Consider the following 104,646-nt stretch of genomic DNA (forward strand, 5'->3'; position numbering starts at 1 on the left):
GTCAGCTGGTAGAGCAGGTAACAGGTACTCACGTCAGCTGGTAGAGGCTGGAGGTGAGGTGTTCGTGAGAGTTCAGGTCGAACTCCCGCCGTCTCTCTGGTCTCTGTTCCTCACGCCAGTACTGCGTCAGCTCCTCCCTCCTGGCCTCGCGTACCTACACACACACACACACACACACACACACACACACACACACACACCCACACACACACACACACATACACACCCACACACATACACATACACACACCCACACACATACACACACACACACAAAGAAACCGGGAGTCTATAAACAGATCTTGTTTTTCCCCCATGTATCTATATAAGCTAAGAAAATCATATTTCTTCCAAGTGATATCATTACTTCACTCCAGTAATCTACAGGATTACCAAGTAGGAAAGTATATATATATATATATGATTTGTGAAATGGGATGATAGTGCATTTATCTATTACGTTTCCCTATTTCATTTATCTATTGCTTTTTTTAATGATAACTAATTGTTAGCTTTGTTCACTGAGAGAGAGAGAGAGAGAGAGAGAGAGAGAGAGAGAGAGAGAGAGAGAGAGAGAGAGAGAGAGAGAGAGAGAGAGAGAGAGAGAGAGAGAGAGAGAGAGAGAGAGAGAGAGAGAGAGAGAGAGAGAGAGATCCACTGAACACCACTACTGTTGATGAGATAAACAGTGTAGAACACCCTCTGCTTTTCATGCAAAGGCCGACTCTCACACACGAACCGACTCTCTCTCTCTCTCTCTCTCTCTCTCTCTCTCTCTCTCTCTCTCTCTCTCTCTCTCTCTCTCTCTCTCTCTCTCTCTTTAGGTAATAATTGCTTCTTTTCAAAATACAATCTATTTTTACAGCATCACACATCTCTATGGAGGGCATTGTTGATGCACTCTTTTACACGTCTTTTGCACGTCTTTTACCCGTCTTTTTCACGTCTCACGTCATTTGAACCCCAATTGTCCTTTCTCGTCAACATCAATAAGTATCTTAATTATTTTTTCTTAGATTTTAAGTTTTGCAATTTCAGTTCCTTAATTAATCCTCCATTTTACATTCAAGATTTTTGTTTTAGAGTATTTAAAGATTAACTTACACAAAACTTTCTTACGATGTGATGAGCTCCATGCAGACTCTCTCTCTCTCTCTCTCTCTCTCTCTCTCTCTCTCTCTCTCTCTCTCTCTCTCTCTCTCTCTCTCTCTCCTGTATCACACGTGTCAAGTTCCCTCTTCTCAGAAACACATGATCCCCTGTTACAGACACCCACACACCAGCACAGACATCCACCCAACATCCATCCGACACGACCAGCACAGACAACCACACACCAGGACAGACACCCTGACACCAGCACAGACGTCCATACACCAGCGCAGACACCTACACAGCAGTACAGACACTCACACAGCAGTACAGGCACCCTGACACCATCACAGACACCCACACAGTAGTACAGACACCCACACAGGAGGACAGGCACCCTGACACCAGCACAGACACCCACACAACAGTACAGACACCCTGACACCAGTACAGACACCCTGACACCAGCACAGACACTCACACAACAGTACAGACACCCACACAGTAGTACAAACACTCACACAGCAGTACAGACACATACACACCAGCACAGACACTAACAAACCAGTACAGACACCCACACAACAGTACAGACACCCTGACACCAGCACAGACACCCACACAACAGTACAGACATCCACACAACAGTACAGACACCACACAGCAGTACAGACACCACACAACAGTGCCGACACCCACACAGCAGTACAGACACCCACACACCAGCACAGACACCCACACAGAAGTACAGACACTCACACAGTAGTACAGACACCCACACAACAGTACAGACACCCACACAACAGTACAGACACCCACACAGAAGTACAGACACTCACACAGTAGTACAGACACCCTGACGCCAGCACAGACACCCACACAGCAGCACAGACACCCACACAGAAGTACAGACACCCACAGAGGAGCACAGACACTCACGTACAAGAACAGGCGGTGGGAAAAAAAAAGATCTATAGCGACGCCGTTCGTTTCCAAGGAGACATTTCTGGAAGCCTGGAGGCATCTGGAGACATTCGGACCGAACCTCCGTGCCTTTCCAGAGTCGCCGCCGTCCTCTTGCCGCCTTAACTTTATCCGCCTAAGGGGACCCCAAGCCCCTGGTTCTGTGGTGATGGAGAACAGCTCTAAAAGTCGCCAGTAATCTTCCCATTTCCTCTCTCTCTCTCTCTCTCTCTCTCTCTCTCTCTCTCTCTCTCTCTCTCTCTCTCTCTCTCTCTCAATTTTCTTTTACGTCCTTCACCCGGTAACTTAAGGGGTGGGGTGTGTGTGTGTGTGTGGGGGTATGTGGGTGGGGATAAGTTTCGCTAGTATTGCTGTTTCTACATGTGAGTCACTGGTGTTGCTGTTGCTACATGTGAGTCACTGGTGTTGCTGTTGCTACATGTGAGTCACTGGTGTTGCTGTTGCTACATGTGAGTCACTGGTGTTGCTGTTGCTACATGTGAGTCACTGGTGTTGCTGTTGCTACATGTGAGTCACTGGTGTTGCTGTTGCTACATGTGAGTCACTGGTGTTGCTGTTGCTACATGTGAGTCACTGGTGTTGCTGTTGCTACATGTGAGTCACTGGTGTTGCTGTTGCTACATGTGAGTCACTGGTGTTGCTGTTCTACATGTGAGTCACTGGTGTTGCTGTTGCTACATGTGAGTCACTGGTGTTGCTGTTCCTACATGTGAGTCACTGGTGTTGCTGTTCCTACATGGGAGTCACTGGTGTTGCTGTTCCTACATGTGAGTCACTGGTGTTGCTGTTCCTACATGTGAGTCACTGGTGTTGCTGTTTCTACAGGGGAGTCACTGGCGTTGCTGTTCCTGCATTGTGGGGTTGGAAGTCACTGGTCTTGTAGTTCGTCTGTAATGGTTGTTTAAGTTGATATAGTCGCCGAACGAGTGAACCATAATGAGCTGTTTTTTCGAAACGCTTCGTTTGGTTTCGTGATGCCTCATAACTCTTGGGTGTCCTTCTGTGTTACCTCATATGTTCCTCCTCATAAAGCATGAGGAAGTCCTTCTTTTGTGTTCTCAGGTGGTGAGTAGCTCATCCGCATTTCAGCTGGTGATCAGACCTTATATTCCTAGGTGGTGAAGACCTCAGATATCTGCAGTTAGTGAAGAGCCTTTGAGTCTCCAGCTGTTGATTTGCCCTTATCTCTCAAGCTGGTGATGAGCCCTCATCTCTCCAGCTGGTGAGGGGTCCTTATCATTAAGCTGGTGATAAGTCCTTATCTCCTCAGCTGGTGAGGGACACAGTCTTCAAGCAGGTAATATGCCCTTATTCTCTCCAGCTGGTTAAGGCGGGTTCTTATCATCCCCAGTGATATCAAAGCCCTTATCTCGCCAGCTGTTGCTAACCTCCCCAACCCTCACCTCCTTATTTTGGGAATATCCTTAACCTCCCTAGGTGTTGAGGAGTCCTCCCCACCTCCCCAGCTGGTAAAAACATGGTCCATCTTCCTCCCTATCTAGTTTATGAATCCTCACCATATCGTAATGACGTCCGCTGATTCTGTTGTATGTGAAAGTTAACATTGCTGTCCCATTTCTATCCTTTACGCCATATATGATCTTCGTCTCTCGTCACAAAAAGGAGAGAAAAAAAAAAGAAGAAAAAAATCAGGTCATTTCGAAAAAAAAGGTCTTTCTGATATGCAAATGTGACACATGCAAATGATCTTTATATCCGTCTCTGATCTGATGTTACTAAAAGCAGTGGCCTGGAGATATCTACTTCCTGGTGTACATACTTTTTCATTTATTTTCACAGGTAAAACAAAATGTTTACATTCTTGTTTGCTGAAACGCATGACCTTTTTTTCAGGCCAGATCTGTTTCCATTTTTGATATTATATTTTTTTGAACGTTTCGCTTAAGAGAAAGAGAACAGGTCAAAAACCCTTTGACGTGACGTAGTCTAAATTCTTCTATGGCCAATGGGTTATGTAAATTATTAGGACCTTACGTAACACGGCGCTTTTCAGCATAAAAAAAAAAACATATCTAAAACTTAAAACTATCTACGTAGAGTTCTATCCTGATTCATTGTAGTGTCTGAGTTCTTATATCCTCTTAAATCTAAGTAAGGTTCATTTAAGTAACGAGTATTATAATGCCTATATCTTGGCTCTAAGTTAGTATCTGCATCGATTCACGCAGAAGAGACGTGGGGAGAGGAGAGCAGGTGAGAGAGAAAGAGAGAGAGAGAGGGAGGGAGGAGTGACCTTGATATCACTACAGATCAGTCCGCGACAATGTAAAAAGAGGGTCCGCCTCTCTCGTGGGTGTACTGGAAGGTCGATGCAGTGGTATGGTGGTGAGAGGATCTCTCAAGCAGATGCCCTGCAGCATCCACTCACTTGCCCGGGGAGGAGACGGAAGGGAAGAAGGGAAAAGAGTAGCTGGAGGAGGAGGGAGAAGGGAAGAAGAGGAAGAAGAAGAAGGGAAAAAATAGAGGGAAAAGCGGGGAAGGAGTGACAAGAGGGAAATGAAACTCTATCATGCGTCATTGTTTGATCTCGCTCGTTACAGTGACACATTGAGTGAGGTGCAGAAGCGCGGGTAGCGGGACAGTGCTTTTATCGATAAGTACAGGGGAGTGGCAGCTCAAGGGCGGGCTGCTACGGACGGTGCCAGCTCAAGGGCGGGCTGCAACGGACGGTGCAGCTCAAGGGCGGGCTGCTACGGACGGTGCAGCTCAGGGCGAACTGCTACGGACGGTGCCAGCTCAAGGGCGGGCTGCTACGGACGGTGCAGCTCAAGGGCGGGCTGCTACGGATGGTGCAGCTCAAGGGCGGGCTGCTACGGACGGTGCAGCTCAAGGGCGGGCTGCTACGGACGGTGCAGCTCAAGGGCGGGCTGCTACGGACGGTGCAGCTCAAGGGCGAACTGCTACGGATGGTGCGGGATTAAGAAAAGAAGTTGAGCGAAGTGAGGCAAGTGTTCCATATGGAGCTGGTATTGATGTGATGTAGTTGTCTCGTGGCACTAGGGCAGGAGGGACATGAAAAGGCAGGAGTTCCACAATGGTGACTGAGGTAAGGGTCCTGCCGGAGTGGTCAGTCATTCTCACGTCTCGCGGTGCACCGGCAGAAGACAGCTGGTGATTCTGAGCTTCTGAGGTTGTGCAGCAGAAATGAGCATTAGTTACTGGGGTGTCGTGGCTGTGATGTCAGTGAAGGACATTGTTTATGCTGGAGAGAGCGAATGACATAAGCAAGATCCTATGGCTGAGCTACTGCAGGAGATGGGAGATAGCAAGGGGCCCAAGGGGCACCTGCTGGAAAGGGAAGGGACCAGATTCACGCACGACTGCTAATGAAGATGGCAAAAGCCCCATGGAACTCCTGCCGGAAAGGGAGGGTGAGCTGGTGTGTTAATGTTGAGATATTCAGGCGCAGGAGAGAGCGCATTCGTATCTGGAGGCAATGGACTGACCAGGTTAGGTCATGTGACCAGGTCTTGACGGTGGCCTACTGGGAACTGTAGAACGATGTTTATTGGGAGGAGCTTCTAATGCAGGGAGGTCCTCCGTCGTAAATGTTACCTGCCTACGTCAGGCTGGGTAACGCGAGGTGCACAGGTCGTTTGTTGTAGCAAGGGAGGCGTTGCGACAACCGGGAGGAAGAGGAATGGGTGTAAAGTGAAGGATTCTACTGGGTAAACGAGTGACTGATGTATGTACTTTGTATGTTGACCTATGGTACTTACTCCGTCTTAATGACCTTCAGCTGTGGACATTTGTTGCCTCACCAACATTCAGAAGTCTGTACGTAAATGAAGAAATCCCTGTAGACGCTCATGACGAAGAGCCATCAGGAACCACTAGTCTGTCACCACTAAGGACATGAAAAAGACGAGCTCGTTAAACCATAAAGATCTTACACTAATCTTTTTTTTCGTACTTATTGCCGTTTCCCGCGTTAGTGAGGTAGCGCCAGGAATGGACGAAGAGAGGTAGCATCTGCTCATATCCAATCTCTAGCTGCCATGCGTAATGCAACGAAACTATAGCTCCCTGTCTACAACCAGGCCCCACAGACCTTTCCATGATTTGCTCCGAACATTTAACATGCCCTGGTTCAGTCCATTGACTGCACGTCGACCCCTGTGTACCACATCGTTCCAATTCACTCCATCCCGTGCACGTCTTTCACTCTCCTGCACGTTCATGCCCCTGCGGTAGGGAAGAAAGAATTCTACTCCGTCTTTCCAGCGTAACGTAGATGGCGACTAAAGGGGGGCAGGAGGCTGGGGTTGGGAAATCATCTATTTAATGTATTTCAAATTCTATAAGACGGATCAGTTACAGTAATCATGCTCTTAATCACAGTGGAGAGAGACCATGTCGAACATCTTTTCAAAAGCTTGGCTGAAAAATGATCCAGGAACCCATTATAGGATGAATTCTACATGTACGGGAGACCTCTATGGGTGAGGATAAGAACGTAGGGAATGAGACTGTGTGTCAGCGGCAGGGCAAGAGAGACTGGACTCTTGTGGAGTTCGTTGTCGTAGGTTGATTGGGCTAACTTCACCAGGTCATTGCTCCCACACGTGATGGTTGGGATCATTCCAGGACGAGAGAGAGAGAGAGAGAGAGAGAGAGAGAGAGAGAGAGAGAGAGAGAGAGAGAGAGAGAGAGAGAGAGAGAGAGAGAGAGAGAGAGAGAGAGAGAGAGAGAGAGAGGAAAAAAGTAAGGAAGAAAATTCTCGAGTTGTCCAGAAAATCTTTCGATTACTTGATGACGGAAGCCGACTGCCCCTCATCATGGCAAGTGCTCTGGTTAATTCACTGATGCTCCGCGTGGGATGACCTCCTGCACCCTCGCTAGTTACGTGACGTATGGTAAAACGTTGCCACAGTCCTCCACAGATCCCTTCCCGTCAGTGTAAGACTTCGTCCCTCATGATGTCCTAATCCATCGCGAGATATTCACAAGAGTCGTATCTTTCCTTTGATTCATTCCAGAGCCAACCAGTTAATCACTTTAGGTCGTAGTGAACTAGAGGGTCAGCATAGACTGGGTGCTTTCAGGTAACAGGTTGGATTGACTTAAGAGATTGTCGAGAGTCCATAGGATCGTGGACATGTATGTCACCTGTTCTCTCCACCTCCAGGTGGCCTTCTCTCCTCCGTCTGTCACGCGAAGCCGCGATAGCAAAACCGCGCCATGTGATAACGATAAGTTACGTACACCAGACCCTGAATAACGATAATCTACGTACACCAGACCCTGAATAACGATAATCTACGTACACCAGACCCTGAATAACGATAATCTACGTACACCAGACCCTGAATAACGATAATCTACGTACACCAGACCCTGAATAACGATAATCTACGTACACCAGACCCTGAATAACGATAATCTACGTACACCAGACCCTGAATAACGATAATCTACGTACACCAGACCCTGCATAACGATAATCTACGTACACCAGACCCTGCATAATGATAATCTACGTACACCAGACCCTGAATAACGATAATCTACGTACACCAGACCCTGAATAACGAAACCTTCCTCTGTCATTTGTCGACAAGGGGCGGTTACCTGGGCGTGTCCATAATATAATCTGAAGTGGCTCATGTATTTTGTTCATATTCTGTTCAGGTTCCTCGTGTTTTTACAAGGGGAGTAACATATCAGTTTAATAAAGACGGTCATATCCACGCTTCGTGCAGTATGATACTTGAAGGGGAAGAAAATGTAACGAGTATGACGTTACTGGAGTCTGGAGCGAATAGTGACTTTGTGTACGTCTCTTTAGATACAATGGACGATGTATCTGTGGCCACAACGTAGGATTGTAACCCTTATAGTTTATGCCGAACTACGGTGAACTATCGTAGCGCTGGAGGGTTGCAGTGTCCTGTTTAGGGACGTATCTAATGAAACATTTAGAAATAAGATAAAAAAAGAGACATGTCTAGTTTCTGTAAGATTCGTTCGCGTAGGCCACTCCCACATACGCTTCACGAAACGTCGTTGCTTACGTCACCACCACGACGTGGCCACTCCCACATACGCTTCACGAAACGTCGTTGCTTACGTCACCACCACGAAGTGGCCACTCCCACATACGCTTCACGAAACGTCATTGCTTACGTCACCACCACGACGTGGCCACTCCCACATACGCTTCACGTAACGTCATTGCTTACGTCACCACCACGACGTGAGATACGACCACCACGATGTGTGACTTGCCTGGGAATGGTCGTACATGTGGTGTGGGGTGGTCACCAAGTGTTCTTCAAGAACAAGACATGACAACAACATTGAGTTGAAAAAAGTCGGTCATAACCATACCAGAGGACGACTCTCTCTCTCTCTCTCTCTCTCTCTCTCTCTCTCTCTCTCTCTCTCTCTCTCTCTCTCTCTCTCTCTCCTTTTTCTGGTCTACTTCGTTCGTTCCCTTCTTCTCCTCCTCCTCCTCCTCCTCCTCTTCCTCTTCCTCCTCCTCCTCCTCCCTCTCTTCGGTTCCTCTCTGTGCCTGGCATGTGATCTGTAATCTAATCAAATCCACTGACTGGCGTCGCCCCATGATTTGATCATCCATAATATTCGAAATTTCGCTCGACAGTTCCAGTTAATGCATGATATTTCCCCTGTCCTGGAACCTGGAAGATGCAACAGCAGCTCTTAAGACATCCAGTGGATATGTTCTGGTGTTCTTAATTTTGCTGAACAATAAAAAGAAAATCTCTCTTCGAGTCAGATTTCTAAAGACTTTGAAATCCAATGATTTTTTTTTTCCTCATTTGATCATAACATCGAAAAAGATACGTGATGCGAAGGACGAGCGACTTTGATACGTTGACAATAACTTTACGAATGAGCTCCATTTACCTAAATCTCCATCTGAGCAGAGTGTCATCTACACATTGATACAAGTGCAAGTCTTGTGGTTTAATCTTGGGACGAATATTAAACTCAAGATATTCCATGTATAGATTAGATAACAGTAATGAGATGGAACACTCCCCATATCACAGCCAATTTTTTTCTTGACAGTAATTCGCATCTTTAGTGAAAAAGTAGAAATATTGAATATTACATATAATCTAGCTAAAGCAATTATCTTGGATATAGCCAATGAAAGATTTCGTTACAGGTCAAGTAACCGAGCTTTGAAAATCTGTAAAAGAAAAAAAAATAAGTCATCCACTGGAACTTTATTGAATAAAGAAACTGCATCTAAAAATCAACATTTCTTTTCAACACGACTAGGAATGAGGCCTTTCGTCTTGTCAATAAAACCCTCTGCGCTTGAAGACTGTGGCTGCCAGAACTGAGGAGCGCATCCCCCTTAAAGATCATAAATCATTCTGGATTCGAATTGATCCAAGAACTGCGAAGTATGGCTGGCCTTGGGTGGAGGAGGCGAGTGTACGGGGATCAGGGATTGAATTATGCAACTTGAGGGAGGAGAGGAGTGATATGATGGAGGGAGCCTGTGTCACGAGGTGGTGGGAAGGTGAGGGGTTGAAACTGGCTTGGGGAACTCATCCTCTTCCCTCGCTCCGAACCTTGTTAGGAGACTGGAAATCTTCCTGAGAGACGTCTTACTCGCCCGAAACCTGAAGGTCGGTGCGCCAAAAATGATCTAACGTGAGTTTCACCACTACCGACTTGAGTCTGGAGGAGAATATAGAGTAGAATGTAAATCATATAAAGTCAGCAGGTAAAACTATGGATACACGACTCTCCTCGCCTCCCTTGACGAGGTATGAAGATCTCCATAAACAGGAGAAAAATACGACTCCACCAACATAGCTAGTGGCGTCTGGCAACCCCGTCCCTAAGATGGCTCTGCAGCTGTTTTACACGCACACACACACACACACACACACACACACACACACACACACACACATATATATATATATATATATATATATATATATATATATATATATATATATATATATATATATATATGCACTGTATACACAAGTAGAAAAGCGCAGATTAATTACATGTAAACAAAGCTGACTAAGCTCGATCACATGCGTACCTCCATTAAGGTTTCAAGCTTGGATTCTACCTCAAGCTTCTTTAAGCTTGGATTCTACCTCAAGCCTCTTTAACTATGGATTTTACCTCAAGCTTCTATAAGCTAGGGTTCTACCTCAAGCTTCTTTAACTATGGATTTTACCTCAAGCTTCTTTAAGCTTGGATTCTACCTCAAGCCTCCTTAACTTTGGATTTTACCTTAAGCTTCTTTATGCTTGGATTCTGCCATAAGCTTCTTTAAGCTTGGATTATACCTCATGTTTTTAAGCTTGATTTCTACCTAAAGCCTTTTTAACTTTGGATTCTACCTCAATCTTCTTTAGGCTTGGATTTTACCTCAAGCTTCTTCACGCTTGGATTATACCTCAAGCTTGTTTAATCTTGGAATAATCTACCTCTACCTTCTGTAAGCTTGGATTATACCTCAAGCTTGTTTAATCTTGGAATAATCTACCTCTACCTTCTGTAAGCTTGGATTATACCTCAAGCTCCATTAAGCCAGATTAAACATCTACCTTCATTAAGCTCGGAGTCTACTCCTACTTTCTTCAAGCTTTTGAACTCTACCTGTAGCTTTTTCAAGCACGAAATCTACCTCTACCTCCCTCAACCTTGGGTGATTAGAAAACGAGTTACCTGGTCCCTACAGAGTAGATATTCGACCTCAACATCAACCATTTTCATTTACCCAAAAAAATCTACCCCACCGAATCCTCGTAGATTATAGAAATTCTACCACGTGAAATTCCGGATCACCTCCAGTTCTGGGCGATCAAATTTAACCTCACCGAATTTTTAGATGACGAAGAATCTACCCCATCGCATCTGAGGTGATCCAAATTCTACCTCTCAAAGTCTCCATGAGCGAAATTCTACTTCATCAAATCATAGTTGAGGAAAGTTCTACCTCATCCAAATTGTGGGTCTTCCAGCATTCGTCCTCTGGTGTCCTGTGATTCCTACACCTCTAGCTCACTCGGGTTCGTGAAGAGTTGAATTCAATCCGACATAATCTGACTTTCATTGGATTCAAATGACTTTATACCTTTACACCTCGTCCAGCCCTCGATGGGATAGGAGGTGTGTCAGCGACTTTCTCGGGCCGCCTGTTGGTCAACATCTCCCATCCCCCAGCTTGATGGATTACATCATGTTAGACCTACCCTCTTCACACAGGAGTGTCTACCTCCAATAAAATCTTGAGTGTGAGAGACACAGACGTACTAGATACGTTTACCAGTGAACTGGTGAACCAGTGACTCACTGAGGGTCTCTTGAGAGGCGTATGTCGGAGCTGCGGCCGCCTCAGTGTACACAAGGGGTCACGGGCCTCCGTCCTCCCGTGGGAGCCGTGTGACCCAGCTGACCACAACAGAGACTCAACGTCACAATGTCCTCGAGGGTCAGCGCGGGGATGGCCTGGTCGACGCGTCGATCGTCACCACACAGTCACCTTGAAGCGTCACCACACAGTCACCTTGAAGCGTCACCACACAGCCACCTTGAATCGTCACCACAGTCACCTTGAACCGTCACCACACAGTCACCTTGAAGCGTCACCACACAGTCACCTTGAAGCAGCCAGGGCTCGTACAGACACAAGACTTGCCCTGTACCTGCAACTGTGAATGTCATGAACAGTCCATGAACAAAAGCACAGCTAAACAGGCAAATAACACGGCTTTACCATTGTTATTTGTATATTAGCTATTATGTGACTAACGCAATCAACGTAAATATGTTCATCACTTGATGTTCACATATGTCAATATTTCTTCAGTATCTTTACGTCACGTAAAGTTCACCATTGAAGACATAATGTGTGTCAACATAATACTACTGCAGTTAAGCCAGTATGTAACTTTATATGACGAAATGTCCAGCGAATCATCACTAAATGTATCGTGTATCAACCATAAAATTTGATCTGTAGAACTTCCTGTACTATGTACATATACTGCTCTCATGTGCTTATCCAAAGCGTACAAGCACCCAGCTCCACCTTGATCTTAAACTACTTTGTAATTAATTAATCGTTACTATTACGACTCTCAATTATGTAATTCCTTGGCTGTGTATTTTCAGCCAAATGGCTGCTTTCATTCAGTCACCTGTTCTTTATCTATTCATCCATTTATTGACCTTAGCGTATGCCAGGTGTATGTGTGTAGAAGATGAGACAATCAAACCCGCATACATACGAGGTCACTTGGTGTGCGAACATTGTTTATTTATGCCTACCTGGGATGAGAACCTGCCACAAGCCAGGGACTATCGCGCAGAGAGAGAGAGAGAGAGAGAGAGAGAGAGAGAGAGAGAGAGAGAGAGAGAGAGCACGGCCACCCATCCACAGGAAGGAACGTGTGAGCAAGTTAACGTTCACCTATTTATGCTCTTATACCTTCCTCTGGATCACACCAACCTTGTCCTCCTGGTGCTGTAAGAGCAGTGCTGCCCTGTCTTGCATGGCTGCCAGGCGTTCGAAGTCGGCGTCGGTGCGTCTGGCGTCTTCCTCCTGACGGCGTCGCTCCTCCACCTGTTGCGACAGGGCCTCGACGTCAACCTGCAGAGAAGGAGACTCAAAATCAATATCTACCAGACGCCAACATATCTACCAGTCTAACCATATGGAGAGTCAACCTGGTTTTCGAATCACACAAGATTCCTCCGAACAACGGTTATCCACCTACTTCAGGCGACCAGATTCGACACTCGCCTTCCACATCTCTCACCGCGATAACCAGATTTGCTTGTCAGGGGAATATTACATTAGTCCTCCCCATCTCCCTTCTTCAGTGATCTGCTGTAACTACCACCAGTTTCAGCTGGTACCACGAGAGTCAAACTGTTTCCTCACAACTCTTTAACATTCCTCTTTGTTACGGTAGTTTCAACCACAATATCCACCTCCTTCAACGGTTTAGAACGCACCATGAATGAGACAACGAGTAAGGATGATTAATAAGAGAATAAGAGAGAAATAGGAGAAGTCTTGCATATAGAAAACGTGGCAGTTGTTAGGGCGAGGAGAAAATGGAAACCCTGACAACGGTAATATTGTTTCTTAAAGGCTCTTGAAGGGATGTCATCTGAAACAAATATAAATCCACTTTGCTACACACGGAGATTTCGAGAGATGTGTAGCCTATCCTCGTACGTCAGGTATTGTAAAGTCTCTCGTGAGCGTGGCCTTAAATGTCTTCAAATGGGTCTTTAACATTTCAAGGTAAATGAAAATATATCAATTGACATAGTTGACCACGTAAGAGTTTCTCCATTTGGAGGATTCTCTACAAATTTGGCCGGCATGAAGGAGTTTACCTTACGTATGTTCTTATGGCATAGGTTGTGGCTGTAGCGGTTGTGTGGCAACGCCTGACTTACTGCTATGGACGTAGCCCGAGGTTGGTGGATCCTGGCCGCTCGCTCCTGCAGGAGGCGCCGACGGTGGGCGATGCGGGCGGCTTCCTTCTCCTCCAGGACCCAGGAGGGGAGGGTAGGGACGGCTCGGCTAGTAGTGGTGGTGGTGAGGGCGGCAGCCGTAGTGGAGGAGGAGGGTGGGAAGGAGCTGTACGCGGCCGACATCTCTACACCTGCAAAATCAAACTTGGTGAAATTATATAGTTGACACGAAGGAGAAAAAATAAGAATAAAAAGAAAAATGGATAAATTGTATGATAAAGTTGTTCACTCACAGATACTCATTTTTTTTTTGTGAGAGAATGATCGTTGGTTCTCTTGCCATTGTTTCTCACAACAAGCTCCCTCAAGTTCCATGATGAGTTTTGAGATGAAACAATTTGAAAAAGGGCGAAGAAAGCTTCTTTTCTTATGAGAACCTAATGTCACCCAGCACAGTAATTACTGAGAGCATAATTACTTTGTTTACAGCGTTCTATATACAGTCGTCAACAAACATGATATTACAATAGGCATAAAATTTAGGTTGTCGAGTTCAACAGGTCACAGATGACCTACTCTCCCCTGGTGATGTAATTCACTACAGGGACTGAGGATTTCCCCGAGCTGCCACCTAGCTAATAAGTCTCTTGTGTCGTCATCTATACCAGGAAGTGAAAATCTGTCTCAGGTTTGAATCACCTTGTTTATAACGAGGTGATTACCTCAGCTGGTGTGAAACTTTTTACATCTAGACTCGTTAGGCAACTGTCTCCGATGATTCGGTTGGGTAACACCACCTTTTCAGGTATTGTTCTATTTATTTCCAAGTCGAAGTTCCTTTACGAGCTCCTCTTACGTTTCAGTATCTTGAGTTATCTGCTTATTGTGGTGTTATAGTCTCAAAGACCACACGCGTTACCTGAGTTATACAATGCTTAAAAAGAGTGAATAGAAATGGGAAGAGGAAGCTCATTTTTGTATCATTCCAGTTCTTATGCAAAACCAATTTGTCACTCGTAAAAATAGTGAATAGAAATCGGGACTCTTTTGTTTCATTCCAGTTCTTATGCAAAACCAGTTTGTGAGTTATGTTTGTTGTGCTGATACACGCAGACTTTAGACGTAATCTCTATTGATCTTCTCACCTCACCTGGGACCTCATTCTGGGCGAACCCCTGAGCTCCTGACAGCTTTCTTTCCGAGTGGGAGCCACTTTCCCACGACAGTGAGACTTAGAGGCTAATGAGAGCTCATATGGCCCTTTGCCAATAAGAGGCAGTTGTGGCATGTGGGAGGAAAGAGAATTTCTTTTATAACCGTAAGAGCTCGGGGGCTGGACCCCCAGCTTACCTTTCTCGTCCTAGGCAATGCGACATGACAATGGTGGTTACATAAAGTAAGGTTAACCCCTGTATAGTCGCTTTGATCTATGAGGAAGGGTGGGGTGTCCCATACGCGGGCCAAGGGAGGCTTAAGCATCATCCATTCCTAATTTCCTCTGGTGGAATTCTGGCGGGAAAGATGGAGAAATGCAGAAGGGAATTTGAGCTTCGTCTGATGTTTACAGAGGAAGGAACCCGCCTGTCGAGCGATAAAGGCTAAGTAATTGTTTGTCATGATGACTGACTCTGGTGCGTAAGCGCTAATGAGAGCGAGTACAAATCCAGCAATGAAAGAAACGTGAATCTATTTAGCTCCCGGTATTCTGATTACTTTCGTTCCTTTTGTCTTGTGTTCATTTAGGATAAACATATTTAACCAGTTTGATTAAGGTTTATAAAATGGCATAAAGTATCACCGATTCAAGGTATATAAAACTGAACGTGGAGGCTATCTAGAACGACCTAAAAACTAGCCAAGAATGAAGAATATTTCCTAAATATACATCACTAGAAGACATCTAGTTCGAATTGGTACTGGGATATTTTTTTATTTGTACTATCAAAAAAGTTAGCACCTCAATCTTCCTCAGAGCTGCATCGTCTATTCCATGATAAACTCTTAGGATCTCAAACTCCTCGAGTCAATATGGACTGCGATGTCTGGATTGCAGCAAACTGATTTCCGTAGTTGACAATGAATTTATTCGTGTTGCCAAAATATTGTTTGAGAGAAGTCGGCCGGCGCTGCTGGCTCACCTTCAGAGCAAGAATTGCACCTAGGCATCCTCCATGCTCCCCATGCCTCCTCTTCCTCCTCCGCTTGCTCCTGCTCCAAACTCCATGCCTCCTCCTCCTCTCCTCCTCCTCCATGCTCTTCATGCCTTGCCTTCCTCCTCCTCCTCCAAGCTCCCCATGCTTCGTCGTCGTCCTCCTCCTCCTCCATGCACCTCATGCCTCGTCCTCCTCCTTGCTTCCCATGCCTCGTTCTCGTCCTCCTTCTCCATTTCCTCGTCGTCCTCCTCCTCGCTCCGATGCCTCCTCCTCCTCCACCTTGCGCCCAACATGCCACGTCCTCATCCTCTTTATCCTGCCGGCCTCCGCACTGTGTGATCCTCGCCCTAGCGTAATCCAGCGTCGCCCAAGGCGGCGTCGTTCACCAATCAGCTTAGGCGTCCCATCCAATTTCCCTCGCTGTTTACTGGCGACCAGCGCCAATATTAGGTGGCAGTAAGTGGATTTACCTCGTCATGGAGGCCACCGGTTGCGACACAGTCACGTCCTTTTTATAGCAGCAGGAGTGCAGCTGAGAGTTGGCGATGCGGTCTGCGTAGCGACGTCAAGCTTTCGGAAGTCGCCATCAAGTCTCAGAATACGCAATGCGTAAAGGACATGACGTCTTGTGAATACACTGCAGAGGTGGAGTTTAGCAGCTTCTTGCTCTGAGCACTTGAGCGTCCATACACCTTCATGTGGTACGCTGCCTGAGTTATCCTGACCGATGGGCCATATCGTTTTTATCACATGTTTGTTGAAAGCTGAACAAGTGTACAGTTTTGATTATTGCCATTGTCTACGAAGTCCACTGTGATGTACTATGTATTTGATGACTCCATTATTATCATTATCATTATTATTATTGTTATTATTATCCTCATTATTATTATCATTATTATTGTTGTTATCATCATCATCATCATTATCATTATCATTATCATTATTATTATTATTATTATTATTATTATTATTATTATTATTATTATCATTATTATTATTATTATCATTATCATTATTATCATAATTATTATTATTATTATTATTATTATTATTATTATTATTATTATTATTATTATAATTATCATTATTATTATTATTATTATCATTATTATTATTATTATTATTATTATTATTATTATTATTATTATTATTATCATTATTACTACTATCATTATTATTATTATTATCATTATTATTATCATTATCATTATTATTATCATTATCATTATTATTATCATTATCATTATTATTATCATTGTTATCATTATTATTATTATTATCACTATTATCATGATCATTATCATTATTATCATTATTATTATTATTATTATTATTATTATTATTATTATTATTATTATTATAATTATTATCTTTATCATCATTATCATTACTATCATCATTATTATTACTATAATCAGTACAAGGGGATGGATGCCATCAAGACCATAATTCTTGCTTGTGTTCAGAGAGAGAAGCGCTTTTCAGACAGTCTAGAAGGGAAACAGGAACCAAATAGAGTTGCATTGTCTCCGGGCGAGACAGCTGTAGTGTCGTCAGAACGGAAAAGTGAAGGAAAGGTAGAGCGACAGAAGTTGTTAGAGATGCCTTTAGCTAAAGACCAGAAAGACCTATCAGTGGAGAACGAGGAGTGGTTATCGCACTTCCTTTGAACCAAGGAACGCTTCACCTAACGGAGAACGTGCTTGCAGCGATTACGGACAATGATAAAAGCTGAATGGGAGCCAGAGGAAGGAGAGCTTTTCCAAGCTCGATATGCCTCAGAATGGGAACGGTTGAGCCATGGATTAGATGAAGGGGTCGCCGTGGAGGGAAATGGGATAAATGCTCCCACTTCCACAAGAATAACCTCTGCTATGCATTTGGCGGAGACAGAAGCATCGCCACATAGGAGACAACAATTTACCCGAGGAAAGTCAGAAAAAAAGGCACGTAAGTTATTTCGGTTAGCATTGTTGAAGTGCCAATATCTAAGCATAGAAGGAGCTGCTGGAGGGAGAGATGCCGTTAGAACAGCAGACACATTGATGAGAGTGTGATCAGATGAACCAATTGGGGGTGAGATTGTATACTTATAGAGGGATGATGGACTAGAGCTAAAAACAAATCTAGAATATTAGGAGAGTGGTCACAGCGGTCAGGGATATGGGTAAGGTGGAAGATAATTTGCTGTAGATCAATGAGAATGGAGAAAGTGAGGGCTTAAATCCCTTCACCATCCGTATTGGAGGAAGTCAACCATTCCCTACAGTGAACGTTGAAGTCCTCGAGGTAGAGAGATCTCGGCTTCCGGGTGAAAGAGTGCCACGCAGTCTCATGGCAGGAGCTTGGATCGTCGAAAAAGGGGGGCTTGTGGGAGCATCATTAAACAACTGCGTCTCAGAGAGAAGTCAGATGTTAGGAGAGATGCTAGACAGATGGTATGCAACGGTACAAAGGCTACTAGAGAGACCACGAATGTTGGTACACTGATGAGCAGAAAAAGAAGCAGGTTCATCAGAGAGGGAAGGGTCGTAGGAGAGGTTAGTGCCACTGCTGTCTGAGCCGACCCTCTCATGGACAATATGAAACCTGGAGATCCGTAGTACCCCATGATGCTGGGGAGTAGGGAGCCATACGTTTGTAGGACTCTATCATGATTACACTGATAATTCAAGGAGTGTGCGCACATACGTGTCGTCATAACTGGGGAAGTACATATTATATATATGGTAATGAGCCACAAGGAAAATGACACACGAAGACCTTGAGCGTTTTCGTGATAATTCACATCTTCAGAGATACAAATACCGTTGCATCACTGAGGTTATGAGTTATTATGACAGGGTCTTCGTGTTTCATTATCCTGGCTGCGACCAGCATACTCCCGAATCACGTGTTCTTTTGTGGTTAATCTGCATACGGTAATGAATGGGGAGGTGGGTATCTTCGGGGGAGTGAAGCCCCTGCTAGTCGAGCACTGTGACTCCCCTTAAGTGAGATCCCTAGAGAGGCCTCGGGAGTGGACGGATTCCTACAGAGGATGGAGGGTTTGTAAAGGAGTGTGGGGTGGTGTCAACGATGCTTCTCCTCAGTGACAAACTAAAAGTGGGAGTGAGTTAGTGTGTAATATATGACCCAGAACATTGTTGGTGATTTCAACAGCGATTTCAACCATTCTAACTGATAACGTCGTTGCTTCAACTCCTCCTTCTTTGGTCAATCTGAACAACGTGTCTCCCTTCCGTATGGAGCGAAACCTGTTCATGAGGAAGTGATCTGGTCCTTATGTTCGAGTCGGGGGATGAAGAACTGATGAAAGATTCTGACTCCATTCTTATCGGTCGTATAGCAATGAAACGAACATATCTAGAAAGTTGATACAACTGAGTTTTCTTGCTTGAATATAGACTGAAGATGGAGTCAGTTGATACAGAGAGGATATAAGTAAACCATTAAATGGCAATGAAAAGTAAGCTAGGCCATTACGGCAACCTGACTGGTGTCGGGTCAACACCCTCTGGCCAGAGAGGTTCCCGCGTCGGCCACTCACTCTTCAAAGGGAATATCCTCAAACCTCAAATGCAAGACGGTGTTTAAGATGGCACAAAATCCTCGGTGTGTCGAGGGGTTTGACTCACTGGCAGCCCAAACCGGTCTTCACCCAGAGTCATGATGACTTCATAGCGTTACCAGACACCGAGATAGACGCGCACCAGCCATACAATCTGCAGCAGACGGAGTCAAAACCAGATTCCTCTGTCTCAAGGGGAGGGGGAGGTTTTACACTCGTGTTGCCCCGTCTCTTAACCTTGTATACATGTAGTCTTCACCACACACACACACACACACACACACACACACACTAGCTTGCGCCACGTACACAATTATCGACCAGGCTTCTAAACGGGAGGATGAGCAACTTGACTGGCTGTGGGTTGGATGCCTTGCCCAGGGCTTCAACCCAGGTCCTCGAGATTGGTGTGTGGCTACAGTTTCATCGAAATATACTCTCCTTCCAAAGGAGCCCATTCTTTCCCTGCTACTGACTGCAGCGCAGTCTTAAGAGTTATCACGAAAACCTGAAGGTGGCGTTCAAGATCTGTCGATAGGTAGTTATATGACCTGACCTTGACGACCATAAAGGCCCTGGCAGTAGTTAGGCTTAGACCCTCAGTAACCAGCCAAACGCCAGCCAACAAATGTCTTTTATCATACGTTCGAGTTTTCCTTGTTAGAGTCACGACATTCGATGGCCATGGGTCCGAGCAACATACAGATCATATTTACCAGAGGTAGATCAATACTTCCGACTCGTATCTTACATCAAAACTTCGACTCACTGAAATAGCACAACATTCATTTATGAGCTGGACCATCTGCAAGTTTGCGTAGCCACTCTCTCAAATATCTTCATCCAGGGAGTCAATTGTTCGTGGAAAAGATGAGGAGAAACATTTCTTTCTAATATGACACTAACTCAAAGATTCATGTCATCTTGCAATCCAACAAGCTTATAGAGTATCCAGCCCACACTGCTGTGGCTCAGCTGTGTAACCTACGTCACGGTGACAGATCTTTGCCTTCCTGGGAAAGTGTCATTTCTATGTCGTCAGGTTAGAGACGATGTACATGTATCTAGATGGTCGAACTGATGATGGTTAGGAAGATTATCACTATCTCAGAGAATGACAGTTGTAGGACCCAGGAACAGCAGGGCCTCTCATTCTACAATCTAAGTGTGCCGTCATTTTAGGTCACGAACGATCATAACTAAGACTAGTTCGTTGTAAGGAGGTAGTCCCTCCTATGAACTTCGTCATAAGTCTGTATTAGTTAAAGAAAGTTCCTAATAAGAAGGTAGTGTGTTACATAAAGCTGCTTCTGTATTTGGTCGTTGTTTCCGTGTTGGACACACAAAGACCCATATAGCAGGCTGCACGAAACCACACAGACACACACAGACACACACACATACATACACACATCGGTGAACGTCACTCAGACAACAAGGGAACAGCACCAATAACCCGCCAAACTTTTGCGCATGCGTGAGATCCGAATATATGAGTAATAACAGTGGTTCTGTCTCTTCGTGGGGGTTATACTATAAGTCTTAAGCCTACCAGAAGCAGTTCAGATTTATCAAAATTCCATAACGGACACAGCTACGCGATAAAGATAGTATTGTTAAAGAAATATGAGATACTTGTAGACGAGTGAGGTTGCCTTTTGTACGATCGGATCACATACAATACGTAATAGATGCAGGGGTTTCAACCATTCTCCAGAACTTTGTATTTTGCACAATACTCTTCGAAGGTAAACGACCCATCATTGTTGAATCATTTATACAAGTACGTATCTATAGCTTATGTATCCAATGGTTAGAATCGAACTATAGACAGACACGCGAGTGTTTGCTAGTTAGGGAGACACCCCAGGCTAACCAGTTCAATTCAAGTCATCCAGACAGAGGTATTAAAAGCTGGTCTGTTGTTCTGAGGGGCAAGGAAGAGAGAGAGAGAGAGAGAGAGAGAGAGAGAGAGAGAGAGAGAGAGAGAGAGAGAGAGAGAGAGAGAGAGAGACCACGACACGCTGGCGTGCTCCATCAGATCAAAGACCCAACGGCAGTCGTGCCCCACGAAGCTATTTTTACCCAGTCGAGGTTGATCAGTATTTCCACCATTGTTATTCGAAGTCTCCCAGGCGAGGTATATGGCTTGATATCGGTGCGCTACCTGCAGGTATGACTAGATTTAGTCTCACATCCGAGAGAGAGAGAGAGAGAGAGAGAGAGAGAGAGAGAGAGAGAGAGAGAGAGAGAGAGAGAGAGAGAGAGAGAGAGAGAGAGTGTTATGGGAAAGAGCTTTGAAATGGGACAAGGGACCAGACTGCAAGTACAGAAAGCCTCTGAGACCAGAGTTTTCACCTCGGGGAAAGGCCAGCTCTATAATTCACCGCACCGCCAGTTGCTTTTTCACGCTTGTCTCTGAGACTATACCTCATCATGTGGTCTCTTACACCAGACGATATGTCTTCCTACTGATAAGAACAGTCAGAGGAGCCACAGATAACTCTCATATGCCAGAAAGTTAACTTTAAGACAATATGTTTTCTCCCGCTCGTATGGAGTATAAACGCAAACTTTACGTACTTTTTCCTGTCTTCCACATGGAGTAGTGATCATATGACATCAACAACACGACTTGTGGAACCTCAGCAGCAACCAACATGTCTTGTGGAACCTCAGCAGCAACCAAAATGTCTTGTGGAACCTCAGCAGCAACCATCACGTCTTGTGGAACCTCAGCAGCAACCAAAATGTCTTGTGGAACCTCAGCAGCAACCACCACGTTTTGGGGAACCTCAGCAGCAACCAAAACGTCTTGTGGAACCTCAGCAGCAACCAAAACGTCTTGGGGAACCTCAGCAGCAACCAAAACGTCTTGTGGAGCCTCAGCAGCAACCAAAACGTCTTGGGGAACCTCAGCAGCAACCATCACGTCTTGTGGAACCTCAGCAGCAACCACCACGTCTTGGGGAACGTCGGCAACAACCAACACGTCTTGGGGAACGTCAGCAACAACCAACACGCCTTGTAGAACCTCAGCAGCAACCACTACGTCTTCGGGATCGTCAGCTGCAACCACCACGTCTTGCGAAACCTCAGCAGCAACCAAAACGTCTTGTGGAACCTCAGCAGCAACCAAAACGTCTTGTGGAGCCTCAGCAGCAACCAAAACGTCTTGTGGAACCTCAGCAGCAGCCAAAACGTCTTGGGGAACCTCAGCAGCAACCACCACGTCTTGTGGAGCCTCAGCAGCAACCAAAACGTCTTGGGGAACCTCAGCAGCAACCACCACGTCTTGCGAAACCTCAGCAGCAACCAAAATGTCTTGTGGAACCTCAGCAGCAACCACCACGTTTTGTGGAACCTCAGCAGCAACCACCACGTCTTGTGGAGCCTCAGCAGCAACCAAAACGTCTTGGGGAACCTCAGCAGCAACCACCACGTCTTGTGGAACCTCAGCAGCAACCAAAACATCTTGGAGGACGTCAGTAACCGACCCACCCCTCCTCCTCACCCGTTCCTTTCCTTAACAAGGACGGGGCTTCACCAAGGCGTAACCAACTTTGTCACCAGAAGCCCATTATCGCATTACACAGTTGGGTTAGCGCACACGCACGCACGCACACACACACACACACACACACACACACACACACACACACGGAGTCTAAGGTTTATGTGAACCTTCAGCCAAGTCGCTCAACACGGTTCAGTGCCACAAAAGGATTCATATTCAAAGTCTTCGCAAGTGTAGTCTTTTTCTGCACTAAAAACTTCCCTCACCAAACTCTCTCTCTCTCTCTCTCTCTCTCTCTCTCTCTCTCTCTCTCTTCTCCTCGCTAACCCAACGGGAAACAGAAAGGCAAACCAGTTCGAGAGAGTTCGAGAGAGTGTTCGAGAGTTCGAGAGAGAGAGTTCGAGAGAGAGAGTTCGAGAGTTCGAGAGTTCGAGAGTTCGAGAGAGAGAGAGTTCGAGAGAGAGAGTTCGAGAGAGAGAGAGTTCGAGAGAGTTCGAGAGAGAGAGAGAGAGAGAGAGAGAGAGAGAGAGAGAGAGAGAGAGAGAGAGAGAGAGAGAGAGAGAGAGAGAGAGAGAGAGGATGTCCTACAACACTCCTTAAAAACAAATGGTTTTTAACTTCAGGTCTCCAGGTTGAGTTCAGACGTTTCCTTACGTAATGTAATTAACTCTGGGTTGCAATTCCCCTTCCCCCAAGGAACGTTAGTGGGGCCCGACTGGCTGGTTGGCTGGCTGGGGTATAATGTTTGTCTCTTCCCTCCCCAGGAATTTTAGTTGGAGCTTGGCTGGCTGGCTGGGGTATAATGTATGCAGTGTACAGAGGCAGTGTGCAGATATCACATTGATTGGACACTAATTTCCACGCAGTTTCGTTGGCTCTAGCGTTTCAACACGGGAGAACTTCCCTATAGCAAGTGATCTATTGAAATGAGCAATCAAGGGCTTAACCATGACATGTCTAGATTCTTTCATTTCATATTCGTAAAGAAAAAAAAAATTATCAGAGCTTGCCATTTACTGAATCTTCATTCTCTTAAATGTATTTCTTGATTTTGTATTATCAATATGCTGCAAAATCTCATTCTCAGCTAGCAATGGGTTAAGACCTGGACAACGAGGAGGACTTTGCCTTTAGTGGTAAATATGGATAAGATATAACGAATCTTATGAAGTAAACTCGTGGTTTTCTGTCAGTAATGAGCTAATTGACTTGTCCATGAGCTTCCTGCCTAAGAATTTGATATAGTTTTAATCATGATCATCTTATTGCCTTTTCCCCTCCCGCCCCCCACGCCCCGTGGTTTCAAAATGTGCATTATTGAACCTTGCATCTTTATCTGTCTGTGATTTACCGTTCCTGTTTCCGAGGGGATTATTTCTGCTATTTTTTCTTAGCGTTATACGCTTCATACTGACGCAAACTCTGGTACGTACGTTCTTCGTTCTTCCAAGCAATTTAATACGATCTTCATCACCTTGGTCGCTGCTGTCTTTCTTTTTTTTTTAGCGTTATACGCTTCATACTGACGCAAACTCTGGTACGTACGTTCTTCGTTCTTCCAAGCAATCTAATATGATCTTCATCATCTTGGCCGCTGCTGTCTTTTTGAGCTTCTCGTGTGTCATCTTCTCTGACAACGAGCAGTGTTCAGTGCTACGCCAGTTCCACTCAAATTTCACTGTTCCACCTTTACCGTCTAGTTCTGGAAAATGGGAGTATACGTTCCCTGTCAACTAGTTGGAATATCTTCCTGAATATTTTTCCATCCAAAGTCAATGTTGTTTAACTTGACGATGTCAACCTCAGAATCATCTTGTCAAAAGCGAAGCAAAGTCCGCGCGCGCTAGAATTTACATCTCAGTGCTGGATCCTCACTCGCAGCTCTTAGCGAGTCTTAACATATTCGTGTTTCAATGCGGATCTCCTCAGCCAGTTGCATAAGGACCATTAGGGCTCTAATCTACTCTATTAGGTTATGTAGATTGCACGCCCAGGCGTGCGTTCGACACAAGCCGCTGCCGCCAACTGGTCATAAATAATTTCCTCAACCTCTGGCGTCCATGTGTGTGTGTGTGTGTGTGTGTGTGTGTGTGTGTGTGTGTGGGTGTGTGGGTGTGTGGGTGTGTGTGTGGGTGTGTGGGGTTAGGGCTGTCATCTTCAGCAGCTTCGACACTTTGAGTGTGCAGACTTGACTCTTAACTTCTGCTCTTCTTCTTGCATAGCGTCTTGGATCCAGGTATTGATAGCACGTTTTCCTAAAGGGAATCTCTTATCTTGAGTATCTATATCTCGAGAGACATTTCTATCATGACTTCCTCCTATCGCAGTTAACTCAAACCTTGGAGATCTTTTTCATATACTTGATAGGATTCATCACAGGATATGCCATTCCTACAGGTCCCTGGGCCTTGGTCTACACAAGTGGGCTTCATCGGACCAAATCACACATCAGGCCTCACTGAGGGATCTTTTTTTTTTCCCTACCATGACGGGCGGCGCCTGAATCGTTCAAGTGTAATTCATCCTGGGCCAAAAAAAGAGAAAAAAAGATAAACAAACATGGTTGGCTGCAGGGAAATAGATATGCGCTCACTCGGTGGCTTGGGATCATGATATTGACAATATTCCAGTCTACAGTCCCAGTATTCGAGTCTTCAGTCCCAGTATTCGAGTCTTCAGTCCCAGTATCCCAGTACAGGAAGGGAGGAGGAGGAGGAGGGAGGAGGGGGGCAACACATAACACCCCTCCCCTTTCTGTCTCTCTCGTAAGTAGCGATCTCCCAATTTCGAATCACCAGTTTCCACTTTGGGGCAACACAATGTCCCACATCAGGGCTACAATATCCTGTTTTATCGATGTCCCACTTTGGGATAACAATATCCCATCGTTAAGGTCACAATATCCCAGGTTTGAGGTAAACATATCTCAATATGAGGTAACAATATCCCAGGCTTGAGGTAAACATATCCCAATATGAGGTAACAATATCCCATTTCCAGACAACAGTATCACACTCTGGGATAACATCCCACTCAATGGGCAACAAGGTCCCACTCACGATCACGGACACCCTTGTCTCCGGAACACAATAGCAACACAAACATATCAAAGGTAGACATTAAAGATTCTCTCTCTCTCTCTCTCTCTCTCTCTCTCTCTCTCTCTCTCTCTCTCTCTCTCTCTCTCTCTCTCTCTCTCTCTCTCTCGCTCACACACGCACACACATTTTCTATATCACTCTGGGCAATGCGTAGACCATTACTCACCTCACAAAAAATGAGTATGGAAAAAAAAAAGAATATGTATAGAATATCTACAATTCTATAACACCTACCATAACAATATCATAACATCTAATAACACATTTGTTCACCGATGGTGTTCTTTAGGAACATAAAACGCTAGTGTTTTAACACCACAACACAGAGCTATTAAAATGCCCTTATAACACTATGTGATTACATGAAGGCCAACACCAATATGTGGGACACAGTGTCCAACACCAATATGTGGGCCATAGTGTCCAACACCAATATGTGGGCCATAGTGTCCAACACCAATATGTGGGCCATAGTGTCCAACACCAATATGTGGGCCATAGTGTCCAACACCAATATGTAGGCCACAGTGTCCAACACCAATATGTGGCCACAGTGTCACGAACCTGTATAGAGAGAGGGAGAGAGAGAGATCCAGGCGATGCGGACGTACACGTAGCTGACCCACCGCAGTCGCAGCCGCACCCCCACTGTTGGCATTGACCGTACTCACCTCTCCCTTCTACCACCACAGTCTCCCCTCATGTATACACACACACACACACACACACACACACACACACACACACACACACGTCGCTCTCCCCTCCTCTCTCTCTCTCTCTCTCTCTCTCTCTCTCTCTCTCTCTCTCTCTCTCTCTCTCTCTCTCTCTCTCTCTCTCCCTCCCTGCTTAATTTCCCCCCATTACTCCCTCATTAATTATCAACATAACGAAGAGAAAGTTTGCCCCAGCGGTGGGCGAATGCTCCTTGGATGTTGATGGTGGTCTAATTCAAAGTCTTTCGCTATTTTGCAACATTTTTTGACTCTCTGAAAGTACGTTCAGGCGAGACTCAGTGAAGGGAATAACCTCACTTATTTAAGTGACGGTTATTATATACATTGTAAAGTGTAGTAAGGCGTTTACTTTATGAACCATTAAGGGCCTTCGAGAGATTAGGTCAAAGGTTCGATCTTCGGGTCAAATATTAGTAAAGTGAATCTTCTTGATGAGATATTGAATCTATAAACAGTTCCTTAATGTGTGTGTGTGTGTGTGTGTGTGTGTGTGTGTGTGTGTGTGTGTGTGTGTGTGATTACCGTGGCTTAACTCTTATGTTTACATATACTCCCACACACACACACACACACACACACACACACACACACACACACACCAGACTAAGCCACGGATCTATTTTTGGACCAGCCCCGAGGGAAGGATGAACAGCTAGGTTGGCTGCAGACCGACTGCCACGCTAGGTTTCGGACCGATGCGGGCCCGTGTGTGAATCATGGTCAGCGACGCTAACCATCTCACCACGGAAGTGTGTGTGTGTGTGTGTGTGTGTGTGATCATTTAGTGTAGCTTATGTCATGCACTGTCCCTGGTCCAGGTACGATACACGATACCTGGACCAATTGCTTCACCCCGCCTTACTCTGTCACACACACCCGGGCGACCCGTCCTGCCCCGCCCCGACCCCTCCCCCGCTTCCTCTAGCCCCGTCTCACCGCCGCCCCGCTGCCCTCGAGCAATCCCAGCAACACGGAAGTCAGACCGGCGGGAAATGTATGTAAATACTGCCCAGATCCGTACCTGGCATGGGCTCTTGTCAATGACAACCCCTTCTCAGGTGTGCCATTATTGGCACGTGTCGTGTGTGTGTGTGTGTGTGTGTGTGTGTGTGTGTGTGTGTGTGTGCTCGGAGTGCCATTACTGGCACAGGTCGGCCCGTGCGTAGCTGTGAGTGTAGTGGGGGAGGAGGGGGATCTTTGAGGTGTGTGTGTGTGTGTGTGTGTGTGTGTGTGTGTGTGTGTGTGTGTGTGGTGTATGGTGTGTCGTCAAATATCGAGCGTGGGGCCCCCATGCGTGAGTCAGCCGACGAGGACCCACCCCACCCAACCACTCCCTTCAACCACCACCTCCCCTCTCCTCCACACAGACAAGGTCTAGACCTCACCCGTCCCCATTTCCACCCTCCCGCTTCCCTCACTCCCCCAGTGCAGTGTCCCTCCGTCCCCTCCCTGCCCATGGCGTGTCCTCCCTTCTCACTGTCGAAGGACCGACGCTGAACCACTCGACACCACGAACCAAAGTAGTCTCAAGGCGTCGTCGTTTCCCCTGCAGGAGACAGAGGGCGTTAGGTTGACAGCGCCTCCCGAACTCTGCACCGAGTAAGACAGTGATGAAACCTTAATCCACAGTGGCGACATTGTCTACCTTACGGCCATCACCTACACCAGGCGGCCCAGTGGCATGGCTCACGGTGGATCAAAACATCGATTGAGTTTCACACGACATAAGGGTGGGCAAGATCGCGCGTTCTCGCCTCGTGAGTGAAGCGCTTCACTGAGTCATAGAAAGTGGTTCTCTCCATAACAGAGGAGAAGGTTGTGCTCTACGATGCACTGATTGAAGGTCTTATGAACCCATCTAGACTATGTATCTTGTGCTATATGGTAATGATGATGATAACAATAATGATATTGATAATGGTAATAATGATAATGATAATAATAAGGATGATAATAGTAATGATAATGATAATGATAATAATAATAACAATAGTAATGATAATAATAATATGATAATGATGATAGTAATGATGATAATGATGATGACAGTAATGATGATATGATGATGATGATAATAATAATAATGATAATAATAATAATAATAACAATAATAATAATAATAATAATAATAATAATAATAATAATAATAATAATAATAATAATAATAATAATAATAATAATAGTAATAATAATAATAACAATGATAATAATGATAATGATATTGAAATTTGTGCTGTGTGATTTGAACAGATAGACAGTAATGAAACATTCATCCAGATAATATCATGTTCGTATTTCTGTCATAACCATTCATCACATACCTGAACGTATAGAGATATCACAAATACATGGGATATAAATATCTATTTCAGTCTTCAAGCCTTGAGGAGCCAGGATCATGGTAAGCTCAATACTAAAAGCTGGTATACGGGATCTTGCAGATATGACTATAATGTATTGGAGGGTCTTTTACTAAGTGGAGGGTAAATTGTCTATTTCCCATCCCACCTCGCTATCCAGTCCACTCCGTGCGTATCTTTAAGTCAAAACGAAGGTGGTCAGACAACTCAGAAAGCTTCAGTCGCGTCATCCTACATCAGGATAGTGAGAAACATATTAGTTTAATAACATGATGGCTTGGGTTGTCTGTTGCAGAACGTAGGAAATGATTTCCACACATTTCCATCTGATCTTCGCCTCGTCCACGTACCTCCCCGTCCTCAACCTATGTCTGGGTGAGAGACCATAGCAGGTCTTGACCCCCAGCTTGGTCTCTGGAAGGGTGATGAGCCTCATCTGTTGCGTGTGTGTGTGTGTGTGTGTGTGTGTGTGTGTGTGTGTGTGTGTGTGTGTTGGTGTAATACAGTGGTCTCCAAAGCGGTCAGCTCTCCGGACCTACTGCTAAGGACTTCAGTTAGCTGACTCTTCCAGCAGTCGAGGTGGTGAGCGAACATGATTGTGTTATGAAATGGCTTCTCCCATTGAGCTCAGGAAACAGGAAACAAAGGTATACAATGTCTTCTTCCTCCCTCAGATCTTGTGTTGACATCGCCCCCAAGCCCTGCTCTACTGCCAGTCTCATGTAGTTGACTTAACAATTCAAGAAGCGAGAAGGACCACATTCTTATTGTCCGTTTCTCTTAAGGCAATCGTTTCTTCTCTTTGCTTAACTAAGCAACGGGACGCCTTTCGTCTTTCTTCTACTTCACACACACACACACACACACACACACACACACACACACACACACACACACACACACACACACACACACACAAGACATCTCCAGACATTCATCATAATGTTTAATGTACAACGAGTAGGTGATTTCAGACACTGGGATGCTAAAGTGCTCATGCAATCACCTCCAAGTTGATCTAAGGATCCTTAGCAAAGCAGCAGGAAGGGGATCCTCACAGTCACATGAATGCGTCTCCGCCAAACGACAACACAACACAGGCATCAGCCCACCGCGCCATGGGAGCCTGTAGGTCTTCGTCACTGAGCGTCATACAATGGCATCTTCCACCTGAATCCGATTTGCCGCTTCTTCTCATCGCTTTGGGAGCAAGCTGGCCAATCGAGGTTGTCCTTAGAGGTGACGCTTCTCTCCCTATGGTGGGGTGCAGGACGAAGCCCCACACATGTTGCAGCAATACATGATCTCACATCTCTTGTGACACTGAGCTTCGGCCAACTTAGATTTTCTTCACCACGATCTCTATAATGCTTAACCCAATGAGAAAGATGTGCGACCCATGAACACACCAGCACGAAATTTGAGAAGTATTGTTTGGCCTGCCACTTGACCCGAGAGGATAAGAGCTCTTGCAGCTCCACGGCTGCCTAGCAGGGACGGGATGACCTCCCTTGATGCGTGAAGTTCTTTGACCAGACTGTACCCTGTACATTGCAAGAGGTCACAGTGGTGCGTGTGATCTCGTACAGCCATAAAACCACAAGAAAAAAACAGTACACGATAAGCTCCCAAGTGCACTTTCGTGTAATGGTCACATCGTCAGGGGAGATACAAGAATGAGAGAACAGACGTAGAGCAGTCAGCTGATATACAAGGAAGAGACTTAGCTAGGACGCCATTGGTAAGCAAGCGTTACCGGATGGTGGTGTTCGGATCTGGCAACATGCCTGTCATTTTTCATGTGGACAGGAAATAGAACTGTTTAAACATTTTGCCTACGACAAAGCTATCCAGTTTGTATATGCCTTTACTAATAGTGTATCTAATAATAGAAGATTCAATGAGATTTCTCGTGGTGAAGGAGTTTCGGTTGATAACTGAATTATCGTTACTTCGGTCAATATAATGGTCATAATTCTTAACATAACTAAACAGAGCATTTGATTCTTGTCCTTTTTTCTTATACTTGATTTATGTTGCTTAAGTCTAACATAAAGATCTTCACCAGTTTGCCCAATATAAAACATCTTACTTATGCAAGGGATTCTGTAAACACAGCCCGCAGAATTTTCCTACACACATAGACATACGTGCACATACACATATGTACACATGCACTTATTTGCACTTGTTCTCCTTCATCCATTCCTGGCGCCACCCCGCCTTCCAGGAAACAGCATTGTCACCCCCTGCGTCAGCGAGATAGTGCCATGATAGACGAAGAGAGGCCACGTCTGATCACAATCATACACAAACTCCCCTATCCACGTCCAGGCTCACAAACCTTTCCATGGTTTACCCCGAACGTTTCACATGCCCTTGTTACATCCTTTGACGGCACATTGACTCCAGTGTACTACATCATTACGATGCACTCTATTGCGTGCACGCCTTTTACCCACCTGCATGTTCAGGCCCCAATCGCTCAATATCTTTTGCACTCCATCCTTCCATCTCCATTTGGTCTACCCGCTTCTCCTATCTCCCAACCTGCACACACGCCTTACATCCTTGATAAAAGCTATCCTCTATTTCTAGCAGCTTGCCTCCCACACCATATATTCTTAAGACCTTCCAAAAAGAGTTTTTATAAATACTATCGTGTGCCTTCTCCAGTTCCAGGGTTTATAGAGACTCTTTTCGGAAGGTCTTAAGAATATATGGTGTGGGAGGCAAGCTGCTAGAAATAGAGGATAGCTTTTATCAAGGATGTAAGGCGTGTGTGTAGGTTGGGAGATAGGAGAGGCGGGTAGACCAAATGGAGATGGAAGGATGAAGTGTGTGCGTGTGTGTGTGTGTGTGTGTGTGTGTGTGTGTGTGTGTGTGTGTATAAATATGTATATATATATATATATATATATATATATATATATATATATATATATATATATATATATACACACACACTTACATATATACTTCTGGAATAATTCACCCAGTGCACAACCACTGATGGAGTTAGCAGGTGATGTACATCACAACCATTTCATCACAAAAGATATTTCTATTTTTTTCCGACTAGGATAGACAAGGTTGAACATGTCAAGAACAGATGCCCATATCATCCCTTCCACTTTCTACCCTCCCCTGCCACCCACTCACGCTTGAATAGCATTATCTTACACATCTTTGTCTTTCCAGGATATTGCGTAATCATTGTTGACACACAGGAGCGGAGGAGCTTTAAGAGGCGCTCTCTGTAGAGGACATTAAATCAATAATCTTTACATGGTACGAATTCCAGCTCATATAAAAGAGAAGAGAATGTATGTATTATCTTTTTTCCTTTCCATAATGCATCTGTGCTGTTTTCAGTAGGGCGGGGTAGCGGCGAGAGTGGATGAGGGCGAGCAAGTGTGAATATGGACATGTGTATATATGTATATGTATGTGTGTGTATATCTACATATATGTATGTATGTATATATATATACCTACGTGTAGTTGCGTATATGAAAGACATGTGTATATGAGCGAATGTGTCTTTCTATGTTGTTTTCTGTTTCAAGAGCACTTTCGTGTAATGATCACATCGTCAGGGAAGATACAAGATTGACAGAGAAGACGTAGATCAGTCAGTTGATAGACAAGGAAGAGACGTAAAGACACCATTGGTAAACGAGCGTTACCAGGCGGTGGTGTTCGCGTTGGAGGTGACTGGGTCTTCCATCATGCTTGTCAGTGAATCTTCTATTATTGAATACACGAAGAATTGTAACACTGATATTAGTGAAGGTCTGTACAAATTGGATAGTTTAGTCGTTGACACTATTTGCAAATAGTTCCCCTTCCTGTTCACACAATAAAATTCTATGACAAGCATGATGCCAAACCCGAACACCGCTAACCCGAACACCGCTAACCCGAACACCGCTAACCCGAACACTGCTAACCCGAACACCACCATTCGGTAAAGTTTGTTCATCAATGGCATCTTAGCAATATCTTTTCCTTGTATATCGACTGACTGTCCTACGTCTTGTATCTCATTCTTGTATCTCCACTGCCGATGTGATCATTACACGAAAGTGCACTTGGGAACTTATCGTGTTTCATTTTCCCCGTGGACTCATAGGAATATCTTGATCACGCGCAAAATTGTGATCCTTCCCAATATATATATATATATATATATATATTTTTTTTTTTTTTTTTTTTTTTTTTTTTTTTTTTTTTTTTTTTTTTTTTATACTTTGTCGCTGTCTCCCGCGTTTGCGAGGTAGCGCAAGGAAACAGACGAAAGAAATGGCCCAACCCCCCCCATACACATGTACATACACACGTCCACACACGCAAATATACATACCTACACAGCTTTCCATGGTTTACCCCAGACGCTTCACATGCCTTGATTCAATCCACTGACAGCACGTCAACCCCTGTATACCACATCGCTCCAATTCACTCTATTCCTTGCCCTCCTTTCACCCTCCTGCATGTTCAGGCCCCGATCACACAAAATCCTTTTCACTCCATCTTTCCACCTCCAATTTGGTCTCCCTCTTCTCCTCGTTCCCTCCACCTCCGACACATATATCCTCTTGGTCAATCTTTCCTCACTCATTCTCTCCATGTGCCCAAACCACTTCAAAACACCCTCTTCTGCTCTCTCAACCACGCTCTTTTTATTTCCACACATCTCTCTTACCCTTACGTTACTTACTCGATCAAACCACCTCACACCACACATTGTCCTCAAACATCTCATTTCCAGCACATCCATCCTCCTACGCACAACTCTATCCATAGCCCACGCCTCGCAACCATACAACATTGTTGGAACTACTATTCCTTCAAACATACCCATTTTTGCTTTCCGGGATAATGTTCTCGACTTCCACACATTTTTCAAGGCTCCCAAAATTTTCGCCCCCTCCCCCACCCTATGATCCACTTCCGCTTCCATGGTTCCATCCGCTGACAGATCCACTCCCAGATATCTAAAACACTTCACTTCCTCCAGCCTCTCACCATTCAAACTCACCTCCCAATTGACTTGACCCTCAACCCTACTGTACCTAATAACCTTGCTCTTATTGACATTTACTCTTAACTTTCTTCTTCCACACACTTTACCAAACTCCGTCACCAGCTTCTGCAGTTTCTCACATGAATATATATATATATTGCAGTGGAGGCACATTTCCATTGAACACTAACACCGCTACCATTTTTGTGGGAGATGTGTACACAAAAACACTAGGCCTTCATAGCCTAGACCGCTTTAGATTATACTAGATACGTTTATGTAAGAGGATGCAAATGACAGCCAAATTCTAGCAATTATCCTGCCTTGCCAAGTGCAATAGCGCCGAAATTCATCTTTTTTTTTTTGAAGTCTAACGAAGTGGAGTGAACTCAGGCAAGGACCAATGCTCATACTGACGCTGGAGTTTTCGAAGTTGGGCCCATAGAGCTGTTAACTCAGCTCCTTTCAAAGCCTATTCATTGTCAGTTCTACAACATCCATTTCAGTCAGACTCCTTGTCTACTCATTTTGCTGCTCATTGTCACCTTATTCAACATTTATTTCTCTTTTCAACCACGTCCTCCGCGGCAGGAGGGAGTGTTGTCAATAGCCTGGGTGCCTGTCTGTCTGTCTCGCACAGGGGTTACGAGACTCTAATGGTAGTAGCGTGATATTTTGGTCTTTAAATCCGTAGACAGTAAGATAATCTTTCTACTTCGTGCGCTGCTGGGCGCATGCTACATACACACACACACACACACACGTGCGTAAGGACAAACCTGTCTGTCAAACATCCCTTTTTATCGATCTACTCATTTTCTTTATTTCTGATACATTTACAAATTCTACCTACATCAAATACAGCCAACCTTTAGCCATAACAATAAAGCAAGACACTACTGTATTGTTTATCGTGACTGCTTTATATTTCACTGTTCAGCCCATTCACAGTAAGTCGCCCCCCGCCCTCCCCACCTCGCCTCTGCCCTCATATTCACCACACCATTCCAGTTCGTTCCATCAAAAGCAAGACGCTCGCTCTCATGACCGTCCAGGCCCAAGAACCCCAAAGCTTGCCCAACTCCATCGTCCCATCTCCTCTTTGATCTCCCACTATCCATTGCTCCCTTCATTCGCAGTTGGTAGATTCCCTTTGTCTTTCTTTCTTCACGTACCTGAGTCATTCCATCACAGCCCCAGTCACATTTTGCTCACTACCATGGACGAAGCTCGGAAAAGCTTCAGCAAAACGTTCAAAGTAGTAGAAGGATGTTCTTTGCCAATGCATAGCAAGCAGTCATCTTTCGAAACTATGACAAAATGTTGGAACAGTGAAATAAAGAATTCTCTTTTTTCTTCTTAAGGAAAGTAGAACATATGAAACTCAAAGTAAGAACAATAGCCAACATGATAGGATAAGCTATACAGATCTGCAGACCTAAACGTTAGTATGAAGCGTATGTTGTTGACAGTGACAAAAGAGACTCTCAGGAATTGGATATGCTGGAAGGAGAGAGTCATTACCCGCGTCAAATGCTCCTTTAATTACAGAGAACGGGTGAGTTGGTTAAAAAGAATATGAGTCCATGGCAAAGATCTTAGATATTTTCTGATTCCTCTTTGTGTGTTCTTCCTTTATTGCTTCCGCGATGCTGCCGTTGCTGGAATGACCGAACGCATGCGACATCATCCCCAGCAGGACACCCGAACCCTGGTGAGAGGGAAGAGGGAGGGAGGAAGAGGGGGAAGGCGAGGGTCCCAGGGAGACAGAATAACCGTGTTGCTTATATTGTCAGGCGATGCGAGCGTCAGATGTGCAGAACATTCGACTTATTGGCTTCCTGATTGTCCGGTATTTGTCCGGCAGGCAAGGAGGTGGAGGGTGTGGGGGTGTGGATTGGAGGGGTGGACGTTCGCTGCACATTCCTGCCTTCTCATCGTCAAAGGTCGCGCTACAGACGGAGTGGTCATGAAGGCATATATGTGGCCGAGTGTCCGGATCAAGGGGATGGCGGCCCAATCCTCAACCACGACAAAATGACCCTTTGAGGTGCAACCTTTATGGGGCCAGGACGGTATGACCCTTGAACACAAAGGCATGACCCTTAACCACGACTCTCGTACCTTTTGAGCACGACGGTACGGCCCCAGAGCCCGAAAGGTGAGGTTAAAAGGCTCAAGCAAACCCGTTTCTACTTTTCGTTTCAGGGTTGAAAGTGATGACGGTTGTGCTGCTCAAAGGGAGTAGAGAAAAAACGATTAAACAGACAAAATGTTCCCAATTTCTTCTTCTTCTTCGTCATAGAGAGAGAGAGAGAGAGAGAGAGAGAGAGAGAGAGAGAGAGAGAGAGAGAGAGAGAGAGAGAGAGAGAGAGAGAGAGAGAGAGAGAGAGAGAGAGACGTACCGCAGTGATAATGATGGGATACAGAACACAGGATCTGTGCATCACGAGAGAGCGTCTCCCTTACTCGGGTCCCATCGGGTTAATAGGGATGTTGGAAGGCCCATGTATGAAGACCCCCCCTGCAGGGGCGCCTCCAGCAAGACGGCTTCTCGCCCGCCTCTCCTCTGCTGAACCCACGTACCACAGACCAGGACTGAGTCACTGGGTCAATCAGGCTCATTCCAAACCACAAGTCTGTTTATCGTGCATCACCATCATACCCTACATTATTGACTCTATCATTAGCCTCTTCTTATTCCAACTTTCGTATGTGCCATTATTCTCAACCCTCTTTACCCTATTTTCTAACATTTCTAGCCATGTTTCAGTATTCTCTCCAGTTCTTATTTCTGTGTGGATGGCAGCAGGGAGGCTGAAGCTTGGGGTCGAACAATACATAAAGAGAAACTGGAGTTTTACCGAAATTTCATCTGTTGTTTGACCCCTAGCTTCAGCTTTCCTGCTGCCATCCATACGAAAAAAGATATATATAGGGTTACGTAGAACAAAAGCAGACGATGAAACAGGGTTTGAAATGTAATGAAGTATGGCAAAGAGGGTTAAAAACAGGCATTTACGACGGTTGGAATGAAACAAGGCAAATTATAAAGTAGATAATGTAGGGTATGATGATGATGATTGACCCAGTGACTCAGTCCTGGTCTGTGGTGTGTGGGGGCAGCTGAGGAGAGGCGGGCGAGAAGCCGTCATCGGAGACGCCCCTGCGAGTGGGTCAATATACACAAGCTTCCCAACATAAATATTGTCCCCAGTTTTGATACGTAGGGTTCTGAAACCCAAACATACAAAGGTCAGGATAGGTAAAGAAAGTATTAAGAATAGTACGAATGGATAACTTTCGTCGCTTATTTAGAAATAGAAGGAGAGGTAAAGAACGAAGAGGATAGTTGAGTGGACTTACATGTTGGGGATCGTCTGAGGCTAGGTGTTTCATGCTGAATCAGGCGGATAGATGTTGGTCTTCATGCAGAACGCGTGGCGGGTGAGAGGATAGTCAAGAGGACGTCCAGTAGTACAGCTGAGGGTACAGGGGATAGGTGGGTCTCACAAGACACGGTTAGATAACACTAAGAATTCCATTAAGGCTCGAGATACCTTTGTTAATCAAAGATGCCAGAGGATCGATTGGGGACCAGATGCCAAGGATACAGTCTGCATGTGCGCAGACGGTGTGGATACGGATCTCTGGTGCCACTTGACGAACAGCTTTTACGTGTAAAGTGTAAAGGATAAGACAAGAAATACTTGTAGTATATCTGTCACTTTATCAGACTAAGTTTGTGAGTTGAGGATGTGTACGAGTGATGTGAGAGGCTGTACCATACGTACCTGGTCCTCCCCATGGAGAGGCTGTACCATACGTACCTGGTCCTCCCCATGGAGAAGCTGTACCGTACCTTCATTGATTTCCTCTTACCCTTTTTCGCCGTTCCTAACTCTCTTTTGCCCATCTTCTTGCCCACAAAGTCTTTGCTTACTCTCCCTTAAAGTCCTTTCCCTTGTTACATCTCCCTTACCTACCTTCATCTTCCTCCTTATCCTCTCGGTTCCTCTTTCCTCTGTACAACTTTCCGTTTTTCAGGTTTGTCTTGTTTAGTACTCTCTCTTTGCCCATTTACCTCTCTCTCTCTCTCTCTCTCTCTCTCTCTCTCTCTCTCTCTCTCTCTCTCTCTCTCTCTCTCTCTCTCTCTCTCTCTCTCTCTCTCTCTCTCTCTCTCTACCTTCAGAAATGTCCAGCCACCGGCAGCAGCACCAGGGGAGCAGTGGCAGCAGAGGCACGGCTCCGGCTCTGACCCCTGTGGCCACTCCTCGCCCTCCTCCTTCTCCTCCTCCTCCGTTGGACAAGCAGGAGCAGCAGAAGTAGGCCACTCCACCCTCCAGGCGGCCTCATATGATCATCAGTGTACGTCGCACTAATTATGAGCCTTCTCCCTTGTGACGGGGGCGCTCGATACTCCCTCCCTCCCTCCCTATCTGTCTCTACTGGGACCAATCTCAACCAACTTTGTTAGATGGACTTATTTTTCTGTTACAGAAAGTCAGGACATGGTGTTGATCTCTCTCTCTCTCTCTCTCTCTCTCTCTCTCTCTCTCTCTCTCTCTCTCTCTCTCTCTCTCTCTCTCTCTCTCTCTCTCTCTGACGGATACTTTTTGTGTCAGAAGTGGAAGGAAAAAGGAAAACGGGGAGAACAAATCTGAGACGGAAGACGGAACGAAAAAGATTTTGAGCGATCGCGACCTGAACATGCAGGAGGGTGAAAGGCGTGCACGGAATAGAGTGAATTGGAATTATTTGTAATACTGGGGCCGACGTGCTGTCAATGCACTGGACCAGGTCATGTGAAGCGTTTTGGGTAAACCATGAAAAAGGTCTATGTGGCCTGGATGTGGATAGGGAGCTGTGGTATCGGTGCATTACACACGACAGCTCAAACTTACATCCCAACTAACTTTTCTCTCAATCCTGCTGAGCCTAATAACATTGCTTTTATTCACATTTACTCTCAACATTTTCCTTTCCCACACTCTTCCAGACTCGATCACCAACTTCTCCAATTTCTCACTCGAGTCAGCCACCAGCGTTGTATCATCGGCGAACAACAAGTGACTCACTTACTAGGCCCCTCTCATCCCCAACAGACTGCATTCTCTCCCCTCTCTCCAAAGCTCGCGTATTTGCCTCCCTCCATAGACAAATTAAACAACATGGGGACATCACACTCCCCAGCCGCAGACCGTCATTCACTGAGAACCATTCACCCTCCTCTCTTCTTACTCCACACGCCTTGAGCTTATGATAAATACTTCTCACTGCTTCCAGCAGCTTGCCTTCCACACCATATATTCTTAAGACCCTCCACAAAGCATGTCTATCAACTCTGTCATATGCCTTCTCCGGATCCATAAATGCCACATGCATATTCATCATTTTTCTAAGTATTTCTCACACACATTCTTCAAAGCAAACACCTGATCGACACATCCTCTACCACTTTTGAAACCACACTGCTACTCCCCAATCTGGTTCTCTGTACATGCCCTCACCTTCCCAATCAATACCAACTATACCCTCAACTGCCACATTACTTGCTTTCGCATTGAAATCACCCATCACTAATACCCAGTCTCTTACATCAACACTGTTAATACACTCAGCTGCTCCTAAAACACTTGCCTCTCATGATCTTTCTTCTCATGACCATGTGCATAAGCACCAATAATCACCCATCTCTCGCCATCCACTTTCAGTTTTGCCTGCATCAATCTAGAATTTACTTCCTTACACTTTATCACACACTCCCACAACAACTGCTTCAGGAGTAATGCCACTCCTTCCTTAGCTCTTGTCCTCTCACCAATCCCTGACTTTACTCCCAGAGACATTTCCAAACCATTCTTCACTTTTACCCTTGAGCTTTGTTTTACTTAGAGGCAGACATTCAGTTTTCTTTCCTCAAACATACTCCGTATCCCTCCTCTCTTTTCTCGCGTTAACGAGGCAACGCCAGGAAATATACGGAGAAATATATATATATATATATATATATATATATATATATATATATATATATATATATATATATATATATATATATATATATATATATTATTATTATTATTATTATCATTATTATTATTATTATTATTATTATTTTGCTTTGTCGCTGTCTCCCGCGTTAGCGAGGTAGCGCAAGGAAACAGACGAAAGAATGGCCCAACCTACCCACATATACATGTATATATATACACGTCCACACATGGAAATATACATACCTATACATCTCAACGTATACATATATATACACACACAGACATATACATATATACACGTGTACATAATTCATACTATCTGCCTTTATTCATTCCCATCGCCACCCCGCCACACATGAAATAAAAACCCACTCCCCCTCATGTGTGCGAGGTAGCGTTAGGAAAAGACAACAAAGGCCCCATTCGTTCACACTCAGTCTCTAGCTGTCATGTAACAATGCAACGAAACCACAGCTCCCTTTCCACATCCAGACCCCACAGAACTTTCCATGCGACCCGGTATACCACATCGTTCCAATTCACTCTATTCCTTGCACGCCTTTCACCCTCCTGCATGTTCAAGCCCCGATCACTCAAAATCTTTTTCACTCCATCTTTCCACCTCCAATTTGGTCTCCCACTTCTCCTCGCTCCCTCCACCTCTGACACATGTATCCTCTTTGTCAATCTTTCCTCACTCATTCTCTCCATGTGACCAAACCATTTCAAAATACCCTGTTCTGCTCTTTCAACCACACTCTTTTTATTATCACAAATCTCTCTTACCCTATTATTACTTACTCGAGCAAACCATCTCACACCACCTATTGTCCTCAAACATCTCATTTCCAGCACATCCACCCTCCTGCGCACAACTCTATCCATAGCCCACGCCTCGCAACCATACAACATTGTTGGAACCACTATTCCTTCAAACATACCCATTTTTGCTTTCCGAGAAAATGTTCTCGACTTCCACACATTCTTCAAGGCTTCCAGAACTTTCGCCCCCTCCCCCACCCTGATTCACTTTCGCTTCCATGGTTCCATCCGCTGCCAGATCCACTCCCAGATATCTAAAACACTTCACTTCCTCCAGCTTTTCTCCATTCAAACTTATCTCCCAACTGACTTGACCCTCAACCCTACTGTACTTAATAACCTTGCTCTTATTCACATTTACTCTCAACTTTCTTCTTTCACACACTTTACCAAACTTAGTCACCAGCTTCTGCAGTTTCTCACATGAATCAGCCACCAGCGCTGTATCATCAGCGAACAACAACTGACTCACTTCCCAAGCTCTCTCATCCCCAACAGACTTCATACTTGCCCCTCTTACCAAAACTCTTGCATTCACCTCCCTAACAACCCTATCCATAAACAAATTAAACAACCATGGAGACATCACACACCCCTGCCGCAAACCTACATTCACTGAGAACCAATCACTTTCCTCCCTTCCTACACGTACACATACCTTACATCCTCGATAAAAACTTTTCACTGCTTCTAACAACTTGCCTTCCACACCATATATTCTTGATACCTTCCACAGAGCATCCCTATCAACTCTATTATATGCCTTCTCCAGATCCATAAATGCTACATACAAATCCATTTGCTTTTCTAAGTATTTCTCACATACATTCTTCAAAGCTAACACCTGATCCACACATCCTCTACCACTTCTAAAACCACACTGCTCTTCCCCAATCTGATGCTCTGTACATGCCTTTACCCTTTCAATCAATACCCTCCCATATAATTTCCCAGGAATACTCAACAAACTTATACCTCTGTAATCTGAGCACTCACTTTTGTCCCCTTTCCTTTGTACAATGGCACTATGCAAAGCATTCCGCCAATCCTCAGGCACCTCACCATGAATCATACATACATTAAATAACCTTACCAACCAGTCAACAATACAGTCACCCCCTTTTTAAATAAACTCTACTGCAATTCCATCCAAACCCGCCGCCTTAACGGCTTTCATCTTCCGCAAAGCTTTTACTACCTATTCTCTGTTTACCAAATCATTTTCCCTAACCCTCTCACTTTGCACACCACCTCGACCAAAACACCCTATATCTGCCAATCTATCATCAAACACATTTAACAAACCCTCAAAATACTCACTCCATCTCCTTCTCACATCACCACTACTTATTAATACCTCCCCATTAGCCCCCTTCACTGAAGTTCCCATTTGTACCCTTGTCTTATGCACTTATTTAACGCCCTCCAAAACATCTTTTTATTCTCCCTAAAATTTAATGATATTCTCTCACCTCAACTCTCATTTGCCCTCTTTTTCACCTCTTGCACCTTTCTCTTGCCCTCCTGCCTCTTTCTTTTATACATCTCCCATTCATTTGCATTATTTCCCTGTAAAAATCGTCCAAATGCCTCTCTCTTCTCTTTCACCAATAATCTTACTTCTTCATCCCACCACTCACTACCCTTTCTAATCTGCCCACCTCCCACTCTTCTCATGCCACAAGCATCTTTTGCGCAAGCCATCACTGCTTCCCTAAATACATCCTCTTGCTCCCCCACTCCCCTTACCTCCTTTGTTCTCACCTTTTTTCATTCTGTACTCAGTCTCTCCTGGTACTTCCTCACACAAGTCTCCTTCCCAAGCTCACTTACTCTCACCACTCTCTTCACCCCAACACTCTCTCTTTTTTTTCTGAAAACTTCTACAAATCTTCACCTTCGCCTCCACAAGATAATGATCAGACATCCTTCCAGTTGCACCTCTCAGCATATTAACATCCAAAAGTCTCTCTTTCGCGCGCCTATCAATTAACACGTAATCCAATAACGGTCTCTGGCCATCTCTCCTACTTACATATTTATACTTATGTATATCTCTCTTTTTAAAGCAGGTATTCCGAATCACCAGTCCTTTTTCATCACATAAATCTACAAGCTCTTCACCATTTCCATTTACAACACTGAACACCCCATGTATACCAATTATTCCCTCTACTGCCACATTACTCACCTTTGCATTCAAATGACCCATCACTATAACCCGGTCTCGTGCATCAAAACCACTAACACACTCGTTCAGCTGCTCCCAAAACACTTGCCTCTCATAATCTCTCTTCTCATGCCCAGGTGCATATGCACCAATAATCACCCATCTCTCTCCATCAACTTTCAGTTTTACCCATATCAATCTAGAATTTACTTTCTTACACTCTATCACATACTCCCACCACTCCTGTTTCAGGGGTAGTGCTACTCCTTCCCTTAAACTTGTCCTCTCACTATCCCCTGACTTTACTCCCAAGACCTTCCCAAACCACTCTTCCCCTTTACCCTTGAGCTTCGTTCCACTCAGAGCCAAAATATCCAGGTTCCTTTCCTCAAGCATACTACCTATCTCTCCTTTTTTCTCATATTGGTTACATCCACACACATTTAGACACCCCAATCTGAGCCTTCGAGGAGGATGAGCACTCCCCGCGTGACTCCTTCTTGTTTCCACTTTTAGAAAGTTAAAATACAAGGAGGGGAGGGTTTCTAGCCCCCCGCTCCCGTCCCCTTTAGTCGCCTTCTACGACACGTGAGGAATGCGTGGGAAGTATTCTTTCTCCCCTATCCCCAGGGATATATATATATATATATATATATATATATATATATATATATATATATATATATATACAAACGTTCATATTCATACGTGCTCGCTTTCATCCATTCACGGAGCTACCTCGCACAACAGGAAGCAGCATCGCCACAGCTGCGTCAGCGAGGTAGCTCCATTTTCTATGAGCGAAAATCATTGATACTTTGAGACACACACTCACATAAATAGCCCTGGTTCTTGGAACTTCCACTTTATACGAGGGAAAGTTGATTGTTAGAAAACAAATACGAATCGATTTCATATAGACCCGGTTGAAGAGCTCTTGAGACGCAAGGATACTCACCCTCGCTTCTTGCGCTGCACTTCTCACACTCGCCTATTCCTGCCAGACACACACTCATCCGAACTTCCTCGTCTCACCCCCACCACTTACATCTAGTTTGGTAACTTCTCACCAGCAATGACAGAGCCTCACACATACACATACTTTCTCGACAATTTACTTCCCTAAGATTCATATCCTCAACAGCACTCTCCCTCACATAGATCTCACCACACATTCACACACACACACCCTGAGTAGCCATCACCCTTCACCAACAATCTCTCTCACACAGTTCTCACCAACACACACCCTCAGTCACCATCACACTTCACAGAGCCATAACACTCATACCCTCAATTTGTATTCATACCTCATTCTCCATCCCACCTCAATAGACTGTGTGTGCGTGTGTGTCATATCAATAAATGTCTTTTTTTCATTGTCTGGTATTTCTTGAATCCTTTCTTTGGCTACACTGTTAGCCTTACATACACAGACACGCACACACACACACACACACACACACACACACACACACACACACACACACACTAACACACATACACACACAGAGAGACACGCAGACACACAGACAAACACGGACACACACAGACACACACGGACACACACAGACACACACGGGGAGAGGCACTGCTGTTTGGGGGCCACTGTGGTACTCACGAACACTGAGGCGTGGCACTTACAGATATTGGTATGCCTTCACGAACACTAAGGAGTGGTACTTGCGTACATCAACGGGAGACACTCACGTGCACTAAGGAAGATCCTGCCTTCTGTGCTTACAAGGGCATCGTCTTCGCCTTCGTCGGTATGTTTACACCCATCATGGCTATCTTGTAACTCAGATAAAATCTCTAGGTCGACTCCATACGAAGGTTCTAGTCTACTCCACGTTCAGATCTTAAGGTAGACAAAGTCGTCCTCACAATGGTGTCCTCTTAGATCTGCCTAAGACCTCCTTCAACGCCTCCCCCCCCCCTCTCTCTCTTTCCACGTATTGGGGTGGGTTGCTCACCCCCCTCCCCCCCTTTCACGTCTCAGTCCTTCCCCGTTTCCTTGAAGCACCAACCTGACATTTCCTATCGCCTTCCTTATCACAAACTCGATCTCTCCCAACACGCAGTAATATCGGAGCTGCTTAGGAGAATCCCCTCATGTTCCGTAGAGGCTTTACATAGCTTCATTTTTTCTTTCATGCTTTCGTCGTTTATATCTTTCCTCGAAACTTATGATCTTTTTACGTGGCCAAATGTTTTCCCAGCCTCCAAAAAAAAAAGAAAAAAAAGAGGGACTTAGAGAGGGATTTTGTTGGGGTTGCTCAAAGGTTAGGGGCGCAGAGATACGACTTATAACACGAAGCAGATTCGTAGGGCATCTTATTCAAGGGCTTGGAGGAAGGCCTGCACGTGGAGAGCTTGGAGGAGGTCCTGCGCGTGGAGAGCTTGGAGGAGGGCCTGCACGTGGAGAGCTTGGAGGAGGGCCTGCACGTGGAGAGCTTGGAGGAGGGCCTGCACGTGGAGAGCTTGGAGGAGGGCCTGCATGTGGAGAACTGGGAGGAGGACCCGCACGTGTAGAGCTTAGAGGAGAACCTGCATGTGGAAAGCTTGGAGGAGGACCTGCACGTGGAGAGCTTGGAGGAGGGCCTGCATGTGGAGAACTGGGAGGAGGACCCGCACGTGTAGAGCTTGGAGAAGAACCTGCACGTGGAGAGCTTGGAGGAGGACCCGCACGTGGAGAGCTTGGAGGAGGACCCGCACGTGGAGAGCTTGGAGGAGAACCTGCACTAGGTCACTGGAGAGGGTCTTCCAGGAGCGGCGGTCGTCGCCGGGGAGACAATTCAAAGCAGCTATTGAACGTTAGGGGGGGGAGGGAGGAGGGGGAGGGGTGAGCCAGACCCTCGTCATCTGCCGCTGAAACTTTGTAACTAATTAGTCTGCTCTGCCGAGACCCGTCCCACCTGACCTGGTCACTGACTACACTTTTTCCCCGCCGCATCTTACCCGTCGGGATCAACTGCATCTTACTTTCTTGAGCAAGACGGGGCGACCCTTGAGCAAGACGGGGCGACCCTTGGACAAGACAGGGCGACCCTTGAGCAAGACTGGGCGACCCTTGAGCAAGACGGTGCGACCCTTGAGCAAGACGGGGCGACCCTTGAGCAAGACGGGGCGACCCTTGAGCAAGACGGTGCGACCCTTGAGCAAGACGGGGCGAACCTTGAGCAAGACGGTGCGACCCTTGAGCAAGACGGGGCGACCCTTGAGCAAGACGGGGCGACCCTTGAGCAAGACGGTGCGACCCTTGAGCAAGACGGTGCGACCCTTGGGCAAGACGGTGCGACCCTTGAGCAAGACGGTGCGACCCTTGGGCAAGACGGTGCGACCCTTGAGCAAGACGGGGCGACCCTTGAGCAAGACGGGGCGACCCTTGAGCAAGACGGGACGACCCTTGAGCAAGACGGGGCGACCCTTGAGCAAGACGGGGCGACCCTTGAGCAAGACGGGGCGACCCTTGAGCAAGACGGGGCGACCCTTGAGCAAGACGGTGCGACCCTTGAGCAAGACGGGGCGACCCTTGAGCAAGACGGTGCGACCCTTGAGCAAGACGGGAAGACCCTTGGGCAAGACGGTGCGACCCTTGAGCAAGACGGGGCGAACCTTGAGCAAGACGGTGCGACCCTTGAGCAAGACGGGACGACCCTTGAGCAAGACGGGGCGACCCTTGAGCAAGACGGGGCGACCCTTGAGCAAGACGGTGCGACCCTTGAGCAAGACGGGGCGACCCTTGAGCAAGACGGGACGACCCTTGAGCAAGACGGGGCGACCCTTGAGCAAGACGGGGCGACCCTTGAGCAAGACGGGGCGACCCTTGAGCAAGACGGTGCGACCCTTGAGCAAGACGGGGCGACCCTTGAGCAAGACGGGGCGACCCTTGAGCAAGACGGGGCGACCCTTGAGCAAGACGGTGCGACCCTTGAGCAAGACGGGACGACCCTTGAGCAAGACGGAGCGACCCTTGAGCAAGACGGGGCTACCCTTGAGCAAGACGGGGCTACCCTTGAGCAAGACGGGGCGACCCTTGAGCAAGACGGGGCGACCCTTGAGCAAGACGGGGCTACCCTTGAGCAAGACGGTGCGACCCTTGAGCAAGACAGGGCAACCCTTGAGCAAGACGGGGCGACCCTTGAGCAAGACGGGGCTACCCTTGAGCAAGACGGGGCGACCCTGGGGCGTGATAGCTGGGCTAGTGTTAGAAACCTTAAAGGATAGTTCAGAGGTGGTCACTCCAAAAAAAAAAAAAAAAGTTCCAACACATTGTTGAAAATGTTTGGCTTATTGTTTAGCACCGATTCAGTTTAATGTGCCTCTATTCAACACAGAAAGAGCCCATTTTCTATGTCGTTTAATTCTTAATGCCTTCTCTTTTTTTTTTGTCCATTTCTCCAGATGGAACTTTGTCTTTGTTGCCACTTGTTCCGTGGCGGTAAGGAGATATTTCCTATTACGTAATGATGATCCTTGGCCAAGGGAACCGCTCCTCCTAAGGCCCTCGAGAACCCACCTCAGACTAAGATGTGAAAGGAAAATGGAGGCAGTATTGTTAAAGACTGTTGAATGTGGTAGATGATAAGGAGACGGATGTGGTATGCTTTGGACGAGGGCAGAATGAAAGGCTCAAGGCTAATGGTGCGTTGGAGCAGTAAAACAAAAGGTTAACAGTGTCTTAGACTTCATAGCTACGGCATTTGAATCCAAGCCTCAGCAACGAAACCACAATCTTTATAGTTCATTTATGAGTCCCTACTCTCAATTCTATGTTCAATTTTGTGCTTAAAAAACAAACAAAAGATGCTATATAGAACAGAGCAGTGCCTCGATCTAGCATGAGAGTCAAATGCTTTCAAAGTCTTCAGGACGTCGCCGTTCTAACTAACTTAGAAAATAGAAAATCAAGAAGTCATCTGATGCAGGTGTTCAAAATGATACGAAGGCTCTGGCCATCTAGGTCTTAAAGCAGCTATCCTTAAGGCTACGCCACGCATGGTAATGAAGACGAACTCATGGGTTTGAGAAACGCTTCATTTCAAATGAGACGAAGCACTTGAGCACTTTTCTATCTTCAACATAATGGTCACACGAGGAGCGGATAACCAGTCAAAGCTTGGGAGTTTGAACATGAGAAATACCACACTTTAGCCTTCAAGAACAATGCATTTTGTGCCTCCGTGTATGTACAAGGTTTGCATATATACCTTCTTCATGTGCCTCTGTCCTCTGCTCTGCTCTCTCCACACAGACACAAGCAGTCTGGAAAGGATGCCAATGAGGTCCAAGCATTTGCATCCCTTTGTACAGTGTTTGTTGCGTATACTGGATACCTTAGGAGGTAGGATTCCATTCCTAGATGCTGTGTGTGTGTGTGTGTGTTGTGTGTGTGTGTGTGTGTGTGTGTGTGTTGTGTGTGTGTGTGTGTGTGTGTGTGTTTGCATCACCCTGGAATACTTCCTTTGTTATGATCCTCCCGCTGAGGTGGACATACTCGTATATCATATACAAGATATGCGAGTATATCATACATCAGTCACGAGTACAATACTTTATTTTGCTTTTACGTTTGAGGCTCCAGTCGGTGTATCTGATTTCCAATGGTTACCCATTTCCTGTTTTCTGTAAGGAAGAAAATGCTCAAGTCACCTTTAACTATCGTAGAATTGTAGGGTTGAAAGAAAACGCGTATGTTTTCATCAGTTTATGTAGAACACTTCTCACAACAGTAAAATATGTCATACACATTTTTTTTTTCAGATAAGCTTGACACCATATTCATTAAGAAAATATATTTTCTTAATTAGCAATAGTTTACTAAGCGTCAGGGGAGAGATAGATAGATAGATAGATAGATAGAGATAGATAGATAGATAGATAGAGAGAGAGAGAGAGAGAGAGAGAGAGAGAGAGAGAGAGAGAGAGAGAGAGAGAGAGAGAGAGAGAGAGAGAGAGAGAGAGAGAGAGAGAGAGAGAGAGACTCCCTCTCTCTGCGTTCCTGGAGCCAGCCAGTGCCTCCCCAACAGGGAGGGACAGTGGCCACACACATCAGCAGGAACCAGTGGGGAAATATGTCTTGAGCCACCTCACGAAAATTCTATGAAAATACAACAGGTTTTATCTTTAGGTTATAGATTAAAACAAATCAACAACAATGGTTACCTCTTCTCTTGTGGGGAGGGCAAAGAAACAGATGATTACCCTCCATCAATGGAGTTACAATCTTACATTGTTTCTATTTGCCTTAGATTTATCAATACACATTTGTTGATCATCTGTCACTCTTGGTATAGTCAAAGTTGTCTGTCTGCCGTTCGCCACGTCTCTGACACGGTTTACATAATCACTGTACACCACGTGAGGTCCAAATCCCTCATGCCTGCTTCCATGGAGTGGCCTTACAGCCAGCCTCTCCCTCCTCATCACGTGGATGATGACGCCCATTTCTAACGCTGGAGATACGAGAGAGGTCATCATCAAGAGGCAAGACCCACGTCCCTGTCGATTTGGAGGAGGAGAGGTTTGTCCTGTGGCAGATGTGGACACTGACCACACTTACACTGACGAGCTTCGTCCAGAACTCAGTTGATGAAGATGTTAGGATGACTATCTGAACCACAGTGACGGACCAGGAACCACTGACTGGTGTAACTGACCTAAACTGGTTGTTGCTCCCACGCTTTTGGTCCAGTCTCATCCACGATGGTCGAGAATGTCCGGGTAAATGATAGGTATAGTAACCTTAGGTTCAGTATCGTTTGGGGTGGGTGAAAATATAGAAGCACACAAGAGGTCATAGGTAACTTGATATGGTCTGAGGTGGTCAAGGGTTCTCCATAGGCCTCACTACACATCGGACCCTCTACTGTGCAGTCCCGACTCGCAGGGCAGGTCTCTGGTCCCCGAACTAGTGAGGGAACACAATTACCATCGAACTAAGTAAGCGAACACAGAGGGTAAGATCGGTAGTGTACAATACGGGTCATATATACAGCTTACGATGTTACCCTGGAGGCTCACTCTGGTCAAGGCTGTTTGAGGTACCGGAAATGGAAAACGGCGAGACTTGACAAATGAGCAAAGAAAAGACGGCGTGAGTTTTCAAATTGGCGAAGAGAAAACGACGTGAATTTTCAGACTAGCTAAGAGAAAACGACGCGAGTATTCAAACAGCAGAGAAAGAAGATTGAATTTTCAAACTGGCACAAAGAAAACTGTCGACATGAGACCTATGGAACTTTTCCAGCTGGCAGGAGGAGCTCCCACAGTGGCTTTCTCAGCACCGACGCGGACGCTGACCTCGAGTCCAACACGAAACTGAAACATTTTCCCCCAGAACAATTTTTCCCCTACTCCAACTCCCACACAGGTGCTTCTCTTACCCTGAAACCTGAACAACTGCTTTTGTTTGCTTGACGGAAGCACCGACGGTGCTCAGAAAGGCGTCGACAATGGAGGCCAAAGAACCTGGGTTATATCCCGGGCGGTGGGACGTAAGTACAGCAGCTGTTGCACCCCTGGGATCTTCACAAGTGATCATCGTCGTCTTATATAATGATGTCCCAAGGAACAAATCGTCTGTCGACAGTAGAATATGTATATACACAACAGAGTTACGGATTATGTGTCTAAACGTGTAAAGAAATGATGTTACATATGGAGATAATTCTGTACAAAAGGTTATTTATCTCCTCCACTGTTTCAGCGAGTGATCTGTAACAGATATTTGACTAATTAAGCGAATCTCATCTCAATTGGTTTGGCCAGATGAGTTGTTTCATCTTCGTATTGAAACCTCATCAAGGACCTGCGGGCTGTAGCTGAGACAGAGCCACGTAAAAGCTAATATATACAAGTGGTTCAGGGCAAGGCACTCCACCCTTACTGGCGCACAGCCAGAGGCACAAGGTCATGAGCATCATGCACAATGCCATTAGGCTTGAATATGAAGGGGTAACACATGTGGTAGAGATCACTGACTCCGGGTGGTTAAATGGGCACATCTTGATACTGTGGTGGGGTAGGAGGGTGAAGGAGCAACTACATACCATAATGGTGACATGAAGCAGTACAGTATTACGCTGCAAGCTTGAACCCAGGCTTCTTAAAAGAAGATCATCAAACTGCCCCAGGGATACAGTTGTGGACATCAATTTGCCAGTGGGATAGCTGTGGACATCAACAAACTCCCTTGAGTACAGTTGTGGACATTAATTTGCTAGTGGGACAGCTGTGGACATCAACAAACTCCCTTGAGTACAGTTGTGGACATCAATTTGCCAGTGGGACAGTGGTGGACATCATCAAACTACCAGGAGAACAGATGTGGACACAAGACTCCAAGAAGTCCTTCAGTATGGGATCACGTACCAACTGTAAGGTATTCACTTCTTTACGTGACGAAGACGAGACATCTACTGACTCTGAGGTCCAGGCGGCGCCGAAGGATGACTGAATCACTTGCGGGAACAACACGAAGGCCGTAAGTACGTATGGACGGACTCACTGACAAGATTCAACAAAGGAATGTCTTCGTACAAGAGGCAGAAAACCTTCAAGAAATAAGAGAGAATCACAAAATCAACTCGTCTCAGACCCCACCAACCAACCAGCCACAGACACAATGTGGTTCGTAGGCTCAGTTCCTCAGCACAAAGTAAGTGTTCAAGTCCCAAATACGCTACTCCTCATTCCATACTCTCACACACACATCAATACAGACGCATACCGTGTCGCTTCACGTCCTTCCTCTTACTGTAGATAATGTCTGTCATTTCTTCGCAGCGGCTGAATATCTGTAACGTGTTCCTCTGCCTTACTGCTGGGTTGATGTTTGCATGATTACGTCTCTGGAGGAGTCAGTCTTACGTCATCAATGGCAAGTTTTACTAGGTTCTTTATGTCCTTTCCCTGGCGCTACTTTACCTACGGAGCAGCGAAGGTGTCCACAAACATATCCTGGGAAGATCGGACAAAGAAAACTAACTGAATTTTTTTTTTTACAAAAACAGAGATATAGTGAGTGGTGCATATTTGTCTTGATGATTTGGTTAATTCATGTTTCTTGAAAGATAATCTTTCGAAGCATATGCCACTGTATTTCATGTCCATGATATTTTCTAACTCAATTTCATTACTATTTTTTTTCACGTTATTTTACGTTAAATATTTGAGATTTCTATTTTTCCTATTTCATTTTTCTTTCCACTAAAAGACATAGTGAAACTTTATACGAGAACAAGTGTTCTCTTCTGGATGGCTCGCCTCAATAACAGACGTAGAGTTACAGCTTCGGTGGGAAGGTAGCCACACAGTGTCCTGGCTGCTCTAATACAGACATTCAGAAAAAAAAAAAAAACACAAGCTAAAATTGCGTACTTTCGCTTCGATCGCACGTCAGACGTATTGCTACGAAGGTGACAGATCGCACGTCAGACGTATTGCTAACGAAGGCGACAGATCGCACGACAGACGTATTGTTACGAAGGCGACAGATCGCACGACAGACGTATTGTTACGAGGGTGACAGATCGCACGACAGACGTATTGTTACGAAGGTGACAGATCGCACGACAGACGTATTGTTAACGAAGTTGACTGCGGTTATGGGCATGAGGAGAAGCATAACACTTTGCCATGATCGATGTATATATATATATATATATATATATATATATATATATATATATATATATATATATATATATATATATATATATATATATATATATATATATATATATATATATATATGTGTGTGTGTGTGTGTGTGTGTGTGTGTGTGTTTTATGACTCTGTGTGCTTGAGGTTAGACCGGGAGTGAGGAGGTAACTTTGGCGAGGCTGTATCATTGTTAACTGAAGATCTCAGTCTTGTCAAAGAATTTCTCGCTTCAGAGGGGGTCCTTCCTGTCCCTGCTAATGAGCGCAGCGCAGCCTTAGGCTGCAGGAGCCCCGTGGGTAAGAGGTCCTTGGATATGACTCCAGGACCCCTTTGTCTCAGAGATCCTGGGATTGTACGATTTTATATATAAGTATATATATATATATATATATATATATATATATATATATATATATATATATATATATATATATATATATATATATATATATATATATATATATATTCCTCACTGTCGACATCCTAGGATGGTCACGGGACATTTCCCTGGGACCACCAGCCTCCTAGGACGGGTCACGTGACACTCCCCCTGGTATTGAGACAAAAGCCTTTGTTTACGTCTTTCATCATTCCACTTTGTCCCTCTTTTGTGACGACCTGACGCCGCGGGTCCCCTGCTGACCTGAGGTTACGGGTCATCTGCTGCTATTGTCTCGTTCTTTCTCTTGATGAATATCATAATTAACCAGCATTTCCCGCCCCACCACACACACACACACACACACACACACACACACACACACACACACACACACACACACACACACACACACACACACACACACACACTTCGTTAAACGACGGCAGTGACGTGGTACTGTTGTGACCACGTCACAGGTAATGGGGTGGTTAGTGTGGGTCAAAGGCAGTTGGAACCTGACTGCAGCTTGCAACGAAGACCTCAACATTCTCTCACTGTGAGATCAAACTCTCTTATCTGTGTATCAACTTTCAAAGTTCCTCGCATGTGGCACAGATCACTGAAGGTCCATTTATCTCTTCTAGAAAAGCCTTTTTATATATTGTAATTGGAATTCGTATAATCGTCCTCTTATGGAAGAATTCATTATAGATTTAACCGAAATTCTCGTCTTCTTTAGTTCCTGAGGAAAGGAAAACGGAATATTCACGCATCATATCATTTTGTTAGTCATGTTTGTATTCCTGGATTCAGCTTCTGCATGACGCGCTAAGATTAGGTCAGATCGAGCCATCCAACAGGTCACGGGTCGTCGAGACGTGTAACTGGTCAGCTTGAGGGAATGGACGTGTGACATATGAATGAAAGGTGTGGTAAGGTCATATGACGACGTGAGCTTGTAGAGAGTGACATGACATGATGAGTGTTGGGTCAGCCTCGTTCACACATAGAAGGTCCTCCTTGCATCAGCGGCCTCATTCATCTACCTCGAGTAGCAGTTGGGGACAGACCTCCCGACCTGTGAGGACCAGATGCTGAACGAGGACTGAACCCTTGCAGTAGAGGCTACTACCTTCGAACGGTAGGTCGGGCTGGTCGGGTGAGTGGGCCAACTGCCGGGGCTTCCGAAGGAGGCAGAGCCTCTCTCTTGGTCGACGTTGGTGTGTCGGATGACGACGGCGAAGACTCTTGTGTGGGAGTTGCTGCTGGAGATGATGCTGTTGACGCTACGTGAACGGTGGGAGTTGATGGCATAGGTGACACATCATTTGTTGACGGTGTTCTTACTACTGTCTGTTGTCCTGTTTCTGGGACAGATCTGGGAAAGTCATTCGTTGTCGTGGTCACCGTTGACACCAGGTCTTCCGTTGATGCGTTCACTGTTGCTTCACAGTTTTCCTCCAAGGTCGACGTTTGTGAGAGATTATAAGATAACGACACAGCTGGTGGTGTAAACACTCTCGTCGAGGTGGTTGACCTTGCCTGAAGTTCCTCCGCTGGACTGAGTCTGTCGTCACTTTGAAATTCTTCTGGCGAGACGTTACTCCCTCCAGGTTCTGCTGAAGGGGAGGTATCGGCCTCAGACTGCTCTGAAACTGCGTCCGATGATGGCGATTCGAGGAATTTCGTGAAAGGAGAGATATCTGTGATAAGTTCACTTGGTGAGACTACTGTTGTCACCCTCATGGTCACCAGCAGTGGGATCATATTTGGTTGAAAGTCTTGAATACCTCCTGGGGACGAGAACGACCCTTCATCGTCCCTCAGGAAGGAGACGCAGGCATCAACTCTGCTGCAGCTGTCTGGAGATCTCCCACCCACTGAAATACTCTCTACCATTTCTTCAATATTTTGCGGCTCTGTGTTTGAGGGTTTAGCCGACTGGTGGCCCTGGCTGCCGGTGAACGAGAGTCTCTGATGACCCTTCTGGTCGGGGAAGTGATACAAAGGATGGATATCATCACACGAAAATGACTTTAGCTGTCCAGTGGAAGGAAGAGACCATCCAGCAGCTTGGTCTGGAACCTCATCAGCTTCGCTTGACTGTCCTTCACCATCGGTCTGGTCATGCGAGGAGCCAGGGACACAGTGGGGAGCATCACGACAGTCCTGGAGTGTGTGGTTGTGGTGGTGTGAGGAGGTGAGTGGCGGGTGGTCGGTGACAGCCTGCAGGTCTGGTGTGTGGTTGGTTCTATCGAGAACTTCGAGTGGTAGGTCCTCCTCCGTGGCGCTCGACTCTCTCGGAACTCTCGACATCACTGAAGTTGACTCTGTCGGAGGAAGGAACAGAAATTTGTTATAAGATCGTAGATCAAAGCCAATAAAAGTATGGGAGGTATCAGAAAGTATGATGGTGGAAAGAAAATAAATTTCTCAATTAAAATGGAGTCCTATGTCCAATGCCTTCTGCAGAAGACCACAGATAAACTTTCGTCTGGTCATACGACACATTGAAGAGTCTCGTCTTCCTAATTTCTATATTCAAGTTATTCTAAGTTAATCCCATTTTCTGTGCTTCTTCGCGACGAACTCGCACAGTCCTCGACCATGAAGCCACTGTCGTACTTACTGTGCCATCGACACATCTAGTGAACATTCAAGCCAAAATAGTAATTCATTAGATTCATTACGAACAAAAAGAGAGGTTTTACTACACTTTGTCGACGGCTTGGCAATTAATTTTCTGTCTCCAAGGTACATACAACCCCATCTGTATCGTGTGACTTAAGTTTGCCAGGTAATCTTTGATGCGGAACTAAAAATCGCATCCTTTATAAACACCTAAGAAAAAAAAGAAAAGAAAATAATTTCAACCACTCTACTTCCATCACCACCACCACCATACTGTGTCGATGTTGCCTAGTTTAAGAGGGAAATTCAAAATGAAGTGGGTCGCATCAAATTCCATGGGTACCTTGACAAACGACATAGTATGTATGCAAAGTGATGAGGTTGGAACACAGCGAAAGAAAGACTTTATCAACAAGGAGAAATGCTGCTGGAACCTATGTATGAGAGGGACTTGGTAATCGATACTACTCCTAACCTAGAAGCACTATAAAGGAGAGGACCTTTCTGTTGGTAAATATCAGGATTACATTTGAATACAAGAATAAGGAAATATTTAACAAACTAATTACAGCGTACGTTAGACCAAAGCTAGAATATACTTCACAAGTATACAGAAGTCCTCCAGCAATATCAAAGTTGTGGATGAATGGAGTAAGATGTGATGAAACTACGAATGGCGACAAAATACAAAAGTTCAAAAACTTGTATTAACACAAAGAATGGTTAAGAGATGGGGCCCCCCACAAATGTAGAACTTCCTCCCCGTACACTACACATCAGGTAACAACACATAACTGTGTTTTCACTATGTGATTAAGTCCAGTAACTGCTGGGAGAGAAGTCGTGTGGCTGCTGGAATAGGTGAGGTTTGGCTATTGAGAGGGCATGTGACGACTGGAATAGATGCCGTGTGGCTGTTGAAAGATAGGGAATGTGGCTGCTGGGAGAGGTGTCATGTTGCTTTTGGAAGACTAGGTATGTGGCTGCTGGAACAGTTGCGGTGTGACTGCTGGAACTGTTGCGGTGTGGCTGCTGGAACAGGTGCGGTGTGGCTGCTGGAACAGGTGCGGTGTGGCTGCTGGGACAGGTGCAGTGTGGGTGCTGGAACAGGTGCGGTGTGGCTGCTGGAACAGGTGCGGTGTGGCTGCTGGAACAGGTACAGTGTGGGTGCTGGAACAGGTGCGGTGTGGCTGCTGGAACAGGTACAGTGTGGGTGCTGGAACAGGTGCGGTGTGGCTGCTGGAACAGTTGCGGTGTGGCTGCTGGAACAGGTGCGGTGTGGCTGCTGGAACAGTTGCGGTGTGGCTGCTGGAACAGGTGCGGTGTGGCTGCTGGGACAGGTGCGGTGTGGCTCCTGGAACAGGTGCGGTGTGGCTGCTGGAACAGGTGCGGTGTGGCTGCTGGAACAGGTGCGGTGTGGCTGTTGGAACAGATACGGTGTGGCTGCTGGAACAGGTACAGTGTGGGTGCTGGAACAGTTGCGGTGTGGCTGTTGGAAACGAGGGCATGTGACTCCTGGAAAACGTGTCATCTCGCTATTTCAAGAGGACTCATGTGGCTGTATTGTCATATGACATCTGGATAAGAAGCCGTGTGGTTGCTGGAATAGAAGTCCTGTAGCTACCTGGACAGGATGTGTAAAACCTTTGATAGAAAAATGAAAAATGAATATAAAGGCTTTCTGGAAAGTAAACCATGTGGCCGCTGGAACTGTTAGAGGCTTTGAGAATCCCCAGGAGGAAGGATTTAGAGCCTTCAGAAAATGAATTGCGACAAGAAAGTACGAAAGCCAAGAGACGGCTGGAAGAATTATTGTCGTCTCAGTTAGCTGGAAGCCTGGAAGCCACTAGGGCTGATAGAAGGAACAGCTGTAAAGCACTAATGGGACGAAAGTTCTCAGGTGATGATGAGAAAAGTTTCGCAGCTGCTGTGAGGAATGTTGTGAGGTTGTAATGAGAAGATTTGTGAGGATCTGCCACCCAGACCTTGGTAAACACAAAACGAGATGTAAGGGTGTTATGCAACATCTCTAAAGCTTTAAGAGACAAATTTGAGATAGTTATAAGTGATGAGTCTTGGCAGTGAGAGTGAGAAGTCTCAGTCTGTCGCCCTGAGATTTCTTGAAAAATGATTAAACAAAAGTTTAGCAGCTGTGGAAAAGGTTAGACGCCATTGTATGTAGTCAAGGGCGAAGTGCCTCATGCAGCTCACTTCGCCTATTCTAGGAGCTCCTGTGGGTTCACAAACTGAGGCTCAAGGACTGTCGGAGGACAGTTGTTGTAATAGAATGTAGAATGCAGTAGCATGTAAGCCAATTGAGGAGACCTGTAGGACCAAGACGGTATATCATATAGCACTGATATGATCCTGCTTGGAAGGGACAACTTTGTATCTAAACAAGGCTGGAATGACACGATTAGACAGAGCACCAGATGCAAAAACAAATTCAAGTATTTGACGGAAATAAGTGAAGTGCAGCGTAATCAGAAGCCGACATGGTTTCCTTATCAAAGGATCCTCAGGGGCTTGCTGGAAAGAGCCCAAAGGAAAAATGACGAAAATCAACACCAGAATTAGTAAAAATGAGGTACGAAGAGAGAGAGAGAGAGAGAGAGAGAGAGAGAGAGAGAGAGAGAGAGAGAGAGAGAGAGAGAGAGAGAGAGAGAGAGAGAGAGAGAGAGAGAGAGAGAGAGAATGGAAGCCTTCGGCGTACCCAAACTGGAAGAGAGAAGAGTTGGATGGTAGACAAGATAAACGCGTACAGATTTCTAAGAGATAGACATGACATTAAAAAACATTTTTTTCGTAACGAAATGAAAGACTAGAACAAAGAAACACATGCCGGGGCAAAGGTCAAGAGTACGGAGGGATGCTGAAATCGTGTTCTTTGCAGCGAATGGAACAATGGAAGCGGAAATGATTCACAGGGCGGGTGAGTAGGCAAAGATTCTGGGAGCGCTGAAGAATGTGTGGAAATAGAGAACGTTATTTGGCAGAGCAAAAATGGGTGTGTTTGAACGAATTGTAGTTTCAACAATATCATATGGTTGCGCGGCATTGGCTATAGATAGGGTTGTACGGAGGAGGGTGGATGTGTTGGAAAAGAAATGTTTGAGGACAATATGTGGTATGAGGTGGTTTGATCGAGTAAGAAATGAAAGGATGAGAGAGATGTGTGGTAATATATATATATATATATATATATATATATATATATATATATATATATATATATATATATATATATATATATATATATATATATATATATATATATATATATATATATATACCTGAGTGCGGGAGTGGGCGTGGGACAGCGGGCGTGGAATAGAGACAGCAGGAGTGGGAAGGATACAGCAGGAGTGGGAAGGGGAAAGCAGGAGTGGGAAGGAGACAGCTGGAATGAGATAGTAGACGCAGGAGGCAAACGACAAGACGTAGAACACACACACACACACACACACACACACACACACACACACACACACACAGGTGTAATATAGACGGTCTGTGAACAAAGACATCATCAGCTGACCAGGACGGAGGTGTGATGGCTTTGTCTGTCACTCGCCAACGTCTGTTGTCTGGCTGGGATAGGGAGCTCCTCACAGGGATTCACAACGTTCCCTCCCTAATCAACCCTTCAGTGAGAATCGTTCACGATCGATTATCCATTGTCTGGCCGTTGGCTCCTCTGGTGTTCGGGCGTTGGTCTGTTATCTGTTGACAAGTCTCTGGTTCAGATATCGTGTGATTCTTGAGCGCTTATCACACATTTGTATCTTTCGTCTTTCTCTTACATTGGGCCTCGACAGATTACCTGGCTTTACCTTATTTTTCGACATTATTTCATATGTATATATATATATATATATATATATATATATATATATATATATATATATATATATACGACACGCAGAGAATACGTGGGAAGTATTCTTTCTCCCCTATCCCCTATCCCCAGTCGTAGAAGGCGACTAAAAGGGGAGGAGCGGGGGGCTGGAAATCCTCCCCTCTCGTTTTTTTTTTTTTTTTTTTTTCAAAAGAAGGAACAGAGAAGGGGGCCAGGTGAGGATATTCCCTCAAAGGACCCAGTCCTCTGTTCTTAACGCTACCTTGCTAATGCGGGAAATGGCGAATAGTTTGAAAGAAAGAAATATATATATATATATATATATATATATATATATATATATATATATATATATATATATATATATATATATATATATATATATATATACATATGGAGCGCAGCAGGAACACCACAGTAGGTGTTATAACATTAAATGATCATGTTGATAATGATAAAGATAAACCAAATATCTCTGACACACTCACTTCCATATTTCGTCTCGTTTTCGTCGAGTTCCGAGGGAAACGGTGAGAGTCTGCCACCTTTCCATTTAAATGCTTTCAAGACGATTTCGAAAACTTTTATGTTGTTGTTGAAAAAAAATGATGTAACAACGAATTTAAAAAAGTTTTCCCCCGAGACATAAACGCGCGCTGACGGAAGCTAGATCTAGTCTCACATCCGAGTGAGAGAGAGAGAGAGAGAGAGAGAGAGAGAGAGAGAGAGAGAGAGAGAGAGAGAGAGAGAGAGAGAGAGAGAGAGAGAGAGAGAGAGAGAGAGAGAGGCCAGCCACTATATCGGCTACGATGAGGAGGCACGAGCTATGTGTTTCATAACCCCGGCCTGACCTGGTGACCCACAACCCCGGCCTGACCTGGTGACCCACAACCCTTCAGGACCTGGTGACCCACAACCCCGGCCTGACCTGGTGACCCACAACCCTGGCAGGACCTGGTGAACCCACAACCCTGGCAGGACCTGGTGACCCACAACCCTGGCAGGACCTGGTGAACCCACAACCCTGGCAGGACCTGGTGAACCCACAACCCTGGCAGGACCTGGTGAACCCACAACCCTTTAGGACCTGGTGACCCACAACCCTTCAGGACCTGGTGACACCACAACCCTGGCAGGACCTGGTGAACCCACAACCCTGCAGGACCTGGTGACCCACAACCCTGCAGGACCTGGTGAACCCACAACCCTTCAGGACCTGGTGACCCACAACCCTGGCAGGACCTGACCTCCGACAGTAGGCACTCACCTGGCGGGTCCTGGTGCTGGTGAGGGTGATCCTGCCTTGGTGGGCAGCAGAGCAGAGGACCCAGGCGCTCCTGCAGGATCCCCATCATCTCACTCCTGCCGGGGAAGTACCAGGAAGGCACTGTTAATGAGGGTCACTTCACACCTCTCATATCACCACGCAGTCACCCGGCATATAAATGCAATACAAATTCATATGTTAGAACAAGGGAGACTAAGTAAGCGTTTGTATTCATATCTGAAGGCAATTTGTATTAGCTATGGACCACACTTAGATTTAAAGATACACTTATAAAATAGTAGTATAACCTAAACATATACCAGAAGCTGTGGCAAACGTGTTTACGTATTCAAAAGTAAGTTCAGTAAACACAGTACGAAGCTCAGGGAGTGGGTGATGTACCGAGCTCAGGGAGTGGGGGATGTACCAAGCACAGGGAGTGGGGGCTGTACCGAGCACAGGGAATGGGGGAATGTACCAAGCACAGGGAGTGGGGGCTGTACCAAGCACAGGGAGTGGGGGCTGTACCGAGCACAGGGAGTCGGGGATGTATACTCTAACCATGGTTCTTGTGATCTTGCATCTTTCGGAGAACTGTTCACTGTTTGCTTCATTAATCTGGTTTAAAGAAGAAGAACTGTAAGCAACTCACCATTTGCTCATCTTTCACTGATGGAGAAAGCTAAGATCTCTCTTTCAAGACTTCCTCTATAACTCTACTCGCTTAATTCTGGCACCACTTTGTTCCCCTCCTCTGGACCTTCTCTATTAGTTCTTTGTCCTTCTTTAAGTGCGGTGACCAAACGTGAGAAGTATATTCTAAGTTTTGGCCTTAAGTAGGATGTGAGTGGTTTGCTGAATTTTACCTTATCCATAAACAGAAATGCAGTTCTATTATTTGCCATCAGACAATTTGTCTCCTATGATTATTATTTACATAATGTGGGACTTTGGCGACGGATCAGCGACATAGTCAACTCTCAAGTGTCTCAAAATCACAGATTACATCAAATTATTTCTTGCATTGGTCTACATTAATTTCATTAATAAAGCATCAGATTTCAACTTTGGAGGTTGTCTAGATCCCCCTTGTAAGCTGATGCAATCCTGTTTAGCAGGATCTGTCCAACTAAACCTTATTGAATTCGAGTGAGCTATTTTCTTTTTTTTTTCTTTATTGAGACGGATCGCTTAAGTCAGCTTACGTCAAATCAACTCTTGAATTGACTCGCACATTTACTGGAAATGAGCTCCTCAAATCGTCCTTCGTACTGAGATACTGGGTGATGGTCTCCAAGTGTCGGTTTGAGATCTATCTATTCCTCTATATCGGTATGTGGGTCATTTGATGTCAGGGAACATCCTGCGTCTGTCTCGAAGATAATTTCTCTTCTTCGAAAATAGACAAGTGCAACTGGTCTTGCGGTTGGTTCGCGATCTGAAAGGGGATGTGTGGAGATGGAGGAGAAGGGGGGGGGGGGGGGGTTATCTCTATAGATGATTACATGTGTCATTCTTATATTCTTCGCCCTTCACCTGGATTCTGTTCGTATGAGAGACATAGTCTGTCGAGACGACGCAGCCCCACGACACGACCTTTCCTTGGCTGTATCGTGTTTTCTTATGGACTTCAAAGAAGATCCCTCGTCCTTGACGGACCCTAATAGCCATTTCATGGGATCCCCTAGAGAGCTAATGGAAATTTCGGGGAAAAAATTTCTTTACCTTCATTCGCTTTGAGTGAATGCTTCTCACCACTAATTGGCCTTCTTTCGGGGTCAGATGTCCTTAGGGAAGAAGTGTTTGCTCGTGGCAGAAATAAGCGTAAATCTGGGGCGATTTTCCTGTGCTTCAGAAGGATGTTCTTAACCCTTTCACATGTAGTCGGGGACTGGTTCAGCTATACAGCTGGGCAGGTGGAGGAAGATGTGGTGTGCATATGAACGTGCTTTTGAAATCGTGATCGTATGATGACCGAGGATGAAACCTGTGTGTTGAGCTGGTTGAAGCTAGTTACCCATCTCAAGGTCTGCTCCAGCTGCCTCCTGTGTGGTAGAGCAGAGTGCACTTGGGAGGGCGTCCAGTTGCCCATAGAGTGGTTGAGCGATGGTGGTAAGAGAGACGGGAAGTCTTCGGTAGTGTATCTAAGACCCGAAGCGTATTATCAGGCAGTACCAGAAGTCTTTAAAACTCCTTAGCGAGACAAGTCTAATAGTATCAAGACTCCCTTTACAGCGGGTTCAGTGGTTTAGGGACTTATAGTTGCGCGCCAGATTTACTGGTCTTCATACTTCGATGCAAAAGACTTCTCGGAAGTCTTAAGCGCTGCTTTGCAAAGAGTTTTAATGGTTTCAAAAGACTTACTGCACGAGAGTTACTCTTGGATCATTGACGCATTCCAAGAAAGCTTTAGGACTTAGGCATCAGGGATCGGCTTCGAACTTCCTTGCTTAAAACACTAATTCAGTTTCCCCCTTGGGACTTATAGTTCTGCAGGCGTGATCGTACAAGCAGGCTTTGCCCTCCCCACGCCCGGCTTTGCCCTCCCCACGCCCGGCTTTGCCCTCCCCACGCCCGGCTTTGCCCTCCCCACGCCCGGCTTTGCCCTCCCCACGCCCGGCTTTGCCCTCCCCACGCCCGGCTTTGCCCTCCCCACGCCCGGCTTTGCCCTCCCCACGCCCGGCTTTGCCCTCCCCACGCCCGGCTTTGCCCTCCCCACGCCCGGCTTTGCCCTCCCCACGCCCGGCTTTGCCCTCCCCACGCCCGGCTTTGCCCTCCCCACGCCCGGCTTTGCCCTCCCCACGCCCGGCTTTGCCCTCCCCACGCCCGGCTTTGCCCTCCCCACGCCCGGCTTTGCCCTCCCCACGCCCGGCTTTGCCCTCCCCACGCCCGGCTTTGCCCTCCCCACGCCCGGCTTTGCCCTCCCCACGCCCGGCTTTGCCCTCCCCACGCCCGGCTTTGCCCTCCCCACGCCCGGCTTTGCCCTCCCCACGCCCGGCTTTGCCCTCCCCACGCCCGGCTTTGCCCTCCCCACGCCCGGCTTTGCCCTCCCCACGCCCGGCTTTGCCCTCCCCACGCCCGGCTTTGCCCTCCCCACGCCCGGCTTTGCCCTCCCCACGCCCGGCTTTGCCCTCCCCACGCCCGGCTTTGCCCTCCCCACGCCCGGCTTTGCCCTCCCCACGCCCGGCTTTGCCCTCCCCACGCCCGGCTTTGCCCTCCCCACGCCCGGCTTTGCCCTCCCCACGCCCGGCTTTGCCCTCCCCACGCCCGGCTTTGCCCTCCCCACGCCCGGCTTTGCCCTCCCCACGCCCGGCTTTGCCCTCCCCACGCCCGGCTTTGCCCTCCCCACGCCCGGCTTTGCCCTCCCCACGCCCGGCTTTGCCCTCCCCACGCCCGGCTTTGCCCTCCCCACGCCCGGCTTTGCCCTCCCCACGCCCGGCTTTGCCCTCCCCACGCCCGGCTTTGCCCTCCCCACGCCCGGCTTTGCCCTCCCCACGCCCGGCTTTGCCCTCCCCACGCCCGGCTTTGCCCTCCCCACGCCCGGCTTTGCCCTCCCCACGCCCGGCTTTGCCCTCCCCACGCCCGGCTTTGCCCTCCCCACGCCCGGCTTTGCCCTCCCCACGCCCGGCTTTGCCCTCCCCACGCCCGGCTTTGCCCTCCCCACGCCCGGCTTTGCCCTCCCCACGCCCGGCTTTGCCCTCCCCACGCCCGGCTTTGCCCTCCCCACGCCCGGCTTTGCCCTCCCCACGCCCGGCTTTGCCCTCCCCACGCCCGGCTTTGCCCTCCCCACGCCCGGCTTTGCCCTCCCCACGCCCGGCTTTGCCCTCCCCACGCCCGGCTTTGCCCTCCCCACGCCCGGCTTTGCCCTCCCCACGCCCGGCTTTGCCCTCCCCACGCCCGGCTTTGCCCTCCCCACGCCCGGCTTTGCCCTCCCCACGCCCGGCTTTGCCCTCCCCACGCCCGGCTTTGCCCTCCCCACGCCCGGCTTTGCCCTCCCCACGCCCGGCTTTGCCCTCCCCACGCCCGGCTTTGCCCTCCCCACGCCCGGCTTTGCCCTCCCCACGCCCGGCTTTGCCCTCCCCACGCCCGGCTTTGCCCTCCCCACGCCCGGCTTTGCCCTCCCCACGCCCGGCTTTGCCCTCCCCACGCCCGGCTTTGCCCTCCCCACGCCCGGCTTTGCCCTCCCCACGCCCGGCTTTGCCCTCCCCACGCCCGGCTTTGCCCTCCCCACGCCCGGCTTTGCCCTCCCCACGCCCGGCTTTGCCCTCCCCACGCCCGGCTTTGCCCTCCCCACGCCCGGCTTTGCCCTCCCCACGCCCGGCTTTGCCCTCCCCACGCCCGGCTTTGCCCTCCCCACGCCCGGCTTTGCCCTCCCCACGCCCGGCTTTGCCCTCCCCACGCCCGGCTTTGCCCTCCCCACGCCCGGCTTTGCCCTCCCCACGCCCGGCTTTGCCCTCCCCACGCCCGGCTTTGCCCTCCCCACGCCCGGCTTTGCCCTCCCCACGCCCGGCTTTGCCCTCCCCACGCCCGGCTTTGCCCTCCCCACGCCCGGCTTTGCCCTCCCCACGCCCGGCTTTGCCCTCCCCACGCCCGGCTTTGCCCTCCCCACGCCCGGCTTTGCCCTCCCCACGCCCGGCTTTGCCCTCCCCACGCCCGGCTTTGCCCTCCCCACGCCCGGCTTTGCCCTCCCCACGCCCGGCTTTGCCCTCCCCACGCCCGGCTTTGCCCTCCCCACGCCCGGCTTTGCCCTCCCCACGCCCGGCTTTGCCCTCCCCACGCCCGGCTTTGCCCTCCCCACGCCCGGCTTTGCCCTCCCCACGCCCGGCTTTGCCCTCCCCACGCCCGGTCTTGTCCTCCCCACGTCAGACCTCGCCCTCCACACGCCAGGCCTTGCCCTCCCCGTGGGACTCACCAGGGTGATCTGCAGCTCGGATGGCCCTTGGGAGGTGGCGCTCCTCTTGCTGATGATGAGCTTCTTGCGTCGGTTGCGGTGCACCAGCAGCAGGATCTTGGTGTAGCACCAGATCATGACCAGCGACGGCAGCGCCACCACCAGCATCACCACCAGCAGGATGTACACACGAGCAGCTGTGGGGCGGCAGGAAGGTGCGGGTGGCAGGGGTAGCAGGCAGGCGAGGGTGGCAGCAGGGGCGGGTGACAGGAGCAGCAGGCAGGCGCGGGTGGCAGCAGGGGCGGGTGACAGGAACAGCAGGCAGGCGCGGGTGGCAGCAGGGGCGGGTGACAGGAGGAGCAGGCAGGCGCGGGTGGCAGCAGGGACGGGTGACAGGAGCAGCAGGCAGGCGCGGGTGGCAGCAGGGGCGGGTGACAGGAACAGCAGGCAGGCGCGGGTGGCAGCAGGGGCGGGTGACAGGAACAGCAGGCAGGCGCGGGTGGCAGCAGGGGCGGGTGACAGGAACAGCAGGCAGGCGCGGGTGGCAGCAGGGGCGGGTGACAGGAGCAGCAGGCAGGCGCGGGTGGCAGCAGGGGCGGGTGACAGGAGCAGCAGGCAGGCGCGGGTGGCAGCAGGGGCGGGTGACAGGAACAGCAGGCAGGCGCGGGTGGCAGCAGGGGCGGGTGACAGGAACAGCAGGCAGGCGCGGGTGGCAGCAGGGGCGGGTGACAGGAGCAGCAGGCAGGCGCGGGTGGCAGCAGGGGCGGGTGACAGGAACAGCAGGCAGGCGCGGGTGGCAGCAGGGGCGGGTGACAGGAACAGCAGGCAGGCGCGGGTGGCAGCAGGGGCGGGTGACAGGAGCAGCAGGCAGGCGCGGGTGGCAGCAGGGGCGGGTGACAGGAGCAGCAGGCAGGCGCGGGTGGCAGCAGGGGCGGGTGACAGGAGCAGCAGGCAGGCGCGGGTGGCAGCAGGGGCGGGTGACAGGAACAGCAGGCAGGCGCGGGTGGCAGCAGGGGCGGGTGACAGGAGCAGCAGGCAGGCGCGGGTGGCAGCAGGGGCGGGTGACAGGAGCAGCAGGCAGGCGCGGGTGGCAGCAGGGGCGGGTGACAGGAGCAGCAGGCAGGCGCGGGTGGCAGCAGGGGCGGGTGACAGGAACAGCAGGCAGGCGCGGGTGGCAGCAGGGGCGGGTGACAGGAACAGCAGGCAGGCGCGGGTGGCAGCAGGGGCGGGTGACAGGAGCAGCAGGCAGGCGCGGGTGGCAGCAGGGGCGGGTGACAGGAACAGCAGGCAGGCGCGGGTGGCAGCAGGGGCGGGTGACAGGAGCAGCAGGCAGGCGCGGGTGGCAGCAGGGGCGGGTGACAGGAACAGCAGGCAGGCGCGGGTGGCAGCAGGGGCGGGTGACAGGAACAGCAGGCAGGCGCGGGTGGCAGCAGGGGCGGGTGACAGGAGCAGCAGGCAGGCGCGGGTGGCAGCAGGGGCGGGTGACAGGAGCAGCAGGCAGGCGCGGGTGGCAGCAGGGGCGGGTGACAGGAACAGCAGGCAGGCGCGGGTGGCAGCAGGGGCGGGTGACAGGAGCAGCAGGCAGGCGCGGGTGGCAGCAGGGGCGGGTGACAGGAGCAGCAGGCAGGCGCGGGTGGCAGCAGGGGCGGGTGACAGGAACAGCAGGCAGGCGCGGGTGGCAGCAGGGGCGGGTGACAGGAACAGCAGGCAGGCGCGGGTGGCAGCAGGGGCGGGTGACAGGAGCAGCAGGCAGGCGCGGGTGGCAGCAGGGGCGGGTGACAGGAACAGCAGGCAGGCGCGGGTGGCAGCAGGGGCGGGTGACAGGAACAGCAGGCAGGCGCGGGTGGCAGCAGGGGCGGGTGACAGGAACAGCAGGCAGGCGCGGGTGGCAGCAGGGGCGGGTGACAGGAACAGCAGGCAGGCGCGGGTGGCAGCAGGGGCGGGTGACAGGAACAGCAGGCAGGCGCGGGTGGCAGCAGGGGCGGGTGACAGGAACAGCAGGCAGGCGCGGGTGGCAGCAGGGGCGGGTGACAGGAACAGCAGGCAGGCGCGGGTGGCAGCAGGGGCGGGTGACAGGAACAGCAGGCAGGCGCGGGTGGCAGCAGGGGCGGGTGACAGGAACAGCAGGCAGGCGCGGGTGGCAGCAGGGGCGGGTGACAGGAACAGCAGGCAGGCGCGGGTGGCAGCAGGGGCGGGTGACAGGAGCAGCAGGCAGGCGCGGGTGGCAGCAGGGGCGGGTGACAGGAACAGCAGGCAGGCGCGGGTGGCAGCAGGGGCGGGTGACAGGAGCAGCAGGCAGGCGCGGGTGGCAGCAGGGGCGGGTGACAGGAGCAGCAGGCAGGCGCGGGTGGCAGCAGGGGCGGGTGACAGGAACAGCAGGCAGGCGCGGGTGGCAGCAGGGGCGGGTGACAGGAACAGCAGGCAGGCGCGGGTGGCAGCAGGGGCGGGTGACAGGAGCAGCAGGCAGGCGCGGGTGGCAGCAGGGGCGGGTGACAGGAACAGCAGGCAGGCGCGGGTGGCAGCAGGGGCGGGTGACAGGAACAGCAGGCAGGCGCGGGTGGCAGCAGGGGCGGGTGACAGGAACAGCAGGCAGGCGCGGGTGGCAGCAGGGGCGGGTGACAGGAACAGCAGGCAGGCGCGGGTGGCAGCAGGGGCGGGTGACAGGAGCAGCAGGCAGGCGCGGGTGGCAGCAGGGGCGGGTGACAGGAGTAGCAGGCAGGCGAGGGTGGCAGCAGGGGCGGGTGACAGGAACAGCAGGCAGGCGCGGGTGGCAGCAGGGGCGGGTGACAGGAACAGCAGGCAGGCGCGGGTGGCAGCAGGGGCGGGTGACAGGAACAGCAGGCAGGCGCGGGTGGCAGCAGGGGCGGGTGACAGGAGCAGCAGGCAGGCGCGGGTGGCAGCAGGGGCGGGTGACAGGAACAGCAGGCAGGCGCGGGTGGCAGCAGGGGCGGGTGACAGGAACAGCAGGCAGGCGCGGGTGGCAGCAGGGGCGGGTGACAGGAGCAGCAGGCAGGCGCGGGTGTCAGGGGCGGCAGGTAAGGACGGGGGACAGTAGGTGGGAAGAGGAGGACAACAGACATGGGTCAGGAGGGAAGCAGAAGACACAGACGAGGCATCAGCACAGGCGGGAGCAACAGCCAAGGGAAACAACGTATTAATGTCCTCTTAGTCATGATGATAATGATAATAATAACAGAGATGATAATAATGATAATAATAATAACAATGATACTAAAGATAATGATGACAATGATAGTAATAAAAGTTATCATCATTATTATTCAAAGTCCCTAATAATCACATCTTTTCTTTATAAATTATATATATAGAATCAAATAAAGAATTCTGGCAGACGACAACCTCACAATGAGCGACTAATGCCAAGAGAAAACAAATGACGGGCGTTGAGTTGCCCTCTGATCCTCCTCCTCCTCCTCCGCTCTTCTCGCTCACCAATTTCCTCAACCATAAACTTGAGGAGTTAAACACACACTGGGGTCTGCCTTGTAAAACTGCATTGTATAATGACTTCCAACTCGGATATAAGGTTACGTTAATTGCTCCTTTTTTTTGTGTAATATGGATCGTTAAGATAAAATGTCAAGTACAAGCGACGAGAACGGAAAGATTTTGTCCAAAATCTTGTGGTTTATGATAGCAGTTTTCTCTCTGTATAAATGCAAGATTTTCCGGAGTAACGGCGCATGTTTTCAACATCTGGTTGCTATCCTGACACACACACACACACACACACACACACACACAATCCATATCTTATGAAGAACATACACAGTTTTTACTTGCATTCACGGATCTGATTTCTCCACTTTATACAGTCTTACTTAAGCAATGGATTTGAACCTCAGCAACAGTAACAACACGGTCCTCACGGCCAGCCAGACTAGGACATTAATTGTGGGTCTGATCTGGTAAGTCGAGATCGAACTAGTTCATCTTTACATCAACTTAACATTCCTACACTCTCGTGGCAGTCGTATCTAAGTCTGATCCAGATCTACTGGTTAATTCCCTATCTTCACATGGATCAGGATCAACAGTCTACCCCACCAGACTTGTTGACAGGGCACTGTCTCCTGTGAACTTATTTAGCTGACTAACATCCCCATCCTCGCCAGGAAACTCCCACCTGACACCGAAAGAGGTGGTCTCTTCATACACAGGATCATTAAAGATGAAATTCCCATTTAACGTCTCAATCTGTTGTGCTTCATGACCATCATAATCTATTGTATCAAATGAGCGTTATCTATGTTCTATGACACCATCAATCAGTTCTATGGAGAAGTATAGCATTACCTGCTATGTAGAGCGGAACGTTCCGAAGCAAAACTTGGAACTTTCATCCTTGCAAAAATGTTTTGGACGGTAATCTTATGAAGGCTGAGAAGCTGACCAGACAGATAACCATCTACCCAGACACTCGCTATGCTTAGCACGGCTGAGCGAGGCTAGGCTACCATGGACCTGGAGTGATCAATTAGGACCTCAGGTCAATTAGACGATCGAGTAAGATGAAATTATATTCTGTGACTGAGAGGGATCGGCTTCCAAATGACGACGCCCTCTTGATTACGACATATCTAAATGGCGCTGGGAGACTGGAGTTGTCTAATACCAGGAAATGGATCGTTTTACTGTCTGGACATTGCGTCATCCAGATCTTCCTCATCGGTCACAAACTACACAGAGGAGTGTATGTTAACCTTAGTTATTTTTCTTATTTTAGCTGAGACGGCACGAACAACTGAGGCCCTCATCATGGCGTTAAGAACAGAGGACTTGGCCCCGTTCTTTGTTCCTCTTTTGGAAAATTAAAAACGAGAGAGGAGGATTTCCAGCCCCCCCGCTCCCTCCCCTTTTAGTCACCTTCTACGACACGCAGGGAATACGTGGGAAGTATTCTTTCTCCCCTATCCCCAGGGATACTAAACACACACACACACACACACACACACACATATATATATATATATATATATATATATATATATATATATATATATATATATATATATATATATATATATATATTCCAATGAGTCCACGGGGAAATGAAACACGATAAGTTCCCAAGTGCACTTTCGTGCAATAATCACACCATCAGGGGAGATACAAGAAAGAAATATGACAGTCAGTTAATATACAACGAAGACACATGGCTAAAATTGTGCTTGTTGTGGTGCAACAGTAGGAGCAGGTGAGTCTGGACAAACATGAAAGTAACCTATAACGTGTAGCAACGAAAGAGATTCATTCAAACCATTCACAACTGCTTCCCTTGCAACCAGACCCGGGATCATTTGAATGACAACTCAGTGTAAGAAATCGTATACCATGGCGATCTCATTCACAGAATGGTTATTCAAGTTATAGCGGATTCGATCCAAGGACAAGCACTTTTGGAGGCATACATTCATGATTGGAAAAAAAGTTGTATGAATCTTGCTGGTGTTGTAGTTTATAAACGTAGATAAAGATACATTATCGTTGAGCGAAAACAGCTTGGCAGGTTGGGCTCTTGAATTCCCCTAAAGGTTTCGGAATCGGTTGCGTGAATCATATTTTTCTGGTCGTATATATAAAACGTCGTTTCTTCCTGGTTGGTTCTATGAGAAAACGAACAAGAGAGTTTTCCGTTTTTCAACATTTCATTCCGGCTCTCGAGGACGTTGAGTTATTTATTTGACGTCATAACCTTCTTTATTTGACATTTTTCATTTTCAATATGGACTTACACTAGCTGTATATACACATATGTTTCAATTTGTACGAGAAGGAACATATGAAAGATCCAACCAGGGACTGCTCATCCTTCTCGAGGGTTCAGGCTGGGGTGTTTGAATGCGTGTGGATGTAACCAGGATGAGAAGAGATGGGAGACAGAAAGAAACCAGGAGGTTCTAGCTCTGGATGAAACAAAGCTTGAGTAAAGGGGATAATGGTTTGGATATGTCTCTGGAGTAAAGCCAGGGGTTGATAAGAGGACAAAATCTAAGGAAGGAGCAGCACTACCTGAAGCAAGAGTTGTAGGATTGTATGATACAGTGTAAGGAAGTAAATTCTAGATTGATGTGGGTAAAACTGAAAGTGGATTGCGATAAATGGATGAATATCATTGCTTTAAAACCTGGCTGAGAGTGAGTGTGTCAGCTGTATTTGATGTGAGACTTGGTATTAGTGACGGGTGATCTAAATGTGAATATGAGTAATGTGGCAATTGAGGGTATGATTGTGGGGCATGAGGCATTCAGCGTCATGAACGGAAAGGTAGAGAGCTCGTGGAGCCCTGTGTTGAAAAAGGACTGGTGAATGGGAATACATGGCTTAAAATGAGGGCTATACATAAGTATATGTATTTGATAGATGGTCAGCGGGCATTATTTACTTACATGTTAACTGATAGATGTTAAAAAGAGAGACTTTTGGATGTAAATGTGCTGAGAGGGGCCCTTGAAGGGATGTCTGTTCACTACCTTCTTAGAGGCGAGGGTGAAGATTTGCAGAGGTTTTCGAAAAGAGGAAACAGTGTAGGGTAGAAGAGAGTAGTGAGAGTTAGTGAGTTTGGAAAAGAGACCTTATGAAAGAATAGCAGGAGGTGAGAGTAAATGAAGCAAAGGTAATGGGTGAGGAATGGAAGGTATTTAGGGAAGCAGTGCTGACATGTGCAAGAGATGCAGGTGACAGTTACATACTAAAGATGGAAGGTGGACAGATCAGTAAGGGTAGTGGGTGGTGGGATGAAGAAGTATAGTTGCTGGTGTAAGAGAAACTGGAGGCGTTTGGGCGGTACTTACAGGGAAGGAGTACAACTGATTAGGAGATAAGAGAAAGCGGCAGGAGGTCAAGAGGAAGGAAGCGCAAGGAATGAAAAAGAAAGCAAATGAGAGATGGGGTGAGCGAGTATCAGTAAACTTTAGGGAAAGTAAGAGGACGTTTTAGAAGGTAGATAATGTGCGAATTAAAAGAAACTAATAGAAACATCATTGAAAGGGACAAAGGGGAAATGATAACTGGTAGTAACGAAGTGAGGAAAGAAACTAATAGAAACATCATTGAAAGGACGACAAAAGGGAAATGATAACAGGTAGTAACGAAGTGAGGACGATATGGAGTGAGTATGATGAAGGACTGTTGCAACTTTTTGATGGTGTTTGGGTGGGTGTGGTATACGAAGTAAGAGAGCTATGGAGAGTGGTTTGGTGAAGAGAGAAGAGGTGGTGATATTCTTACGTAAGATGAAATGTGGCAATGTGGCTGGCGTTATGGTATTGCAGTTGAATTTATCAAGAATGAGGATGACTGTTTTGTTGATTGGTTGGTAACGATTTTCAGTGTCTGTGTGGATCACGGTGAGGTGCCTGAGGATTAGCGGAATGCATGTATAGTGCCACTGTATAAAGACTAAGAGGGGATAACGGTGAGTGTTCAAAGAGCAGATTTACAATTTTGTTAAATATACCTGGTAAGTTGTATGAGAGGGTATTGATTGAGAGGGTGAAGGCATATACTGAGTATCAGAGTAGAGAGGAGCAGTGTGGTTTCGGAAGTGGTAGAGGATGTGTGGATCAGGTGTTTGCTTTAATGAATTTGTGAGAAATATATAGAGAAACACTTGGATTTGTATGTAGCATTCAAGGATCTAAAGATGGAAACATACCACTATACCATGAAGGCAATTTGGGTTAGGTATGTAGATGATGCTATACGTTTGGCCAACAAAGGAAAATTTGCAAACATTTTCCCCTTTTGTTTAACAATTTAGTACCATCTGTCAAATATACTGTGGAAAGGAAAGATTTTGGTATGTTACCATTTTTAGAGTGCATGATCTATAGCAACATGTTTAAGTTTAGCTTACACATACCACCAATGTTTATTCATTTAGCTATCATTACTCAGCTCAACATGACAGAGTTAAACTATCATAATTCCAGTCGGTGTTCCTTAAGGCATCACGTTTATGCAGTCCGGAATTTATTGATGAGTTTTAAAAGATATATTCTATTGGATCCATGTTAAAGTATCCTAGCCCTTTCACTGATAATCCCTGAAGCTGGTAAAGAAATCATTTCATAAAGTTAAGCCCAAAACTCCCCTTGACACCAATAATCTTATACTTTTCCCTTTTAGTGATAATTTTACATAACTTCCCAGGTTGCTTAAATCCTTTAATGTAAGTGGGGCCTTAAGCAACAACAATACTAGGATAGATATCTTAATAAAAAAAACTCACTAGAAAAATCTGCAGGCTGTGTTTACAGACTCCCCTGTAAAGACTGTAATACGTTTTATGTAGGGCAAACTGGTAGGGATCTTTATGGTAGACTTATGGAACATTGATATAGTACAAGAACAGGACAAGAATCAAATACTTTGTTTAATGATATTAAAAATCATGGCCATTTTACTGAGTGGAGTAACGCCAGTTCAATTGATAACTGTAACTCCTTTACCACGAAAATGTCATTGAATCTTCTATTGTTAAATGCGCAAAGAATTATAATATTAATATTAGTGAAGATCTATACAAACTGGATAGCTTTGTCGTAGGCAAAATTTGTAAACAGCTCCCATTCCTGTTTACCGATGGCGTCTCAGCTACGTCTCTTCCTTGTATATCAAGTGACTATTCTACGTCTTCTATCTCATTCTTGTATCTCCCCTGACGATGTGACCTTACACGAAAGTGCACTTGGGAACCTGTCATGAATTACGTACTGAAACCAAAGCTCTCTAATGGTGGTATAGGAGAATATCTCCCCGGCAGTGAGCCAGAAGGGTTCGACCAGATGATGGGAGCCAAACGGTATCCAACGTCCCATAACCGACATCAGATGACCGGACCCTACTCCTGATGCTCTTTATTGGGATCATCCATATCTTGCTTATCCTACTGATCTTTCGTTTGACGGAGGAAACACCGGCCGAGTGAACTAAATCTCACCCAACTTTACTTGAAGTAAAGACACACAACACTGAAGTGATCACCGCAGGAAGAACAGAGTTCTACTAAGTGTACCAAATCCGCTGACATGATTTTCCATGTAAGACTAACTTTGTGGTAGAACGCCATCGAGCTGAACGTTATGTCAAGTTGAAAAAAGTTGGCGACGTCTCTGTTCTCCCACAGTGGGCAGTACGCGTCCGACATGGCCTTCTGTGGCAATTTTATGGCAGCAGATAACATCACTAAAGGAAGATGAATGGACAGTTATGCATACCTTGAATGCACCATCGATTGTAGAAAACGAGAACATTATTTGAAAAGGATATCTATTTCCTAGAAAATGGAGATCTTTTTCACGGTATGACGACCACAGCTCGGTGCATGGAGAGCAGTCATTCGGTAATAATGATAAAAGAAAACACCACTTGTGTTCAGGGGACGAGTGGTGTAAGCTCTTGGTGTGGAGCCACGAGTGGCAACCCTGCCGGCCTACTCTCTGCCCCTGAATATAAAGTAGATGATTCATCAGAAATTAATTTGAAGGAGGCATATCCCTGCCCTCTGGGAAGGTATCGACACCTTGCTGGTGGAGACATATCCCTGCCTTCTAGGGAGAAGTCAACACCCTCCTGGAGAAGGCATGATCTTGCCAGCAGAGGAGGTGTCATTACTCTTCTGGAGGAGGGATATTCTTACCTGCTGGGAAAGTGTCAACTCCCCGCTGGAGGAGGGATAGCCCCGCCTGCTAGAGTTATGCCAACACCCGGATATACGAACCAAGTCCCTGCCTACTAAGGTGGTGCCAACACCCTCGTGGAGGAGGGATACCCCTACCTGCTGCGGAAGTGTTAACACCCTCCTGGAGGAGGCATATCCATGCCTGCTGGAGTGGTGCTAACAACCTCCTAGAGGAGGTATATCTCCGCCTACTGGGGCAGTGCAAACATCCTCCTGAAGGAGGCATATCCCTACCTGCTGAGGCAGTGCCAAAAAAGATGATGATATGATGTTTGTGGAAGATGATATGGACGGGATGGTGGAAACAGAGGTACTAAAAGCCTTATATATATATATAATTATATATATATATATATATATATATATATATATATATATATATATATATATATATATATATATATATATATATATATATATATATATATATATATATATATATATATATATATATATATATATATCCCTGGGGATAGGGGAAAGAGAATACTTCCCACGTATTTCCTGCGTGTCGTAGAGGGCGACTAAAAGGGAAGAGAGCGGGTGGGCTGGAAATCTTCCCCTCTCTTTTTTTTTATTTTTTAATTTTCCAAGAGAAGGAACAGAGAAGGGGGCCAGGTAAGGATATGACCTCAAAGGCTCAGTCCTCTGTTCTTAACGCTACTTCGCTAACGCAGGAAATGGCAAATAGTATGAAAAGAAGATCGCTACTAACAGGGAAATGACTTCGATTACTTGATTTCTTCGCCAGCTCAAGAGATTTATCAAAGATCAAGTTAATGTATCCTAGAGATTTCATTGATAGATCCCTTATGTTGGCAACGAAATCATTTTATAGATATACCTAAACTTCCCCTTGACACTAAGACCTTGTTGTTCTCCCTTTTAGTGATAATTTTACATTACTTCTCATGTTGCTTAAATCCTTTAATGTAAAAGGTTGCCTTCGGCAACAACAGTACTGTAAAGAATCTCTCAATTAGGAACTCATCTGAAAGTTCTGCAGGCTGTGTTTATAGAGTACCAAGTAAAAATTGTAATATGTTTTCTGTTGGGCAGACTAGTAAGGATCTTTCTGTTAGACCTAAGCAAATACATATAGTATCAAAACAGGACAAGAATTGAATGCCTTGTTTAATCATGTTAAGAACTGATCATTGCATTAACTGGAGTAATGCCAACTCAGTTATCAACTCTTGTACCACGGAAAATCTCATTGAATCTTCTATCATAAAATATGCAAAGAAATGAAACATTAATATTAATGATGTTCTATACAAACTGGATAGCTTTATTGTTGATAAAATTTGTAAGCAATTCCCTTTCCTGTCCACATAGATTTAATGATACACATGATGTCAGACGTGAACGGAACCAATCTCCTTTTGGGTAGTGCTTGTTTACCAAATGGCGTCCTAGCTAAGTGTATTTCTTGTATATCAACTGACTGTTATATTTCTCTTTCTTGTATCTCCCCTAATGATGTGATCATTACACGAAAGTGCACTTGGGAACTTATCGCGTTTCATTTCCCCGTGATTCAGAAAGAATATATATATTTCATTATTATTATTATTATTATTATACTTTGTCGCTGTCTCCCGCGTTTGCGAGGTAGCGCAAGGAAACAGACGAAAGAAATGGCCCAACCCCCCCCCCCCCATACACATGTATATACATACGTCCACACACGCAAATATACATACCTACACAGCTTTCCATGGTTTACCCCAGACGCTTCACATGCCTTGATTCAATCCACTGACAGCACGTCAACCCCGGTATACCACATCGCTCCAATTCACTCTATTCCTTGCCCTCCTTTCACCCTCCTGCATGTTCAGGCCCCGATCACACAAAATCTTTTTCACTCCATCTTTCCACCTCCAATTTGGTCTCCCTCTTCTCCTCGTTCCCTCCACCTCCGACACATATATCCTCTTGGTCAATCTTTCCTCACTCATTCTCTCCATGTGCCCAAACCACTTTAAAACACCCTCTTCTGCTCTCTCAACCACGCTCTTTTTATTTCCACACATCTCTCTTACCCTTACGTTACTCACTCGATCAAACCACCTCACACCACACATTGTCCTCAAACATCTCATTTCCAGCACATCCATCCTCCTGCGCACAACTCTATCCATAGCCCACGCCTCGCAACCATACAATATTGTTGGAACCACTATTCCTTCAAACATACCCATTTTTGCTTTCCGAGATAATGTTCTCGACTTCCACACATTCTTCAAGGCCCCCAGAATTTTCGCCCCCTCCCCCACCCTATGATCCACTTCCGCTTCCATGGTTCCATCCGCTGCCAGATCCACTCCCAGATATCTAAAACACTTCACTTCCTCCAGTTTTTCTCCATTCAAACTCACCTCCCAATTGACTTGACCCTCAACCCTACTGTACCTTGCTCTTATTCACATTTACTCTTAACTTTCTTCTTCCACACACTTTACCAAACTCAGTCACCAGCTTCTGCAGTTTCTCACATGAATCAGCCACCAGCGCTGTATCATCAGCGAACAACAACTGACTCACTTCCCAAGCTCTCTCATCCCCAACAGACTTCATACTTGCCCCTCTTTCCAAAACTCTTGCATTTACCTCCCTAACAACCCCATCCATAAACAAATTAAACAACCATGGAGACATCACACACCCCTGCCGCAAACCTACATTCACTGAGAACCAATCACTTTCCTCTCTTCCTACACGTACACATGCCTTACATCCTCGATATATATATGTATATATATATATATATATATATATATATATATATATATATATATATATATATATATATATATATATATATATATATATATATATATATATATATATATATATGAGAGAGAGAGATGAACAAAACTAGAATAATCACTTGGGTAGACTCACAATTGCTGGGGTTGGCCCAGTTCAGGGTGCAGGAGACGCCAAATGGTTCCACCTCGTAGTTACTGATGACCTGGAAGAGCGGCAGGAGGGCCCAGAACAAGGAGTAGATGTACACAGCCACCAACACCAGCTTCATGTGCTGCAGCGTCAACATCCTGCCTTGGGGGAGGGAGAACGTCTGGCTTAGTGGGTTCCTGGTGGTGGTACCAGGTCATGGTGGTGGTACCAGGTCATGGTCGTCATGGTGGTGGTACCAGGTCATGGTCGTCATGGTGGTGGTACCAGGTCATGGTGGTGGTACCAGGTCATGGTCGTCATGGTGGTGGTACCAGGTCATGGTCGTCATGGTGGTGGTACCAGGTCATGGTCGTCATGGTAGTGGTACCAGGTCATGGTAGTGGTACCAGGTCATGGTGGTGGTACCAGGTCATGGTCGTCATGGTGGTGGTACCAGGTCATGGTCGTCATGGTAGTGGTACCAGGTCATGGTCGTCATGGTAGTGGTACCAGGTCATGGTGGTGGTACCAGGTCATGGTCGTCATGGTGGTGGTACCTGGTCATGGTGGTGGTACCAGGTCATGGTGGTGGTACCAGGTCATGGTCGTCATGGTAGTGATCTTGGTGGCTCCCATGGTGGCCGCCGTGACTGAAGTTGTCATGGTGTCAGTGGTTGACAGCGTCCGTCTGGGATCTTACCCCCCAACCCAACCTCTCTCTCTCTCTCTCTCTCTCTCTCTCTCTCTCTCTCTCTCTCTACTTACTATAGGTGTAGGTGCAGGTCTTAAGGTACCGCACCACCGCCAGGGCCGTTATGGAAATTATGGTGGCGACGCCCAGGACGTAGCAGACGAACCCGTACAGCTGGCAACCTGTCCGAGAAATGCCACACATTAATGAAAGTGTCGTACACAGTAACGACACCAACACCGCTGCCAGTCGTTAGAGAGAAAGTGCCCTCCTCAGTAACGACAACATAGCTGCCAGACGAAAGATGTCACACGCTAGAGAGTGTCGTATACAGTGACAAAATCATACAGCTGCCAGACGAGGGATACCACACCTTCGAGAAAGTGTCGTACACAGTAAGAACAGGAACACAACTGCTGGACGTAATTTAGTAATTATTCAACAACTTTAAAAGTATTACTCGACGGGGAAATTTGTAAGGAGGACGAGTGTAGCAAGTCCCCTGCCTGGATAAGGAGGACGAGTGTAGCAAGTCCCCGGTCTGGGTAAGGAGGACGAGTGTAGCAAGTCCCCGGTCTGGGTAAGGAGGACGAGTGTAGCAAGTCCCCAGCCTGGGTAAGGAGGACGAGTGTAGCAAGTCCCCTGCCTGGGTAAGGAGGACGAGTGTAGCAAGTCCCCGGTCTGGGTAAGGAGGACGAGTGTAGCAAGTCCCCGGCCTGGGTAAGGAGGACAAGCCTCTACTAATAAGAAGGATGAAGGGAGACTCTACGGAGGATATCGAGGCAGGTGAGCCATACTAGGTAAGCCTTGAGAGGACAAAGTCGATGGCAGAGGACAAGCTGGGAGAATAAAACCCCTTTGATCGTCTCCATAGCTCCAGGACCCACCTTGTTTACGACGCTCAACCCACACCTGATTACTGCCTCCTACAGACATGATGACGACACAGGCCTCGCGGTAAATTCTTTCTGATTAAAAAAAAAAAAGATCTTTGAAGATTCTTCAAAGGTTTTCCTAACTACACGATCCACATGGAAACACTCTTAATCATTGGCTCGTTATGTCGGTCTCTGATGTTCTTATCTATACTTTATAAACTTTTGACGCTTTAAACGTCATCTGTCAGAGTCGTGAAATTCAGAGAAAATATTCCCCCCAAGGTCTATACAGCGGGGAAGGTCCCCTTTTCTCTGAACCTGTAGTTCACTAGGCCGTCTATAACGCCCCATCCGTCAATCGAGATCACCAGGTTAACTCAATCATGACTCACTTAAAGAATCAACACATTCCACACAATTCTTAACAGAGGAAATCTACTCATTGTATCAACTGGTTGGTACAGGAATACCAGAGGCTGCCTGCGAAAAAGTGATTTGATTCGGAAAGCAAAACGGTTTACAGTAATATTGTTATAACCTACATTGGTCTACAGCTTGGTGTAGTCTACAGTGACTAACACAGCTTGGCGTAGGCGAGTCTCTACAACTCGCAGTAGACTTCACTACGAAACTTGGCTCTAACGAAGCTAATTGTCTCTCTCTGGCTACAACAACTGGGAAACTCTGTCCTCAACATTGTGTTGAGCCGTGAATGATGAGCTTCCCTGAAGGTGAACTGAGGGAGGTAGGTATGAACGGAAGGAGGTACAAAATCTACTCGTGAACTATAGGAATATCCAGAAAAGGACTGTAAGCTCATTTAAGGGCTTTGACTATTGTTGACAATCGGTCGAATTGTTCAATCGAATCCTATTGTTTTGATGTCAATCCGTTTTCAAGAGTTTTTGTGACATTCTCGTTATCCCGGTGATTTAGATTATTTCAGCACTGAGTACTGTGCAGGGTCAATGTAATCATTGATTACATACAAGAAAAGAGGAAAACAAATGCAGATGAATGTGGGAATTATGTGAAAAAATATAATTGAGACAAATTAAGGAAGGAGGGATAGTTTCCAGGGAAGTAAAGCCCAACACCACATCTTTGTTTCAACCTTCGAATCTTACCTTTCAGATATGAATGCCAACTGAACGTAAGCACCTATCTATCCCTGAACGCTAGTGATCACCTGATAGATATGTACGACCAAACGCCACTTTCCAGTACTGGAATTTGATTGATTTGAACACTTAAGTGGCCCTGGTTGTAAAGTGCGATTATCAATAGTCAATGGGTAATTTGTATACACTCATGTTTTCATGACGAACTAAGTGTAAGTACGATGTTTTTCAACTCGAGTTTCCCCGAAATCCTAGGGTTCCAAGAATAGCCTCAAAAGATTCAGAGAAAAATCCAATATTTCTATATTTTTTCTGCCAATCGTTGTGCCTGAGGGAGAGTGGGTGTGGAGGTGCTCCCTGCTTTACTGCCTCGTCACTACCACAGATATGATTATGACCTCAGGACTGTCCTCCAGCTCATAATCTCCGTATGGATCACCAGGCCCCTTGTTATCTGTCCCTCCCATCTACTTCAACACTGGCCCACTCACCGCTCTCCCTCCTTCCTGCAACTCTGCCTCACTCGCCGCTTTCTCTCCCTCCCTTCTTCGACACTGCCCCACTCACCAGTCCCTCCCTCTCTTCTCAGACACCGCCCCACTCACCAGTCCCTCCCTCCCTTCTCCAAGACTGCCCCACTCACCAGTCCCTCCCTCCCTTCTCCAACACCGCCCCACTCACCAGTCCCTCTCTCCCCTCTGCAACACCAGCCCACTCACCAGTCCCTCCCTCCTCCAGCACTCACCAAGGTCCCCGAAGAGCCATCGGTGGGCGAAGCTGGAGATCATGGGTGCAGGGTAGCTGGCCAGGGCCAGGAAGAGGTGCATTATGGCCAGGTTGACCAGCAACACCTCGGCCGGGGTCAGGTGTCGCCGCCGCCTCCAGAACATGACCAGGCTTGACCCATTGCCCAGAACTGACGTCACACCTGCCGGGGACGAGAACGGTACTGGTCAAGAACAGGGGTGACCAGGAACATGAAGAACAGGGATGACCAGGAACGTAAAGAACAGGGATGACCAGGAACATGAAGAACAGGGATGGCCAGGAACATGAAGAACAAGGAAAGATCACGTAAAACGTCGGTGAAAGATGGAGAAGAACACTGCGAACAGTAAGGTAGAAAAACAATGAGAACACTGATATAGTATTTACCTACGAGTACCTACATAGTGCGTCCAGATATTGTTGCCTGAGGTAGGGTTATCTTGTGGTGCTCGCCCCACAATTTGCGTGAGCCTCAATCCTGTTCCATCCTGCAGCCACCCAGTGTCCATAACTGCAGAGTTTTTGGGCTACTCTGGTGTCTTTTTTTTAGCCCTCCATCAAGTTTTTCTTTTAAAGGTTTCGTTTCTCACTCCACTCAGGTCTCTGATCACGGTAGTACAATCAGTTCTCTCATACCGAGGACTCGTCTATATTTTCGTTCGATGCTTCTTTATGCCTTAGGTAATACCATGAGATCCAATTCCTCTGTTTTTCCTCATATATGAGGCTTTTAGTTATGATATACTCGTTTCGTATCTCTCTATCTGCTTCCATGAATTGCTTATCATATATCGACCTCTTCTTTTTTTTTGTAGACTTTACAGATCGAGTTCTTATAATCTGTTGTTCGTGATCCGCGCCTCCAACTTTCCCTGTAAATGAGTTTCTGAACTCCCTCTTTCCCCCACTTGATCATATCAGCGTGTTCGGTTGGTGACCATACGTAACAGCAGCATTCAGTTGTGTTTTGTTGTTACTTATACATTGAACATCTTCATCTCCGTCTTTCTTCCTTAGTTAGTGAGATTCTCATTATCATACCACCCATTAATATCAATATACCACCCATTGCCTGGCTCCGTAACAGTATCTTCTTAACATACTCTTTAAATCTCAGCTTCTCATTTTTGATAATTTCTAGACTTTTTTGGACAATTGCTCTCGCACTCCCTTTTCGTTTCTTTATTAAGTACTTTAAGTGAACTCAGCTGCAACACGCATGCCCCATCTGTGGGACATCATGAACCAGCATGTTCGATACAGTGGTTCGCCGGTGGTTAATGCCTTATAAACGAGCCGTGTTTGTCCCATCTCGCAGCGGTTTACAGATTCATGTAGACAAAATGAGAGAGAAGAAAATATTGTCTCAGCTTGTCACCTGACTCTCCCTCTTTTTTTCTTACAGCTTTAAGAAAGTACCTTTGAGTAATACGAAGCTTCTGAGATATTGAATATTTGAGAGGACGCTGGTATGGGATACCTTAACAGACACTAAGCCTTTGCCAAAGGGTATGTGTCTGACGTCTGTCCTCAGGAACTGTGTTAGAGGTAAATCGGAAAGCGCCTCACTATATCTAAGCAACAGATTCAAATGAGTTCGAACAAGCGTCCTGGCCCCCATCTTCGAGCGTCAAGGACCTGAATATTGGAATATGATGATGCGAGAGACGAGAGGAAAAAGCTGATGTTTGGGATTCATTGGTTCATTTTGCTCTCCGTCACAGCTTATATGAGGCGCTTGGCGACGACGTATTTCAGACGAGTCGCCACGGCCTAAGGGAAGCGAAGGCGGCCCCAGGGAAAAGGGAGGAAGACAAGGGGAAGCGGAAGTAGCCCAAGGTAGCGGCGTCTCGCATCTTTCCCCTTCATCCTGCTGCCAGCCCTTGTAATCTCCAACATTGTTTTACCAACACTGGAACGTCTAGACTCCCAATTTCTCGATACTGGGACTATCCAGGACCCCATTATGGGACTTCAAGATCTTCCCTGATGTCAGAAATGAAGAGGACCTCTTCCACCGAACGTGGGATTTTTGAAAATGCTCTAAAGACTGTGACCCACAAACCATCCTAAAAGTACGAATCCCAGACCTCTCTCAGGCTGGAGGCTTCTGGGAACCTGACCTTAACACTGGCACTCCCCACTATGGGCCTTCTGAGAGCTTTCCCTTCCTTCCTGGAATGTGGAGAACTTTTCTAAACACCTGGACTGATGATGCTGCCCCTCACTGTGGAACTACTGCAATACCTCACCTTTAACCTTGAGAAATTATACTCTCCACTTGCTATATGGACCCCAGGTGCCCTTGACCACGTAGGGTGTCCTACAGTGCACTTACCTGCCCTCCTCTTGACTTTGACCCCATTCCTCTCTCTCTCTCTCTCTCTCTCTCTCTCTCTCTCTCTCTCTCTCTCTCTCTCTCTCTCTCTCTCTCTCTCTCCCTCACACAACCTCTTTTTAACCCGCTGTTTGTTTTCCTTCCTTCTCCCATATTGTTGCAGCCATTGCCCTTGCTGCAGGAAGTCTTGTCCTTGACCGTGATATCCTTCGTTCGTGGCTGATCACCTTTCCTGTCGCTCTCCTATCTGGACGTGCAGGCCTCTCCCCTCGTCCTCAGTACCCGTCCTGCTCCTGACACTTACCGACGATGATGAGGAAGAACCCGACTATGATGTCCTCGTGCCAGGCCAGCCGGGAGTCAAACTTGTCTGTGAACACAACTGCGGCGCAGCAGGAGGCGCTGACGTTGGTGGCAGCGTCGGCGAGGGTGTCCTCGAGCGCGGTGGTGTCGGCGGTCGTGGTGAGTCCCGCATGTACGGCCGCGGCCACGTCAGGAGCCGTCATGGTCCTGGCCGACGTGGCTGCCTCGACCATCACCATCTGTAACACGTGAGAGGAAAGGTCGATTGAGAGGCGTACGCATCACAACACACTTTTCCACAGGGAAATGAAACACGATACGTTCCCAGGTGAACTTTCGTGTATTGATCACGTCATTGGGGGAGATACAAAAATAGATATATAAGTCAGATGATATACAACGAAAAGACGTCCCAGCTGCGTATTTTCGTTGTATATCAACCGACTGTTATATTTCTTTCTTGTATCTCCCCTGATGATGTGATCATAACACAAAAGTGCACTTGAAAACTTATCTCGTTTCATTTCCCTGTGGAAAATAAAGGAATTTAGTTGATCACTTGCTAGATTGTAATCTTTGTCAATACATGTATATATTATGGGTCTATGGAGATGTTACCCATTAACCCTAATGAGATGTCTAACTCCACACACAGTGTCCACTCGACACACAGGTGTGTTGGACCCTACAAGTCACGTTATTTTCTATATAGAAGAATTTCCCTCGTTAGCAGAGACAGGGAGCTTCTGTTAGTTTTACACCAAAGGTGATGAGGACGCTGATAACACTGACACGGTGAGCGTGTCTGAGGCGTGTGATCACTATGTGTGATGTCTGTTTATGTTTTACCCTGGTGTTACCCAGAGCCTCTCTGAAGGCTCCTGCATCTCAAGGCTTCGCTACTTCCAGTGGCAGGGAAATGACTGATTGTACTCTCAATGATACAGCCTTGCTAGAGGTGACTCTTGTGTGGCTCCTCACCTGAGCGGCCACATCGAACGAGTGAATAGGGTCCAGAGAAATGCAAGAAAACTGGTACCAGACCTGAGTGGAATGAGTAGGAGTAATAGAGTAGGGGAAGCCTAAATCTCCTCACTTTAGAAGAAAGAGAAGTAAGGAGTGATAGGATAACCGTATCTAAATCCCCAGAAGTCGTTTCAGCCAGGCTTAGGTGAAAACCAGTGATACTAATGGCTGTCCTCCAAGCCCACTTGGAAGGTCAGGATATACACTTCTTCCCTCTCACGAGCATGGAAGCTTACGACCCTCACAAGGATCTGGGTTACTTGGAAGGTCTTCTTTCAAAAGCTGTCAGAATCAGACGCCGCAACACACGAGACCACAAGTCGAGGTTATGATGGGCGCTCTCAAGAAAGATGTGTTGAAGAGGCCATTTATCCACTAACATTTTTGCAGGTTGTGGGTATGACTGATCCATGAGCAGGCATCAAGTAACAGCTAATTTTTTTTTCATTTTCGAGGCTCCAGTCACGGACAAAAGTCCAAAAGCTTAATTGAAATATAGAGAGAATTATGAAGGAGAAAAAGAAAAGATAAGGGAAAGAAATTACAAATTTTGGAGGAAGTGAAAAACTTTTCTTTTAAGATACGCCAGGTCATAGTTATTGGGAAAGACATAAGAAGGTAGAGAGTTCCAAAGCTTCGAGGTGTAGGGAAAGAAGCAGATGTCAAAACTGCCCGCCCTTGAGTTGCCGTAGGCCCCACAGTAATCATGTGACTCAGCAGCTTGCCAAGTGTTGCCTGGTCTAGAGTTGTGGGGGCACACAAGCAGAAAGTTCTCGGGAGCAAAAACCAAAGAGATATCTGTAGCAAATGGAAAGTAAACCAACATCACGACGTAGAGCAAGAGGGTCAAGTTTGGAAGTTAGCCTGGGTGGGTTTACAAGTTGGATCGCTTTCGACTCAACTCTGTCAAGTAAGGATGCAGAGCTAGAACCACCCCAGAAGTGAGAGCAGTACTCCACACAAGGACGAATCAATCCCTTGTATAAACGGAGCAACCGTACAGAAGAAAAGAAATTCCGACATCTAAACAGACATTAGACAGACTTTGCTATTTCCACAATGTGGGGTTTCTAAGAGAGCGTGGATGTCACAGTGATACCAAGTATAAAGCCCATCAGGTTTCATGAGAACAAGGACAACGCCAGATACAAAGGACATGCCCATACTCAAAAGACATTCAGATGATCATCAAGCCACTGTATCCTCCATAGTACATGCGCCTGTCTGTATTACCCTGAGACCAGATCTGGTGGAACTGCGCCATGATACTAACATCATTATGTACCGGGGTCTAAGATATCTTAGCACAGCTTGACGCGTAGTACATACAGAGGATGGAGTACTCTGGCCACAGTTTTGTTTACAATAACATTTGCCTGTGGACAACAATTCCCACAACCACAACTGCCACAACAACAACATTAACGATATCCTTCCATACAACGAAGATTTCCATGTTCCAGCATTCTGTTTCCAGCCGCAAGGGACGATCTAGGTCAAGGACGACAAGATTGAGATGGATCTGGAATGCCCTGGCACTCGTACCCACACCCGACCAACCTGCTTCAACGAGGGAAGAAATGCTAACCCTCCTCCTCCAGCACAAAACCCCCCACCAAGCTCTTATTACAGGGTCCTCGCCTAATGAGGCCTCATCTCATACCTGAGCATGAATGGCTTGAAAAGGTGAGCGCAGCGTAATCAGTGCATAATACATTTTCCATCCAAGACACGAGGAAAAAATAAAAAAAGGAATTGGTTAACATGGAGTATCTGGCGAGCTTCTGAAAGCGTCATCGTCAAAAAATCCCATGATGAAATTCTACACCAAAAAGAACCAACAGATCGACAACAGGTACGTTCATAACGTACACATTTTTCGTTATATTTCATTCGTAAAACTATATTTCAAGGTCATCATTGAAAGCCATCTTGGAATTTAAAATGAATAACTGACATTTATTTTCATAAAAAAGTAAGCGTGATAACCTTACCTCATTATCCACTGATAGGCTGTTCTGGCCTTTATCTATGAGCATCGTTAACAAATTCTGTCGCTCTACTTTTCCTTCACCTTTCTGTTCTGGCTGTACTATAGCTCTCTCTCCCGTAGACAAAGTAACTCTGATTCCCGGTTCTCCTCTGTCATGGATGACTCGCGCATTCCTTCACCCCCTGATGCTCATTTACCAATCCTATGTCCCCTCCCAGTAATCTCTTTAGAACTGTCGGAAAAGCGCTTCTCTCTCTCTGGACACAAGCAAGGCTTATGGTCCTACTGGCATCCATCCCCGCGTAGTGAAAGAGTGTGGCTCTGAACTTGTACCTGTGTTTTCTTGAATTTCCATTTCTGTTTAAATACTAGAACTTTTTCCATCTTCTTAGAAGCATGCATTGTAACCGCTCTGACTCCTCTTAACTATCGTCCCGTCGCTTTGACATATATCATTTCTAAAGTCTCTGAATCTTTCCTCAACTCCCATATCTTCACAGACATCTTGAATCTCACAACTTCATTCTTTCCTCCCTGTAAGATTTTGGGGAGCCTTGTGTAGTTGCCCTTGACATAACCAAAGACTTTGACAATGTTGGCATCGGGGTCTCATCTCTAAGCTCCCCTCTCGCGGCTTCCCTTCCTTCCCTTTGCTCTCCCATATCGAACTTCCTCTCCGGCCGATCTATCTCCGTCGCGATTGCTGATGAATCATCCTCTCTCCCTCTTGCTCCATCAACAGCGGTGTCCCTCAAGGTTCTGTCCTGAGTCTTACACTTTTTTTTTCCTTTTTATCAACGATTTCCTTTCTTACACAGATAACTAAATTCACTCATAGGCTAACGACTCAACACAGCATTCATCCACATCCTTCTATTCTGCCCCTACCTCTCTCACTCGATCAACAACTCATCACGACACTGCTTCCTAAATAACTTAGACTTGGAAAGGATATCTCAGTGGGGTAGACGAAATTTGGTTAAGTTTAATGCCTTCAAGACCCAGTTTCTATCCATCTGTCTATCGAAAGCTCCCCACAACTTTCTTTTCTCCTTTGACTGTACTGTAATCCCACCTCTTGACTCCATGAACATATTTGGTATTACTATAACATCCAATCCAACTCGAAATCCTACATTACTAAGGTAGCTAAGTCTCCCTCTGTGAAGCTGAGAGTCCTGTCTAGATGTCGAAATTTGTTTTCTTCTGAACAGTTGCTCTGTTTATACAAAGGATTGATTCGTATCTGTATCGAATGCTGCTCCCACATCTGGGGTGGTTCTAACTCTGTATTCTTACTTGACAGAGTTGAATTGAAAGCGGTCCGAGTCATAAACTCTCCCAGCCAACATCAAAACTTGACCCACTTGCCCTACGCCGCAATCATGGTTCACTTCCCTCTTCTGCAGGTATTTCTTTGGTTTTTACTCCCGAGAGTTGGCTGCTTGTGTTCCTCCACCACTATGTAGACCACGCAACACTGGGCAAACTGCGGCATCAAATGATTATTGTGAGGCCGTGGGCAACTCAAGGGTGGCCTCCATCCACAACTCAAAGCTCCAGAACTCTTTACCTTCTCATGTTTTTTTCGAACAGCTTTGACCTAGGACATTTTACAAGACAGGGCTTTTCACTCCCTCCAAAAATTCGTAAATACTTTCCCTTTCCTCTTTTTTTGTCCTCCCTTTCATTAACCTCTCTATAATTCAATTAAGGTCCGGCCTTGATGTAGACTTTTGTTCGTGAATGAAGCCTCCAACGTAAAAAAAAGAAAGGTTAATAAGTATAAACATCCAGAATTAGATGTCTGGATCGTCCTCAACTAAGTGATAGCTTTAGATCTTTGTTGGGGTATAGAGATTATTATCATTTTCTTTTTGCGTTAATTATATCCCTCTTGTGCAACGCCACAAACTTTTCTAATAAACCCTTAATAAAAGTTTCCGTCCTTCTGTGAAGCCGTTTTCTACCTAACGTTTCACAGGAGCAGGTGGATGGCTATGTACAGGGGTCACTTTAACGATCAGGGTCTCTCTCTCTCTCTCTCTCTCTCTCTCTCTCTCTCTCTCTCTCTCTCTCTCTCTCTCTCTCTCTCTCTGTCTCTCTCTCTCTCTCTCTCTCTCTCTCTCTCTCTCTCTCTCTCTCTCTCTCTCTCTCTCTCTCTCTCTCTCTCTCTCTCTCTCGTACCTTCCTTCAGCGGTTCTTCTCACTTTTCTGCCTCCTTTACCACACACCCTCCAGCACCTCACCTCACAGACCCCCCATCAGCAACGCGAGACTTTCCTTAATATCTTTTGAGTACTGAGCGACCTTCACTCAACTCCCCCTTCGGCTGGGCTGGTGCCAATGAGAGGCTTACATCCAGTACCATTAAATATGTCATATATATCTATTTTGAGTAGTAAGTAAGCCATATAAATCTATTTTGAGATGTGAGTAAGTCAGGTATGTCTATTATGAGAAGCAAGGAAGCCACATGAATCTATTTTGAGAGGCGAGTAAGACACATAAATCTATTTTGAGAGGAAAGTATGCCATAAAGATCTATTTTGAACAGTAAGTATGCCCTAAAGATCTAGTTTGAGGTAAGCCATATGAATCTATTTTCTCCCGAGGTTATGACTGGCCGAGGTCGTCTTCGTGCAGTATACACAGTGGACGTCATTGTTATACACACTGGACGTCGTTGTTATACACAGTGGACGTCGTTGCTATACACAGTGGACGTCGTTGTTATACACAGTGGACGTCGTTGTTATACACAGTGGACGTCGTTGCTATACACAGTGGACGTCGTTGCTATACACAGTGGACGTCGTTGTTATACACAGTGGACGTCGTTGTTATACACAGTGGACGTTGTTGCTATACACAGTGGACGTCGTTGCTATACACAGTGGACGTCGTTGTTATACACAGTGGACGTCGTTCTTAAGTGCGTTTTTCTTACTCCGTCGTGCGAGATCGAAGCGTTAAGGTGGGAAGGAGGCTGGCCAATTAGGGGAAAGTATTGTTCTTTTTCCCCCCGTCAGTCTTCTAAGATTTAGTGTGCCCCTGGTGGCGGAATTATCTGACTACAGGAGACGTATTGATCATTCCCAGCAAGTCTCTTATTTTCTCTTTCAGTATTTCCAGTTGCTTGGGAAGGCCCTCCATTTACTGCAGGCTTAGGACAAGGCGGCTACTCTCTCTCTCTCTCTCTCTCTCTCTCTCTCTCTCTCTCTCTCTCTCTCTCTCTCTGTGACTCTGACTCTCTGTCTGTCTGTCTGTCTGTCTGTCTGTCTGTCTGTCTGTCTGTCTCTCTCTCTCTCTCTCTCTCTCTCTCTCTCTCTCTCTCTCTCTCTCTCTCTCTCTCTCTCTCCTATTTCATCTAAATGTGTGAACTTAGGGCCATTTGAAAGACGTGGAGAGAGAGAGAGAGAGAGAGAGAGAGAGAGAGAGAGAGAGAGAGAGAGAGAGAGAGAGAGAGAGAGAGAGAGAGAGAGAGAGAGCATATCTGTGAGTCTTTCTCCAGGCCCTTGTGTACTAGATTAAAGACAGGGTGACAAACAGAGCAGTTTTCTAAGCCTAACCCTGACAACACTGTTATATAATTAGTTCACACGTACCAAAGGGGCCTAACTAACTCCGTTTTCTAAATTACTTCATCAAAATCAAAACCCGCAGAGACAGCATAGGGCCCCCCCTCGCTAAATCCTCATTAACACACAAGCCACACCAAATCAGCACGTTCCTCAGTTAACACGGATTTCCATCCGGATTGCTACGCCGCCCAGGTGGCGCCTGGATTATCCTTGACACGAACGCTAGCTTGATATATGATGAAGTTGAAATACAGAATGATATTTTGCAGTGAACGTTTCAAGTCCAGATATAAATCCAACAGTGCTGGCTAGCAGGAAAGGAAAAATTGGATTCATGTTATTCGCACATGTGGATTTGGTTTTTATTAGATTTCTCTGAAAAGTTAGATCAGGCTTCATATTGCTCTATATTTGAGCAGAATTGGACAAAAAATCCCTCTGAGTATCGAAAGAATGTCTAATCATATATATATATATATATATATATATATATATATATATATATATATATATATATATATATATATATATATATATATATATATTTATATCATACAAACCTCCAACAGCCAGGATCGGACCCGGGACGCTTGTGCAACAGGCCCCATAGCCTAGCGGTAGCATTCCCGTCTGTTGCACAGGGATCCCGGGTTCGATCCTGGCTGTTGGAGGTTTGTATGTTCTATGAAGGTACGCGTTCCTATGCACTTTGTTCATATATATATATATATATATATATATATATATATACATCATACCTAATGCCGTTTCCCGCATTAGCAAGGTTGTGTCGGAAACAGACGAAGAAAGGCCACATCCATTCCACCGAAATTAAAGCTCCCTATCCATAACCAGCACCCGCAAACATTCGAAGGTTTGCCTCGGACGCTTAACATGCTCTGGTTCAGTCCATTGACAGTGCATGGATCTCAGTATACCACAGGATACAACATCGTTTCAATTCACTCTGTCCCGTGCGTGCCTCTCACCCTTCTGCATGTTCAGGCCCTGATCGCTCAAAATCTTTTTCGCTCCATCCTTCCTTCTCCAATTTGGCGCCCTAGTTCTCATTGTTCTCTCTGCTTCTGATACATATATTCTCTTCATATGTCCAAACCATTTCAGCACACCTTTCTCTGCTCTCTTAACCACAATTTTTTTTTATTACCACACATCTTTCTCAACCTTTCATTACTCACTCGATCAAACCACCTCACACAACGTATAGTGCTCAAACATTTAATTTCTAACATATTCTTCCTTCTCCGCACAGTCTAATTGATAGTCCATATCATGTATCGATATAAATTGTTCGGACTACTATTCCTTCAAACATACGTACCCATTTTCGCTTTCCCTAATTACATTCTCTCTTGCCACACATTCTTCAGTGCTCCCAGCATCTTATCCTCCTCCTCCACCCTATGACTCACCTTTGCTTCCATGGTTTCCATTCGCTGCCATATCTAAAACACTTCACTTCCCCCAGGTTTTCTCCACTCAAACTCACATTCCAGCTAACCTGTCCCCCACATTCATCCTCAACTTTCTCTTTTTACACACTCTTCCATACTCAGCCACCAGCCGTAGTTTCTCACTCAGATCTGCTACCAGTAATATATCATTAGTAAACAGCAATTGACTCACTTCCCAGGCCCGATAATCCTTCAAACTGCATACTCATCCCTCTCTTCAAGACTCTAGCGTTTACCTTCCTCACCCATCCATGAAAAAACCGAACAACCATCACACGCCCCTACCGCAGACCAACCTTCACCTGGAAACAATCACTCTCCTCTCTTCCCAATCGTACACACGCCTTAAAACCTTGTTAAAAACTTTTCAATGCATTTAAAAGTTTTCCTCCCATACCATATATTCTTAAGACCTTCCATAGGGCATCTTTATCAACCCTGTCATATGCCTTCTACAGATCAAAAAATGGGACATTCAGATCCCTCAATTTTTCTAAATATTTCTCACACAGATTCTTCAGTACAAACACCTGATCCACATATCCTCTTCCGCTTCTGAAACCACACTGCTCCCCTTCAATCTAAAGCTTTGTAAATGCATTCACCCTCTCTGTCAGTGCCCTTCCACACAACGTACCAGGTATTCTTAACGCACTTATACATCTGTTTTTTGAACACTCACCCTTATCTCCCTTGCCTTCGTACAAAGGTACTATACATGCATTCTGTCAAACATAGGCACCTCCCCATGATCCGTAGATACAGTGAAAATCCTTAACAACTAATCAAGAAGACAATCACCCCTTTTCTGAATAGATTCAACTTGCAGTACCATCCAAACCCACCGCCTTGCCGGATTTCATCTTCCACAAGGCTTTCATCAACTCTCCTCGTTTCACTGGATCACTCTTCATGACTCTCACATTGCATACCATCCCGACCAAAACTCCCTACATCTGCCAATCTATCATCAAACACATCTAACAGCCCTTCAAAATACTCACTCCACCTCTTCACTCCATCACTACCTGTTATCACTTCCCCTTTTGCCCCTTCACCGATATTCCCATTTGTTCTCTTGTCTTTTGCACATCATTTACTTCTTCCCAAAACATCCTTTTATACTACCGAAAGTTTAATGATACTCTCTAACCCTAACTCTCGTTTGTCCTCTTTTTCAACCCCTGCAATTTTCTCTTGACTTCCAACCGCTTTCTTTTATACATATCCCAATCATTTGCACTCCTTTTTCGTAAATACCGCCCAAAGGCATCTCTTTTCTCTCTCGTTAGCAGTTCTATTTTTTCATCCTACTCACATACGTATACTTGTGGATATTTCTTTTTAAAACAGGAATTCCCGATCACCAGTCTTTTTCGATACACAACTCCACAAGTTCTTCACTATTTCCATTTATAACACTGAATATTCTACGCAACCAATTATACCCTCAACTGCAACATTACTTACTATCGCATTTAAATCACCCATCACTAATACCCAGTCTCACGCACCAAAAACTGCTGACACAATCAATCAGCTGCCTTCAAAACACTTGCCTCTTCTCATAGCCAGGTGTGTAAGCACCAATAATTACCCATCTCTTGCGATGCACTTTCAGTTTTACCCACATCAATCTAGATTTTACTTCCTTACACTCTATCACACACTCCCACAGCTCCTATTTCAGTAGTAGTGCTACCCGTTCCTTGGCTCTTGTCCGATCATCAACCTCTGACTTTACTCCTAAGACATTTTCAAACCATTCTTTCCCTTTATCATTGAGCTTTGTTTCACTCAGAGTACAAACATCCAGGTTTCTACCCTCAAACAAACGACCTATCTCTCCTCTCTTCTCATCTTGGTTACATCCACACACATTTAGATAACCCAATCTGAATTGGTTTGATCGTGTAAGTAATGAAAGGGTAATAAATAGAGTGTGGTCGAGAGAGCAGAGGAAAGTTTGTTGAAATACTTTGGACATATGAAGAGAATGAGTGGGGAAAGGTTGACAAAGAGGATATATATGTCAGAGGTGGAGGGAACAAAAGGAGAAGAGGGAAATAGAAGTGGAGGTGGAAGGATGGAGTGAAAATGATTTTGAGCAATCGGGGCCGGAACATACAGGAGGGTGAGATGCGTGCGCGGAATAGAGTGAAGAGAAATGATGTAGTATATTGGGGTCGACATTCTATTGATATACCGAACCAGGGCATGTGAAACGCCCGGGGTAAAACATGGAAGGGTCTGTCGGGCCTGGATGTGCATAGGGAGATGTGGTTTGGGTGCATCACACATGACAGCCAGAGACTGAGTGTGAGCGAGTGTGGCCTTTTTGTCTGTTTTCCTGGCGTTACCTCGCTGTTTCCTTTTGGGCGGGGTAGCGACAGGAATGGATGAAGGCAAGCAAGTATGAATATGTACATGTGTATGTATGTATATGTCTGCGTAGGTGTATGTATACGTATGTATATGTTGATATGTATATGTCTGTATATGTGCGTATGTGGGCATTTATGTATATATACGTGTATATAAGTAGATTGGCCTTTGTTCGTCTGTTTCCTGGCGCTACCTCGCTGACGCGGGAAACTGATTATATATATATATATATATATATATATATATATATATATATATATATATATATATATATATATATATATATATATATATATATATATATATATATATATATATATATATATAAAACCCCTGGGAAGGATGATCAGTTGAGTGGATTGTGAATCAAGCTTGGAACTAATATTTAACCCCAGGTGGCCTATGTATGACCTTAGGTATAACGTGTATGACCCAGGGTGGCCCATGCATAACCCTGAGTGTCAAATGTATAACCATGGATAGCCCATGCATTCGTTACAGTCTATCATTCAGCAGCCAGTTCTTTAGATGCTGGAGAGCAAAGTATAAAGTATGATGCATCTGATTTGACCATCACGCGCCAGGCAAACGCAACTTCCTTCAAGCACCTAAGAACAAATCGACCTATTGTCTGTCATGCTTCGCCACACACTGAGACAAATGGTGGATCATTATCAAAGAACAGGAAGGACTCGTTTTGGGTATGTCTATTCGATCACCCGATGAACTTGATGGCTCCGTCTCTCCCACTATCAAAGAGAAGACTGAAATACTCCCATCGTACTTTGCAAGTGAAATGAGAACCTCCAGGCCCTATCTACTGTCCTTCTTCTATCCCTTCATCCATAATCATCCCCGTAGTGTCTGGACCGACGCCCATCACTCGAGGTGAAGTAGGAAACACTTGTTCGACCATGTCGTCGACTGACAATATAAGCCATATCTCCTTAAGTGCTGAAAATAACAGCTTCAGACTCTCCTTCACCCCCTCCTCCAGGCTTGCTTGAACGATACTGAATGGTTCTCAAGTGCCGGATAAACGTATCACTTCTTTCAGTCCGTGGCAAGACAATGGTATCACTCAGGACTAATAAAGTACTTAGATGACACTGATATGTTTAAATAGCAGGCTCTTGGAACTCGAGGACGATAGGAGTAAATCCGATGACTAAGAATATCTTAGGAATTCACCCGTCAACATTAGATCTGACAGATACGTCACACATCCAGAAGTTGCTGGAACGTTTGACGCAATCTGGCACGAGGGAACACTGCAAGTCCTGCGACGGGGAACTACGAACATAACTCTCAGATCAGTGGTGAACGTTCATACCTTAAGTAAACATCCATACGAGGCAAGCATCACCCACAGGGTACTGTCACTAGTGAGGCTTCGACTCTGAAATTCATAATTTGATGTATTAGGCACCAGAGACCAGTGCAGATGTAGATGGATAGCATTGCAACGATATTCCGTAGCACAGCATGGACCACAACAGCATCTTGTGCATCCATGACCACGGGCGATGCAGGAAGTCCCATTGAAGAGCAGGGAATGTGGTGACAAGCACCATAGGTGGGTAGAGCAGCTCACTCTACCAGAAGTGTCGCTGGGGACTCACCTCATCTCACCCAAGTAGCATTACTACGCACAAGTATCAGTAGCAGCAGCAGCAGTAGCAGCCAAGCCTTCAAGGAACTATTGCTACTGGTCGTCAGCTCCTGGCTACACTCAACAACAAGATGTCATGGAAGAAAAATACATTCTTGGTGCTTTTATTGATGCTTCTGTATCCTCTCAGTTTCTTTAAGCCTGTCTCTGAAAGATATCCATAGATACTAGAGATACTGTATAGATAAATGGCGAGTCATTGCCTCGCCGCCGCACTTGATGAGTTCACACGCAATATCTCTGGTGCTTCTTATATCAAATAACACTCAAGAATTAGTTTTTTTTCTGCAGAATGTAGAAGCCTGGAGGAACACTGACACGAATTACAGAGTACAGTAAAGTTTATCAACAGATCAGCTCATGGGACTGCCTCGCATGATCAAGATCACAAGATCATTGAGAAGAATCATCAATGGTCATTATCAACGAATACTGTAAGATAATCACTTGTTTTGTACTTATTCAGAATTCATAATGGCAGAGAGGAGGAAGTGTTGATAATCTCTGGCGGATGGTGGCTTTAGCTCGTGTTGATTCCAGGTCCACTACCAAGATGAAGACGACTGTCTCTGCAGGTCAAGGACGAGGACATCGTCCTCTCCAGGACCTGTACCGGGACGAGGACGACTGTCTTTAAAGGTTCAGGGCGAGGACATAGGCATTTCCAGGTCCTGCACCAGGAGGGAGACGACTGTCAGGTCCGGTAGTATCAGGGCGAGGACGTCAGCCTCTCCAGATCTTGTACCAAGAGGGGGACGGCTGACGGCGGTCTCTCCGAGGCCAATAAAAGGATAAGCACGTCGGCCTCTCCAGGTCCTATACCAGGACGAGGAGGTCGTCCTCTCCTACCCACGTGCCACCACCCTACGTGGCACTACAATACATACACTGAGTAAGCGGGAGACTGAGTTGCCAGTCAGGGTGGGTGTGAGTTGATCTGCCAGAGGTATGGTGGAGCACGCCAGGCCTGGGAGAGCCGCCTCGGGAACTGGGGAGCTTAATGGGGGAAACGTGTGGGAAGGGTCAGTATGTTGGCGCACTCCAGGGGCTGGGGAGCTTACCTGGGGAGACGAATAGGGGACGAGTTATTGGATGGAGCACCTCCAGCCGGGGAGGAAGGGGAGGAGGCCACCTCCAGAAACTGGATTGCTTACTTTGGAGAGGCCTAGGGTGGTGGTGGTGGGGAGGGAAGGTTACACCCTAGGGGCTGGGGAGCCTTCTGGGGGAGACATGTAAGGGAAGGGTTTAGTATCGTAATCAAGAGAATGGGCGAGTGTAGAGGGGCTGGAGTGGATGGTTTCATGGGTGGTGGGGTCCTTAGATGGTGGAGGTTGAGGGTGGAAAGTGACTGGGGAACGCAAGGAGTAGTGAACAATGTTTTACGTACTGACAGCTAGCAGTATGTACACAGGATCAAGCGCAACCCACGTATGATGATGACTCCATTACCTTCTCCCGCGACAATATACCAACACACGTTGCTCTGGTCTGCCTGATGCAAATAAATACGTAAATAAAAATACGTATAACCACCATCAATAGTTCCATGCGTAAACAAAACAACTGTGTGAGCGAGTTGGCACATCTGATCCACAAGACCCATCGTCCATGTTCTGGTGTCTTATGCCCCGTGTTGTTAAACATTGGAGACTTTGAATTCCTTCCCCTCAAAGTGTAAATTATGAGAAAATGAGAGAGAAACATAATATTCCAGTATGAATCAAACACCATGAGAATGTTTCCTGGAAAGGTACGTAAAGAAAGAGACGCATACAACAGCAACCAGATGTAACAACAGTACGATAAAGCAAGAAACTTGTTGAAAAAAAGAGAATGATACAAAGAAGCGCTGATATGGCATATGAGTGGTGGATGTCTGGGATGTACTGAATGATGACGTGGTGAACGTGGACGGAAAAGTTTAAGAACTTGCATCATTTGTAGAGAAAGCTTAATACATGGGGGTCCCGCGGGTGTAAGACTCCCTCCTCCTAGCATTTATACTTTTATAACCTTCCCTGAACTGTTTTCAAACTTGGCTCCCGGCTCTCGGAGTGAATTATATTTTTTCCCTCTCTCTTTCTTATGGAATACGACTAATCAAGTTATTTGGACGACCTTGTACAACTTCCGGGAACCTGCGCGATCATGAGGTAGTATTTACCAAGAAGGATGGCACCAAACCTAATTAGAGTATTGTGTACGCAAATGAAAAGGCGAGAAAAAATATTTTTTTCATGATTACTTGGTTACATCTGTTATGTGATTACTTGGTTACATCTGTTATGTGATTACTTGGTTACATCTGTTATGTGTTTACATCTGTTACATGATTACTTGGTTACATCTGTTACGTGATTACTTGGTTACATCTGTTACATGATTACTTGGTTACATCTGTTACGTGGTTACTTGGTTACATGTTACATGATTACTTGGTTACATCTGTTACATGATTACTTGGTTACATCTGTAACGTGATTACTTGGTTACATCTGTTACGTGATTACTTGGTTACATCTGTTACGTGGTTACTTGGTTACATCTGTTACATGATTACTTGGTTACATCTGTTACATGATTACTTGGTTACATCTGTAACGTGATTACTTGGTTACATCTGGTACGTGATTACTTGGTTACATCTGTTACGTGATTACTTGGTTACATCTGTTACGTGATTACTTGGTTACATCTGTAACGTGATTACTTGGTTACATCTGTTACGTGATTACTTGCTATTTCCCAAGAGACGAATAGCACTCGATCCCAAGTAATGGTATCATAATATGTCTATCATAGTCTCCATAGGTGTCAGCGTCTTAACAGGTAGCTGTTCGAATCCTGGTGTCGGGAGGATGTTGCATGTTCTGTGGAAGTCCGCGTTTATTGCACCTATATTCACTGACCATACAGCAACGCGTTTGGCAGCAAGTTAGGTATAATGTTAGCTAATGGCTAACACTAGCCTGACGGAAAGTGACCCGTGGAGATCTCGTTGCTTACGTGGGTAAGACGCAAGGAATACGATTACAAGAAAACGGAGACTCATTTACATTGGGTTCAATAGCCTAGTAGGCATCTGAGACGCAAGGAATACGATTACAAGAAAACGGAGACTCATTTACAATGGATTCAATAGCCTAGTAGGCATCTGAAACAATAAACGGTTGCGGTTCGGATCCTGGTGTCTTGAGGATATTGTACGAAATATATTCAAATATTGATTTCTAAGCTCAATCTTGGATTGGGTGATGTTTTGATGCCATGTAATGTAATCTAACACGATGCAGTTATTGAACAAGAAGATAATAACACTGTCATTAGTTTATTTGTGTCTGAACTTATATAGATAATCGTTTGTTGTGGCTTTAAAGGTAAAGAGAAGATTCATTGAACATTCTACATATACCATATACTCTGTCTGTACGTTTCTTGATAAATGTGATTCGTATACTCCTGTAGTCTGATTGCGTGTACAACAGATGTTTGCACATGAGAATTGAATTTTCTCAAAGGTTTCACGAGAGTGAGTTCCACTAAGTCACCCCTCATAATCATCCAGTACCTCATACATATTCATGCCGTATTTCTCTCATAAACTCGTAGTAGAAGTTTCGTGCAAGTATCTGGCCAGTGTTACTGTCACCTGTGCTCGCACCAGTTGCTCTCCCGAAGCCAGCTTCCCATAACACGACACACACGTGCACAAACCCATGACTTTCATGTGGTCAACCAACCTACCTGCTTGGGTGTGGGTCTGGATGATGGGGTCGTCCCCTGCCTGGTGCCTGGATGATGGGGTCGTCCCCTGCCTGGTGTCTGGATGACGGAGTCGTCCCCTGCCTGGTGCCAGGGTGATGGAGTCGTCCCCTGCCTGGTGTCTGGATGATGGGGTCGTCCCCTGCCTGGTGTCTGGATGATGGGGTCGTCGTCCCCTGCTTGGTGGTGGGTTACGTGACCTGACGCTGTTGATGTCGAGGTTTGCGGTGGTGAGGCAGGCTTCAGGTAGTGAGGAGGATAGTTAGCACGGCTGCTGGTGGAGACTATCCCCCCATCCACACCACTAGGACGGCACGGCTGGTGGCGGAGACTCTCCCCCCCATCCACACCACGAGGTCAACACAACTGGTGGTGGAGACTATCTCCCAGCCAAGCCACTAGGTCAACACGGCTGCTGGTGGAGACGTGTTCCCCACCCACAAGACTCGGCTGGTCTCAGACATGTAAGTACCTCTACAAACAGCTCGTAAGTTGTCATAAACCTACATTGCACATCACATACACTATCACGGAAGACGGGCGAGACACAGTGTGGCACACCTCTTGCTCCAAGCTCTCGATTGCGTTGCAATTGGTCAAAAACAGGTTGAATAATGAATTCAGCTAGAACACACGACGAACTAATTACCGTTTCCTTGTATAACAATCATCATTTGTATAGTATTTATGCATGGATGAACTTTAATGGTGTTCCGAGCCTCTACCCCGCGCGAGGAGACCAGTTCGGTGTCGGGTAGGTGCAGGCAGCCGAGAAGGGTGACGTACACTGACGAGCAGAGGATGACGCGGGTGGCTAGGTCCACAGAGACCCGCGCACCGGTGTGTCTGGCTGGGAGGGCCGTTCGCCTCCGACTGGGAAGGCGTCATTCCACTCCCTACCACCTTACCCAACCCCATAACTCTCTCTCTCTCTCTCTCTCTCTCTCTCTCTCTCTCTCTCTCTCTCTCTCTCTCTCTTTTGCAGCTCACACCATAAGGCCGAAAGATAATACACACACACACACACACACACACACACATATATATATATATATATATATATATATATATATATATATATATATATATATATATATATATATATATATATATATATATATGTATTGTTGACTAGTTGGTAAGGTTATTTAATGTATGTCTGACTCATGGTGAGGTGCCTGAGGATTGGCGGAATGCGTGCATAGTGCCATTGTACAAAGGCAAAGGGGATAAGAGTGAGTGCTCAAATTACAGAGGTATATGTTTGTTGAGTATTCCTGGTAAATTATATGGGAGGGTATTGATTGAGAGGGTGAAGGCATGTACAGAGCATCAGATTGGGGAAGAGCAGTGTGGTTTCAGAAGTGGTAGAGGATGTGTGGATCAGGTGTTTGCTTTGAAGAATGTATGTGAGAAATACTTAGAAAAGCAAATGGATTTGTATGTAGCATTTATGGATCTGGAGAAGGCATATGATAGAGTTGATAGAGATGCTCTGTGGAAGGTATTATGAATATATGGTGTGGGAGGCAAGTTGTTAGAAGCAGTGAAAAGTTTTTATCGAGGATGTAAGGCATGTGTAAGTGTAGGAAGAGAGGAAAGCGATTGGTTCTCAGTGAATGTAGGTTTGCGGCAGGGGTGTGTGATGTCTCCATGGTTGTTTAATTTGTTTATGGATGGGGTTGTTAAGGAGGTGAATGCAAGAGTTTTGGAAAGAGGGGCAAGTATTCAGTCTGTTGTGGATGAGAGAGCTTGGGAAGTGAGTCAGTTGTTGTTCGCTGATGATACAGCGCTGGTGGCTGATTCATGTGAGAAACTGCAGAAGCTGGTGACTGAGTTTGGTAAAGTGTGTGAAAGAAGAAAGTTAAGAGTAAATGTGAATAAGAGCAAGGTTATTAGGTACAGTAGGGTTGAGGGTCAAGTCAATTGGGAGGTAAGTTTGAATGGAGAAAATCTGGAGGAAGTAAAGTGTTTTAGATATCTGGGAGTGGATCTGGCAGCGGATGGAACCATGGAAGCGGAAGTGAATCATAGGGTGGGGGAGGGGGCGAAAATCCTGGGAGCCTTGAAGAGTGTGTGGAAGTCGAGAACATTATCTCGGAAAGCAAAAATGGGTATGTTTGAAGGAATAGTGGTTCCAACAATGTTGTATGGTTGCGAGGCGTGGGCTATGGATAGAGTTGTGCGCAGGAGGGTGGATGTGCTGGAAATGAGATGTTTGAGGACAATGTGTGGTGTGAGGTGGTTTGATCGAGTAAGTAATGTAAGGGTAAGAGAGGTGTGGAAATAAAAAGAGCGTGGTTGAGAGAGCAGAAGAGGGTGTTTTGAAATGGTTTGGGCACATGGAGAGAATGAGTGAGGAAAGATTGACCAAGAGGATATATGTGTCGGAGGTGGAGGGAACGAGGAGAAGTGGGAGACCAAATTGGAGGTGGAAAGATGGAGTGAAAAAGATTTTGTGTGATCGGGGCCTGAACATGCAGGAGGGTGAAAGGAGGGCAAGGAATAGAATGAATTGGATCGATGCAGTATACCGGGGTTGACGTGCTGTCAGTGGGTTGAATCACTGCATGTGAAGCGTCTGGGGTAAACCATGGAAAGCTGTGTAGGTATGCATATTTGCGTGTGTGGACGTATGTATATATATGTGTATAGGGGTGGGTTGGGCCAATTCTTCCGTCTGTTTCCTTGCGCTACCTCGCAAACGCGGGAGACAGCGACAAAGCCAAAAAAGAAAAAAAAAAAAAAAATATATATATATATATATATATATATATATATATATATATATATATATATATATATACATATATATATATATATATATATATATATATATATATATATATATATATATATATATATATATATATATATATTTATATGTTAGAATAAGAAATTGATAATGATGTTTTGTTTCTGATACCTTGAAAACATCGTTCAATATTCCATAATTTCATCTTACGTGAGTCCGGCCGGCAGGAGGCTACCACAGACTCTCCTGTCGAACGTACCCAAATAAAAGGCCATGAAGGAAGCAGTGAAGGAAGGAAACCTCCAACAAAAGACCGTCATATAGGATCTCGTCAACAGAAGCCCTTACCATGGTCACATGACAGAGGTGCTCCTCTCATGGTACACACATCTCCATGTTTGAGGAACAGCAATAACAGAGATATTGATACAGATCCTCTGGACGATCACACAAGCCAGCCAATCATTGTAGGACTGAGATGAAAGACGATGCGGAGTTCTAGTGAACATCAGAAGAGAAGACGTGACTGCCGTTGAGATTGCTTGCTCTTTGTCATGCAAGCGAGATCATGTTCCCGCAAAAGAGGATTAGGAAAATAAAGAAAGACATTCTGATCCAGTTTCGCAATTCATCGGACACGAAGGAAATTAAGACACACTTAACCGGCGACATAAAAGACTCCTTGTTTTGAGCTGAGGGTCCTCGCCGTGTCAGGCCTTCTTAAAAAGCCCTTTCTTTTACTTGGTATAAAAAAAAGCTATTACGCCTCCGCCCGCTGCACGTCTTGCATACTGAAGCATCAGTCTTTATTCAGTTTGGGGAATGTCATGATATTGTTAATTCGTATCGCATTTAGTGTTTTCCCAAATTTTATGTGCTATGGACTGTGGGTTTTTCCGTGTTTGTTTCTTATATACATGTTGTTTGCGTTTTATATTTCATATCCAAGTTTATTCACGGAGTTTTTTTATCTTTTTTGTAGATTCCTAATGATGCCTGCGTGAAGGCAAAAGTTTAAGTGCAATAGAATGGACAACTTTGGACAACTGGTGTGTGAACACTCACCTAATGGTAGAATAATGCTGAGATAATTGAAGAACATAAAAGAGAAGATCAATAAATGAATATCCTTTCGTATTCAATTCTACGTGCATAAAAGAAAATCTGCTTCCATCTTACACTAACATATATATTTGAAGATGAAATCGCACTTCAAAAGTAGTTCATGTAGTCTTATGAACTTCTACTGAATTGCGATTTCATCTTCATAACTATAATTACGGACTAGTGTGATCATATATATATATATATATATATATATATATATATATATATATATATATATATATATATATATATATATATATATATATATATATATATATATATATATATATATACATATATATATATATATATATATATATATATATATATATATATATATATATATATATGGATAAGTCTTTCTTTTCCGTACTTGATCGCCGTTTTCAGCGTTTGGGAAGAAGCGCCAGGAAAAGACGAAGAAAGGTCGCATGTGCTCACACTCATTCTGTATCTGTCATGTGTAATGCATCGAAACCA

At 46.2% G+C, this 104,646-nt stretch overlaps 3 protein-coding genes across 3 annotated transcripts in view; all 3 read right to left on the bottom strand.

Moving 5' to 3' along the window:
* Positions 1-26,538, bottom strand: part of LOC139762574 (RIB43A-like with coiled-coils protein 2) — a 44,417-nt gene extending 17,879 nt beyond the window's left edge. The window contains exons 1-4 of the mRNA XM_071687602.1: positions 26,447-26,538; positions 13,520-13,728; positions 12,558-12,698; positions 33-154 (exon numbers count right to left, since the gene is read on the bottom strand). Coding sequence (XP_071543703.1) covers positions 33-154; positions 12,558-12,698; positions 13,520-13,720 — 464 coding nt within the window. The 5' untranslated portion in view covers positions 13,721-13,728; positions 26,447-26,538. The remainder of the gene's footprint in view (positions 1-32; positions 155-12,557; positions 12,699-13,519; positions 13,729-26,446) is intronic.
* A 22,162-nt stretch (positions 26,539-48,700) lies between these two features.
* On the bottom strand, positions 48,701-60,933 carry LOC139762333 (uncharacterized). The gene is made up of 2 exons (XM_071686991.1): positions 60,805-60,933; positions 48,701-55,377 (listed from the first exon to the last, which is right to left on the bottom strand). Exons 1-2 carry the CDS (start codon positions 60,890-60,892, stop codon positions 54,176-54,178), a joined length of 1,290 nt encoding a protein of 429 aa, XP_071543092.1. The 5' UTR covers positions 60,893-60,933; the 3' UTR covers positions 48,701-54,175.
* A 2,146-nt stretch (positions 60,934-63,079) lies between these two features.
* Positions 63,080-101,176, bottom strand: LOC139762270 (opsin-5-like). The gene is made up of 7 exons (XM_071686864.1): positions 100,287-101,176; positions 84,409-84,646; positions 81,744-81,926; positions 79,074-79,181; positions 78,312-78,470; positions 65,647-65,892; positions 63,080-63,129 (listed from the first exon to the last, which is right to left on the bottom strand). Exons 2-7 carry the CDS (start codon positions 84,644-84,646, stop codon positions 63,080-63,082), a joined length of 984 nt encoding a protein of 327 aa, XP_071542965.1. The 5' UTR covers positions 100,287-101,176.
* Between the last annotated feature and the right edge of the window lie 3,470 nt (positions 101,177-104,646).

The sequence above is a fragment of the Panulirus ornatus genome, chromosome 43 (assembly GCF_036320965.1).
Source record: "Panulirus ornatus isolate Po-2019 chromosome 43, ASM3632096v1, whole genome shotgun sequence".
Taxonomy (NCBI): Eukaryota; Metazoa; Arthropoda; class Malacostraca; order Decapoda; family Palinuridae; genus Panulirus; species Panulirus ornatus.

Bases quoted from the DNA above. Each gene is read 5' to 3' on its own strand.
- LOC139762333 (XM_071686991.1), bottom strand. From the start codon at position 60,892: ATGATGGGGATCCTGCAGGAGCGCCTGGGTCCTCTGCTCTGCTGCCCA. The intron at 55,378-60,804 runs GTGAGTGCCTAC...TTCCTCCGACAG, and splicing joins CCAGCACCAGGACCCGCCAG to AGTCAACTTCAGTGATGTCG.
- LOC139762270 (XM_071686864.1), bottom strand. From the start codon at position 84,646: ATGGTGATGGTCGAGGCAGCCACGTCGGCCAGGACCATGACGGCTCCT. The intron at 79,182-81,743 runs GTGAGTGCTGGA...TTTCTCGGACAG, and splicing joins ATGGCTCTTCGGGGACCTTG to GTTGCCAGCTGTACGGGTTC. The intron at 63,130-65,646 runs GCGTGGGGAGGG...TTTGCAAAGCAG, and splicing joins CGTGGGGAGGACAAGACCGG to CGCTTAAGACTTCCGAGAAG.